General features: G+C 43.1%; 2 protein-coding genes across 4 annotated transcripts; one reads left to right on the forward strand and one right to left on the reverse strand.

Annotated features, from left to right (window-relative positions):
- Nucleotides 1-4143: 4143 nt before the first annotated feature.
- On the reverse strand, nucleotides 4144-83793 carry LOC115140238 (hexokinase-2-like). Of its 2 annotated transcripts, XM_029678474.2 has the most exons (19): nucleotides 83495-83793; nucleotides 64699-64861; nucleotides 61031-61179; nucleotides 55366-55485; nucleotides 55133-55228; nucleotides 42760-42859; nucleotides 27063-27246; nucleotides 26661-26822; nucleotides 26261-26494; nucleotides 17909-18213; nucleotides 16751-16899; nucleotides 15529-15648; nucleotides 9799-9894; nucleotides 9469-9568; nucleotides 9150-9333; nucleotides 8569-8724; nucleotides 8031-8267; nucleotides 6205-6364; nucleotides 4144-6034 (listed from the first exon to the last, which is right to left on the reverse strand). In XM_029678474.2, the coding sequence occupies exons 1-18, from the start codon at nucleotides 83555-83557 to the stop codon at nucleotides 6220-6222; spliced, it is 2763 nt and encodes a 920-aa protein (XP_029534334.2). In that variant the 5' UTR covers nucleotides 83558-83793; the 3' UTR covers nucleotides 4144-6034; nucleotides 6205-6219. The 2 variants fall into 2 exon arrangements, with proteins under 2 accessions (XP_029534334.2, XP_064882828.1); XM_065026756.1 differs by lacking the exons at nucleotides 55133-55228; nucleotides 55366-55485; nucleotides 61031-61179; nucleotides 64699-64861; nucleotides 83495-83793 and having other exon boundaries at nucleotides 42764-42851.
- Nucleotides 83794-104678: 20885 nt separating this feature from the next.
- On the forward strand, nucleotides 104679-109274 carry figla (folliculogenesis specific bHLH transcription factor). Of its 2 annotated transcripts, none has more exons than XM_029678944.2 (6): nucleotides 104679-105054; nucleotides 105235-105381; nucleotides 105532-105621; nucleotides 106064-106243; nucleotides 108866-108928; nucleotides 109105-109274. In XM_029678944.2, exons 1-5 carry the CDS (start codon nucleotides 104812-104814, stop codon nucleotides 108881-108883), a joined length of 678 nt encoding a protein of 225 aa, XP_029534804.2. In that variant the 5' UTR covers nucleotides 104679-104811; the 3' UTR covers nucleotides 108884-108928; nucleotides 109105-109274. The 2 variants fall into 2 exon arrangements, with proteins under 2 accessions (XP_029534804.2, XP_029534805.1); XM_029678945.1 differs by lacking the exon at nucleotides 104679-105054 and adding an exon at nucleotides 105135-105153.
- The last annotated feature ends 341 nt before the right edge of the window (nucleotides 109275-109615 follow it).

The following is a 109615-nucleotide window of genomic DNA, read 5'->3' on the forward strand; positions in this document are numbered from 1 at the left end:
GACGAAGAGTGACGATGACTACGACTCAGCCAACTTAGCCAAGGAACTTCTCCATTGTAGAACAATGGACTGCACAGATGTTCTTAAGTAAACAGCGTAAATTGACTGAAAATGACAAGTGTAAAATAAAATAAAATGTTATTTGTTACGTGCCACAACAGGTGTAGTCCTTCCCATGAAATTCTTACTTACAATCCCTTAACCAACAGTGCAATATTTACTAAATAAAATAAAGTAAAAATCAAAAGTAACACAGTAGAATTCCATAACAATAACGAGGCTATATACCGGGGGCCCGGTACCGAATAAATGTGCAGGGGTACAGGGTAGTCGAGGTAATTTGTACATGTAGGTAGAGGAAAAGTGACTATGCATAGATGATAAACAGCAAGTAGTAGCAGTGTAAAAACAAAGGAGGCGGTCAACGTAGATAGTCTGGGTGGCCATTTGATTAACTGTTCAGCAGTCTTATAGCTTGGGGATAGAAGCTGTTAAGAAGCCTTTTTGACCTAGACTTGGCGTTCGGTACTACTTGCTGTGCGGTAGCATTGAGAAAAGTCTATGACTTGGGTGACTGGAGTCTTTGACAATTTTTTGGGCGTTCCTCTGACACCGCCTGGTATATAGGTCCTGGATGGCAGGAAGCTTGGACCCAGTGATGTATTTGGATGTATGCACTACCCTCTGTAGCGCCTTGCGGTCAGATACGAGCAGTTGCCGTACCAGGCGGTGATGCAACCAGTCATGATTCTCTCGAAGGTGCAGCTGTAGAACTTTTTGAGGATCTCAGGACCCATGTCAAATTCTTTCAGTCTCCTGAGGGGGAAAATGTGTTGCCGTGCCCTCTTCACGACTGTCTTGGTTTTGACCATGATAGTTTGTTGGTGATGTGGACACCAAGGAACTTGAAATTCTCGACCCGCTCGACTTCAGCCCCGTTGATGTAAATGGGGGCCTGTTCGGCAAGCTTAATGATGGTGTTGGAGTCATGATTGGTGAACACTGAGTACAGGAGAGGACCTAGCTGTTCTGATGTACAGAGCTCTTTTCGGTCTTAAGAGGTGGTAGCAGCAACTTTATGTAGATAATAAGTTACAAACAATGCGAAAAAACTAACAAAATAGCAGTTGGTTAGGAGCCCGTAAAACGTCAGCCATTCCATTCGGCGCAATGATTATTACAAAAGTGTTGAGATGTGTGTTTAACAAGTATTTAGAATGTGTTGTAATGTTTTCCTGCCATTAACAGGTATTACCCTTATTGGTCCACGGAAAAGTATACTGTTTGATATCTGTACCATCGGACCGCCTTGACTCAAACGTATAATGATTTTATGAAAGTGTACTAAGCACTCTCGCAGTCATGCGGAACCCTTCCCTCACCTGAACCAATCACAGCTCTCCTGAAAGGAGGCCTTATCTCTTCCTGTCGCAGGACTACAAAATGGAAAACGTTGAAACAGCACCTCGGGTTCAGTTTGGCGACCAGACATGGTTGCTGTCATTTATGAACCAAAGAACAATTCAAGGCCACTCCAGTGGGGACCTTATGGAATTCTATTTGGAGTGGAATTTCCTTTTCGGGCTCTGCATGCTTGGAGAGTTCTCTGAAGACCCTTGGGTGCAGACATATCTTGTCTAGCTTCATCTCATCTTGTCTTTTCCGTGATTTGACTGTGTCATCTGTATCTGTTTCTTTTATTATTGCCTATTTTTATCCTTGAAATTCCTGTCTCTTCATAATTAGGACTTTCAAAAGACTGCTCGTCTTTTGTCCATTTAATCAAATGCTATAGAAATATCCTATCCAGTTTCTTTCTCAGTGCAGTCAAAAACTGTGATTTTCCAGTGTTTTATATATATTTCCAAACTATGAGGTTGGAATAATACTGTGAAAATTATGATAATGCCCTTTTAGTTTGAGAGCTGTTTGAAAAGACTGCCTGAAATGCCTGTCTGTTTTCGTGGGATGGATTTTTGACCTGCCTGGTGACATCACAAGGTGGTGAATTAGTGAATAGACCAATAAAAAAGAGAGTTCCAATCCCCTAATTTTCAGTTTTCCCCTCCAAACTGAGACCACTCCAAGAAAGTCCTAGCAAAATTATTGTTTGAGAAATGCTCTTTGTTAAGAATCTATTTTTGACCATTTTAATTCAAAACAATCATAGTAATTAATTGTTACCAAGAAATTATTCAATATTGAGATAAAAAACAAAACATCTGTTTTGGACTTTTAACCTTAGTTATTTTTTATAATAAATATTATTCCTTCATAAAGTATACTGGTCTCTGAGAAATGCATTGCCTTGTCATTTAAAAGTACATAAAAGTGCAATATGTAATATCAGAGCGGCGGTAACTCATCAGCACTAACAGTATTACGACCAGGAATACGACTTTCCCGAAGCGGATCCTTTGTTTGCTCCCCCCAGGGCAATTGAACTGATTCCAGAAGCCGACCCAAAACACCGGCGGAGGAGAGTTACTCGGAGTGGTCTTCTACTCCAATTTAGGAGGCGCACACACCACCCACCGCTTCCGAGTACATAACTCGCTAATGTTCAGTCTCTGGATAATAAAGTTGACCTGCTCAGGGCGAGGGTCTCTATCCTGAGAGAAATCATGGATTGTAACATATTCTGCTTGACAGAAACATGGCTCTCATGGGATATACTGTCTGAATCTGTCTAGCCAGTTGGATTCTCAGTTCATCGCGCAGACAGGAATAAATATCTCTCTGGGAAGAAGAAGGGCGGGGGTGTATGTTTCATGATTAACGACTCATGGTGTAATTGTAATAACATATAGGAAGTCCTTTTGTTCACCCAATCAAATGCACACCGTATTATCGCCCAAGAGTATTTTCTTCAGTTATAGTCACGGCCGTGTATATCCCCCCCTCAAGCTGATACCACGACAGCCCTCAAAGAACTCCATTAGACTTTATGCAAACTGGAAACCACATATCCTGAGGCTGCATTTATTGTAGCTGGGGATTTTTACAAAGCAAATATGAGAAAAAGGCTGCCAAAGTTCTATCAACATATTGACTGTAGTACTTCCGCTGCCAAAACACTCGACCACTGCTACTCCAACTTCCGGGAAGCCTACAAGGCCTTCCCCCACCCTCCTTTCGGCAAATCTGACCACGTCTCCATTTTGCTCCTCCCTTCCTATAGGCGGACTGGGGCGGACCGGGTAGCTTCTGAGAATAATATTGACGAATACATTGATTCGGTGACTGAGTTTATTAGGAAGTGTATAGGAGATGTTGTACCCACTGTGACTATTAAAACCTACCCTAACCAGAAACCAAGGATAGATGGCAGCATTTGCACAAAACTGAAAAGCGCGAACCACCGCAAGGTGACTGGGAATATGTCAGAATACAAACAGTGTAGTTATTCCCTCTGCAAGAGGAAAATAGATTCAAAGGCTATTATCAAACCATTGCAGCATAAATACTGGAGGCTGAGACAGGAGTTGTCGGGAGACACTGTGGCCCTGTCCGACAATACCGCAGGACAGGGCCAAACAGGCGGGATATTTCCTCACCCACTTTGCCAAAAATCAGCCCCCACACCACTAGAGGGATATCTTCAACCACCAACTTACTACCCTGAGACAAGGCCGAGTATAGCCCACAAAGATCTCCCCCACGGCCCCAAGCCCGAGGGGGGTGCCAACCTGGACAGGAAAATCACATCAGTGACTCAACCCACTCAAGTGACGCACCCCACCTAGGGACGGCATGGAAGAGCACCAATAAGCCAGTGACTCAGACCCCCGTAATAGGGTTAGAGACAGAGAATCCCAGTGGAAAGAGGGGAAACGGCCAGGCAGAGACAGCAAGGGTGGTTCGTCGCTCCAGTGCCTTTGCGTTCACCTTCACACACCTGTGCCAGACCACTCTCAATCATAGGACATACTGAAGAGATGAGTCTTCAATAAAGACTTAAAGGTCAAGACCGAGTCTGCGTCTCTCACATGGATAGGCAGACCATTCCATAAAAATTGAGCTCTACGGGAGAAAGCCCTGCCTCCAGGTGTTTGCTTAGAAATTCTAGGGATAATAAGGAGGCCTGCATCTTGTGACAGTAGCATACGTATAGGTAAACTCAGCAAAAAAAGACAAGTCCTCTCACTGTCAACTGTGTTTATTTTCAGCAAACTTAGCATGTGTAAATATTTGTATGAACATAACAAGATTCAACAACTGAGACATAAACTGAACAAGTTCCACAGACATGTGACTAACTAAATATAATAATGTGTCCCTGAACAAAGGGGGGGTCAAAATCAAAAGTCAGTTTCTGGTGTGGCCACCAGCTGCATTAAGTACTGCAGTGCATCTCCTCCTCATTGACTGCACCTGATTTGCCAGTTCTTGCTGTGAGATGTTACCCCACTCTTCCACCAAGGTACCTGCAAGTTCCCAGACATTTCTGGGAGAAATGGCCCTGGCCCTCACCCTCCGATCCAACAGGTTCCAGACATGCTCAATGGGATTGAGATCCGGGCTCTTCGTTGGCCATGGCAGAACATTGACATTCCTGTCTTGCAGGAAATCACGCGCAGTATGGCTGGTGGCATTGTCATGAGGGTCATGTCAGGATGAGCCTGCAGGAAGGGTACCACATGAGGGAGGAGGATGTCTTCCCTGTAACGCACAGCATTGAGATTGCCTGCAATGACAACAAGCTCAGTCCGATGATGATGTGACCCTCCACCTCCACCTTGGACGATAAAAGCAAATCCGACCTTCAACCCTGGTAAGAGAAAACCACGACTCGTCAGTGAAGAGCACTTTTTGCCAGTCCTGTCTGGTCCAGCGACGGTGGGTTTGTGCCCATAGGCAACGTTGTTGTCGGTGATGTCTGGTGAGGACCTGCCTTACAACAGGCCTACAAGCCCTCAGTCCAGCCTCTCTCAGCCTATTGCGGACAGTCTGAGCACTGATGGAGGGATTGTGCGTTCCTGGTGTAACTCGGGCAGTTGTTGTTGCCATCCTGTACCTGTCACGCAGGTGTAATGTTCAGATATACCGATCCAGTGCAGGTGTTGTTACAGGTGGTCTGCCCCTGCGAGGAAGATCAGCTGTCCGTCCTGTCTCCCTGTAGTGCCGTCTTAAGCGTCTCACAGTAAGGACATTGCAATTTATTGCCCTGGCCACATCTGCAATCCTCATGCCTCCTTGCAGCATGCATAAGGCATGTTCACGCAGATGGGCAGGGACCCTGGGCATCTTTCTTTTGGTGTTTTTCAGAGTCAGTAGAAAGGCCTCTTTATTGTCCTAAGTTATCATAACTGTGACCTTAATTGCCTACCGTCTGTAAGCTGTTAGTGTCTTAACGACAGTTCCACAGGTGCATGTTCATGAATTGTTTATGGTTCATTGAACAAGCATGGGAAACAGTGTTTCAACCCTTTACAATGAAGATCTGTGAAGTTATTTGGATTTTTACAAATTATCTTTGAAAGACAGGGTCCTGAAAAGGGACGTTTCTTTTTTTGCTGTGTTTATGTACAGCAGGACCATAGGTAGATAGGTAGGAGCAAGCCCATGTAGTGCTTTGTAGGTTAGTAATAAAACCTTGAAATCATCCCTAGGCTTAACAGGAAGCCAGTGTAGAGGGCTAGCACTGGAGTATTATGATCAACTTTGTTGGTTATAGTCTAGATTCTAGCAGCCGTGTTTAGCACTAACTGAAGTTTATTTAGTACTTTATCTGGGTAGCCGGAAAGTAGAGCATTGCAGTAGTCTAATCTAGAAGTGACAAAAGCATGGATACATTTTTCTGCATCATTTTTGGACAGAAAGTTTCTGATTTTTGCAATGTTACATAGATGGAAAAAAGCTGTACTTGAAACAGTCTTGATATGTTCGTGAAAAGCGAGATCAGGGTCCAGAGTAATGCCAAGGTCCTTCATAGTTTTATTTAAGACAACTGTACAACTATCAAGATGAATTGTCAGATCCAACAGAAGATCTCTTTGTTTAATTTGCCGCCATCCACACCCACACAAGCTCTCTGAAACATAGACAAACAGACACATACAACAATAATCAAATAAAATAGTACAAAAAAACTGGTGATGCAGGTTTGTGAACATGACATCATTTGCTTAACAGATGCGATGTGGCCCAGCATATCTGGAAATAGGGTGCCATTGTGGGAGACAGCCCTTGTCCTCAGCGTACCCAGAACTCCCCCGCTCAGCGTTGCCCGGCGTCTCGGATGCGACAAGCCACCGCCGTTATGAGAGCCGCCCCCTTCCCACTGCCATCCTCTGATTGGATGAAAGTGACCTTGCACTGCGGCGCCAGGTCCCTGACAGTCTCATGCATGAAGTTGGAGAAGCTGTGAAGACGAGAGGTAAGAAGAGAGATGAGAGGCAGTTTACAATGTTATTACTGAACATAAGACAATAGACCAGAAGCTGCAGGGAATGCAGGGGAGTGAGCTCACATGGCCAGAAGCAAGAGAATGAGGTAGATGCGCATAGGCAGATGCACATGTACTCACAGCTACTGTAAAAAGATGCAGTGAAAAGGCATTTGAGGGTAGACTTTAGGATTCCTAGATGCTTACTGCTGATTTCAACACTATATCACTCAAATTAAATATATTTGGTAAAAAAATGCATAAAGAAACCAAATAACTATATTTTGTAGGCTACATTTAAAAAAAATACATTTGAGAATGTTATCAAAACCTTGGAAACAGACGGCTTGGGTTAGAAGATCTCAATGTTTATCTTTTTGTCGCCCACTAATTTTATTCATAGATTCAGACAGATTTAGAAGGAGAAACTAAAGACTATAAGGTAAAACATTTCAAGATTTCTAGTTATAGTGCCTTCAGAAAATATTCATACCCCTTGACCTTTTCTACATTTTGTTATGTAACAGCCTGAATTCAAAATGGTTTCAATAGTTTTTTCCCCCTCACCTATCTACATACAATACCCCATAATGACAAAGCAAAAACATGTTTTTAGACATTTTTGCTAATTTATTGTAAATGAAATATCTCATTTACATGTATTCACACCCCTGACTAAATGTAGGTTAAAACCTTTGGCAGCGATTACAGCTTTGAGTCTTTCTGGGTAAATCTAAGAGCTTTGCACACCTGGATTGTTCAATATTTGGACAATCTTTTTAAAACATCTCTGTCAAGATGTTGGTTGATCATTACTAGACAGCCATTTTCAAGTTTTGCCATAGATTTTCAAGCTGATTTAAGGAACATTCAATGCCGTATTGGTAAGCAACTCCCTTGTATAACCTATTTGGCATTGTGTTTTAGGTAATTGTCTGCTGAAAGCTGAATTTGACTCCCAGTGTCTGATGGAAAGAGGACTGAACCAGGTTTTCCTCTAGGATTTTGCCAGTGCTTAGCTCTATTCCGTTTTTTTCCCCATCCTAAAAAAACTCCCTAGTCCCTGCCGATGTTAAGCATACCCATAAGATGATGCAGCCACCACCATGCTTGAAAATATGAAGAGTGGTACTCAGTGATGTGTTGGATTTGCCCCAAACATAATGCTTCGTATTCAGGACATAAAATGTATTTCTTTGCCACATTTTGCAGTTTTACTTGAGTGCCTTATTACAAACAGGATGCATGTTTTGGAATATTTATATTCTGTACAGGCTTCCTTCTTTTCGCTCTGTAATTTAGGTTAGTATTGTGGAGTAAATCCTTTGTTTTCTCCTATCACAGCCATTAAACTCTGTAACTGTTTCAAATTCACCATTGGCCTCATTGTGAAATCCCTGAGCGGGTTCCTACCTCTTCGGCAACTTTGTTAGGAAGGACTAGGTGTAATTAATAACTTAACATTTCTCAAAAGGATTTTTATTGTTTGTTGGGATATTCAATCTCTGCCCCCCCCACCCCCACCAATAGGTGCCCTTCTTTGCGAGACATTGGAAAACCTCCCTGGTCTTTGTGGTTGAATGAGCTTTGTGGTGTTTTGAGCTTTAACCTGACAGTATTATCACAACAAAGAAGCACTCACTGTGGGTGTAGTTTGTAGAGTGTTCCGTCGACACCCACTGTGATTTTGAGCTCAGGGAGGTTGCGGTTCTGCCGGATCTTATCGACCACGGCGGCCAGGCCGGCACCACAGAGCTGGGCAGCGCGGCAAGCCACCACGCTACACACCTCCTTCACCAGGATGCTGTCGTCACAAGTAGAGCTGGTCAGACCCAGGTGCTGCAGGATGGAGCGCACCTGCCTCAGGGCCAGACGGTCACTAACAGGGGGGCACAGACAACAGTCAAGTAAATATCAACGAGATCTATATCAAATCAACACTTTTTATGAACATAAATAGCACATATTCTCCATTCTATGCTAGACATATCGAAATCTAATAGCTTTGATACACAGAAAAAGGGATTCACACATTGCTCCCACCATGGTTGTCAACATTTAAGCAACTTTTTTAATGAAACACTTTTCCAATCTTCTTATTGCTCGTCATGCATCAACACTAGATATTGATTAAAGGTGTGGTTACCACAAACATGACCAGACACTAGACACTGACTCACCTCTCGATCTGGGAGAGGAACTTGGTTTCAAAGATGCCTCTGGTCTTGAGCCTCTCAGAGAGTTTGCCACGGAACAGCAGTCCCTTAGTAGTGAACTCCAGCAGTACGTTCCTCACTATCTCCCCAAGGTACATCCCACTGATCATCTTTTCATACCTGACAGAGAGAGAGCGAGAGAGAACAAGAGAGAGAGAGCGAGACAAAGACACTTGATTCCTGTGGCTTACTCCTGGAAAACCAGCTATCAGGCTTTATGGATTAAAGTGTTATTGCCCTGGTGTGTGTCTAGTAGTCCCCAGCCTCCAAAGATACATCAATCAACTTGAACAAACAGTAAATAATAAATCCAATACACTCACAAGAAGGAGATATGAGTTTGTAACTTTTTCTTTGTTCAGTTCATCCTTTGTAAGTCAACACCTCAACTAAAGGTGTTCTTTCGTTATTATAAACTGGGTGGATCAAGCCCTGAATGCTGATTGGCTGAAAGCCTTAGCCATGGTATATTGGCCATATACCATACCCCCTCTGGCCTTATTGCTTTATTATAACACAACTGCAAACAAACAGTAATAGTCTACGTCTGTTTTCCAGGGTTGGCGGAGTGCTCATCCACGGCTTTGTCGAAGTCTGTGCTGAAGTCGTCCAGCTCTCCGTGGTCCCCGAATGCCCCCCACTCCATGTTAACACACATCTTCCCTTCGCTCCCATCCAACAGCTCCATGTTCTGCATCTCCTCTATGTAGCACACGTTGGTGCCAGTACCTGGAAAGAGGGGAAGTGAGTGAGTGAGTAAGTAAGTGAGAGGAAACTCATTGAAATAAATGGGAGACCGTTGTTGATCTGTTACAGCCTGTGCTTGTGGCCCAAAAGGCACATCCAGTAGGCTCTGAGACTCACCTACGATGAGGCCCACCTCACACAGTGGGTCCTCGTAGCCACATGTCATCATGGTGCCCACCGTATCATTCACCACGGCAACCACGTCCAGGTCAAACTCCTACAAAAACATCAACACGAAGAAGTACAGATCACTAACATGGAACAGTGTGCTATAATCAGAGAATTTCAGATTTGAGACTGGTATACTAACATCAAATTCCAAAATGGTTACGACGGTGTACTTTCATGGTATCATATTACATTTTTAAAGGATTTGAGATCCTACTGTTTTGTTTCTGGGCAGTGTAGGATTTTGAGAAAGCCCAGTCAATAGGTGTGACCTCTGACCTCTCTGCGGTAGATAGCATCCTTCAGTAGAGTGACAACATCCTCCCCCTCGCAGCCAGTAGCTTTGAAACCCTTGGTCCACTTTAGCAGGATGCCCTGGAGGAGGAGAAGGAAGAGGAATGGACATCACATTAGGACAGGCCTCTTTATCGGGCCCTTAGCAGAGTGTTGATTAGTCGGAAACCTAAGACATGAAGGCCAGCCTTGGCACGTGAGGGTATTTGTTTTGGAACGCCAAGGTTTGGCAAGCCACCCCCCTCCCAAAAATGTATTTGTTATGTTCCAGACTTATTCTAAAATTGATTAAATTGTTTCCCCCCTTAATCTACACACAATATACCATGACAAAGCAAAAACAGGTTATACATTTTTCCTAATTTATTAAATATAAAAAACGGAAATATCACAAGGACATTGAGACTTGTCCCGAAGCCACTCCTGTGTTGTCTTGGCTGTGTGCTTAGGGTCGTTGTCCTGTTGGCAGATGAACCTTCACCCCAGTCTGATGTCCTGAGCGCTCTTGAGCAGGTTTTCAACAAGGATCTCTGTACTTTCCTCCATTCATATTTGCCTCGATAATGACTAGTCTCCCAGTCCCTGTTGCTGAAAAACCCCACAGCATAATGCTGCCACCACCGTGCTTCACCGTAGGGATGGTGTCAGGTTTCCTAAAGACGTGATGCTTGGCATTCAGGCCAAAGAGTTCAATCTTTATTTCATCAGACCAGAGATTCTTGTTTCTCATGGTCCGAGAGTATTTAGGTGCCTTTTGGCTAACTCCAAGTGAGCTGTCATGTGCCTTTTACTGATGAGTGGCTTCCTTCTGGCCACTCGACCATAAAGGCCACAGAGGAACTCTAGAGCTCTGTCAAGAGTGACCATCGGGTTCTTGGTCACCTCCCTGACCAAGGACTTTTTCCCCTGATCGCTCAGTTTGACCAGGCGGCCAGCTCTAGGAAGAGTCTTGGTGGTTGCAAACTTCTTCCATTTATGAATGATGGTGGCCACTGTGTTCTTGGGGACCTTCAATGCTGCAGACATTTTTTGGTACCATTACCCTGATATGTGCCTCGACACAATCCTGTCTCGAAGCTCTACGGACAATTCCTTTGACCTCATGGCTTGGTTTTTGCTCTGACATGCACTGTCAACTGTGGGACCTTATATAGACAGGTGTGTGCCTTTATTTAAACATTTTCTAATTAAATAAATGTATTTAATTTAACCTTCATTTAACTAGGCAAGTCAGTTAGTCAGTTAAGAACAAAATCTTATTTACACTTTTTAATTTCACCTTTATTTAACCAGGTAGGCTAGTTGAGAACAAGTTCTCATTTGCAACTGCGACCTGGCCAAGATAAAGCAAAGCAGTTTGACACATACAACAACACAGAGTTAAACATGAAATAAACAAACATACAGTCAATAATACATTAGAAAACGTCTATATACAGTGTGTGCAAATGAGGTAGGATAAGGGAGGTAAGACAATAAATAGGCCATGGTGGCGAAGTAAATACATTATAGCAATTAAACACTGGAACGGTAGATGTGGAGAGAATATATATATATATATAGCAGAGATACTAGGGTGCCAAGGAGCAAGATAAATAAATAAATACAGTATGCGGATGGGGTAGTTGGATGGGCTATTTACAGATGGGCTATGTACAGGTGCGGTGATCTGTGAGCTACTCTGACAGCTGGTGCTTGAAGTTAGAGAGAGAGATATGAGTCTCCGGCTTCAGTGATTTTTGCAGTTCGTTCCAGTCATTGGCAGCAGAGAACTGGAAGGAAAGGCGGCCAAAGGAAGAATTGGCTTTGGGGGTGACCAGTGAGATATACCTACTGGAGCGCATGCTACGGGTGGGTGCTGCTATGGTGACCAGTGAGCTGAGATAAGGCGGGGCTTTACCTAGCAGAGACTTGTAGATGACCTGGAGCTAGTGGGTTTGGCAACGAGTATGAAGCGAGGGTCAGCCAACGAGAGCGTACAGGTCGCAGTGGTGGGTACTATACAGGGCTTTGGTGACAAAACGGATGGCACTGTGATAGACTGCATCCAATTTGTTGAGTATAGTGTTGGAGGCTATTTTGTAAATGACATCACCGAAGTCAAGGATCGGTAGGATGGTCAGTTTTACGAGCATGAGTGAAGGATGCTTTGTTGCAAAATAGGAAGCCGATTAAAGATTTTATTTTGGATTGGAGATGCTTAATGTGAGACTGGAAGGAGAGTTTACAGTCTAACCAGACACACCTAGGTATTTATAGTTGTCCACATATTCTAAGTCAGAACCGTCCAGAGTAGTGATGCTGGACGTGCGGGCAGTGATCGGTTGAAGAGCATGCATTTAGTTTTACTTGCTTTTAAGAGCAGTTGGAGGCCACGGAAGGAGAGCTGTATGGCATTGAAGCTCGTCTGGAGGTTAGTTAACACAGTGTCCAAAGAAGGGCCAGAGGTATACAGAATGGTGTCGTCTGCTTAGAGGTGGATCAGAGAATCCCCAGCAGCAAGAGCGACAATGACACCCTACCCCGGCCAAACCCAAACCCGGACGACGCGGGGCCAATTGTGCGCCGCCCTATGGGACTCCCAATCATAGCCGGTTGTGATATAGCCTGGAATCGAACCAGGGTTTGTAGCACACAGTGCCTTAGACCTCTGCGCCACTCGGGAGCCCCAAGTCATGTCCAATCTATTGAATTTACCACAGGTTGACTCCAATAAAGTTGTAGAAACATCAAGGATGATCAATGGATACAGAATGCACCTGAGTTCATTTCAAGTCTCATAGCAAAGGGTCTGAATACTTGGTATTTCTGTTTCTTATTGTTAATACATTTGCAAAAATGCTTTGTCATCATGGGGTATTGTCTGTAGATTGCTGAGGATTTGACAAAAAAATATATTTTAGAATAAGGCTGTAATGTAACAAAATGTGGAAAAAGTCAAGGGGTCTGAATACTTTCCGAAGGCACTGTATATACAGTTCCAGTCAAAAGTTTGGACACACCTACTCATTCCAGGGTTTTTCTTTATTTGAACTATTTTCTACAATGTATAATAACAGTGAGGACAAATACTTATTTTCCACCATAATTTGCAAATTAATTAATTAAAAATCCCACAATGTGATTTTCTGGATTTTATTTTCTCATTTTGTCTGTCATTGTTGAAGTGTAGCTATGATGAAATTTACAGGCCTCTCTCATCTTTTTAAGTGGGAGAACTTGCACAATTGGTGGCTGACTAAATACTTTTTTGCCCCACTGTACTTCCGTTCAAAGGTTTGGGGTCACTTAGAAATGTCCTTGTTTTTGAAAGAAAAGCACATTTTTTGTCCATTAAAATGACATCAAATTGATCAAAAATACAAGGTAGAAATTGTTAATGTTGTAAATGACTATTGTAGCTGGAAACGGTTTTGAATGGATTATCTACATAGGAGTAGAGGCTCATTATCAGCAACCATCACTCCTATGTTCCAATGGCACATCATGTTAGCTCATCGAAGTTTATAATTTTAAAAGGCTTATTGATCATTAGAAAACCCTTTTGCAATTATGTTAGCACAGCTGTAAACTGTTGTGCTGATTAAAGAGGCAATTAAACTGGCCTTCTTTAGACTAGTTGAGTATCTGGAGCATCAGCATTTTTGAGTTCGATTACAGGCTCAAAATGGCCAGAAACAAATAACTTTCTTCTGAAACTCGTCAGTCTATTCTTGTTCTGAGAAATTAAGGCTATTCCATGCGAGAAATTGCCCAAAAACTGAAGATCTCGTACAACGCTGTGTACTACTCACAGAACAGAACAGCACAAACTGGCTCTAGCCAGAATAGAAAGAGGAGTGGGAGGCGCGGTGCACAACTGAGCAAGAGGACAAGTACATTAGAGTGTCTAGTTTGAGAAACAGATGCCTCACAAGTCCTCAACTGGCAGCTTCATTAAATAGTACCCGCAAAACACCAGTCTCAAAGTCAACAGTAGAAGAGGCGACTCCGGGATGCTGGCCTGAAAAGCAGAGTTCCTCTGTCCAGTGTCTGTGTTCTTTTTCCCCATCTTAATATTTTATTTTTATTGGCCAGTCTGAGATATGGCTTTTTCTTTGTTTCTTGACCTAAGAGTTGAGGAGAGACTTACTGCATCACTTCTTCATTTTATAAGAAACGTTCATGTGTTGAAAATCCCAAATTGTTTGCATAGTCAACTTACACACAGCTCTGACACACACACACTTACCCCACCAGAAAAGATTAAGATGGGCAAAAGAACACAGACACTGGACAGAGGAATATAAATTTGTTTTACTGAAGGACCGTTCTGTTTGCGCTCTCTGTTGTAAAACTGTTGTTTGTTGGACATTAATTGTATGGCGTCATTTTGAAACGAGACATGGGAAAAACTTCATGGATGAGGCGGACAAGGCTGAAGGAATCAAAAGGGCAGTGTCCAGGTATGAAAAGCAAAGCAGTGTGTTTACAAATCTACATGCAGTCAAAAATCAAGCTACAGAGGAGAGCTACAAAGTTGATCAGTGCTTTGCTAAACATGGAAAACCATTTACTAATGGAGAATATATCAAGGAGGCTTTACTTAGTAGTTCCCAGGCTTAATTGGATGGATTGCCTAACAAAGCCAAAATCATCTCAAAGACATGCCTGTCTCCAGAACTGTTGAAGGGTGCGTTACGGAGATGGTTGAAAATGTAAAGGAACAGCAAACTGTAGCGTTGAAAGATGCACCTATGTTTAGTGTGGCCCCTGATGAGAGAGTGGATGTGAATGATATTCCACGTCTGACGGTTGTTGCAAGATACTGTGACCCAGAGCAGGTATGTGAGGAGCTGCTTGGTCTATAACCCATGCATGGTACTACTAAAGGGGAAGATGTAGCAAAAGCATTCACAGATCATTTTGAGGAGAGGTGTCGATATTAAAAACATCTCGCTCGCATCTCGCTATGCAGGCTGACCCAGGTCGCCAGTTGAACGGTGTTTCCTCAGACACATTGGTGTGGCTGGCTTCCGGGGTTAAGCTGGCAGGTGTTAAGGAGCATGGTTTGGCGGGTCATGTTTCGCCTCTCCCAAGCCTGTTGGGGAGTTGTAGTGATGAGACAAGATCGAAATTGGGGAGAAATGGGGTGTAAAAAAAAAGAAAATGTCACTATCATTCACCAAGAGAAACTGTGTTCCAAGATCAAGCCTGTGGTGCTGATGGACAGCACCTCTCTTTAGTGAGCTATGGAATTCTTCCATTTGTGGGCAATTAGATATTCAATAGACACAATTAGTTGTAATGCACATATGAAAATCCTAACTGGCATGCAGATCGTTAGAAATGGTAGGGTAAATTGTAAATTGGCACCCCACACAAAAAAGGTCCATGCTATGTCAGGATCACAGGCTACAGGCACCTAGAGCATGGGTGAATAGACCATTTGTTGCACTCCAACCACTCCTGTCAACACTTGTCCTTCCAAGCGTTGCCCTGGGAATGATGAGGTGCAGACAGAGCACGATGAGTGTTCTCTAGTCTTCTCAACGTTTTGTCTGTGAGAGTTTCAGCAGTAGTGGGTCAATCGATAAAAAAACGATTGAAATGCATTGCTTTTTGTGTATGTGTGGTGTGTATATGTGGTGTGTGTGTGTGTGTTTTGTGTGGTGTCTGTGTGTGTGTGTGTGTGGGGTGTGTATATGTGGTGTCTGTGTGTGTGTGCTTTGTTACCTGGTCCAGTTTGCTCTGATGGCAGGGGAAGGAGAAGGTGAAGCCGAGGGGCAAGGACGCTCCTTTCATACCCATGTACTCCAGGAAGTCAGCGATGCAGTGCACTATGTGGTCAAACAGCTGACAGGGAGAGAGAGAACAGAAAGAGAAGGAGAGAACAAGAGAGATGACAGAGAGAAAGAGAAATAGAAAATAGTGAGTGAGAAAGAGAGAAAAGATAGATCAAATTACCAATGCAGTGGACTGGGAATGAGTGACGACGGTGGTGACGACATAGTGAATTGACAGACGGTGGTTTAGCCTATTTGAACTTGACTGGCGCAGCCCAGTAACGAATGGAGTAGGGCAGCACACGAGTGACATTCCGAGTAATCTTCCCATTCCTATTTACTTTAGCTTATTTCAATAAATAGCCTGTGTTGTACAGGCCTACAGAACGCAAGAGAGGAATGTAGGCTAGACAGCAGAGAATTCCACCAAAGCAGCACAAAATGTCCATTCAGAAAATATTGTTTCTCTTTCTCTCTCTCTGTCGAATGCATGGGCCTTATAGCCTAAACTTGTACATGTTTTATAACTGACACTCCTTAACTATAGTGTCTAGCTGTTAAAAAAAACATTGGCTATATTCCCTTCTCTCCATTCAATATGAATATGACCTTTGGGCAAGGCTACGCTTTCCATCGTTTTATGCATGCACGGCTTTCTCCAGACCAAACAATGAATGAATCTAACAACGTTCCATCTCAAAGTTGTTTGAATATCCTAAAAACGTATGGTAGCCATGGGACTGATAATGAAAGAGAACAAACCATATCAATGGCCTATGGAAAAATATAATGACAAGTTAAATCAAGTTTAAATGATCAGTGCAGGGTGAAAAAATCCCTCCATGTGAGGTTAAAATCTAAATGGCCAATAACCTCTCCTCCTACACCTATCATAAAAACTTGAAGACAAATGAAAGTTATGAACAGCAACTTATTTCCCAAATATTTGAATAGCCTAAGAAGGTACTGTTGTCCTACAGTTGTCGCTTTCAAAGAGAACAAGAATATAATCCTCAAGTCTCATCTTTCAAAATACATAGAGTCCTTTTAATTTACAGCATTTCTCACACACAGACAACCTAAAGTTCCCAAATTAGCAGGAGGAATTGGGGGAAACTTCATTGCACGAGGTGCTCAAGTTCAGAACGGCTGTCAGTGAAAACCTGGTTTACCTCCTCTCCAGTGCCCTGCATGGCCTCCTGGGGAATGGAGTAGATCTTGTTGTGCATCTCCACACTGCTTCTCTTCCCGCGCCGCACACGCACCAGCAGAACCCGGAAGTTGGTCCCTCCCAGGTCCAGGGCCAAGAATTCACCGCTCTCTGATGAGTTCAATAGGCACAATGGGGAGAGAAGTTAAGAAAGTAAGATAACACTCCAAAATGATATTTAGCAGTTTGGGGGTTATGTGCCTTGTTAAGGACCACAACAGCAGTAGGTGCTCACATCCTAATGTACATTTTGTCAGCCATGGATTTACAACCGCTGAGCTTTTGATTGCTGGCCCATCTCTCTAACCCAGGGGTGTCAAACTAATTTAGTTCATTTATGAACATTTGAACATCTTGGTCATGTTCTGTTATAATCTCTACCCGGCACAGCCAGAAGAGGACTGGCCACCCCACATAGCCTGGGGTTTCTTTAAACAAGGCTTTTACACCTGCATTGTTTGCTGTTTGGGGTTTTAGGCTGGGTTTCTGTACAGCACTTTGAGATATCAGCTGCTATATAAATAAAAATTTGATTGGGTCTTAAACAATACTGAAAATGTATTACATTTCCTCGCTGTCAATAATTGTATAAAGATCGTCCTCTATCCATTGTTTTTGGAATTTTCTATGCTCCCTGACTGTCTAGCTTTCATTTAGGTGACTATTAGCGAGCTAGACACAATCAAGAAACTGTATTATAATTATTATTATAATTTCTAATTCGATTTGGTTTTAATAATTTGAAAGTATATTGAGTTTGTGTTTTTATTTGTAACAGCTTAAGGCTTTCTTCTCAGTTTCCTGCTATAGCCCTGCCAAGGACATCCATCTATTTTCAAGGATTTTCAAGGCCCATCAGTAGCTTATGGCTCCCTCTCCTACCATACACACATGCAGAATCCCGATTCCTATCCCGATTCTTCGCGTCCCCTGTCCTCACCTCCTAAAAACCCATTGGATGAGGTCAGAGGTCCCTCCCCTCTGACTTTCTAATCCAATTGGTTTTGAAAAGCGGGCAAGGAGAGACTACATGAGGAATCAAGAAAATGCCATTGAGATTCTCCCACAGATAACACCCCTCTCCCTCCTCTCTCCATCTTCTCTTCTCTTGACCCTGTACCTGTGCCGTTGGGCATGGAGCGAACAAAGGTGGGCAGCATCTTGACGGTGGCCTGGTCATGACTCTCCTTGGCCAAGCCTCTGTTCATCTCCTCTCCCATACGCCTTTTCACGTCCAGCAGCTGCTCCTGGCTCAGACGCAGAGCGTCCAGGATACGCTGCCGCTCGGCATGCTGGATAGCCAGCCGAAACGCCACTGCTGTCACCATGGCTGCTCCCTTCCCACTTCCGTCCTCCGAGCGCAGGAAACGTACATCGCAATCCGGCACCAGCCGCCGCACCATCTTGTGGAGCCGCCGCGCAAACCTGGGAGAGGAGGTACAACTTTATTTTAAGCTTATTAAACATTATTAAAAGGCTCATTAGCTATTAGTAAACTGTTTGTAAATTAAATATATTTGATCATGTTTCAGTTACTAGTGAATACATGTACAGTACCAGTCAAAAGTTTGGACACCTACTCATTCAAGGGTTTTTCTTTATTTTTACTATTTTCTACATTGTAGAATAATAGTGAAGAATTCATATGGAATCATGTAGTAACCAAAAAAGTGTTCAACAAATCAAAATATATTTGAGATTTTAGATTCTTGAAAGTAGCCACCCTTTGCCTTGACAGCCTTGCACACTCTTGGCATTCTCTCAACCAGCTTCATGAGGTAGTCACCTGCAATGCATTTCAAGTAACATATGCCTTGTTAAAAGTGAATTTGTGGAATTTCTTCCCTTCTTAATGCGTTTGAGGCAATCAGTTGGGTTGTGACAGGGTAAGGGTGGTATACAGAAGATAGCCCAATTTGGCAAAAGACCAAGTCCATATTATGGCAAGAACAGCTCAAATAAGCAAAGAGAAACAACAGTCCATCATTACTTTAAGAAAGGAAGGTCAGTCAATACGGAACATTTCAAGAACTTTGAAAGTTTTCAAGTGGGGTAGCAAAAACCATCAAGCACTATGATGAAACTGGCTCTCATTAGGACCGCCACAGGAAAGGAAGACCCAAAGTTACCTACGCTGCAGAGGATAAGTTCATTAGAGTTACCAGCCTCAGAAATTGCAGACCAAATAAATGCTTCAGAGTTCACGTAACAGACCGGTGGAAGAAGCCAGACCGGTGGAAGAATGTTGGAGTGCTTCATCAGATGACCTGGCCACCATAATCACCCAACCTCAACCAAATTGAGATGGTTTGGGATGAGTTGGACCGCAAACTGAAGGAAAAGGAGACAACAGCGCTCAGCATATGTGGGAACTCTTTCAAGTCTGTTGGAAAAACATTCCAGGTAAACCTGGTTGAGAGAATGCCAAGAGCTGTCATCAAGGCAAAGGGTGGCTACTTTGAAGAATCTCAAATATAAAATATATTTTGATTTGTTGAACAATGTTTTGGTTACTACATGATTCCATATGTGTTATTTCATAGTTTATGTCCTCACTGTTATTACACATTGTAGAAAATAGTAAAAATAAAGAAAAATCCTTGAATGAGTAGGTGTGTCCAAACTTTTGACTGGTACTGTATATACAGTGCCTTCGGAAAGTATTCAGACCCCTTGACTTTTTCCACATTTTGTTACGTTATAGCCTTATTCTAAAATGGATAAAACAAACAAATTGTTCAGAGTAGACTGTGTGAATCAGCTCAAAATTGCTGCAAAGAAACCACTACTAAAGGACACCAATAATACGAAGAGACTTGTTTGGGCCAAGATGAGCAATCGACATTAAGTCCAAATTTGAGAATTTGGGTTCCAACCGCCCTGTGTTTGTGAGACACAGAGTAGGTGAACGTTGATCGCCGCATGTGTGGTTCCCACCATGAAGCATGGAGGAGGAGGTGTGATGGTGTGGGGGTTCTTTGCTAGTGACACTGTCAGTGATTTATTTAGAATTCCAGGCACACTTAACCAGCATGGCTACCACAGCATTCTGCAGCGATATGCCATCCCATCTGGTTTGCGCTTAGTGGCACGGTCATTTGTTTTTCCACAGGACAATGACCCAACACTGCTCCAGGCTGTGTAAAGGCTATTTGACCAAGAAGGAGTGATGGAGTGCTGCATCAGATCACCCAACCTGAACCCAATTGAGATGGTTTGGGATGAGTTGGACCGCAAACTGAAGGAAAAGCAGCCAACAAGTGCGCAGCATATGTGGGAACTCCTTCAAGACTGTTGGAAAAGCATTCCAGGTGAAGCTGGTTGAGAGAATGCCAAGAGTGTGCAAAGCTGTGATCAAGGCAAAGGGTGGCTACTTTGAATCTAACATCTTGTAAGGATCTGGGTGTAGCTGGTGCAGAGGAGTCAGGCGCAGGACAGCAGAGATGAGTAACACAAGGAACTTTACTCAATTTCCAAATACATGAAGTAATACCAGGCCCACAATCATCAGACCGAACTTACAATAAAGTATTCACGCACAAAAAACGTGGGGAAAACAGAGGGTTAAATAATGAACATGTAATTGGGGAATTGAAACCAGGTGTGTAAAACAAAGACAAAACAAATGGAAAATGAAAAGTGGATCGGCGATGGCTAGAAGGCCAGTGACGCCGCCCGCCGAACGCCGCCCGAACAAGAAGAGGCACCAACTTCGGCGGAAGTCGTGACACATCTAAAATATATTGTGATTTGTTTAACATTGTTTTGGTTACTACATGATTCCATGTGTTATTCAATTATTTTGATGTCTTCCCTATTATTCTACAATGTAGAAAATAGTAAAATAAAGAAAAACCCTTGAATGAGTAGGTGTGTCCAAACTTTTAACTGGTACTGTATGTATAAGCCATTTCCTACTTGGTCTTGTAATTTTAACTGGCACTTGAGATGTAAGGGTCAACTCCATTGTAATTTCCCTCATCCACTATGTAATTTAGTTAAGTCTATTCTAGGAGAATTGCTCTGAGTAGTCATGCTCTCAGGGAGGTGTAGATTGAAACTCAGGGAGGTGTAGATTGTTGTCAAGTTGAGTTGGAATTCATTAAAATGAAACTCGACAACGTCCATAGCATTTCATTTTTAATGTCCTGAAACGACTGGAGCTGAAGTGCATTCGAGCCACATTGGAATCAGAGTTGAAGTCTACTTCCTCACTCGTCTTTAATATATATAGGGTAAAAAATTCCAAACAGTACCTTATATGACTCATGCTCAGAGTGCTGTGAATCTCAGGGAGGTGTAGATTGTTTGAGTATCAAGTTGAGTTGGAATTTATTCATATAAAACTTGACAATGTGCAATAGCATTTCATTTTTTGAGTCATGACCACATAGGCAAATTACAGTTGGCCCAGAACAGAGCAGCACGACCGGCCCTTAAATGTAAACATAGGGCTTATATCAAGAACATGCATGTCAATCTCTCCTGGCTCAAAGTAGAGGAGAGATTGAACAGTGCTTTCAACATGTCAAACAGCTAACCCACAGCTCAGACACCCATGCATACCCCACAAAACATGCCACCAGGGGTCTTTTCACAGTTCCCAAGTCCAGAACAGAGGCTAGGAAACACACAGTATTATATAGAGCCATGACTACATGGAACTCTCCTCCACCTCAGGTAACTCAAGCTAGCAGTAAAATCAGATAAAAATATATTTTAAAAAACAGTTAAAACAACCTCACGGGGGATCACGTGACCCTTGAAGAGTTGGCCGCATGAACTAAGAGCTCCGCACAAGTAGTTTCCAATTCCTAATCTTACCTCCACTCCAAGTTCAAACTCATTTAGCTTTAGTAAAAAAAGTCATGGCGGCTACAAAAGGCGACACTACAGGTGACATTTTTACCCGGACTCGAGCATTAGCGACGGAAAAAGCCTCCAAGAAGAAGCTAGCTTCAGAAAAAGCTAGCGCCATTAGCCAGGAGCAAGAGGACCCGCTCCCCCCCGAGGCCCAACGAATGCCAACCTCGCACTCTGTCGAAGACATCCTTTCTGAGTTGAGATCCCAACGTACAGAACTAAACACTAAATTAGATGCCATTAACTCTCAGCTCAGTGCGATAGGGGGCAAGGTGACAATCCTGGAAAACGCTTTGCCTGACATCAACAACAAGATAACCATAAACGCGGAGCGCCTGGACGAGGCGGAGGGGCGAATCCTATCCATGGAAAACTTATTGACAGATGCCGTGGAAACAATAGCATATGCTAAAAAGAAAATAGAGCATCTGGAAGAGAAAACAGAGGACCTGGAAAACAGGGGGCGAATGAATAATTGTGTTCTATTCAATCTGGGTGAAAAAGAAGAGGGAAACATGCCACTGATCCGCTACCTGCAAGACAAACTTCCCGAGTGGCTCCACCTGTCCACCGACAGGCCCATAGAACTTGAGAACTCAACGAGCACTGAGGCCCCCACCAGCAGCCAGACAACCACCGCGCCCAATCACCATACGTTTCCTGAGATTCACAGACAAGGAACGAGTCCTACAGGCGGCGAAAAACAACACCAAACCAAGTGGGAAACGCCAAACTCACTTTACACCAGGACCTGTAAGCTGGAATACGCCGAGAGTTTGACGAAGTGAAGAAATACTCAATTGACCGAGGCATCTTCAGGGGATTCAAATACCCAAACGAGCTCAGGATTCTTCACCAAGGAGCCTTGCGACACTTCAAAACTCCCGAAGAGGCAAAACGTTTTTTGAAAGACAATCCTGGTCAATGACAAACGGACCAATGACTAAATGCGATTAATGCTATTACTAAAGGAGGTAAGACAACATATAGCCGATATCCAAAGAGCCACCCGCCCGGCTAAATGTCATTATAGCCATCTAATCTCTATTTATTTTCCTTTAGCTGAGAGGGATAGGCTCTATAGCCTAACCTAGGCCTACTAACGTTTCAGCCTACTTTTATTTCCATATTTTTGTTGATATTATTACTGTGGTTCCCTATGTCCCCTGGGGGAGGTATATGTAGGCTGGGCTATTGATTTTATTTTCTCCCTCTTTTAATGTGGTCTGGACGGGGGCTACTGTGTCATTTACTCAATGCGGGGCGGAGAGGATGAGGCATTTCTTTGGTGGGGAGGGGGGGACGTTGTGCGTTGCTAACTTTTCCCGTTTTTTTTTTTTTCGGAACACAGAATTGAGACTGAGCGGGGGGTAATAGATCCAACTGGATGTGTCGAGTTGTTTGGGAACTCGGCTGGGGTGTTCAGAGATTGTTATTTTATGTACTCCATTTATTTTCCTTTTATGTGAACGCAGCTTTAACTACTATCCACTTTTACCCAGCGATGACTTGCACTAAAGTTCGATTACTGTTCGATGACGATGACTAGTACCTTAAATCTATTGACATGGAACTGCCATGGTCTAGGGCATGCAATAAAACGGAAAAAGATACTATGTGCTCTAAAAAAGGAAAAAGCAGACATCGCGCTATTACAAGAGACACACCTCTGTGATGCTGAACATGCCAAACTCCGCAGAGCTTGGGTGGGACAGGTTTATTTCTCATCTTTCAAATCAAACAGTAGAGGCACAGCCATACTTATCCATAAAAATGTTCCATTCATAATTGACAAAAACATATCTGATCCGTAGGGGAGATTTATTTTGATAACAGGGTCACTATATGGTCAACCAATTACTATCTTAAACATATACGCCCCTAACACAGATACTCCTGCCTTCATGTCAAAAATGATAACCCTGTTCAATGAGCATTGTGTTTCCTTTGGCGTGGAGATTTTAATTGTACCCTTAACCCAACCCTAGACAAATCATCTCAAGTCCCCACCACAAATCCTAGATCTGCAAAGATGTTGAACTCTCTTACTAAAGAGATGGGACTGATAGACATCTGGAGAGAGACTAATAGCTCATCTATGGACTATACATACTACTCTAATGTCCATAACACCTACTTCCGTATAGATTACATTTTTATCCCAAAGAGTTTATTAATAAATTCAGCCACATGTACAATCGGACCCATAGCACTTTCAGATCACGCCTTTGTCCACCTCCGCTTTGACCTCTGCAAAAACATCCCGAGGTCAAAGAGCTGGAAATTCAACACCTCCATGCTATCAAACAAAGCGTTCCATACATTGGTAACTACATGGATAGACAACTACACACAAGACAACAAAGATTCTCCTGTTTCTCTGGCCACAATGTGTGACGCTGCTAAAGCCACACTATGAGGTCATCTAATTGCATATGCTTCCTCTAAGAAAAAAGCAATGGAAGCACACAGGCTAGATTTTGAGAGGGAGCTGGAATGCTGTGAAAAAAATACATAAACAATCCTGACAGCACCTCCTGGAGTCATCTTAAAGCAGCCAAAGCCAAACTAAATTTGGACTACACTTGGGAGATTAAAAAAAAAGTTTTCTTTACTAAACAGAAATACCATGAGTATAGCAATAGGCCAAGTCATGGCTATCCGAACAGCAGAGGACGAGGTCACATATGACCCAAAAAATATCAATTTAACTTTTCATGATTTTTTACTGCGAACTATATACTGTATCTCTGAGAGAAAACACACAGAGGCAAAACTCCACTCTTTCCTAGAGGGAATCTCGCTACCTAAACTATCAGAGACCGACCAAGAAGATCTCAACTCCCCCTTCACTCCTGAGGAGATCCTGGAGGCAATTACCTCCATGCCACCTAATAAGTCCCCAGGCCCAGATGGATTCCCCAGAGAGTTCTATAAAGCTTTTTGGCCCCAGCTCAGCCCTATCTTCATGCCAATGCTGGAGGATTTTTGCAAAAACGGAGTTCTCCCAGACTCAATGCACACAGCTCGCTTTACAGTGTTGCTCAAAAAGGACAAGGACCCCCTATCCTGCTCGTCCTTCCGGCCCATAAGCTTGTTGGATTTCGACTATAAAATAATTACCAAATTGCTCGCCAAAAGACTAAACACTCTTCTTCCCAAAATAATAAAAGCGGACCAAACTGGATTTATTAGAGACAGATACTCTTCTGATAACATTCGCCGTCTTTTTGATATTATTGATCAAGTAAACGCACAAAAGACCCCTGTCCTGCTGGCTTCACTGGATGCTGAGAAGGCGTTTGACAGGATGGAGTGGAGCGGAGTGGATCCACAGTGCAAGCATTTAACAATAAAAATAGTCAAGTATGATCACATTTATAGCAAAACAAATTCTACAGTAGCTGTTTTCAAAGAATTTCTGCTGTTTTGTTTCATAGCTGGTAAATTAAATTGTACTAAGTCAAAGAACTACGAATCCTACTTAACCTATCCTACCTCGCACTGCAACACTGCCTGGCTGGGGGCTGTGTACACGTGAAGGGCTGAGTGAAAGCTTCATTTTTAGAAGCGCTGTGCACAGGTATAAAAAGGGGGATGTTTTGCAGTGGCAGGGAGACTAGTCAGGATAGAGGGAAAGATGAACGGCGCAAAGTACAAAGAGATCCTTGATCAAAACCTGCTCCAGAGTGCTCAAGACCTCAGACTTGGGCGAAGGTTCACCTTCCAACAGGACAACGACACTAAGCACACAGCCAAGACAATGCAGGAGTGGCTTCGGGACAAGTCTCTGAATGTCCTTGAGTGGTGCCGGTGGCTGAATCAAGAGTGGTGATGGGGGTTGCCTTAATCGACATCTTTGGCGCCCTGGGAGCAGTTGTTATTGGGGGTTAAGTGCCTTGCTCAGGGTCAGAATTACATTTACAGACATGTCGGCGATACAATCCAGCAACCTTTCGGGTTAGTGGCCCAATACTCCTACCCGCCAGGCTACCTTACTAGTAATAAATGTATTATTGTTTTAGAAACTTTACAAAGCATGTTCATCCGTTTTTTTTGTTTGTTGGTGAAATTTTAGCAACAACAAAAAAATTTTGGAAGGTAATAAATCTTTTATCTACCTACCACAGTGGTTGGTGGACCAAGCATTTTTTAGGCCCTGGGCTCAAGGAAAAACATAATAAAACATATCATTTGGAGTTATTTTTATTAAATAAACACAGAGTGATGTATTAGACATACAGTGATGACTTAAAAATAATAATTAAAGACTGCATGGGAGCTTTAAGATCGGAGGGTCAGTTCCACTGTAATTACACTGTGCAGTCTAGTTTAGTTCATTCTAATAGCAATGAGAGTATGTCTTCTATACTTCAGTGAGTAGTGCTTCAGAGTAGATTATCAGAGCGCCATGTCAAGTGCAACACTTCATCTGTTCTATTCTGAATTTAAGGGAGCTGCAATGGCAGCATCATTGACCCCAACTATGTTAGAGATAACCCCAGAGTACAGTATCTCCATGCTCACACACGGAGATACACACACGCACTAATACATACGCAAGCACTCACACACACGCAACCCCACACACTCGCGCACCCCCACTCACTGTGGGTGGTTCTTGTAGACAGAGCCGTCCACTCCTATTGTTGTCCTCAGCCTCTCTGCAGCCTTGTTGTCTCTGATCTGTCTTAACACAGCAGCCAGGGTGGCAGCACACAGGTGGGCGGCCCGGGTCGACACCACCTGACACACCCTCCGAGTGGCCACGCAGTCCTCCACAGAGGGGTCCAGGCCCAGCCCCCTCAGCATCTTCTCTGCACTCACCAGACCCTCCTTGTCTCTGTCAGGAAAATAGTACCACCTCAGTTACATACCAGCTTATAAAGTATAACATTCAGTTTGGTATTTGTATGAATTACATTTACTACCTATTATCATCATCATCATCATGAACCAAGTTATATCAAGATAGGCCCACATATCGTACACACACAAAAACTACTAACTTGTCATTCTCGATGGCAGAGACAAAGCTGGTCTGGAGTTGTCCATTGGTGACGAGGTCAGGGGTGGTGTGACCCTGAAACACCATGTCCTCCTTTGCCATCTTTACTAGGATCAGACGCACCAGCTCGCCCATGTACATCCCACTGATCATCTTCTCAAACCTACACACACACAGCAGGCTGTCACACATTTACAACAACACCTGGCTAGCTGTGAGTAAATTCTGAGGGTGATACTTAACAACAAGCTGAAAATTACACTTTCAACACACAGCCAGATCTATATAGCAGCTGGAGGTTGATATCTTTTCCAGGTGGGATTGGGCAACAGACAGAGAGGACTAGTGTAATAGACAATATAGTAGAAGTAGAGGGCGGGCCAGTTGTCTGTCTGTCACTCACAGCTGTTTGCCGGGGTTGAGGGAGCCGGCGTCGATCTCCTGGTCAAAGTCTGTACGAAGATCATCCAGAGCGCCATCGTCCCCAAATGCCCCCCACTCCATGTTAACACACATCCTCCCCTCGTCCCCTTCCACCAGCTCCAGGTGACGCATCTCCTCCATGTAGCAGGCGTTGGTGCCAGTGCCTGGGGGGCATCAACAGACAACATGGTCATACTGTACTTCTTACTTACGAAGGCCTCATCACGCCATGCGGCATTTAAGGCCTCAAAAGGGCCCCTCTTCTATCTCTTTCCGTCTTGGGCTATTTTAGACACCTCTTTCCAGGCCCAGGTGAGCCCTACATTACACTAGTCTTGAGCTCGGCTCCATACTGTAATTCAAGGATTCTCTCAAATCTGGAAACTAACAGTACTCCATCTGGCCCTCCAGGCTTGGTTACAACAGAGTATCCCTGCTGTAATTTGTGCCAGCTACATTTTTGGGATGATCAGCGAAATAAATGTTTGTTTTGTTGAATAATAAACACGAGATGCTGGGTGTTTCTTTTTCAAATAGTGTTTTAAATTAAATAATTTGTATATTGAGAATGTATGACTAATCTGATGATATAAATAGTTTTTCATTTCCAGCCTGCATATAGGTTCACCTTCCCTCAACAACCACACTTCTAGGTTTATAATTGTACTAAACTTACAGACACGTTTCAACGGTAAGCTTTTCTCACCCTAATGCCAAAGCACACTTGAACATGTCACAATACAACTAGAGTAGTTCCATTATTTACATACTGATTGAGTCCTACTAATTATGTATGGAATGGGTTCCCAATGGAGGCCTTCAGTGTTCAATATGCAATTACACTCCCCTACATATTTATTTGGACAGTGAAGCTAAAACTTTTAATTTGGCTCTATACGCCAGCATTTTGAATTTGAGATCAAATGTTTTAAACAGAATGTCGCCTTCTTTTTAAGGGTAATTTTATACATGTCTGTTTTACCTTTTAGAAATAAATGCACTTTACATATATAGTCCGCCCATTTGAAGGTGTCATAAGTATTTGGACAAATTCACTTATAGTGTATTCAATTTAGTCAAAAGATTAGTATTTGGTCCCTAGCATGCAATGATATCAAGCTTGTGACTCTACAAACTTGTTGCATGCCTTTGCAATATGTTTTGGTTGTGTTTCAAATGATGTTTTCTGCAAATACAGTACCAGTCAAAAGTTTGGTCACACCTACTCATTCAAGGACTTTCTTTATTTTTGCTACTTTCTACATTTTAGAATAATAGTAAACACATCAAAACTATGAAATAACACATGGAATCATGTAGTAAACAAAAAAGGGTTAAACAAATCAAAATACATTTTGTATTCTTGAAAGTATGACAGCTTTGCACACGCTTGGTATTCTCTCACCCAGCATCACCTGGAATGTTTTTCCAACCGTCTTGAAGGAGTTCCCACATATTTTTGGCTGCCTTTCCATCACTCTACGGTCCAACTCATCCCAAACCATCTCAATTAGTTGAGGCCAGGTTATCTGATGCAGCACTCCATCACTCTCCTTCTTGGTCAAATAGCCCTTACACAGCTTGGAGGTGTGTTTTGGGTCATTGTCCTGTTGAAAAGCAAATGATAGTCCCACGAAGCACAAACCAGATAGGATGGCATATCGCTGCAGAATGCTGTGGTAGCCAAGCTGGTTACGTGTGCCTTGTATTCTAAATAAATCACAGACAGTGTCACCATCACACCTCCTCTTCCATGTTTCACAGTGGGAACCACACATGTGGTGATCATCCATTCACCTACTCTGTGTCTCACAAAGACAGAGCATTGTGCTGTTTATGACTTCAAGCCTATCAACTCCCGAGATGAGGCTGGTGTAACCGAAGTGAAATGGCTAGCTAGTTAGCGCGCGCTAATAGAGTTTCAAACGTCACTCGCTCTGAGCCTTCTAGTGGTTGTTCCCCTTGCTCTGCATGGGTAACGCTGCTTCGATGGTGGCTGTTGTCGTTGTGTTGCTGGTTCGAGCCCAGGGAGGAGAGAGGAGGGACGGAAGCTATACTGTTACACTGGCAATACTAAAGGAACCACCAGCTTTCATATGTTCTCATGTTCTGAGCAAGGAACTGAAACGTTAGCTTTCTTACATAACACATATCGCACTTTTACTTTCTTCTCCAACACTTTGTTTTTGCATTATTTAAACCAAATTGAACATGTTTCATTATTTACTTGAGGCTAAATAGATTTTATTGATGTATTATATTAAGTTAAAATAAGTGTTCATTCAGTATTGTTGTAATTGTCATTGTTACAAATAAATAATGTAAAAGAATCGGCCGATTAATCGGTATCGGCTTTTTTGGTCCTCCAATAATCGGTATCGGTATTGAAAAAATCATAATTGGTCGACCTCTACTACAACGATTATGGAAAATCATGAATGAATCCTGAATAATGATGACGGAGAAAGTTGACTGTCCAAATAAATTCATAGGGGATTTGTATATGGCAAGAACATACGGAGTGAGAAGATTGGGAGCAAGAACATTGAGTCCTATTGATTAGGCCTGTGTGTGGACTGTATCGATTAAGGGCTCAGTACCTTGTACCTCACTCAAAACATTGGAAGTGTGCCATAGGGTTGGGAGATCTCAACCTTTGTCCTATTGTGATGATGTACTCATTAGACATTGTGAAATCTACTATATGTACAAATGTATGTGGACACCCCTTCAAATTAGTGGATTCGGCTATTTCAGCTACACCCATTGTTGACAAGTGTATAAAATCGAGCCACAGCCATGCAATCTCCATAGACAAACATTGACAGAAGAATGGCCTTACTGAAGGGATCAGTGACTTTCAACGTGGCCCCATCATAGGATGCCACCTTTCCAACAAGTTAGTATGTCAAATTTCAGCCCTGCTAGAGCTGCCCAGGTAAACTGTAAGTGCTGTTATTGTGAAGTGGAAACATCTAGGAGTAACAACGGCTGAGCCGTGAAGTGGTAGGCCACACAAGCTCAAAGAAAGTGACCGCTGAGTGCTGAAGCGGGTAAAAAATAATCTGTCCTCAGTTGCAACACTCACTACCGAAATCAAACTGCCTCAGCAAGCAACATCAGCACAAGAACTGTTCGTCGGAAGCTTCATGAAATGGGTTTCCATGGCCGAGCAGCCGCACACAAGCGTCGGCTGGAGAGGTGTAAAGCTCGCCGCCATTGGACTCTGGGGCAGTAGAAACGCGTTCTCGGGAATGATGAATCATGCTTCACCATCTGGCAGTCTAATGGAGAACGCTACCTGCCCCAATGCAAATTGAGAATTGTAAAGTTTGGTGGAGGAGGAATAATGGTCTAGGGCGGTTTGTCATGGTCAGGCTAGGCCCCTTTCTTCCAGTGAAGGGAAATCTTAACTCTACAGCATATAATGACACTCTCAACAATTCTGTGCTTCTATCTTTGTGACAACAGTTTGGGGAAGGCCCTTTCCTGTTTCAGCATGACAATGCCTCCGTGAACAAAGCGAGGTCCATACAAAAAAGGTTTGTCGAGATCGTGTGGAAGAACTTGACTGGCCTGCACCCAGACCTCAACCCCATCGAACACCTTTGGGATGAATTGCGGCAGGGTAGCCTAGTGTTTACAGCGTTAGACTAGTAACCGAAAGGTTGCAAGTTCATATCCCCGAGCTGACAAGGTACATATCTGTTGTTCTGCCCCTGAACAGGCAGTTAACCCACTGTTCCTAGGCCGTCGTTGAAAATAAGAATTTGTTCTTAACGGACTTGCCTAGTTAAATAAAGGTAAATAAAATAAATTGGAACACAGACTGCAAGCCAGGCCTAATCACCCAACATCAGTGCCTGACCTCACAAATGCTCTTGTGGCTGAATGGAAGCAAGTCCCCGTAGCAATGTTCCAACATCTAGTGGAAAGCCTTCCCAGAAGAGTGGAGGCTGTTATAGCAGCAAAGAGGGGACCATCTAGATGTTTGACAAACAGGTGTCCACATATATTTGGTCATGTAGTGCGTGATGGTATCACCCCCTTTTGGCCAGCGAATTTCTTTTAAAAAATTATAATAATAATAAAACAATAAAAAAATACATCCGCAAAAACAATGGTTTTCAATAAAATGATTTGATTTGCCTTCTAGGGGGCAAGGACACCCACAGCTCAGCTAAAACCATTGACAACTGCATGCCGTTTTCAAGGGATAGTTAAATAAACTATTAGGCTGTAATATAACCTCTTGAAGAGTATAGTCAAGACCTACAAACGTCATATTATTGCATGCAAAACAATTGCACACATTTAGCTCTATCAGAGTTATACATCAAATAAGTGCATGTTTTTCATGATCAGTAAACATCTATTTAGCATTTAATTTCAGATACGTATAGTAGCCTCACAATAGTTTCAACATTGGCCAAAATGTATTGGACATTTGAGTGATATAAAAAAAAGTGAACTATACCTGACAAGTATATGAGTGGTTTATGTAACTTCCACCCTTTTGTGGGTTCTGCCTGTCATGAAGAAGGACACATTTGCCAAGGTACTGTTAGGTGATAATGTTAACTTAGCAAGCTACCGGTAGAAACGTTGTACAGTTGGCAAAACATATAGTGATAAATACACCTAAATGTACTTTTTTCCCCTAACCAATGTACAGTTGAAGTCGGAGGTTTACATACACCTCGGCCAAATGCATTTAAACTCAGTTTCCACAATTCCTGACATTTAACCCTTGGAAAAATTCCCCTTATTAGGTCAGTTAAGATCACCACTTCATTTTAAAAATGTGAAATGTCAGAATAATAGTAGAGAGAATTATTTATTTCAGCTTTTATTTCTTTCATCACATTCCCAGTGGTTCAAAAGTTTACATACACTCAATTAATATTTGGTCGCATTGCCTTTAAATTGTTTAACTTGGGTCAAACGTTTCGGGTAGCCTTCCACGACCCCAAGAATCCTTCCAAAGTTGTGGCAAAATGGCTTAAGGACAACATAGTCAAGGTATTGGGGTGGCCATCACAAAGCCCTGACCTCAATCCTATAGAACATTTGTGGGCAGAACTGAAAAAGCATGTGCGAGCAAGGAGGCCCACAAACCTGACTCAGTTACACCAGCTCTGTCAGGAGGAATGGGCCAAAACTCGAAGCTTGAATAAAAGCTGAAATAAATCAATCTCTCTACTATTATTCTGACATTTCACATTTTTTAAATAAAGTGGTGATCGTAACTGACCTAAGACAGGGAATTTTTACTAGGAATAAATGTCAGGAATTGTGAAAAACTGAGGTTATATGTATTTGGCTAAGGTGTATGTACTGTAGACTCCCGACTTCAACTGTATATATACACCTTATAATCTCCACCCGGCACAGCCAGAAGTGGACTGGCCACCCCTCATAGCCTGGTTCCTCTCTAGGTTTCCTTCTAGGTTTTGGCCTTTCTAGGGAGTTTTTCCTAGCCAACGTGCTTCAACACCTGCATTGCTTGCTGTTTGGGGTTTTAGGCTGGGTTTCTGTACAGCACTTTGAGATATCAGCTGATGTACGAGGGGCTATATATAAATACATTTTATTTTATTTGATTAGCGTGCGGTAACTAGCTAGCCATTTCACTTCAGTTACACCAGCCTCATCTCGGGAGTTGATAGGACTGAAGTCATAAACAGCGCAATGCTTGACACACAACGAAGAGCTGCTGGGAAAACGCACGAAAATGCTGTTTGAGTGAATGTTTACGCGCCTGCTTCTGTCAGATTATATGCAACGCAGGACATGCTAGATAATATCTAGTAATATCATCAACCATGTGTAGTTAACTAGTGATTATGATTGATTGTTTTTTATAAGATAAGTTTAATGCTAGCTAGCAACTTACCTTGGCTTACTGCATTCGCGTAACAGGCAGTCTCCTTGTGGAGTGCAACGAGAGAGAGGCACGTTGTTATTGCGTTGGACTAGTTAACTGTAAGGTTGCAAGATTGAATCCCCCGAGCTGACAAAGTGAAAATCTGTCGTTCTGCCCCTGACCGAGGCAGTTAACCCACCGTTCCTAGGCAGTCATTGAAAATAAGAATGTGTTCTTAACTGACTTGCCTCGTTAAATAAAGGTGTAAAAAATATATATATATATATAAATAAAATCGTGTGTTCTGTATTATGTCGTATAATCTGGAGATTGTGCCCTTCAGATAAGGGTTAAAATCGAAGCATCTCTCGACTGGACACTTAGTAGGCTCGAGTGGAAATGAAGGGAAATGTTTTTTGGCAAAGCTGCGAGTTTGCAAGTATCTAAAAAAGTGGGTATTGGGAATATTATGGTAAACCGTCAGAGTATCAAATGAGACAAATGTATTATCAACAAATAGGTCACAAAAAAAAAACACCAGACTGTTCCTATGCCAGCACTGGAATGCCGTGTCAATCTGTGACGCTGGGAAGATATGATTAGATGTTAATGGGGAGAAGCCGCTTGCTTGTTTAAGGCTAAAGTGATTTCGGAATTGGGACAAGATTTTAAGGGAGTTCTTAACAATGGGAATCAAAACATGGGCGCCAAGATTCACGGACATTGGGGTGTACAGGAGCGAGACCGGAGAAGTTGGAAGGCTTGACTGTAACTCCATGACGACCCAAGTTGGGTCATGCTTGTTTTGAAATGTAGAAACCCAATAAACACATTTAGATATATTTGCTGACCAGTAGTACTGTAAAAATGTGGGAAGGCCCAGCCCACCTGTGGGCTTATGTCTCCCTAGATATACCCTTCTCATTGGTGGATTTGACTTATTCCAAATTAAGTTGAAAATGTACCTGTCCAGTTTTTTGAACATCGACATTGGCATAAAAATGGGGATCATTTAAAATAAGTACAAAAACCTAGGTAGTAGTCACCTTAACAGAATTAATGCAACCTGTTAATGAAATGGGAAGAGACGACCACCTTATGAAATCCTGCTTAGTGCACTCCAGGAGTGTTTTGAAGTTATGTTTAAGCAGAGCCTTAAATGAGTGTGTGACCTTTATCCCCAAATAAGTAAAGACCTGATGCTCCACCATAAATGGGAAATTGGCATACCCAATTCCTTCTGTTAACTGATTAATGGGGAGGAGCACACGTTTTGTTAGGTTTAATTTATAACCAGAAAATGCCCCAAAACCTTGTAGCATGTCCAAGAGATAGGGTATAGACTTCACAGGGTTAGAGATGTGTAAAAGAAGATTGTCTGCATATAAGGACACCTTGTGAGTCATGTTGCCCCTCAATATTCCCTTAATCCTCTCCTCCGCCCGCAGAGCGATAGCAAGAGGCTCAATAGCCATATCAAATAGGAAAAGGGATAAACAGCAACCCTGCCTGGCCACCCTGTGAAGAGGGAAGTAGCTGGAGGTAACATTGTTGGTGCGAACAGAAGCCACTGGGGAAGAGTATAAAATCTTAATCCAGGAAAGGAATGACAGGCCAAAACCAAATCTCTCTGGTACTGTAAATAGAAATTCCCACTCAACCCGGTCGGAAGCCTTTTCAGCATCAAGAGAGATGACAACCTCTGGCTGTAGACTTGAGAGGGCAGAATAAAAAACAATAAATAGCCGGTGCATACTAGAAAATGATTGCCTACCTGAGAGAAATCCGGTTTGGTCAGAGTAATTATATTAGGCATCACTGTCTCTAAAAGGCACGAGAGGACCGTAGAATTGTATAACCGCAGCACAAAAAGATTATAGGGAGGTACGAGCCACAGTCTAGGGGATTCTTGTCTTTTTTCAGCAAAACCAAAATAGTCGCCTGGGTAAGTGTCTGGGGCAGTTTCTGACTAGAAATGATTTCATTGTACATTGAGCTGAGAATAGGGAATAATTAAGAGGAGAATGCTTTATAAAATTCAATAGGGAAGCCATCAGGCCCAGGGACTTCACAGCTCTGCATGGACTGGATTGCCAGAGTAGCTTCATCATCACTTATTGAGGCATCCATGTTGGTTTGTTCATCTGAATTGAGACAGGGGATGTCCAGATTGTCTGGAAATGCATGCATTCGAGATGTGTCAGTAAGAGCCTCTGACGAGTAAAGAGCAGAGCAGAATTGCTTATATTTATTGTTGATTTCTTTGGGATTGGTAGAAGTTAAATCAGCTGCAACACATATTTCAGGTATGGTGCTGCTAGCAGCAGATTGTCGAAGCGGGTGCGATAACAACTTGCCAGCTTTCTCTCCGTGTTCATAGAATTTTTGCCTCGACTTAAACAGAAGCTGCGCCGTTTGTTTGGTGGAAATATTGTCAAATTCGGATTGGTGTAGCAGTCTCTCTTTGTAGATTTCAGGAGTTGGAGAAGAGGCATATCTATTGTCCACATCTAGCATGTGTTGAGATAGCTCCGATAAGTGTTTGGTGCTCTGTTTGTTGTCATACTCTGTGTATGAAATCATTTGGCCCCTGAGATATGCTTTAAACAACTCCCACACAGAGTGAGACACGTCAGGTAAAGTTTATCTATAAAAATACATCAATGTGAGTTGATAAGTATTTTTTAAAGGCACTACAGGATAGTAGTAGTGGGTCAAGTCTTCAAGCGCGTTGTGACACAGTACTGTCCGGAAAGCAGATATCTAGCTGGACAGGGCTATCTTCTGAGATAACGATGCTGTGATATTTGCTATTAGTTACAAAAGGAAGAATTCTATTGTCCAGCAGGAAAAAGTCATTCCTAGAGTGTGAGCGGTGGACTGGAGGAAAAAAGGAGTGGGACTGCTCCTCCTCCATCGATCAGAAAAATGATAGGATTCTGCGCCTGATTTTAAAATTACATTGTTGGGCTTCGTTCTGGATCTGTCAAGACTTGGATGCAATACACAATTTAAATCTCCGCCCAATATCAAATGATGAGAGTTAAGGACGGGAAGTGTTGTGATGAGGTCAAAGAAAAATTGAATGTCATCCCAATTAGTACCATAGAGGTTAGCGAGAATAACCTGTGTGCTAAACAATTTCCCCATCACTGTAATATATCTGCAATAAGAATCTCAAATTACTTTGGAGGAGACAAACGGGGGGGTGCCTTTTCTGATAAGGATGGCTGCCCCGCTGGCCTTAGCACCAAAGTTGTAGTGAAATAGTTGGTGTACCTATCCTCTCTTTAGTTTGTCATGGTTGCTGGACCGGAGATGGGCCTCTTGGAGAAAAACAATGTCCGGACCTAAGGACTTAAGATGAGCATACACATGGCCATAACAAAGCCCTGACCTCAAACCTATATAAAATGTGTGGGCAGAACTGAAAAGCGTGTGCGAGCAAGGAGGCCTACAAACCTGACTCAGTTACACCAGCTCTGTCAGGAGGAATGGGCCAAAACTCACCCAACTTATTGTGGGAAGCTTGCGGAAGGCTACCCGAAACGTTTGACCCAAGTTAAACAATTTAAAGGCAATGCTACCAAATACTAATGTAAACTTCTGACCCACTGGGAATGTGATGTAAGATATAAAAGCTGAAATAAATCATTCTCTCTACTATTATTCTGACATTTCACATTCTTAAAATTAAGTGGTGATCCTAACTGACCTAAGACAGGGAATTTTTACTTGGATTAAATGTCAGGAATTGTGAAAAACTGAGTTTAAAGACATTTGGCTAAGGTGTATGCAAACTTCATACTTCAACTGTACCTTCACGTATCTGACATTACATGATCATTGATGTTTACGGATCATGAAAAGCATAGTTATTTGCTGTACAACTCTGATGATAGGGCTAAATGTGCACAATTGTTTTGCATGGAATAATTAAACATTTGTAGTTCCGACTATGCTCAATAGGTGATGATATTAAAACAAATAGTTATAACATTTATTTCCCAATCCCTTGAAAACATGATGTAGTTGTCAATGGTTTTAGCGGAGCTGGGGGTCTCGTTTCTGTCTGTAATGAAGCCCTTTTGCGAGGAAAAACTTTTTGGGATTGGCTGGGCTTGGATCACCAGTAGGTGGGCCTCGCTCCCAAGTGGGTGGGCCTATGCCCTCCCAGGCCCCTGCCCAGTCATGGGAAATCCATAGACTAGGGCCTAATTAATTAATTTCAATTAACTGATTTCCTTACATGAACTGTAACTCAGTAAAATTGTTGAAATTGTTGCATGTTGCGCTTATATTGTTGTTCAGTATAGTTGACATGCGCCCCATAAAAATACACACTTTAATCTACACAGGTTTCACACATTCGTTGTTATGGTCGGACAATCAAAGTGGCACTAGGCTACAATCTGTGGCTCCATGTGTAGCAAGCAATGTGGGAGATTTCTAATCAATGCAAAATTGAATACAAATTATGGAATTAAATGAGCTAAATGAGAATGAGTAGGCTACAACAAGCAACCATTAGATAGGCTGTTGTTTATTCTGAATGTAGTTGTTGTAGAGGGATGGGAAGCTCAGCAAAATAGCTTCAATTAGCCTAGATATCTTAAGCTAATCTATTTTAGCTAACTTCATCACATCGATTTGATGCAGTCAAGAGAAGCACTACAAGATGGGATGATAGATAACCTACGGTATCTACAAGTTTGTCAAACTAGCGCGGGTCTGCATGGCTACTCTCTCCCTCATGTCAAACTTATTGGCCCCTGCCCATCTCCCACACTGCTGCAAGCAAACAGATCTCCCAAGTCGCATAGGCTGCACAGCAAGCCAGTTACCAAGTTTAAACAATGATTTTTTTAAAAACACATGTATTTCGAAAATCCAGATATTCTAGAGAAAAAAATGTAGATATTATTCGATAGTGAAATGATTTAAAATGCCCATCCCTACTCTGGCTACCTTACATTTTTTAGACCATTGAAACAACTTTTGGAGATGGAACTCCCGTTAGAATTATTAATGGTTTGATCAGGAGGAAGCCATGCATGCTTAAAACGATGAAAGCGTAGCCCAAAGTCATATTCAAAGCCTATCGAATGGAAAGAGAAAGAAATATAGCCTACTTTTTAAAAAACGTCTAAATACTTATGGAGATACTTAGGAAGTGTTCATTATTTAACATTTTTACAAGTTTAGGCTATATGGCCCTTGCATCGAGAGAAAAACTATATTTTCTGACTGGACATTTTGCACTGCGTTGGTGTAATTTTTTGCTCTCTTTTGCGTTCAGTATAAGTATTTTCTTAATCTTTTGTCTAGTACTGTCTTTTTGCTAGCTACTTTAAGTGCCGTCTGTCTTCCCAGTAGCCTATTTGGTGTGTGAACTGCTCACTGCTCATAACTTGCAGCTGATTGTTGCACTATCAACCAGGATTAATGAGCAGGTCAATATTTGACTGTTGTTGTTTTGGTAATCAGTGGCTGCATTGTAGGGGGAGTGGTTTCTCTTCTCCTAGGAAATCAACAATTAGTACCGGGAGGTGTGCACTTCACCTCTGCTAGATAATTAGCCATTAGTGTTAGTACTTAGGTCTTCCCTGTTTTCTCAGCCCCAGCTGTAAGCGACGGTCGTGTCAGCGCCGGTCTCGTCGCCGAAACAAAGACAGTTCTGTCGAGTTGTTTGAGGAAGGCACCACTCTCTCACTTGAGGATCTAACCTTGTTATTTTCAAATGATCTCCTTTTGCTCTTTTGTAGCATTGGCAACCATGTGTGGTTTCTATACCTGTGTCTCCTTCTAGGCATTAGATGCTCCCCACCCCTTTGCTGCAACCCTTCTAAATTTAGTGTACCCTGTGCACACACAACCCATGAATTCCTGGTTCCCGGCAGTGTTTGGAACTGCCGATCTGCGGTCAAGAGCGCTGAATTCATCTCAGCCTATGCTGCCATTCAGTCCCTAGACATTTTGGCCCTGACGGAGACCTGGACCACCCCAGAGAACACTGCTACTCCAGCTGCTCTCTTCATCGGACTACGTATTCTCTCGTAGTACAAGAGCATCTGGTTGTCAAAGTGCTGGCACAGGCCTACTAATTTCTCCTAAATGGAGATGATATTTTCTCCCTCACTAACCTGTCATTCTCCTCATTTGAATTCCTTGTTACTGTCACTTGTCCACTTAAGCTTAACATTGTTGTCATCTATTGCCCACCAGGTACATTTAGAGTTCCTCAATGAGCTTGACACCTTCATAAGCTAATTTCCTGATGGTCACCCCTCTTCGTACTGGGCGACTTCAACCTCCCGATGTCTGTCTTCAATTAATTTCTTCCCACTCTTTGCCTCTTTTGACCTCACCCTTTCCCAGTCCCCTCCCACTCACAAGGCAGGGAATACGCTTTACATCATCTTTACTAGAGGCTGTTTACCTACTAATCTCACTGCAACCCCCCTCCAGGTCTCTGATCATTACTTTGTTTCCTTTTCTGTCTCCCTCTCCTCCAACCCTACACAGATGGGCAGCGCCGTCGCAATCTTCGTTCTCACTACTCTCTCTTCTTCTATCCTATCATCTCTCCCTTCTGCTAAATCCTTCTCCCCGTCTCCTGAATTTGCCTCTTCAACCTTACTCTTTTCCCTTTCCGCATCCTAGGACACCCACTGCCCCCTTTCCTCCCGGCTCGGCCCTCCCCTTCTGCTCAGCCCTCCCCTCCTACTCTGACTCATTGCGAGCTTACAGGGCTGCGGGCAACTGAGCGAAAAAGTTTTGTTTTCAACCAATCATCCTTTCATTCCCTTCTCTCTACCTTCTGCTGCTAGAGCCACTTTCTATCAATCAAAATGTTAAGCTTCTGCCTCTAACCGTAGGAAACTATTTTCCACCTTTTCCCTCCTTAATTCTCCAATCCCTCCCTACGACTTTGTCAACTACTTTGAAAAGAAAGTTGATGACATCCGCTCCTCATTCACTCAGCCTATTGAGTCCACTGGTCCCACTCACACAACTACCCTACGCCTTGACTTCTTTCTCCCCTCTCTCTCCAGATGAAATCCTGCGACTAGTGAGGTCCGGCCGACCAACAACCTGCCTGTTCGACCCTATCCCCTCCTCCAGATGTCTGGGGACCTTCTCCCACTCCTCACTTCTCTCATCAACTCATCCCTGACCACTAGCTGCGTCCTCTGCCTTCAAAATGGCCAGAGTCGCTCCCCACCTCAAAACCAACACTCGACCCCTCTGACGTCACACTACAGACTGGTATCCATTCATTGTCTTTCCATTACACTTCAGCGCGCAGTCTCTGACCAACTCTCTCGCTATCTTCTCAGAACAATCTTCTTGACCCAAACCAGTCAGGATTCAAGACTGTCCCCCTCCCGTAGAGCAAAGAACCTTGGTGTGACCGTGGACAACACCCTGGCGTTCTCTGCAAATCTCAAACTCAGTGACTCTGCTCTACAACATTCTTCGGGTACAACCCTACCTCACACAGGAAGCGGCACAGGTCCTAGTGGCAGCAGGTAGCCTAGTGGTTAGAGCCTTGGGCCAGTAACCAAAAGGTTGCTGGATCGAATCCCGAGCTGTCATTCTGCCCTGAGCAAGGCAGTTAACCCACTGTTCCCCAGGCGCCAAAGACGTGGATGTCTAGGCAGCCCCCGTACCTCTGTGATTCAGAGGGGTTGGGGTAAATGCAGAAGACACATTTCAGTTGAAGGCATTCAGTTGTACAACTGACTAAGTATCCCCCTTTCCCTAACCCAGGCACTTGTCATCTACTGCAACACGCTTTTGGATGGGCTCCCCGCTTGTGCCATCAAACCCCTGCACGAACTTGATTTCCCTCCCGACTAGTTCTGACTTTGCTGATAGCTACTTTATTGAGGAATGACTGAGATACAGTATTTTGTTGTCCAACCTAGCCATCTTAAGATGAATGCACTAACTTTAAGTCGCTCTGGATAAGATTGTTTGCTAAATGACTAAAATGTAAATGTATATAACATTTATTGAAATGGGTTATGGCAAATAGGAAAAATATTTGGAATGTCACTCGTGCTGTTCGCTGCCACTGCGAGGCGCCAGTCAAGTTCAAATAGGCTAAACCGTTGTCTGTCAAATCAGACACCCAACCCTACTATGCTATGTCACACATTTTCACTAATCCCCATATACAGTGGGGAGAACATTTGATAACCTGCAAAATCAGCAGTGTTTCCTACTTACAAGCATGTAGAGGTCTGTAATTTTTTATCATAGGTACACTTCAACTGTGAGAGACGGAATCTAAAACAAAATCCAGAAAATCACATTGTATGATTTTTAAGTCATTAATTTGCATTTTATTGCATGACATAAGTATTTGATACATCAGACAAGCAGAACTTAATATTTGGTACAGAAACCTTTGTTTGCAATTACAGATATCATAAGTTTCCTGTAGTTCTTGACCAGGTTTGCACACACTGCAGCAGGGATTTTGGCCCACTCCTCCATACAGACCTTCTCCAGATCCTTCAGGTTTCGGGGCTGTCGCTGGGAAATACGGACTTACAGCTCCCTCCAAAGACTTTCCATTGGGTTCAGGTCTGGAGACTGGCTAGGCCACTCCAGGACCTTGAGATGCTTCTTACGGAGCCACTCCTTAGTTGCCCTGGCTGTGTGTTTCGGGTCGTTGTCATGCTGGAAGACCCAGCCACGACCCATCTTCAATGCTCTTACTGAGGGAAGGAGGCTGTTGGCCAAGATCTCGCAATACATGGCCCCTTCCATCCTCCCCTCAATACGGTGCAGTCGTCCTGTCCCCTTTGCAGAAAAGCATCCCCAAAGAATGATGTTCCCACCTCCATGCTTCACGGTTGGGATGGCCTCCAAACACGGCGAGTGGAGTTTAGACCAAAAAGCTCTATTTTTGTCTCATCAGACCACATGACCATCTCCCATTCCTCCTCTGGATCATCCAGATGGTCATTGGCAAACTTCAGACGGGCCTGGACATGCGCTGGCTTGAGCAGGGGGACCTTGCGTGCGCTGCAGAATTTTAATCCATGACGGCGTAGTGTGTTACTAATGGTTTTCTTTGAAACTGTGGTCCCAGCTCTCTTTAGGTCATTGACCAGGTCCTGCCGTGTAGTTCTGGGCTGATCCTTCACCTTCCTCATGATCATTGATGCCCCACGAGGTGAGATCTTGCATGGAGCCCGAGACCAAGGGTGATTGACCGTCATCTTGAACTTCTTCCATTTTCTAATAATTGAGCCAACAGTTGTTACCTTCTCACCAAGCTGCTTGCCTATTGTCCTGTAGCCCATCCCAGCCTTGTGCAGGTCTACAATTTTATCCCTGATGTCCTTACACAGCTCATTGGTCTTGGCCATTGTGGAGAGGTCGGAGTCTGTTTGATTGAGTGTGTGGACAGGTGTCTTTTATACAGGTAACGAGTAACGAGTCAGGTAACGAGTAACGAGTCAGGTAACGAGTCTTTTAATTCAGGTAATGAGTGGAGAACAGGAGGGCTTCTTAAAGGGCTTCTTAAAGAAAAACTAACAGGTCTGTGAGAGCCGGAATTCTTACTGGTTGGTATTTTATTGTCATGCAATAAAATGCTAATTTATTACTTAAAAATCATACAATGTTATTTTCTGGATTTTTGTTTTAGATTCCGTCTCTCACAGTTGAAGTGTACCTATGATAAAAATTACAGACCTCTACATACTTTAAGTAGGAAAACCTGCAAATTCGGCAGTGTATCAAATACTTGTTCTCCCCACTGTACATGCAACAGGATCCTAGTGAGACTCACCTACAATTAGGCCTATTTCACAGTGATGGTCATCGTATCCACAGGTCATCATGGTGCCCACAGTGTCGTTGATCACCAACACAATGTCAATGTCAAAGTCCTAGAAAGAAATAAACAGGACATAATTAACTTATCAAGTGACTTACCTAGTAGCCAGTGTGCTGTGATTGACATCATTACGCATGACGCAACACCTATGAAGATCAACAAGTAAAGATACAGGTTGTGATCAGGGTAGTAGTGCAGTTCTAGGATCAGGTCCATCATGTCCATGTGATCTTATTAATTGTCATCTAAATGTCAAAACTGATCCTAGATCAATACTAATGGTCCGTTATTAGCAGCCAATCTAAATCATACACAAATGACATATTGGTTTCCTAACCCTGTAAGTAGTCTATGGACAAGTTATGACAGCAATCCATGCTTTGATTTAGTTACCCTGTGACTGTTTCCAAATCCACACATTTTAGCATTTGTGGCACAAATCTCATGCATGTCGTGCTTCATGTCCAAAACATCTTCGATAAGCTACACAATCAATTTCAGATCATTTAGCATTTGAAAAACATGCTATGAACAGTATAGTTTCAGTTGAGCGTATTAGCATTTTCCCTGTATCGGAAATTGATGCTGTTGCTATGCAACCTCTTGCTAGCTTACGATTTTGGGTGTATTCGTAAATTCAATCTGGAGTGCCAGAGTGCCCTCTGAGCATTTGAAAATCCAGAGCAGTATCAGATTAGAGCACACACTGGACGCTCTGGCTGAGGAGTAGAGTTGATCCAAGCGTTTTGACCTCCCAACTACACCCAGACACAAATGAGAGAACACCTCACTCTGACCATTTTACTTGCCCAAACAGAGCTGATTAGGCTGTTTTCATGTTATTCAGAGCGTTGGTGACTGTAAATGTACTGCTGGCAAAATAATGCTTTTTTTGCCAACGTTTACAGACATCAGCCGCATTCAACAGGTTTTGAGTGTTCATAAATTCAGTTATTCTGCGCTCTGGAACACTCAGAAGAGAGTGCTCTGAAATCAGAGTAGATGGCCAGAATTAACAATGTCCATTGAGAAGGCACAACGACTATACCACTTAGCTAAGAATGAAGTGAATAATCAAGTAAATAAAAGCTGCGTAGTTAGCATATACAGTGCCTTGCGAAAGTATTCGGCCCCCTTGAACTTTGTGACCTTTTGCCACATTTCAGGCTTCAAACATAAAGATATAAAACTGTATTTTTTTGTGAAGAATCAACAACAAGTGGGACACAATCATGAAGTGGAACAACATTTATTGGATATTTCAAACTTTTTTAACAAATCAAAAACTGAAAAATTGGGCGTGCAAAATTATTCAGCCCCCTTAAGTTAATACTTTGTAGCGCCACCTTTTGCTGCGATTACAGCTGTAAGTCGCTTGGGGTATGTCTCTATCAGTTTTGCACATCGAGAGACTGACATTTTTTCCCATTCCTCCTTGTAAAACAGCTCGAGCTCAGTGAGGTTGGATGGAGAGCATTTGTGAACAGCAGTTTTCAGTTCTTTCCACAGATTCTCGATTGGATTCAGGTCTGGACTTTGACTTGGCCATTCTAACACCTGGATATGTTTATTTTTGAACCATTCCATTGTAGATTTTGCTTTATGTTTTGGATCATTGTCTTGTTGGAAGACAAATCTCCGTCCCAGTCTCAGGTCTTTTGCAGACTCCATCAGGTTTTCTTCCAGAATGGTCCTGTATTTGGCTCCATCCATCTTCCCATCAATTTTAACCATCTTCCCTGTCCCTGCTGAAGAAAAGCAGGCCCAAACCATGATGCTGCCACCACCATGTTTGACAGTGGGGATGTTGTGTTCAGGGTGATGAGCTGTGTTGCTTTTACGCCAAACATAACGTTTCGCATTGTTGCCAAAAAGTTCCATTTTGGTTTCATCTGACAAGAGCACCTTCTTCCACATGTTTGGTGTGTCTCCCAGGTGGCTTGTGGCAAACTTTAAACGACACTTTTTATGGATATCTTTAAGAAATGGCTTTCTTCTTGCCACTCTTCCATAAAGGCCAGATTTGTGCAATATACGACTGATTGTTGTCCTATGGACAGAGTCTCCCACCTCAGCTGTAGATCTCTGCAGTTCATCCAGAGTGATCATGGGCCTCTTGGCTGCATCTCTGATCAGTCTTCTCCTTGTATGAGCTGAAAGTTTAGAGGGACGGCCAGGTCTTGGTAGATTTGCAGTGGTCTGATACTCCTTCCATTTCAATATTATCGCTTGCACAGTGCTCCTTGGGATGTTTAAAGCTTGGGAAATATTTTTGTATCCAAATCCGGCTTTAAACTTCTTCACAACAGTATCTCGGACCTGCCTGGTGTGTTCCTTGTTCTTCATGATGCTCTCTGCACTTTTATCAGACCTCTGAGACTATCACAGTGCAGGTGCATTTATATGGAGACTTGATTACACACAGGTGGATTGTATTTATCATCATTAGTCATTTAGGTCAACATTGGATCATTCGGAGATCCTCACTGAACTTCTGGAGAGAGTTTGCTGCACTGAAAGTAAAGGGGCTGAATAATTTTGCACGCCCAATTTTTCAGTTTTTGATTTGTTAAAAAAGTTTGAAATATCCAATAAATGTCGTTCCACTTCATGATTGTGTCCCACTTGTTGTTGATTCTTCACAAAAAAATACAGTTTTATATCTTTATGTTTGAAGCCTGAAATGTGGCAAAAGGTCGCAAAGTTCAAGGGGGCCGAATACTTTCGCAAGGCACTGTAGTTAATATACTGCATGGCATGTTCGATGTATTAGTAGCCAACTCACATTAGGTAACTAGCATACCGGTACATACTGCTGTAATGCTATGCGGTTCGTAAGGATAGTGTAGCTAACAAATTGTCAGCCAACATAACATGTAATGTAATTGATTTAAATCATGACTTTATTACATTACTCAACATTTTAATGTTTGGCATAAGTAGTTAAAGAAATTAATTTGTATCCGATCTTGTTGGACTTCGGCTGCATATTTTCCGTCATTTTCTTCAAATCTGAAACCGTTGTGAAGCCATACCCATTTCCGGAAGAATTGAAGAATTGCATTATGGGCCCTAAAAGCACGGGAAAAGTGTCCACCGCTTGTATACTTTGTATACTTGGTCACTGGGCTCCCTCCATCTGATGGCAACATTGTCATTCTGACGGTAGTGGACCGGTTCTCCAAGGCCACCCATTTCTGCACCCTTATTGGGTTGTTGACCAGCCTGTCCTCCGGATTCCATCCCCAATCCAACGGCCAGTCGGCGCGAGCTAACCAGGACCTAGAAACCACCATAAGATGCCTGGTCTCAACCAACCCCACTACCTGGAGTCGACAACTGGTCTGGGTGGAGTATGCTCGGAACACCCTTCCCTGTTCAGCCACAGGACTCTCCCGTTTTGAGTGCTCTATGGGGTATCAACCTCCACTCTTCCCAGAGCAAGAGGTCCACATACCCTCGGCCCAGATGTTTGTCCTCCACTGTCGATGTACCTGGAGAAGAGCTCAAGCGGCACTTTTCAAGACCAACTTTAGGTATCGTCGACAAGTGGACCGTCGCCGGACTCCAGCTCCCCGCTACCGCATTGGGAAGAGGGTATGGCGCTTTCCACTCGGGACCTGCACCTTCGAGTGGAGTCCCGCAAACTGTTCCCCCCATCTCATTGGTCCTTTTCCCATCTCTAGGGTCCTTAGTTCCACTGCTGTCCATCTTGTGTTACCCTGTACCCTCCGTATTCACACAACTTTCCATGTGTCTAGGATTAATCCTGTGTCTCACAGCCCTTAGTCGTCTGTCTCCAGGCCCATTCCCCCCGTCATCGATGGCCATCTGGCATACACAGTGAAATGCCTCCTGGGTGTTCGACCACGGGGCAGGGGTTTCCAGTACTTGGTTGACTGGGATGGTTACGGCCCGGAGGAGAGGTGCTGGGTTCCCGCTAGAGACATCCTGGACCCGGCCCTCATCGCCAACTTTCACCACCGAAATCCCGGTCACCCAGGTGGCGTCCCTAGAGGGGGGGGGGGGGGGTACTGTTATGCCTTCATCTATTTCACCTGTCTTGGTGATTAGTCCCCAATCATTAGTCCCCGATGTATTGATCCCTGTGTTTCTCTCTGTGCCAGTCCATCTTGTTTTGCCAAGTCAACCAGCGTTTCTCCTAGCTCCTATTTTTCCCAGTCTGTTTTTTCCTGGCCCTCATGGTTTTGACCCTTGTCGGTCCTGACGCCGAATCCGCCTACCTGACCACTCTAACCTGTGGTCCGCCTGCCTAACCTCTAGCCTGCCTATCCCCTTGGACTCTGACCTGGTTTATGAACCATCACCTTTCCCCAACCTGCCTTTTTGCCTAACCCTTTTGGTGCAATAAATATCTGAGCTCAACCATCTGCCTCCTGTGTCTGCATTTGGGCCTCGCCTTGTGCAATTATACTGCGGTCCAACTCATCACAAACCCTCTCAGTTGGGTTGAGGTCAGGTGATTGTGGAGGCCAGTTCATATGATGGAGCACTCAATCACTCTCCTTCTTGGTCAAAATAGCCCTTACACAGCCTGGAGCTGTGTTTTGGGTCATTGTACTGTTGAAAAACAAATGATATCCCATCTAGTTCGCGCTTAGTGGGAATAGCGCTTGATGGTTTTTGGGACTGCACTTGAAGAAATGTTAAGTTCTTAATTTTTCTCATTGAAATCAAATTTTATTGGTCACATACATGTTTAGCAGATGTTATTGCGGGTATAGCGAAATGCTTGAGTTTGTAGCTCCAACAGTGCAGTGATGTCGAACAAGTAATATCTAACATTTCTCTGTTGCGCCTTGTTCACCACACTGTCTGTGTGGGTGGACCATTTCAGTTTGTCAGTGATGTGTACACCGAGGAACTTGAAGCTTTCCACCTTCTCCACTGCGGTCCCGTTGATGTGGAAAGGGGGGTGCTCCCTTTGCTGTTTCCTGAAGTCCATGATCAGCTCCTTTGTTTTGACGAAGTGAGAGGTTATTTTTTTCATGGCACCACACTCAGAGCCCTTACCACCTCCCTGTAGGCTGTCTCGTCATTGATGGTAATCAAGAATACTACTGTTGTGTCTGCACAATGACGTGGACACGCAGTCATGGGTGAACAGGGAGTACAGGAGGGGGCTGAGCACGCAACCCTATGGGGCCACAGTGTTGAGGATCAGCAAAGTGGCGATGTTTCCTACCTTCACCACCTGGGGGTGGCCTGTCAGGAAGTCCAGGACCCAGTTGCACAGGGCAGGGTTCAGACCCAGGGCCCCGAGCTTAATGATGAGATTGGAGGGTACTAAGGTGCTGAATTCTGATCTATAGTCAATGAACAGCATTCTTACTTAGGTTTTCCTCTTGTCCAGATGGGATAGTGCAGTGCGATGGAGATTGTATCGTCTGTGGATCTATTGAGGCGGTATGCAAATTGAAGTGGGTATAGGGTGTCAGGTAAGGTAGTGGTGATATGATCCATGACTAGTCTCTCAAAGCACTTCCTAATGACAGAAGTGGATGCAATGGGGCAATAGACATTTAGTTCAGGTACCTTTGCTTTCTTGGGTACAGGAAAAATGGTGGCCATCTTGAAGCATGTGGGGACAGCAGACTGGGACAGGGAGATTGAATATGTAAGTAAACACTCCAGCCAGCTGGTCTGTGCATGCTTGGTGGACAGGCTAGGGATGCCATCTGGCACGGCAGCCTTGCGAGGGTTAACAAGCTTAAATGTTTTAATCATGTTGGCCACGGAGAAGCAGAACCTACAGTCCTTGGTAGTGTTATCCTCAAAGCAGGCGAAAAAGGTGTTTAGCTTATCTGGAAGCAAGACGTTGGTGTCCGATGTGGCTGGTTTTCATTTTGTAGTTCGTGATTGTCTGTAGACCCTGACACATACGTCTCGTGTATGAGACATTGAATTGCTACTCCACTCTGTCTCTATACTGACATTTTGCATGTGATTGCCTTACAGAGGGAATAACAACCCTGTTTGTATTCAACCATATTCCCAGTCATCTTGCCATGGTTAAATGCAGTGGTTTCTCGCTTTGTTTGGCACAAATGCTGCCATCTATCCACGGTTTCTGGTTAGGGTAGGTTTTAATGGTCAGTCACATCTCCTGTACACTTCCTGATAAACTCAGTCACCGTATCAGGGTATTCAATGTTATTCTCAGAGGCTACCCGGAACATATCCTAGCCCTCGTGATAAAAACAATATTGAAGTATTGATTCCGATTGGTCAGACCAGCATTGAATGGGTACAGTGCCTTGCAAAAGTTCATCCCCCTTGGCGTTTTTTCCTATTTTGATGCATTACAACCTGTAATTTCAATTGATTTTTATTTGGATTTTATGTAATGGACATACAAAATAGTCCAAATTGGTGAAGTGAAAAAGTTGAAAAAAAATTCACATAAAAAATGGAAAAGTGGTGCATGCATATGTATTCACCCCCTTTGCTATGAAGCCCCTAAATAAGATCTGGTGCAACCAATTACTTTCAGAAGTCACATAATTATTTAAAGTCCACGTGTGCAATCTAAGTATCACATGATCTCAGGATATCTACACCTGTTCTGAAAGGCCCCAGAGTCTGCAACACCTCTAAGCAAGGGGCACCAGCAAGCAAGCAAGCGGCACTATGAAGACCAAGGAGCTCTCCAAACAGGTCAGGGACAAAGTTGTGGAGAAGTACAAATCAGGGTTGGGTTATAAAAAAAATACCAGAAACCTTGAACATCCTACGGAACACCATTGAAAAATTGAAAGATTATGGCACCACCACAAATCTGCCAAGAGAGGGCCCACCCACCAAAACTCACGGACCAGTCAAGGAGGGCATTAAACAGAGTCAACGATAAGACCAAAGATAAACCTGAAGGAGTTGCAAAGCTCCACAGCGAAGATTGGAGTATCTGTTCACAGGACCACCTTAAGCTGTACACTGCACAGAGCGGCCAGAAAAAGCCATTGTTTAAAAAAAATGGTGTTTGCCAAAAGGCATGTGGGAGACTCCCCAAGCATGTGGAAGAAGGTACTCTGGTCAGATGAGACTGACTTTGAGCTTTTTGTCCATCAAGGAAAATGCTATGTCTGGTGCAAACTCAACACCCCATCACCCGAGAACACTCCCCACAGTGAAGCATGGTGGCAGCATCAAGCAGTGGGGCTGTTTTTCATCAGCAGGGACTGGGAAACTGGTCAGAATTTAAGGAATGATGGATAGTGCTAAATACAGGGACATTCTTGCGGGAAACCTGTTTCAGTCTTCCAGATATTTGAGACTGGGACATAGGTTCACCTTCCAGCAGGGCAATGACCCTAAGCATACTGCTAAAGCAACACTCGAGTGGTTTAAGGGGAAACATTTAAAAGTCTTGGAATGACCTAGTCAAAAGCCTAGACCTCAATCCAATTGAGAATCTGTGGTATGACTTAAAGATTGATGTACACCAGCAGGAACCCATCCAACTCGAAGGAGCTGGAGCAGTTGTACCTTGAAGAATGGGCAAAAATCCCAGTGGCTAGATGTGCCAAGCTTATAGAGACATACCAAGAGACTTGCAGCTGTAATTGCTGCAAAAGGTGTCTCTACAAGCTATTGACTTTGAGGGAGTGAATAGTTATGCACACTCAAGTTTTTTTGTCTTATTTCTTGTTTGTTTCACAAACACTATCTTGCATCTTCAAAGTGGTACGCATGTTGTGTAAATCCAATTACACAAACCCCCCCAAAATACATTTTAATTCCAGGTGTAAGGCAACAAAATATGAAAAATGCCAAGGGGGTGAATACTTTCACAAGCCATTGTACTTCAGTACTGCATCTTCCTAAAATTTGCTTTGTTCAAATCCCCAGCTTCAATAAATGCGTCCTCAGGATATGTGGTTTCCAGTTTGCATAAAGTCCAGTGAAGTTCTTCGAGGGCTGCCGTGGTATCGGCTTGAGGGGGAATATACACGGCTGTGACTAACCGAAGAGAATTCTCTTGGGAGGTAATAGGATTGGCATTTGATTGAGGTATTCTAGGTCGGGAAAAAAAACTTGAGTTCCTATATATTATCATAATCACACCATGAGTAGTTAATCATGAAACATACATCCCCGCCCTCCTTCTTCCCGAAGAGATTTAATCCTGTCTGCGGGTTGAACTGAGAACCCAACTGGCTGTACGGAGAGACATGTTTCTGTGAAACAGAGCATGTTACAATCCCAGATGTCTCTCTGCAAGGAAATCCATGCCCTCAGCTCATCAACTTTATTGTCCAGAGACTGAACATTAGCGAGTAATATACTTGGATGTCCACTCTGAGTACCTCTACTCCGCCAGCGGTGTTTTGGATCAGCCTTTGGAAACAGTTCTATTGCCCTCGTGGGTACGAACAAAGGATCCGATTCGGGAAATCGTATACCTTATCGTAATGCTGGTAAGTTACCACCGCTCTGATATCCAAAAGTTCTTCCGCGCTGTACGTAATAACAAGTTTCTGACCTAATAATGTAAGAAAAAACACAAAAATAAAAATACTGCAAAGTTGCCTAGGGGCTAGAAGAACAGCTGCCCTCTCAGCACCATTTTGACTGACCTTCATGTAATGATGGACTGTCCTCCATGAAGCTGGTTGAGAGAATGCCAAGAGTGTGCTCATCAAGGCAAAGGGTGGCTACTTTGAAGAAACTCAAATACACAATTTACTGATTTCTTTAACACCTTTTTTGGTAACTACATGATTCCATATTTTAGTTCATAGTTCTGATATCTTCACTATTATTCTACAATGTAGAAAATAAACAAATAAAGACAAACACTGGAATGAGAAGGTGTCCAAACGTTTGACTGGTACTGTACATATACAGTGCCTTCGGAAAGTATTTAGACCCCTTGACTTTTCCCACATTTTGTTACAATACAGCCTTGTTCTAAAATTGATTAAATTATTTTCCCCCCCTCAATCTACACACAATACCCCATAATGACAAAACAAAAAATATTGTTAGAAATGTTTGCACATTTATTAAAAGTAAAAAACAAATACCTTATTTACAGAAGTATTCAAACCATTTGCTATGGGACTCGAAATTGAGCTCAGGTGCATCCTGTTTCCAGTGATCATCCTTGAGATGATCACCGTGCAGCCAGCCCTAGGAAGAGTCTTGATGGTTCGAAACTTCTTCCATTTAAGAATGATTGTGGCCACTGTGTTCTTGGCGAACTTCAATGCTGCAGAAATTTGTTGGTAACCTTCCCCAGATCTGTGCCTCGACACAATCCTGTCTCGGAGTTCTACTGACAATTCCTTCCAATTGTCCGGCTTGATTTTTGCTCTGACATACACTGTCAACTGTGTGAACTTATACAGACAGGTGTGCCTGTCCAAATCATGTCATATCATTTGAATTTACCACAGGTAGACCACAATCAAGTTGTAGAAACATCAAGGATGATCAATGGAAACAGGATGCACCTGAGCTCACTTGAGTCTCATAGCAAAGGGTCTGAATAATTATGAAATTTGGTGTCTGCTCTTTATTATTAATACATTTGTCAAGTTAAAAAAATGTAACCCGTTTTCGCTTTGTCCTAATGGGGCGTTTGGTGTATATTGATGAGGAAAAAATGTATGTAATCCATTTTAGAACAAGGCTGTAATGCGATGGACTTTTTATACATGTGCTGTTCTAATAACAGCAAGTGACTGACTGAACAAATCCTCACTTATCAGTATCTGCAATTTGGCAGTACGCCTAGACCTTGTTTTGACAACTTAATATGTCAAGGTCTCAGCTTAAAGAGAAGAAGCCTCGTGAGGTATTGGTATGTCACATGTTATGAACCAGTCAGTATTGGTCGGCATTATGAATGAAACAAAACGGTAATGATGAATTAATTATGCTAAATCATGCAAATATAACTTGTCTTATACACAGACAACTGCTGGGACTGCCCTAGCAGAGCTTCTGACAGATATTCACTATGGTGCATTAAGTTTGTTGGAAACTCTCCAGCTCGCTGACAAACAATGATTCATTTAAAATGTACTTTGAGTGTCCCTGTTTAAGAATTTCCACAACGGTAAAAAGTTAAGGGGCCTGAATACTTTCCAAACGCACTGTGTGTACATACACACACACAGCACATTCCCATAATAGCCATCACAGAGTGGGCTATAAAAGAAATATGTTTTATTGTCACACCAAATGGGTGCAGTAAAATGTGTTTTATAGGGTCAGCCAAAGTAGTACAGCACCTTAGGGTTACGTACACCTGGCCCAACGCTCTAACCGCTAGATTACCTGCGCCCTATGACTTATCCCCCCCCCCTCGAGTTTTGAATACACCTTAAGACATGAAAGGATAACTACTGTAAAGCTCAGTATGAAGAGTTTGACTTAATGTTCCATACAAAATGGGTAAATACTCCAAGGTTCATCAGTGCTGTCATTTATTTAAGCATGGTCACACAGACATGTCAGCTACTAACAAGCATTATTCAGAGTGTGATGTTATAAAATAGAAAAATTGCAAAAACAAAAACCTTGTTGTTATTTCTCTTTTGTGTTATAAAATCTTAATTTATTGGATTTATTATACAGTACCAGTCAAGTTAACACACCTACTCAAAGGTTTGTCTTTATTTTTACTATTTTCTACATTGTATAATAAGAAGACATCAAAACTATGAAATAACACATATGGAATCATGTACTAACCAAAAAGAAGTGTTAAAACAAATCAAACTAGATTTTATATTTGAGATTATTCAAAGTCAAACCCTTTGCCTCTGACAGCTTTGCACACTCTTGGCATTCTCTCAACCAGCTTCATGAGGTAGTCACCTGGAATGCATTTCAATTAACAGGTGTGCCTTGTACAAGTTAATTTGTGGTATTTCTTTCCTTCTTAATGCGTTTGAGCCAATCAGTTATGTTGTGACAAGGTACGGGTGGTATACAGAAGATAGCCCCATTTGGTAAAAGACCAAGTCCATATTATGGCAAGAACAGCTCAAATAAACAAAGAGAACTTTGAAAGTTTCTTAAATTGCAGGGCTTGATGGTTCTTGCGACCATGATGAAACTGGCTCTCATGAGGACCACCACAGGAAAGAAAGACCCAGAATTACCTCTAATGAACTTCTCCTCTGCAGCAGAGTTACCAGCCCAAATAATTGCATCACAGAGTTCAAGTAACAGACATCTCAACATCAACTGTTCAGAGGAGACTGCGTGAATCAGGCCTTCATGGTTAAAGAAACCACTACTAAAGGATACCAATAAGAAGAAGAGACTTGCTTTGGCCAAGAAACACAAGCAATGGACATTAGACCGGTGGAAATCTCTCCTTTGGTCTGATGAGTCCAAATTTGAGATTTTTGGTTCCAACCGCCCTGTCTTTGTGAGATGCAGAGTAGGTGAACGGATGATCTCTGCATGTGTGGTTCCCACCGTGAAGCAAGGAGGAGGAGGTGTGATGCTGTGGGGGTGCTTTGCTGGTGACACTGTCTGTGATTTATTTAAAATTCAAGGCACACTTAATTAGCATGGCTACCACAGCATTCTGCAGCGATACGCCATCCCATCTGGTTTGCGCTTCGTGGGATTATCATTTGTTTTTCAACAGGACAATGACCCAACACAGCTCCAGGCTGTGTAAGGGCTATTTTACTAAGAAGGAGAGTGATGGAGTGCTGTGTCAGATGACCTGGCCTCCACAATCACCCGACCTCAACCCAATAGAGATGGTTTGGGATGAGTTGGACCGCAGAGTGAAAGAAAAGCAGCCAACAAGTGCTCAGCATATGTGGGAACTCCTTCAAGACTGTTGGAAAAGCATTCCAGGTGAAGCTGGTCAAGAGAATGCCAAGAGTGTGCAAAGCTGTCATCAAGGCAAAGGATTGCTACTTTGAAGAATCTAAAATACATTTTGATTCGTTGAACACTTTTTTGGTTACTACAGTATTCCATGTGTGTTATTTCCTAGTTTTGATGTCTTCACTATTATACAATGTTTGACTGGTACTGTATATTTGTATGGCATATCTTTTTGCTTGATATTGGTGGGTTGAGTGTGATGGTCTCTTTCTAAACTTGAATAAACACTGGGTTTCAGTTTATCTTAATGTCGCTGGCCTGTTACTTTCAGCATAACCTATATAGGTCAGATTACCTTTGTAGCACACAATGTCTGGGAGTTTGCTACGAGGCCATACATTATCTGTATGGAAGGAAAAAGGCATGATGTGGCAAGGTGGTAGGCACAGAGAGTGCTGCCACTGGTGCATAACCTTGGCCCATTCATTTTCCACTGACTCACCCCTCTCTTTATAATGGCTTTCCTCAGAAGGCTGACCACATCTCTCCCTTCCACCCCATGCGACTTGAAGCCCTTGGTCCATGACACCAGAATACTCTGCATGAACATACACACGCACACAGACAATGACAACTTCTGGATCATTCTGAAGGCTCAAACCTCCAAATCACAGTTCCATTTTTCTCTTGAAATTTCAAATGCGGTCCTCAATAGTGAACCTCCTTATTCCTCACCTCATCCAGTTTGGTCTGCTGGCAGGGGAAGGAGAAGGTGAAGCCCAGAGGAAGCTTCTGGTTCTTGATCCCCAGCTTCTCCAGGAAGTTAGCAAGACACTCAGCAATATGGTCGAAGAGCTAAGGGCGAAACAGCGGGGTGTTAACATACATCAGCAAACTGGTCAATGTGCTAGTAATCCCTTCAGTTCATTGATATGATTTATGGTTTTTCCCACCCCATTTTTCTCGTATTTTAGCGAAATTATGATGTTATGGTCAAATATGACATATATGACATAAAAGCCATTACCAACCTCAACCCTTATTGAACACCCAGAATGTTGTCTTTACCCAACACAGTTCGAAATAGAAATACCTATGAAACCCCTATTCCAGAACCAGATGTTCTTCCCAGCATCAAAGTTAGCGATGTTATACAAATGTCATAAATCAGACCTACCGACATTGATACTGCTTGGTCTGAACGATGAGGCAGTGTTTAAAGGGACAATCAGCAGTTGCTACATACATATGCCCGAGATGGCATAGCAGTTCAGACGTCTTTTGTCCTTGTCTTGTCGTGTCGTGTATATATATATATATTTACAACTTTTTTCACGTACATTTTATTTTTATTTTCCATCAACTCATCTTCAATACACTCTCCTGCAACCTGCCTCACCAATTGATATGTATAAATACGTATTATTTACCTCAAATCTGCAATCCTCCAAGAAGCTAGCCAGAAGCTAGCCAGAAACTCCAAGAAGCTAGCCAGGAGCTAGCCAGAAGCTAATCAGAAGCTAGTTAGCTTCTTTACTGGCAACTCGTTAGTATTCAGCTAACCACGGTTTGTGGTCATCAGCTATCCTTTAACTCGAAAATCTATCGCCAGTTTTGTACGGCGCAGCGCGGCTCGGAACGGAACATACCGGACCGATTTTTCTCTCCATGTCCCTGGATTTCAACTGCTCTCTGGACATTCACTCCCGGATCTCACAGCTAGCTGGCTGCTATCCGTGTGTCTATCTGCTTTCGTCGATTCCGGAGCAAACATCAATTACTCCGGAGCTAGCCAGCTCCGTCAATCACTCCTGAGCTCCGTCAATCACTCCTGGGCTGCAGTCACCTATCCGGACCCGTTTTACTGCCTACGCGGAGCCCCACCGGGCCTTCACAACTAGACTGCCGACGTTATCTACCTGAAGGAGATCCGGCTGGCTCCTCCGTCGCGACGTTACCTGAACGCCCATCTGCGGCCTGCTAACCGTTAGCTGTCTTACCGGCTGCTCTCAGAATAGACAATCGGACAATTTATTTATTTTTATTATTATTATGTTTCTTCTTGGGCCTCTATAACTATATCTATTGTTTTTATTTTTTTGTTGTTGTGTGATTTGGACTAATCCCCTCTACAACACGGAACTCCACTAATCTACTGACGGAACGCAAGAGGTGGCTAACAACAGACCTCCATCCTATGCTAGCTTGCTACCGATGTCCTGGCTAGCTGTCTAAATCGCCGTGACCCCCAAACCAACCTCTCCACTCCCTGGACCCTTTTGATCACTCGACTAAGGATGCCTCTCCTTAATGTCAATATGTCTTGTCCATTGCTGTTCTGGTTAGTGTTTATTGGCTTATTTCACTGTAGAGCCTCTAGTCCTGCTCACTATACCTTATCCAACTTATTAGTTCCACCACCCACACATGCAATGACATCTCCTGGTTTCAATGATGTTTCTAGAGACAATATCTCTCTTCATCACTCAATACCTAGGTTTACCTCCACTGTATTCACATCCTACCATACCTTTGTCTGTACATTATACCTTGATGCTATTTTATCGCCCCCAGAAACCGCCTTTTACTCTCTGTTCCAGACGTTCTAGACGACCAATTCTTATTGCTTTTAGCCGTACCCTTATTCTTCTCCTCCTATGTTCCTCTGGCGATGTAGAGGTGAATCCAGGCCCTGCAGTGCCTAGCTCCACTCCTATTCCCCAGGCGCTCTCTTTTGATGACTTCTGTAACCGTAATAGCCTTGGTTTCATGCATGTTAACATTAGAAGCCTCCTCCCTAAGTTTGTTCTTTTCACTGCTTTAGCACACTCTGCCAACCCGGATGTTCTAGCTGTGTCTGAATCCTGGCTTAGGAAGACCACCAAAAATTCAGAAATTTTAATTCCAAACTACAACATTTTCAGACAAGATAGAACTGCCAAAGGGGGCGGTGTTGCAATCTACTGCAAAGATAGCCTGCAGAGTTCTGTCCTACTATCCAGGTCTGTACCCAAACAATTTGAACTTCTACTTTTAAAAATCCACCTCTCTAAAAACAAGTCTCTCACCGTTGCCGCCTGCTATAGACCACCCTCTGCCCCCAGCTGTGCTCTGGACACCATATGTGAACTGATTGCCCCCCATCTATCTTCAGAGCTCGTGCTGCTAGGCGACCTAAACTGGAACATGCTTAACACCCCAGCCATCCTACAATCTAAACTTGCTGCCCTCAATCTCACACAAATGATCAATGAACCTACCAGGTACCCCCCCAAAGCCTTAAACACGGGCACCCTCATAGATATCATCCTAACCAACTTCCCCTCTAAATACACCTCTGCTGTCTTCAACCAAGATCTCAGCGATCACTGCCTCATTGCCTGCATCCGTAATGGGTCAGCGGTCAAACGACCTCCACTCATCACTGTAAAACGCTCCCTGAAACACTTCAGCGAGCAGGCCTTTCTAATCGAACTGGCCGGGGTGTCCTGGAAGGATATTGATCTCATCCCGTCAGTAGAGGATGCCTGGATATTTTTTTTAAATGCCTTCCTAACAATCTTAAATAAACATGCCCCATTCAAGAAAATTAGAACCAGGAACAGATATAGCCCTTGGTTCTCCCAGACCTGACTGCCCTTAACCAACACAAAAACATCCTATGGCGTTCTGCATTAGCATCGAACAGCCCCGTGATATGCAGCTGTTCAGGGAAGCTAGAAACCGTTATACACAGGCAGTTAGAAAAGCCAAGGCTAGCTTTTTCAAGCAGAAATTTGCTTCCTGCAACACTAACTCTAAAAAGTTCTGGGACACTGTAAAGTCCATGGAGAATAAGAACACCTCCTCCCAGCTGCCCACTGCACTGAAGATAGGAAACACTGTTACCACTGATAAATCCACCATAATTGAGAATTTCAATAAGCATTTTTCTACGGCTGGCCATGCTTTCCACCTGGCAACTCCTACCCCGGTCAACAGCACTGCACCCCCAACAGCAACTCGCCCAAGCCTTCCCCATTTCTCCTTCTCCCAAATCCATTCAGCAGAAGTTCTGAAAGAGCTGAAAAATCTGGACCCCTACAAATCAGCCGGGCTAGACAATCTGGACCCTTTCTTTCTAAAATTATCTGCCGAAATTGTTGCCACCCCTATTACTAGCCTGTTCAACCTCTCTTTCGTGTCATCTGAGATTCCCAAAGAATCAGCTGCGGTCATCCCCCTCTTCAAAGGGGGTGACACTCTTGACCCAAACTGCTACAGACCTATATCTATCCTACCATGCCTTTCTAAGGTCTTCGAAAGCCAAGTCAACAAACAGATTACCGACCATTTCGAATCTCACCATACCTTCTCTGCTATGCAATCTGGTTTCAGAGCTGGTCATGGGTGCACCTCAGCCACGCTCAAGGTCCTAAACGATATCTTAACCGCCATCGATAAGAAACATTACTGTGCAGCCGTATTCATTGATCTGGCCAAGGCTTTCGACTCTGTCAACCACCACATCCTCATCGGCAGACTCGACAGCCTTGGTTTCTCAAATGATTGCCTCGCCTGGTTCACCAACTACTTCTCTGATAGAGTTCAGTGTGTCAAATCGGAGGGTCTGCTGTCCGGACCTCTGGCAGTCTCTATGGGGGTGCCACAGGGTTCAATTCTTGGACCGACTCTCTTCTCTGTATACATCAATGAGGTCGCTCTTGCTGCTGGTGAGTCTCTGATCCACCTCTACGCAGACGACACCATTCTGTATACTTCCGGCCCTTCTTTGGACACTGTGTTAACAACCCTCCAGGCAAGCTTCAATGCCATACAACTCTCCTTCCGTGGCCTCCAATTGCTCTTAAATACAAGTAAAACTAAATGCATGCTCTTCAACCGATCGCTACCTGCACCTACCCGCCTGTCCAACATCACTACTCTGGACTGCTCTGACTTAGAATACGTGGACAACTACAAATACTTAGGTGTCTGGTTAGACTGTAAACTCTCCTTCCAGACCCATATCAAACATCTCCAATCCAAAGTTAAATCTAGAATTGGCTTCCTATTTCGCAACAAAGCATCCTTCACTCATGCTGCCAAACATACCCTTGTAAAATTGACCATCCTACCAATCCTCGACTTTGGCGATGTCATTTACAAAATAGCCTCCAATACCCTACTCAACAAATTGGATGCAGTCTATCACAGTGCAATCCGTTTTGTCACCAAAGCCCCATATACTACCCACCATTGCGACCTGTACGCTCTCGTTGGCTGGCCCTCGCTTCATACTCGTCGCCAAACCCACTGGCTCCATGTCATCTACAAGACCCTGCTAGGTAAAGTCCCCCTTATCTCAGCTCGCTGGTCACCATAGCATCTCCCACCTGTAGCACACGCTCCAGCAGGTATATCTCTCTAGTCACCCCCAAAACCAATTCTTTCTTTGGCCGCCTCTCCTTCCAGTTCTCTGCTGCCAATGACTGGAACGAACTACAAAAATCTCTTAAATTGGAAACACTTATCTCCCTCACTAGCTTTAAGCACCAACTGTCAGAGCATCTTACAGATTACTGCACCTGTACATAGCCCACCTATAATTTAGCCCAAACAACTACCTCTTTCCCAACTGTATTTAATTTATTTATTTATTTTGCTCCTTTGCACCCCATTATTTTTATTTCTACTTTGCACATTCTTCCATTGCAAAACTACCATTCCAGTGTTTTACTTGCTATATTGTATTTACTTTGCCACCATGGCCTTTTTTGCCTTTACCTCCCTTCTCACCTAATTTGCTCACATTGTATATAGACTTGTTTTTTTACTGTATTATTGACTGTATGTTTGTTTTACTCCATGTGTAACTCTGTGTCGTTGTATGTGTCGAACTGCTTTGCTTTATCTTGGCCAGGTCGCAATTGTAAATGAGAACTTGTTCTCAACTTGCTTACCTGGTTAAAGAAAGGTGAAATAAATAAATAAAAATAAATATCATTCATGTATACGTTTTTTATTTTTTATGTATCTGTTGATTCTTGAAGAATATAACTTATGACTCATGAGCTTATTAGTTTCGTACCCCATCAGAACCCAAAATGGAAAAATGTTTTACACCAATGTTTGTAAACAAAGTAAATGTAAACAAACCAGTTACAGCCTCATAACATAGTTAAAACTATAATTTTGATGGATGGTCAGTCCTTGCATCCATAGGTCTGTGTGTTAATTACATTTCTCCAGCCCCATCCATCAGCTTTTTACAGAAACAGTGGTGGAGTGGTTGCCTTGTTTTTGTTTAAACTCATGATTGGCCCTTTAAGAGGTCACAGTAATAAGGTCAAAGGTCAAGCATCTGGCCCATTGCATGGATTTGCTGTCCATTGAAATGAACATCCCCTTCTCCTCTCACCTCTTCGCCGCTGCCCCTCATCAGCTCCTCAGGAATGGCATAGATCTGGTTCTCCATCTCCACCTTCTGCTTCCCGTTGTCAGACACCTTCACCAGCAGGACCCGGAAGTTGGTCCCACCCAGGTCGAGAGCCAGGAAGTCTCCCTTTTCTGGAAGAGTCAGGGAAAAAACACACACATACTCAAAAATGCTGCAAAGCAAGAAAAACATTTTTATACAAAAAACACAAACTAACAGTACTAAGTCTAAACTGCAATAGAGAGGGTAAAGAAAACAGGTATACCAAATATTTAAGTGGGAATGTGGTGCTTGTCTGGGTAAATAAATTATATACTACAAGTCTTCCAAACAGCCTAAATGGAGGACAACAATAAATCCAAGAATGTACCAAAAATACGCCTAATGGTATTTTTCATGTCATTGTACTATTTTATAAAGAGTGTATACGTTTCTACCACAGTCTTTATGAAAGTTACAAAGCTGCAATAGAGATAACCATGAGCAGCAATAATGTTGATTGGAGCAGGGGTGATCACAAGTCAGACTAAAATGAATTTCATTACAACCACAGAGGACATTGACCATGAAGCAGTAGGCTCCTTCTGAACATCGGAGTCCTCTTTGAAAAGTGATGTCTTTCACCCATTGCCAATAACATACCCATGACCTTCTACCATTTTTATGAGATATAAAGGGGAATCTTTCAATGGACTGATCTTATTTTATAATGCGTAACAACCAACATAAAATGTTAATTACCAAACTATAAGGTTTTATTCAATGCAATAAACAAGTATAAAATAAGTTTTGAATCCTGTCACATTTGAGTGAATAGCCTACCGAACATTCAACATCAGTGGCTAACCACATAATTTAGAATGAAAAGAAAAACACATCGAAAGGAAGGAGAGAGAACGAGGAGAGAACGAGGAGAGAGAGAGAGAGAGAGAGAGAGAGAGAGAGAGAGTCAGAAATAGTGCTGTCACACACACACACACAATACCAGATTTTTTCAATACAGATTTTTTTTAACATTGAACAATATATTGATAACTGGTAGAACAAATAAAATAACAAATAGAATATCTCATTTCTGCTGAAGCTTCTATACTGCAATAGTCTACCATAGACATTTAGTCTACAGCAGTGTCCCCCCCCATGCACTAAACAACTGATTCAAATAAGCAACTCATCATCAAGCTGTGATTATTTGATGATGTAGTGCACATAAAAATAACTTTTGACGTTAAATGGCCATGTACCGAACACAAATACAAGTTAAATGCGTTTCGTTCGCATTTTCAACTCTACTGATGGTTATGTCAAAAACTGTTGCGTTTATATAGCAAATGTGCCCACTCTGGTCTTGGCATGTGAGCTATAGACAATAACTCGCAGATAGGCTACCTAAATTATGAGATTATTATGGATAAGAGAGCTATTTGTATTTGTCAAATGGCAACCAAGCATTGATCATGTCACCAGAATAAAACCCTCGTTATATATTGGAAAGGAACATCAAGCTCATCACTTTGCACATTCACCACCCTGTGAAGTTCATCACTTATTTAATCTGTAGCCTAATAAAGTGCACTGTACTGCTTTGTAACACCTTTTACTTGGGAGTTTTGGTGGGCTGGCCTCCCATCTGCTCTGTAATCAAAGTATTCCCATAGTTCGCTTCTGCAGACAGTTTGGTCAACAAGCTGCGGACACTGAGCTATAATAAAAGTTGTGTGTGTGAAGGTATGAAATTTACGTTTGAAGAAGCCATGCTCTTCTTGCGTGCTTCTTAAGTAAGTGGCTTGCTCGGTGTCAGCTGCATGTGCAAACGCAGCCTGGCTAGCTACTGCCCCCTTCAGTAATTTGTCTGAATCTTTGACGTCACGTGAGACACCTTTGACATAAGTACAGAAAGTAACAATAATTTGTCTGTCAAAGATTCAGACTCGATCCTCTCAATCCACATATGATGTCATGTGAGACACCTTTGACATAAGTACAGAAAGTAACAACAATTCTAGTACCAAACCACTTTTCATGTTTAGTATAAAAAAAAAAGTACAGAAGCTTCGGTATATCGTGCAACACTAGTCAAAAGAGTGAGAGAAAGACAAGATAGAGAGGCAGATAAAGTGAGAGTGATGAGAAAGAGGGAGGGAGACATAACAGTGGTTCAGCTGGATAGACACTTATCTGATAGGTTGGAGTTTAATATGCCAATAATGACCAGAATCAACAGGCTGAGCAAACCGAGGTTTGGAGTGGGTGCTTTTGCACTTTCTCTGCCATTCACATTTACCATTCCTCTCCAGTCACTTACGACAAATCACCTTCCCCAGTCTCCAAGAGTGGTTTTTGCCACCTGATATACTTTTGATATGCCCCGGTCACAGTCACTAACACAGGTCAAACTCAAAGGAAAACGCAGCTGGGACATTTCAATGTTCATGCAGCATAGGGCTACCGCTAGAGTGTAATGTCTAGATGGGATACAGCTAACCTTAACCCTTTTCCTAACCTTAACCTAATTCTCCTAAGCTGCTACATTAATTATCCTAACCTGCTGGTAAGTTCACAAAAGCTGTGTCCCTTCAAGACAAAACCCTCCTAGAGTGCATGTCCAATTAATTTCATTAAAAGTGGTATGCTAGTGTAGATGGATATTATAACAGAGCCCAGATTTTCTATGTGCCATTCTTCACCAGCATACTCTCATTAGCTAAAGGTTCATCATGGTTCTGGGGATTCAAAGGGTTGCACATTTTGTTCTTGACCTAGCACTCACACACCCAATTTAAATCAAAAGGCTTGATGATGAGTGGATTAGTTGAATCAAATGGGTGAATGCTAGGGCAAAAACAAAAGGTGCCAAGATTGAGAAACTAGGGCGAAGATTGAGAAAGCCTGATCTAAAGGGCTGTCAAACAAAAAAACTCCCTCCTATTCTCACCTCAACAACCAGTCCATAGTTGACATATTTCTAAGCTGTTTCTTGAAGATTCCAATTACTGTGCATGAGAAGGCTTGATGGCCAGGTCTCTCTTGGGAGAGAGGTCTTCTGACACCAATGGCACTTTTTCATTCAATAGATTCAAAGATTTTTTTAAACACTTTAGATGGGGCAAGAGTCATATAGCTATAAATATATACAGTATATATCCATCTATGGCTCTTAACTGGGCTTAGCTGTGTCATTCTGACACAGTTCACTGACACAGGTCATATTCTGCAGCTGAGACACAGCTTCAGGATTTATGTGCTTTTCACCACCAGTCTCTCATTCTACTAGCCTGCCCTCATCTAAGCAAGTTACAAATATGAAATTATTGAAGGATTGTGCAATTTTTCTTATTCCTGTAAAGTGCATTGGTAGGCAAGGCATGGGTCTCTATGGACTCTAAGAAGGGCCTGCGGCATGGATGTACTGAGATTTCTCCAGGCCTCCCTGAAGAAAGAAGTCTTCTGACCTCGATGGGACTTCCTGATTAAATAACATTTAAGTCTGCATCCCAAATGGCACCCTATTACCTTTATAGTGAACTACTTTTGACCAGTACTTTTGGCCAGTCCCACTGTAAAGGGAATGTGGTGCCATTTGGGACACAACGTAAATAAAATAGAAATTACTCAGATGTCTCTCAGACCCCCTCCACCGACCCCCTTACCTGTCCCGTCAGGGGTGGAGCGCACAAACGTGGGCAGCATCTTCACAGCAGCCGTAGGGTTGGAGTCACGGCCCAGCCCCTTATCCATCTCCCTCCGGAACCTCTCAGACACGTCAATCAGGTTCTCGTCCGATAACCGCAGGTGGTACAAGAATTTATCCACCTTAAGAGGGAGAGAGAGGGGAAGAAAACAGAGTAAGATAAATATACAGCGCATTCGGAAAGTTTTCAGACCCAATGACTTTTTCCACATTTTGTTACTTAACATCCTTATTCTAAAATTGAATTAATTCTATTTTCCATTAATCTACACAAAATACCCCATAATGACAAAGCAAAAACAGGTTTAGACATTTTTGCAAATACTCAGTACTGTTCAAAAGTTTGAGGTCATTTAGAAACGTCCTTGTTTTTGAAAGAAAAGCAAAAAAAATTGTCCGTTAAAATAACTTCAAATTTATCAGAAATACAGTGTAGACATTGTTAATGTTGTAAATGACAATTGTAGATGGAAATGGCACCTTTTTAATGGAATATCTACATAGGCGTACAGAGGACCATTATCAGCAACCATCACTCCTGTGTTCCAGTGAAACGTTGTGTTAGCTAATCCAAGTTTATAATTTAAAAAAGGCAAATTGATCATTAGAAAACCCTTTTGCAATTACAGTTGAAGTAGGAAGTTTACATACGAGTTTTAATGACACCAACCAAAGTGTTTTTCAACCACTCCAGAGTTCCTCTGTCCAGTGTCTGTGTTAGGTTTCCCAAATTAATCTTTTCTTTTTATTGGCTAGTCTGAGATATGGCTTCTTCTTTGCAACTCTGCCTAGAAGGCCAGCATCCCAGAGTCGTCTCTTCACTGTTGACGGGTGTTTTGCGGGTACCATTTAATGAAGCTGCCAATTGAGGACATGTGAGGCGTCTGTTTCTCAAACTAGACACGAATGTACTTGTCCTCTTGCTCAATGTCTACAGTACACTGTATTTCTGATCAATTTGATATTATTTTAAAAATGGACCAAAAAATATTGCTTTTCTTTCTTAAACAAGGACATTTCTAAGTGACCCCAAACTTTTGAACTAGTGAATACAAAAAACAAAAATACCTTATTTACATAAGTATTCAGACCCTTTGAAAAGAGACTCAACATTTAGGTCAGGTGCATCCTGTGTCCATTGATCATCCATGAGATGTTTCTACAACTTCATTGGAGTCCACCTGTGGTAACTTCAAATGATTGAACATGATTTGGAAAGGCACACAGCTGTCTCTATAAGGTCCCACAGTTGACAGTGAATGTCAGAGCAAAAACCAAGCCATGAGGTCGAAGGAATTGTCAGTAGAGCTCCGAGACAGGATTGTGTTGAGGCACAGATCTGGGGAAGGGTACCAAAACATTTCTGCAGCATTGAAGGTCCCCAGAACACAGTGGCCTCCATTATTCTTAAATGGAAGTAAACTCAGCAAAAAAAGAAACGTCCTCTCACTGTCAACTGCGTTTATTGTCAGCAAACTTAACAGGTGTAAATATTTGTATGAACATAAGATTCAACAAATGAGACAAACTGAACAAGTTCCACAGACATGTGACTAACAGAAATGGAACATTACAGTGTTGATTTTATTTTTACTGTACTTTGACGCATTTGTTGATAACGAAACCCGAAAACACCCTGGATACATTCAGTAACATGATACGACTATTCCTGGAAAATGTGGGGTAGGTGAAAAATAAGACAAACAAATTACAAGGTTTTAAGTGAGAGGACTAATTGGTGTCCCTAAGTGGCCACACACCTCTAAAGAATGCACAGTTCCTAATCAATTTCAATGCACTTTTATGACTAAAGGACTATGAACTCTGCTGCACACCGCATCAAGTCATCTCTGACTTGAACTGTACACAAAATAACTGCACTATACTGCTAATCTCTCAACATTTAGATATATTCATACTGATGGTGTACATTTGTACATCCACTGTATATGTGTATAGCTGCTCATTCTCATAGCTCTATGCTCACTCTACCTATTTCTATATAATGTATGTTTTTTAAACTCTGCTGTCTGTATTCTGTCTCTAAATGTTGTCGATCACAACCAACACCATATTACCTAGTCAAATTCTGAGTATGTGTAAATGTACTTGGCGTCTAAGGGTGATTCTGACTCAAAGAGTCATCAACCTTAAGGTACTTTTTTTGAGCTATTCTAACTGTGCTGTTGAGGAACTAGAGCAAGCACACTTGTAGGTCATTTCATTTGGAGCACAACCCTGCATCACCGGCATCACAAATTACTGTTGTTGTTCAAAAATCCCCAAACATTTTTTTGGGGGGGAAAGCTTGTTCTATTGCCAACATGACTAGCTAAGTTATAAAATATGATCTTACAGTGTTCAGCTTTTACAAGGTAATTCAGATAAACAGATCATAAAAAGGAGTCTTGAGAGCATTCAGGTGTATGCGCCCGGACAAGTTTTCTTCACAATAATTAAACATAGGCTCCTTCTGTTCAGAACAACTCAGGGTATGATTCCATTTAATCTTGTAACTGTACATCAAACATAGTGATCATAAATGTTGAAGCTGTATATGACACAAGTTTTATGATTTCGAAATGTGATGTGCACATTTGGACTCACAGGTGTTTGCCTAGCTTGTGTAACATCAAAGCCCTATTTATTATAATCCTCAACGTCTCATCTTTCAAAATACACTTCTTGTCGAGCGAAGTTCAGAACCACTGTCAGTCCAATCCCATACAGTGCTGTGAAGCGCAGAGCCTGACTTCATGTATAGCATGTTACTGTATGGCTACTATGTTCCAATTTAGGTGTTTATTAGTGCCCAAATCTGGCAAATCACGATATGGATTTTTGTTCATATCACCCACTTCTAGTGTGTGTAGCTATTAGGGTTGCAAAAGGGTCGGAAACTTTCGGGTACATTTATTTTTTCAGAAAATTTTGTGTGGGAAGTTAAGCCCGGGAATTTGTGGAAATTTGCTTAAATTCATCAAAAAAAGTTATCTTATAACAGTGAACCTTTGAAGGATACATATAAGGCAATTCTAGGTCTTGTGGCATATTTTGGTTAAACTATCCCCAATGCAATATAATTGCAACCCTCTGCATACACAGTGCATTCTTCCATCACATGTACAGCTGATTCTCAAGATCTTGCACACTAATGAGATGTTATTGAGCCCACACCACCACACTGTCTGAGCCAAGGACTACATGCTTTCTGGTAAGTTTTGATTACAATACTGGGTGGGGTGAATATATTTTATATGACATACACAATTTTTTGTTAACTAGTAAATAGTAGCCTACAGCAAAGTGTGTTTAAATAATTTCTAACTTGTTAACAATTTCCGCTAGTTAGTTTTTGCTGCTGTGTGGGTTTTAGCTTGCTTGAGCCTGCTAACTGAGGACTGTTAATTCACCTGTTTCCATACAGGTTTCATTTAAAACTAACTGCTTAACTATTTATCTGTACATGGAATTGTATATTTTAAAAAAAAACTAATTTTCTAATCTTTACAGGAAAATGCCACGGGCACTATCTGATGTGTGGAGACATTTCACTGCAGCTAATGTAGAAGGAAAAGCTATGTACATTTGCAAATAATGTGCCAAATCATGATCATCATCAAGTTTCAGAATCATCTGGCCAAGTGCATAAAGTTCCCTCAGCGCTCACAACAAGCAACCTCTGACAAAAACTTCTATTTGAGGTGAAAATGATGAATCAGACACCTTATCGACAGCAACAGCTCATGGTCCTCCTGGAATCAGAAGTTGTTTTGGCTCAATGGAGGAACGTAGTCAGAGAAATGCTGATGAATGTCTTACTCAAGCTGTGTATGCAACTCGTTCACCTCTGATTCTCACAGGCAATGTGTATTGGAAGAGATTTCTGAATGTTCTTCGCCCAGCATACACGCCTCCAACCAGACATGCTTTATCTACTCATTTCATGGATGCAGAGTTCAACAGAGTTCAAGTGAAGGTCAAGTAAATCATAGAAAAAGCAAACTGTATTACAATCATCTCTGATGGGTGGTAGAATGTTTGTGGGCAAGGAATAATTAACTACATCATCTCCACCCCTCAACCAGTATTCTACAAGAGCAGACACAAGGGACAACAGACACACCGGTCTCTACATTGCAGATGAGCTGAAGGCAGTCATCATTGACCTTGGACCACAGAAGGTATTTGCACTGGTAACAGACAATGCTTTGAACATGAAGGCCACTTGGTCTAAAGTGGAGGAGTCCTACCCTCACATCACACCCATTGGCTGTGCTGCTCATGCATTGAATCTGCTCCTCAAGGACATCATGGCACTGACAACAATGGATACACTCTACAAGAGAGCCAAGGAAATGGTTTGTAATGTGAAGGGTCATAAAGTTATAGCAGCAATCTACCTCACCAAGCAAAGTGAGAAGAATAAGAGCACTACATTGAAGCTGCCCAGCAACACCCGTTAGGGTGGTGTTGTCATCTTGTTTGACAGTCTCCTGGAGGTGAAGGAGTCTCTCCAAGAAATAGCCATATCACAGTCTGCCGATATGGACAGCCCCATCAAGAGGTTCATCCTGGATGATTTATTTTGGGAGAGAGTGGTAAGCAACCTGAAACTCCTGAAACCTATAGCAGTAGCCATTGCACGGATTGAAGGAGACAATGCCATCTTGATTGATGTTCAGACTCAGCTTGCAGATGTAAGAGAATAAATCTGTACTGCCCTTCCCACTTCACTGTGGCTCCAAGCCGAGGAAACTGCAGGTCTGAAATGCATAAAAAAGCGTGAAGACTTCTGCCTGAAGCCCAAACACGCCACAGCATACATGTTGGACCCCAAGTATGCTGGCAAGAGCATCCTGTCTGGTGCAGAGATCAACAAGGCCTATGGTGTCATTACTACCATGTCTCGCCACCTTGGCCTGGATGAGGGCAAGCTTCTTGGCAGTGTGGCGAAGTACACTTCTAAGCAAGGGCTTGGGATGGCGATGCAATATGGCAGTCGTGCCAACACGTCTCATCAGTCACCTGGTGGAAGGAACTTTGTGGATATGAGGCTGTTTCCCCTGTTGCCTCCATCATCCTCCAAATCCCACCAACATCAGCCGCCTCGGAGTGCAACTGGTCCTTGTTTGGGAACACACACACCAAAGCATGCAACAGGATGACAAATATAAGGGTTGAAAATTGGTGGCCGTCCGGGACAATTTGAGGCTTTTTGAGCCTGACAACGAGCCATCCTCAACAAGGTTAGAAAGTGACAGTGAAGATGAGGCCTCAGAGTCTGATGTTCAAGAGGTGGACATTGAGGAGGTCCAGAGAGAAGACATGGAAGCCTGAGAGGAAGACAACCAAAGCTTTAGTTTCTAGACTATCATTTTACAGATTTATGTTGAAAACGTTTTAGGGAGATACAATGGATCATTGGGGACCATTCAATATTCCCTTTATTTTGTTGTTCAGTGAAATCATCCCATGTGAAGAGTCAACTCATTTAATTAAAGTTCAATTCGTAACTCAAGTTTTTATTTCTATTGGAAGGATTTAATCATTTGCAATTATGTCTACTTACGATAAACCTTTTTACCTTATGTTTCTGTCTCCATATGATGTGGTAAATATATCCAACGCAAAAAACATCTACATTTAAATGGTATTAATACCCATATATTCCCGTTACTTTCCACGGGCCGGAGGAATGGGCCGGAGCCATTAGGGCCAGTGGGAGTACCATCTTGTCACCGCTGACAGAATACATCTGGCACTCATTATACTACAATCTACCCTGCTGAAATGCCAACAGTAATCTGATATTTTTAATTTTTTAATTTTATTTAACTAGGCAAGTCAGTTAAGAACAAATTCTTATTTATAATGACAGCCTACCCACGGCCAAACCCAGACGACGCTGGGCCCAGGGACGTCTTCCTGGTGGCTTGGAAATTGCCCCGGACCTCTCCGTCTGCCCCACCAAGTACCAGGACCTCTGGGAGGGGTTCAGTAAGGCCCGGGCCACTTCGCTTCCGCTGCACCAACCGGTATCCAGGAAGGTCAAGCCTGAGGTGCTGGCTCACCGCTATAGTGCCGCGGCTATTACCCCAGAAGCAGAGACCTTTTCCCCCCACTCTAAGATCATTAGCCCCTCTGCTGTTTGTCCTCTGTTGCCCCATACCCTCTGTATATTTCCTACCTTTTCTGTGTCTAGAATTAAAACCATGTCACACCCTGATCTGTTTCACCAGTCCATGTCTCCACACCCTCAAGGTGTCACCCATCTTCCCCATTATCCCCTGTATATTTGTACCTGTGTTTTCTGTCTGTCTTTTGCCAGTTCACCTTGTTTGTTCAAGCCTACCAGCGTTTTGTCTCAGCTCCTGTTTTTCCCCCTAGTCTCTCTTTTTCTCGTCCTCCTGGTTTTTAACTTTTACTTGTCCTGACCCTGTACCCGCCCGACCACTGCCTGTCTCTGACCCTGAGCCTGTATGCCATTCTGTACCTTTGTTCCACCTCTGGATTACCGACCTCTGCCTGACCTGACCCTGAGCCTGACTGCTGTCCTGTACCTTGGCCTCAGCTCTGGATTATCGACCCCTGCTTGCCATGACCTGTTGTTTGCCTGCCTCTGTGGTTACAATAAACATTGTTACTTCACATAGTCTGCACTTGGGTCTTACCTTGATTCCTCTGATAGGTTCAGATTGTTTCCACAGCCAAGGTGACATTACAGACAAGCAGTCATCACAGAGACTACACAATGGAATATCATGATATATGTTCTCTATCTTATTTAGATTTCCAGTTAGGTACATCGTCTACAATAGGTCTAGGCCAATTTGTTTCTCGTCAATCATACCACGGTCAAACAAAGCCAAATCTGACTATTTCTGAAGGCCCTCTCTCTCAACTCCTTAAATTAACATTCTGTATCAAGCCTCCTTCCTCTGACAACATTTTATTGTACTTGAACACGAGTCACACTTCCCCAGGGCTAACTAAAACCACCCCCTGCTCTACTGGTTTGCTCCAACTCCAGGAACTAGCCTAGATGCCTCTGCTTAGCACCAGCCATATGTACTGGCAGCTGATGTCCTCCACGGGCCCACCACAGTACTTTAAATAAATACAGAAAGTATTCAGACCACTTCCCTTTTCCACATTTTGTTAAGTTACAGCTTGATTCTAAAATAATTAAATAAATAACAATGTCATCAATCTACACAAAATACCCCACAATGACAAAACAGGTGAAAACAGGTTTAGAATTTTTAGCAAATATAAATTTATTTTTAAAACACCTTATTTCCATAAGTATTCAGACCCTTTGCTATGAGACTCAAGATTGAGCTCAGGTGCATCCTGTTTCCATTGATCATCCTTGAGATATTTATACAACTTGATTGGAGTCCACACGTAGTAAATTAAATTGATTGCACATGATTTGGAAAGGCAAACACCTGTCTATATAAAGTCCCACAGTTGACAGTGCATGTCAGAGCCAAAAACCAAGCCAAAAACCAAAAACCAAGCCATAAGGTCAAAGGAATTGTCCGTAGAGCTACAAGACAGGATTGTCTCGAGGCACAGATCTAGGCATTTCTGCAACATTGAAGGTACTCAAGAACACAAGTAGTTTGACTCTTCCTAGAGCTGGCCGCCCGGAGCAATCGAGGGAGAAGGGCCTTGGTCAGGGAGGTGACCAAGAACCTGATGGTCACATGGACAGAGCTCCAGAGTTCCACTGTGGAGATGTGAGAATCTTCCAGAAGGACAACAATCTCTGCAGCACTCCACCACCTAGGCCTTTATGGTAGAGTGGCCAGACAGAAGCCACTCCTCAGTAAAAGGCACATGGCAGTCCGCTTGGAGTATCGACATAACCTGAAAGGCTGCTGAGCAAGGAAGAAGCCATTACTCGTAAACCACCATGAAAAAAAGAGAGACTACGGTTTGAAACTGCACATGGGGACAAAGATCGTACTTTTTGGAGAAATGTCCTCTGGTCTGATGAAACAAAAATAGAACTGTTTGGCCATAATGACCATCGTTATATTTGGAGGAAAAAGGGGGATGCTTGCAAGCCGAAGAACACCATCCCAACCGTGAAGCACAGGGGTGGCAGCATCATGTTGTGGGGGTGCTTTGCTGAAAGGTGGACTGGTGCACTTCACAAAATAGATGGCATCATGAGGTAGGAAAATTATGTGGATATATTGAAGCAATATCTCAAGACATCAGTCAGGAAGTTAAAACTTCTTGGTGACGGGGGGGGCAGTATTGAGTAGCTTGGATGAATAAGGTGCCCAAAGTAAACTGCCTGCTACTCTGTCCCAGATGCTAATATATGCATAGTATTAGTAGTATTGGATAGAAAACACTCTGAAGTTTCTAAAACCGTTTGAATGATGTCTGTGAGTATAACAGAACTCATATGGCAGGCGAAAACCCGAGAAGAATCCAACCAGGAAGTGGGAAATCTGAGGTTTGTAGGTTTTCAAAGCATGGCCTATCGAATACACAGTGTCTATGGGGTCATTTGTCACTTCCTAAGGCTTCCACTAGATGTCAACCGTCTTTAGAAACTTGTTTGAGGATTCTACTATAAAGGAGGGGCTCATGAGACCTGTATGAGTCAGTGGTCTGGCAGAGTGTCTTGGTCTCATGACGCGTGATCACGAGAGAGTTAGCTCTCGTTCCATTGCTTTTCTACAGACATAGGAATTCTCCGGTTGGAACATTATTGAACATTTATGTTAAGAACATCCTAAAGATTGATTCTATAATTAGTTTGACAGGTTTCAACGGACTGTTATATAACTTTTTGAACTTTTCGTCCGACATTCTGCTGGACCTGCACGCGCGTTTGGATTTGCTTACCAAACGCCCTAACAAAAGGATCTATTTGGACATAAATGCCGGACATTATCGAACAAATCAAGCATTTATTGTGGACCTGGGATTCCTGGGAGTGCATTCTGATGAAGACCATCAAAGGTAAGTGAATATTAATAATGCTATTTTTGACTAATTTTGACTACACAATATGGCGGATATCGCTTTGGCTTCTTTGTTGTCTGAAGGCTGTTCTCAGAAAAGCATGGTTTGCTTTTTCCGTAAAGTTTTTTTAAAATCTGACACAGCGGTTGCATTGAGGAGAAGTTTATCTCTAATTCCATGTATAATAGTCGTATCTTTATCAATGTTTATTATGAATATTTCTGTAATTTGATGGGGCTCTAAGCTAAATCATTGTATGTTTTAGAACTACTGAACGTAACGTGCCAATGTAAAATTAGATTTTTTAATATAAATATGCACTTTACCAAACAAAACATACATGTATTGTGTAACATGAAGTCCTATGAATGTCATCTGATGAAGATCATCAAAGGTTAGTGATTAATTTTATCTCTATTTGTGCTTTTTGTGACTCCTCTCTTTGGCTGGAAAAATGGCTGTGTTTATTCTGTGGCTTGGTGGTGATCTAACATAATCGTTTGTGCTTTCGCTGTAAAGCATTTTTTAAATCAGACACTGTGGCTGGATTAACGAGAATTGTATCGATAAAATGGTGCCTAATACTTGTATGTTTGAGAAATTTGATTTATGAGATTTATGTTGTTTCGTATTTGGCGCCCTGCAATTTAATTGGCTGTAGGCGAGGGGTTGCGATGGAACGGGGTTCCCCCTTTCCCAAACAGGTTAAAGCTTGGTCCCAAATGGGTCTTCCAAATGGACAATGACCCCAAGTATACTTCCAAAGTTGTGCAAAATGGCTTAAGGACAACAAAGTCAAGGTATTGGAGTGGCCATCACAAAGCCATGACCTCATCCTATAGAAAATGTGTGAGATGAACTGAAAAAGCGTGTGCAAGCAAGGAGGCCTACAAACCTGACTCCGTTACACCTCTGTCAGGAGGAATGGACCAAATTTCACCCAACTTATTGTGGGAAGCTTGTGGAAGGCTGTCACGCCCTGGCCATAGAGAGGCTTTTTATTCTCTATTTTGGTTAGACCAGGGTGTAACTAGGTTGGGAATTCTATGTTCTTTCTTCTATGTTTTTGTCTTTCTTTGTTTTTGGCCGGGTATGGTTCTCAATCAGGGACAGCTGTCTGTCGTTGTCTATGATTGAGAACCATACTTAGGTAGCTCTTGCCCACATGGGTTTTGTGGGTAGTTGTTTTCTGTGTCGTATCTGTACCAGACAGAACTGTTTCGGTTATTCTTTTTGTCATTTTCAGTTGCTAATAAACTAATTATGAACACGTACCACGCTGCACCTTGGTCCTTACCTTCTTCTACCAACGGCCGTTACAGCTACCCAAAACGTTTGACCCAAGTTAAACAATTTAAAGACAATGCTACCAAATACTAATTGAGTGTAAGTAAACTTCTGACCCACTGAATGTGATTAAAGAAATAAAATCTGAAATAAATCATTCTGACATTTAACTTTCTTAAAATAAAGTGGTGATCCTAACTGACCTAAAACAGGAACATTTTACGAGGATTAAGTGTCAGGAATTGAGAAAAACTGAGTTTAAATGTATTTGGCAAAGGTGTATGTAAACTTCCGACTTCAACTGTAGATACTAGAGGTCGACCGATTATGATTTTTTTAACGCCGATACCGATTATTGGAGGACCAAAAAGGCCGATACCGATTAATAGGCCAATTTTTTTTGTAATAAAGACAATTACAACAAACTGAATGAACACTTATTTTAACTTAATATAATACATCAATAAAATCAATTTAGCCTCAAGTAAATAATGAAACATGTTCAATTTGGTTTAAATAATGCAAAAACAAAGTGTTGGAGAAGAAAGTAAAAGTGCAATATGTGCTATGTAAGAAAGCTAACGTTTCAGATCCTTGCTCAGAACATGAGAACATATGAAAGCTGGTAGGTTGTAGTTATTATAGGAATTATAGGACTATTTCCCTCTATACCATTTGTATTTCATTAACCTTTAACTATTGGATGTTCTTATAGGCACTTTAGTATTGCCAGTGTAACAGTATAGCTTTCGTCCCTCTCCTCGCTCCTCCCTGGGCTCGAAACCGCAACACAACGACAACAGCCACCATCGAAGCAGGGTTACCGATGCAGAGCAAGGGGAACAATCACTAGAAGCCTCAGAGTGAGTGACGTTTGAAACTCTATTAGCGCGCGCTAACTAGCTAGCCATTTCACTTCGGTTACACCAGCCTCATCTCGGGAGTTGATAGGCTTGAAGTCATAAACAGTGCCATGCTTGATGCATAACGAAGAGCTGCTGGCAAAACGCACTATAGTGCTGTTTGACTGAATGTTTACGCACCTGCTCTGCCTACCACCGCTCAGTCAGAAACTTAGATACTTGTATGCTTGTATGCTCAGTCAGATTATATGCAACGTAGGACACGCTAAATAATATCTAGTAATATCATCAACCATGTGTAGTTAACTAGTGATTATGATTGATTGTTTTTTATAAGATAAGTTTAATGCTAGCTAGCAACTTACCTTGGCTTACTGCATTCGGGTAACAGGCAGTCTCCTTGTGGAGATCAACGAGAGAGAGGCAGGTCATTATTGCGTTGGACTAGTTACCTGTAAGGTTGCAAGATTGGTTCCCCGAGCTGACAAGGTGAAAATCTGTCGTTCTGCCCCTGAACGAGGCAGTTCACCCACCGTTCCTCGGCCGTCACTGAAAATAAGAATGTGTTCTTAACTGACTTGCCTCATTAAATAAAGGTGTAAAAAAAATATATATATATAGATACAAAAATATATATTTTTTAATTGGCACATCGGCGCCCAAAAACACAGATTTCCGATTGTTATGAAAACTTGAAATCGGCCCTAATTAATCGGCCATTCCGATTAATCGGTCAACCTCTAGTAGATACTTTTGTGCCTATTCCCTCCAGAATCTTCACAAGGTCTTTTGCTGTTCTGGGATTGATTTGCACTTTTCACACCAAAGTACGTTCATCTCTAGGAGACAGAACGCCTCTCCTTCCTGAGCGGTATGACGGCTGCGTGGTCCCATGGTGTTTATACTTGCGTACTCTTGTTTGTACAGATGAACATGGTACCTTCAGGCATTTGGAAATTGCTCCCAAGGATGAACCAGACAGGTGGAGGTCTACAATTTTTTTTCTGAGGTCTTTGCTGACTTTTGATTTTCCCATGATGTCAAGCAAAGAGGCACTGAGTTTGAAGGTAGGCCTTAAAATACACCCATGGGTACACCTCCAATTGACTCGAATTATGTCAATTAGCCTATCAGAAGCTTCTGAATCATTTTCATTTTCTGGAATTTTCCAAGCTGTTTAAAGGTACAGTCAACTTAGTGTATGTGAACTTCTGACCCACTGAAATTTGAATACAGTGAATTATAAGTGAAATAATCTGTCTGTAAACAATTGTTGGAAGAATTACTTGTGTCATGCACAAAGTAGATGTCCTAACCGACTTGCCAAAACTATAGTTTGTTCACAAGAAATTTGTGGAGTGGTTGAAAAACTAGTTTTAATGACTCCAACCTAAGTGTATGTAAACTTCCGACTTCAACTCTATATATCCCAACCAGAAGCCATGGGTCATTTTTCACTTCCTAAGGCTTCCACTAGATGTCAACAGTCTTTAGAACCTTGTTTGAGGCTTCTACTGTGAAGGAGGAGAGAATGAGAGCTGTTTAAACCAGAAGTCTGGCAGAGTGCCATGAGCTGATCACACGCGTGGCCGTGAGAGGTAGCTGCGTTCCATTGCATTTCTAAAGACAAAGGAATTCTCCTGTTGGAACAATATTGAAGATTTATGATAAAAACATCCTAAAGATTGATTCTATACATCGTTTGACATGTTTCTACGAACTGTAATATAACTTTTTTGACATTTCGTCTGAACAAGTGATCGCACGATATGCATTTGGATTACTGGGCTAAACGCGCAAACAAAAAGGAGGTATTTGGACATAAATAATGGACTTTATCGAACAAAACAAACATTTATTGTGTAACATGAAGTCCTGTGAGTGCCATCTGATGAAGATCAAAGGTTAGTGATTAATTTAATCGCTATTTCTGATTTTTGTGAGCCCTCTCCTTGGCTGGAAAATGGCTGTATGGTTTTCTGTGACTAGGTACTGACCTAACATAACCGTTTGGTGTGCTTTCGCCGCAAAGCCTATTTGAAATTGAACACTGTGGCTGGATTTACAAGACGTTCATCTTTAAAATGGTGTAAAATACTTGTATGTTTGAGGAATTTTAATTATGGGATTTCTGTTGTTTTGAATTTGGCGCCATGCAATTTCACTGGCTGTTGGCGAGGTGGGATGCTACCATCCCACATATCCCAGAGAGGTTAAACAGGTCAACATTCACAAAGCCGCAGGGTCAGATCGATTACCAGGACATGTACTCAAAGCATGCGCGGACCAACTGGCAAGAGTCTTCACTGACATTTTCAATCTCTCCCTGACTGAGTATGTAATACCTACATGTTTCAAGCAGACCACCATAGTCCCTGTGCCCAAGGATGCGAGGGTAACCTGCCTAAATAATTACCGCCCCGTAGCACTCACGTCGGTAGCCATGAAGTGCTTTGAAAGGCTGGTCATGGCTCACATCAACAGCATCCTCCCAGATACCCTAGACCCACTCCAAATCGCATACTGCCCCAACAGATCCTAAGATGACGCAATCTCAATCGCACTCCATACTGCCCTTTCCCACCTAGACAAAAGGAACACCTTTGTGAGAATACTGTTTATTGCAAATCACCATAGTGCCCACGAACCTCATCACTGAGCTAAGGACCCTGGAACTAAATACCTCCCTCTGCAACTGGATCCTGGACTTCCTGACGGGCCACCCCCAGGTGGTAAGGGTAGGCAACAACACATCTGCCACGCTGATCCTCAACACTGGGGCCCCTCAAGGGTGTGTACTTAGTCCCCTCATGTACTACCTGTTCACCCACGACCGCATGGCAAAACACGACTCCAACATCATCAAGTTTGCTGACGACACAACAGGGGTAGGCCTGATCACCGACAATGATGAGACGGCTACAGGGAGGAGGTTAGAGAACTGGCAGTGTGGTGCCAGGACAACAACCACTCCCTCAATGTGAGCAAGACAAAGGAGCTGATCGTTGACTACAGGAAAAGGCGGGCCGAACACTGACAGGACACAATGTTCCAGCAGCAATCTGGAACAAACTGACGATACAGCATTCAAATTTGAAACTGGAGATTGCAAAATCTCACGAGTGAGAGAGTTGAGCAGGACGGAGAGTTGAGACACCAAAAGGGTTATGTGACTTTTTACACTAGACTGCAGTAGGAATCATATTGTCATGGCGTAAATCAGAAGTAGGATAAAGCCTAAAGAGAAAATCTCGGAATGGTGAGAAGCACAAATGTAGGAAAGCCAGTGACGGAGAGGCAGGCAGGAGAAGTAGCCTGTGGGCTGTCCAAAATTGTACATTTTATTGACCTAAGTTGGAGCTGTGAAATGTCAATAAAGTTAGAGGCTAGTAGTGCACAGTTTGTGGCTGGTCGAACCTAACAGGCTTAGCAAGTTAAACACAGCTGGCAAGCAGAGCCTATACTATGAATGTAATTTGAGGAGTTAGCTAGGTAACTTGGTCAACTGAGTTCAACTCGGGATAACCGGTACCACAAAAGTGGCTCACCTTTAAGCCAGGCAAAATTTTACGGCAACAAATCATTCAGAACTAACTTACAGTGACTGATGACAAAGGGGCTGTCTTATCGTAGTGACATCAGGCCTGGATAGAAGCAGTCTACCGTATTCAGAATAGGATAATTGGTTTGACTTGAAATAATAGAAAAATAAATAACACTGTTTGCTCCATCCATCATAAAGTTGTGATTGGGAATAGCCTATGCCCAGGCTATAAACTGTCATTCTTCTTTTTTTTGAAAGCCATAACTTTCGGACAACACCTTCGTAGGCTAGAATACATTACATGGCCAAAAGTATGCTCGTCGAACATCTCATTCCAAAATCGTGGGCATTAAAATGGAATTGTTCCCCCCTTTGCTGCTATAACAGCCTCCACTCTTCTAGGAAGGCTTTGCACTAAATGTTGGAACATTGCTGCAGGGCCTTGCTTCCAACCTCACTAAGAGCATTAGTGAGGTTGGGCACTGATGTTGGCAGATACGTCCTGGCTCGCAGTTGACGTTCCAATTCATCCCAAAGGTGTTCGATGGGGTTGAGGTCAGGGTTCTGTGCAGGCCAGTCAAGTCCTTCCACACCAATCTCAACAAACCATTTCTGTATGGACCTCGCTTTGTGCACAGAGGCCTTGTCATGCTGAAACAGTAAAGGGCCTTCCCGAAACTGTTGCCACAAAGTTGGAAGCACAGAATTGTCTAGAATGTCATTGTATGCTGTAGCGTTAAGATTGTCCTTCACTGGAACTAAGGGGCCTAGCCCGTACCATGAAAAAACAGCCCCAGACCATTATTCCTCCTCCACTAAACTTTACAGTTGCCACTACTTTGGGGCAGGTAGCGTTCTCCTAGCATCTGCCAAACCCAGATTCGTCCGTTGGACACCCAGAGGGTGAAATGTGATTCATCACTCCAGATAATATGTTTCCACTGCTCCAGAGTCCAATGGAGGCGAGCTATACACCATTCCAGCAGACGCTTGGCATTGCGCATGATGACCTTAGGCTTGTGTTCCGGCTGCTCGGCCATGGAAACCTATTTCATGAAGCTCCCAACTAACAGTTATTGTGCTGATGTTGCTTCCAGAGGCAGTTTGGAACTTGGTGGTGAGTGTTGCAAGCGAGGACAGATGATTTTTACACGCAACTTGCTTCAGCACTCGACGGTCCCGTTCTGTGAGCTTGTTCAGCCTACCACTTTGTGGCTGAGCCGTTGTTGCTCCTAGACGTTTCCACTTCACAATAACAGCACTTACAGTTGGCAGCTCTAGCAGGGCAGAAATTTGACAAACTGACTTGTTGGAAAGGTGACATCCTATGACAGTGCCATGTTGAAAGTTACTGAGCTCTTCACTAAGGCCATTCTACTGCCAATGTTTGTCTATGAAGATTGCATGTTTGCTCGATTTTATACACCTGTCAGCAACGGGTATTTGTATTTATTAAGGATCCCCATTAGCAGTTGCCAAAGCAGCAGCTACTCTTCCTGGGGTCCAGCGACATTAAGGTGGTGTGGCTGAAATAGCTTTTGTATATATAGTGCATGCCCTGCTCCTTCCCTGACTTTATTGTCAATGTCAGAATTTTGAAAAAAATTTTTTTAAAAAAATAAAAAAATATTTCACCTTTATTTAACCAGGTGGGCTAGTTGAGAACAAGTTCTCATTTGCAACTGCGACCTGGCCAAGATAAAGCATAGCAGTGTGAACAGACAACACATAGTACACATGGAGTAAACAATTAACAAGTCAATAACACAGTAGAAAAAAAAAAGAAAAAAAAGGGGGAGTCTATATACATTGTGTGCAAAAAGGCATGAGGAGGTAGGCGAATAATTACAATTTTGCAGATTAACACTGGAGTGATAAATGATCAGATGGTCATGTACAGGTAGAGATATTGGTGTGCAAAAGAGCAGAAAAGTAAATAAATAAAAACAGTATGGGGATGAGGTAGGTGAAAATGGGTGGGCTATTTACCAATAGACTATGTACAGCTGCAGCGATCGGTTAGCTGCTCAGATAGCAGATGTTTGAAGTTGGTGAGGGAGATAAAAGTCTCCAACTTCAGCGATTTTTGCAATTCGTTCCAGTCACAGGCAGCAGAGTACTGGAACGAAAGGCGGCCAAATGAGGTGTTGGCTTTAGGGATGATCAGTGAGATACACCTGCTGGAGCGCGTGCTACGGATGGGTGTTGCCATCGTGACCAGTGAACTGAGATAAGGCGGAGCTTTACCTAGCATGGACTTGTAGATGACCTGGAGCCAGTGGGTCTGGCGATGAATATGTAGCGAGGGCCAGCCGACTAGAGCATACAAGTCGCAGTGGTGGGTGGTATAAGGTGCTTTAGTGACAAAACGGATGGCACTGTGATAAACTGCATCCAGTTTGCTGAGTAGAGTGTTGGAAGCAATTTTGTAGATGACATCGCCAAAGTCGAGGATCGGTAGGATAGTCAGTTTTACTAGGGTAAGTTTGGCGGCGTGAGTGAAGGAGGCTTTGTTGCGGAATAGAAAGCCGACTCTTGATTTGATTTTCGATTGGAGATGTTTGATATGAGTCTGGAAGGAGAGTTTACAGTCTAGAAATCACAAACAGAAAAGTATTTAGAGCCTTTTTACCTATTTTTTTCACACCTATTCCTAACTTAACCTGCCAAGACAATGTGCTGTAGGATGTTGGTACCCAGCCTGGCGCTAATGCGTCTCTCTCTCCTCACTGAATGGGTGATAATTGTGCACCTTACTTCACAATTAAAATTTTAATTACGCCTAACTGAATGATAAGTAGGGTGAAGAAGTTGATTTAATTTAGAAAGACAAAAGTGTAATGATGAGTTTGTGTTATGCCTATTTACCAGCAGCAAATAATTTGACCTCGGGCCTTGCGGGTTCATACAATTCTCTTGTACGTTTTACTTTGTAAAAAGAAGCTGCTACGGGACTGTTTTAATTACTATAACTCTATTACTAATCAGATGTACTGTCAGGGAAACAAAAACATGCTACATGTTGAACTAGGCCTTTAGAATAACGCAAAACATATCCTTGACTGTATCCAAGTTGATGAGCGGGAAACAAAGGATGCAACTCAGCCTGGCCCCTCGAAAATACACCTAAACTACAGTACTAGTCAAAAGTTTGGACACATTGTAGAATAATAGTGAACACATCAAAACTATGAAATAACACATATGGAATCATGTACTAACCAAAAAAAGTGATAAACAGTTCAAAATATATTTTATATTTGTCCTGATAGCTTCTGGTGTGTGTGAACAATATCAACATGCGCAATGCCGCACGCAGACGAACGCGCGTCTCGGTCTCGTCAGCATGTTAACCTCTCAATACTTTTCCGCATCCAATGTCATTCAGCCATCCCTGATTAACGTGCATAGGTAGCCTATATAAACCTTTTGAAGTAATGGTTTGACAATCAGATGAAAACAACATGATTGGTTGTGTTCACGCCACATTAAAAGGTAGGCTAGTACATTTAAACGTTAAAAGGACAAATCTTTACTATTTGGCCCATAGAGATCCTATTAAATTCATATGGATTTTGTATGTAATTCTATGATTAAGCGGCCACATAAGAGGTCCCCATATCTGTAAGAAATTAAATCTACTTTCACCCCTGCATAACATAGTCAAACGCGAGTTACATTTTTAACTAGCAATCCATAGACCAGGCCAACAGCTTTAACAGGCATTGTGCCGACGCTAGAAGATGCGCGCTTATTGCATATCTGATAACACATCAGTAAAAGTCAATATTTGGGCATAGCTCGCCAATCGCCAGTCTTCAAAATTAATTTACGTAGCTAGTGTTGATAGACATGGATGTGGTGCAATTTTGACGGAAAATAAAACTAGCTAGCTACCACTGCTAAGAGTAAATTCAACTGAATAGTGAATGGCTCGAGAAGGCTGGCTTGATGTTCCACTGACCCTGCAATGCCAACATGATCAGAGACGTCACGTGGCGTACCTTCTACTAACTTAGCTTCTTCAAAATAGCAAAAATACATGTTTCTAACCAGTAGCCACTTACTTGTTGAACCTTGTCATGGTGGAGCTCCGTGAAGTAGTATGCCAGAAGATGAGAGGCTATCATCGTCGTTATGAATGTCCTTCTCCTCTACCACTTAACTAGCTAACTATGTTAATTTAATTATTTCCTAATTGCGGGCTTGTTCGTTAAACATTCGGCAACTAGTCATAACATTGAACAGAATCTGCACTGGCCTTCGTAATAACACTGTTAGCTACTACGACTTTATAGAGATGTAGACTACAGAAGTCACATACTTCAAACAAGTAATTCGCGAATAACGAGTATTCTTACAGTTATTGCAGGCACGAGGAAGGTGTGGCTTATTTCGTGTCGCCGTCTAATGAAAAGCAAATGATGATATACTCGAATAGTTTATGAATGGATTTGATAGCCTACCTATAATCAAATCTTCTCACAATTATACAACATCGCATTAAATATTATGATTGAATTAACTCTCAAAGCAACTTTTAATTACTTTGATATATAGTGTATCTTATTGATAGAGATACAACTCCATAATCTTATTTCTGTAAAACAACACTGACCTTGGTTACTGGTATTATGTCAACGTGAGATCACAACATAATGATTTGATTATCTCTCAGAGCAACTTTTAATTACTTTTTAAAATAAAATAGTGTATCTCATAGAGCTATAACAGTGTTTCCCAAACTTTGTCCTTTGGACACCAAGGGGTGCATCTTTTGGGTTTGGCCCTAACACTACTCAAATGATTCAAATGATCAAAGCTTGATGATTAGTTGATTATTTGAATCAGCTCTGTAGTGCTAGGTCAAAAACCAAAATGTGCACCCCTTGGGGTCCCAAGGACAGACTTAGGGAAACCTTGCTATACAGCCTAGATACAAACAATCAATTAATCAAATGTATTTCATAAAACCGATTTTACACGAGTAGTTTTTACATCAGTAGTCACAAAGTGTTGTACTGGTAACTTGAATAATGTTTACATACTGATTTACTCACTTCATATGTATATAAGGTATTCTAGTCAAGGTACATCCTATACAACTATTGCTGTACACAACTTTTCTATTCATATACTGTCCATAACGTCTATACACACCATTATTTATATACAATGAAGTCAGAAGTTTACATACACCTTAGCCAAATACATTTAAACTCAGTTTTTCACAATTCCTGACATTTAATCCTCATAAAAATTCCCTGTCTTAGGTCAGTTAGGATCACCACTTCATTTTAAGAATGTCAGAATAATAGCACAGAGAACAATTTATTTAAGCTTTTATTTCTTTCATCACATTCCTAGTGGGTAAGAAGTTTACATACACTCGATTAGTATTTGGTAGCATTGCCTATACATTTTTTAACTTGGGTCAATCATTTTGGGTAGCCTTCCACAAGCTTCCCACAATAAGTTGGGTGAGTTTTGGCCCATTCCTCCTGATTGAGGTCAGAGCTTTGTGATGGCCACTCCAATATCTTGACTTTGTTGTCCTTAAGCCATTTTGCCACAACTTTGGAAGTATGCTTGGGGTCATTGTCCATTTGGAAGACCCATATGTGTCCAAGTTTTAACTTCTTGACTGATGACTTGAGATGCTGCTTCAATATATCCACATCATTTTCCTTCCTCATGGTGCCATCTATTTTGTGAAGTGCACCAGTCCCTCCTGCAGCAAAGCCCCCCCCCCACAACATGATGCTGCCACCCCCGTGCTTCGCGTTTTGGATGGTGTTCTTCGGCTTGCAAGCCTCCCCCTTTTTCCTCCAAACGTAACAATGGTCATTATGGCCAAACAGTTCTATTTTTGTTTCATCAGACCAGAGGACATTTCTCCAAAAAGTACGATCTTTGTCCCCATGTGCAGTTGCAAACCGTAGTCTGGCTTTTTTATGGCGATTTTGGAGCAGTGGCTTGTTCCTTGCTGAGCAGTGGTTCAGGTTATGTCGATATAGGACTCGTTTTACTGTGGATATCGATACTTTTGTACCTGTTTCCTCCAGCATCTTCACAGGTTCCTTTGCTTTTGTTCTGGGATTGATTTGCACTTTTGCCATAAAGTACGTTCATCTCTAGGAGACAGAAAGCGTCTCCTTCCTGAGCGGTATGATGGCTACGTGGTCCCATGGTGTTTATACTTGCGTACTATTGTTTGTACAGATGAACGTGGTACCTTCAGGCATTTGGAAATTCCTCCTAAGGATGAACCAGACTTTTGGAGGTCTACAATTTTTTTCTGAGGTCTTGGCTGATTTCTTTGGATTTTCCCATGATGTCAAGCAAAGAGGCACTGAGTTTGAAGGTAGGCCTTGAAATACATCCACAGGTACACCTCCATTTGACTCAAATTATGTCAATTAGCCTATCAGAAGCTTCTAAAGCCATGACATATTTTTCTACATTGTAGAATAATAGTGAAGACATCAAAAGTATGAAATAACACATATGGAATCATGTAGTAACCAAAAAAGTGTTATAGAAATCAAAATATTTTAGATTTTAGATTCTTCAAAGTAGCCACCCTTTGCCTTGATGACAGCTTTGCACACTCTTATAGTTACATGATTCCATATGTGTTATTTCATAGTTTTGATGTCTTCACTATTATTCTACAATGTAGAAAATAGAAAAAACATTGAATGAGTAGGTGTTCTAAAACTTTTGACCTGTAGTGTATATATTCCGGACTCTGACATATATTTCTTATATTTCTTTATTCCTTTCTTTTTGTTTTTGGGATTTGCATGTGTTGCTTTGTATTGTTAGGTATTGCTGCACTGTTGGAGCTAGGAACAAGCATTTCACTACACTTGCAAAATATGTGTACACAACCAATAAAATGTTATTTGATTTACAGATACCTAGCCTAAAACCCCAAAGAGCAAGCAAAGCAGATGTAGAAGCACAGTGCACAGTGGCTAGGAAAAACTCACTAGAAAGGCAGGAAACTAGAAAGGAATCAGGCTTTGAGGGGTGGAGATTATGGTATATGGCCATAAAGTCCAGACGTGAAGAACTTGTCCTTACGCTCAGAGTAGTTCAATCTATTGGCATGAAGTTTCTGTAATGACCGATTCTGTCACTGTGAAAATGCACATTTTCACATTCTTGTACTGAATAGAAAAAAAGTCAATCTCAAGAATGTGTGGGAAGAATCTATTGTATGGCACTAAATCAACAAGACAGAGAGAAGTATTTCCACAACACTGTTGTCTAGCCAGGTGCCACTCAGTGTGTGTGTGTGTGCGTGTGTGCGTGTGTGGTTGTATTACATGCGCCAAGCCAAGGTCATTCTCTGCAACAAGTAATACAATTTTTAGCATACTAACTAACAAAATCGCAGTGCTTTGGTTCACATACATCTGCATATCCCACAAAGCTAGGCATTACAAGGCCATTTCACACTGCATTGTTATTAACCCCAGGCTATCTTATCCCCAGTCTAGACTGGCCCTGGGATAGCCTGTGTTTGTAAGTCGCTCTGGATAAGAGCGTCTGCTAAATGACTTAAATGTAAATGTTAAATGTTTACACAAGCATTTGTTAACCCTGGGCTGCTTTAGCCCTGGGCTAAGGATTCACTCATATTCCACAGCCCTGGGCTAACGGACAAACAGACACGCGACCAACATTCTATCACTGCCACACGACCAATGTTATAAGTAATAATGCATTTATTTTTAGACATTATTTCCTCCTGCTTCTATTCTAGCCTAGCATTTTATTTCCGACAGTGATATTTTGTATAAACCTTGCTGTCTGCCTGTCCGACCTCGGAAACAATGAGAATGGTTACATGCACACAATAATGTGATTATTGTGGATAGTCAGGTTAATATAATAGTTTGTTTAAAACATTTACACGCTTTGCAAGAATAACTATTTCCCAAATAATGGACAGATCTGAAATCATTTACATTTTTACAGACTGCAATTAGGGTTAGCATAAGTACGTTGCTCGTGGGCACATCTACAGATTTTTCACATAGTTGACTCCGGTGTTGTGCCGAAAATCTCCCTCCTGACAGAAGTCCCCCCCCCCCCCCGAAAATCTCCCCTGACAGAATCCTCCCCCCCTTCGTGTGAACACACACATACTCAATTCTTCATTACTGCGACTTGCTTACTAGTTGAGATTTCTAATCTTCACTCCGTTGTCAGTTTAGCCTACATTTCACTGATCTTAGTAGCAGAAATAATTTATTTGTGTCCTTCAAGGCTGCTGTCAAAGATCACATTAGGCTGCGTTTCATTTTTATTTATTTTCTATGGCGGTTTGCTCGTGGGGGAGGCACTAGTAATGTCTGCAGTTTTTGGTTTGGATATTTGTGTATTAGTCTATAAATAAATAACTTTTCAAAAATCTCTCCCATGTCTTATTCGACTACTAGTTGTTCTGAAATGTTTATTGCTTGCCTACATTTTACTCCCTCGGGAGGCAAGAAAATGGCCTTGCCGAACCCCCACTTCTAAGTTCCTTAATTTTCTCATCAGAGTCAAATACTTCCTATTGAACAAACTTCACTCAGAAAAGTAAACCGTAATTAATAATTCATGTACAGTGGGGAGAACAATTATTTGACACACTGCCGATTTTGCAAGTTTTCCTACTTACAAAGCATGTAGAGGTCTGTAATTTTTATCATAGGTACACTTCAACTGTGAGAGACGGAATCTAAAACAAAAATCCAGAAAATCACATTGTATGATTTTTAAGTAATTTATTTAAATTTTATTGCGTGACATATGTATTTGATACATCAGAAAAGCAGAACTTAATATTTGGTACAGAAATCTTTGTTTGCAATTACAGAGATCATACATTTCCTGTAGTTCTTGACAGGGTTTTCACACACTGCTGCAGTGATTTTGGCCCACTCCTCCATACAGACCTTCTCCAGGTCCTTCAGGTTTTGGGGCTGTCGCTGGACAATACGGACTTTCAGCTCCCTCCAAAGATTTTCTATTGGGTTCAGGTCTGGAGACTGGCTAGGCCACTCCAGGACCTTGAGATGTATCTTACGGAGCCACTCCTTAGTTGCACTGGCTGTGTGTTTCGGGTCATTGTCATGCTGGAAGACCCAGCCACGACCCATCTTCAATGCTCTTACTGAGGGAAGGAGGCTGTTGGCCAAGATCTCGCGATACATGGCCCCATCCATCCTCCCCTCAATACGGTGCAGTCGTCCTGTCCCCTTTGCAGAAAAGCATCCCAATAGAATGATGTTTCCACCTCCATGCTTCACAGTTTAGGGTGTTCTTGGGGTTGTACTCTTCTTTCTCCAAACACGGCGAGTGGAGTTTAAACCAAAAAGCTCTATTTTTGTCTCATCAGACCACATGACCTTCTCCCATTCCTCCTCTGGATCATCCAGATGGTCATTGGCAAACTTCAGACGGGCCTGGACATGCCCTGGCTTGAGCAGGGGGACCTTGCGTGCGCTGCAGGATTTTAATCCATTACGACGTAGTGTGTTACTAATCGTTTTCTTTGAGACTGTGGTCCCAGCTCTCTTCAGGTCATTGACCAGGTCCTGCCGTATAGTTCTGGGCTGATCCCTCACCTTTCTCATGATCATTGATGTCCCACGAGGTGAGATCTTGCATGGAGCCCCAGACCAAGGGTGGTTGACTGTCATCTTGAACTTCTTCCATTTTCTAATAATTGCGCCAAAAGTTGTTGCCTTCTCACCAAGCTGCTTGCCTATTGTCCTGTAGCCCATCCCAGCCTTGTGCAGGTCTACAATTGTATCCCTGATGTCCTTACACAGCTATCTCGTCTTGGCCATTGTGGAGAGGTTGGAGTCTGTTTGATTGAGTGTGTGGACAGGTGTCTTTTATACAGGTAACGAGTTCAAACAGGTGCAGTTAATACAGGTAATGAGTGGAGAACAGGAGGGCTTCTTTTAAAAAAACTAACAGGTCTGTGAGAGCCGGAATTCTTCATGGTTGGTAGGTGATCAAATACTTATGTCATGCAATAAAATGCAAATGAATTACTTAAAATTCATACAATGTGATTTTCTGGATTTTTGTTTTAGATTCCGTCTCTCACAGTTGAAGTGTACCTATGATAAAAATTACAGACCTCTACATGCTTTGTAAGTAGGAAAACTTGCAAAATCGGCAGTGTATCAAATACTTGTTCTCCCCACTGTGTGTGTGTTATATTAAACATCGAGGAGGGAGTAGAATGTAGGCAAGCAATAAATATTTCAGAACAACTACTGGTCGAATAAGACATGGGAGAGATTACGAATTTTGGCAAAGAGATTAATTTATAGACTAATACACTTGAAACAAGTAGCCAAACCGAAAACTGCAGACATTACTAGTGCCTCCCCTGCTATCAAACTGACATTTAAAAAACAATGAAACGCAGACTAACGTGATCATTGACAGCTGCCTTGAAGGACTCAAATAAATGCTCTCTGCTACTAAGATCAGTGAAATGTAGGTAAACTGACAACGGAGTGAAGAGCAGAAATCTCAACTAGCAAGCAAGTCTCAGCAATGAAGAATTGAGTGTGTGCATGTTTTCACTAAGGGGGAGGGGGGGGGGTTCTGGCAGGGGGGAGATTTTCGGCACAACACTTTGAGTCGAACTAGTGACCTTTTGGTTACTGGCCCAACGCTCTTAACACTAGACTACCTACTGATGGGATTTTGATAAATTCAGAAAATCGGCAATCTAAATAAACTTCTATCACAGTGAGCATGTTGATTTTGGGAAGACTATTTGATTCAGAGTTTTCCGAACTCACATCACTCACATAAGAAGGAAGCTTGCGCTACCCCGATGCTGACCCGTGCGCACATCAAATACACCTAGATAACACCGATTAAGCTGTTTAGGCCTACATGTCCTAATAATTCTAAATATTTCTCAGAAAACCAGGTGTTTTAATCGGCATATGCTTAATTTGATTTTGACCTTACGTCGAATTAAGATAAACAGAGTAACGTGTTCACATGACTATTGCATAATCTGTCTACTGCCGTAACCCATTTAATGACAATTATTAGCGTGCATGCTAACATTGGCTACTCGATGACGAGGCAGTGCAGGGCTTGGGATCCCGGGATCGCAGGCAGTTGGATCAGGAGGGCCAAGAGGTTGTAAATGAGGGTGTCCACATACCGGGACTAGATGTACCCCAACAGTCTGATGACAACAGGATGGTGGACATGCACATCATTGACGATGGTGAGGGAGACATACAAATAAAATGTATGATTCACTCATGCCTGGTTTTGTTCAATATTATGACATCACACTTTACTCTTCCTTCGGAGGACTTCACCCCCCAGAGCCAATTGTGTTGGAGGAGGATGAGGCAGAGCAGGAGCAGCAGATGTATCTGGAGAAGCAGAGGAAGCTCAAACAGAAGCAGCTGTTCAAAGACTGGGGAAAAAGTGTGAACATTCTATTCACAACGGTTCCTCTCTTTACTTACAATGCTAGAATATAACTGTGGCCAAAGATTCTATCCAGTGCAGTGATCTCTCCTTTGACAACTGAAAACAGCAATATTTTGTGGATTACTATAAAACATGCGATATTCAATCACCAATAAATCTTAAATGGTTAAGAAGTTGTTCTCACTATCTTGCAGAGCAGGTCCGATTTACGTTGTTCATTGTTCGATTAGATCAATTACATTGATTTTCAGGTCCACTGTAGACCTACAGGAAAAGACACAGACTCTGGCTCCCAAGAACAATAACAAGGTGATGTTGGAGGAGAATACCAAGATGCAGGCAGTAAAAGACAAATTATGGACACAAATGAAGGGAGGAATGGAGGACTGGATTTCCAAGATGGATTTAATGGGGAACAAAACAGTTGTGCAGGCCAGGGGCAAAGTAAAGATCTCCATGAACCAACACGAATTGGATGCTGCTTGATTTAAAGTTCATATAGCTCTCTAAATCCAAGATGGCTAGCAGTCAGGCGTCTTTGTCTTCGCCTTGTCGTGTCCAGTGTATATATCTTTTTATATCTTTTTTTCTTATCATATATTTTTTTAGTATTTTTCTTAACCTCAACTTCAACATACTCACCCAACGTGGTATGGATCTGCTATTTTCCTTACTTTAGAACCAGAACCCCCAACAGAAGCTAGCCAGCTAACTAGCTACTAGCTAGTAACTACTAGCTAGTAGTCAACTAGCCACTGCTAGCTGTCATCAGCTAACTTTTAGCCTGGACAACTCCTGCCAGTCTGCATAGCGCAATTCAACCCAGAGCATATCGGACTTCTTCTCTATATCTCCGGATTACTACCGCAAGCTCTGAACCTTTTCACTTGGATCATCGCAGCTAGCTAGCTGCTATCCGAGTGGCTACTCCTGGCTAACGTTTCTGTCCCGAAGCAAACACCAATTAGCCTGGAGCTAGCTTATGCTAGGCCCATCTCCCGGCTAGCTAAAGAGGTCCATCAGCCACTCCTTGGGCTACAATACCTATTTTGCCAATTTGCCTGGACCCCTTTTACTGACGATACGGAGCCCCGCCGATTCATCACGACTGGACTACTGACGTAACCCGCCCGAGAGGGTTTTTCAACAGGCTCCTCTGTCGTGACATCCAATGAATGCTCATCTGCTAGCCTGCTAGCCGCGGCCCACTAGCTGTCTAGAGCATATCTGACTGTTAGCTGAAGAGGTCCATCAGCCAATTTTTTGGGCTACTATACCTATTTTGCCAATTGGCCTGGACCCTTTTACTACACAGAGTCCTGCTGATCCATCACGACTGGTCTGCCAACGTAACCGCATGAGAGGGCTACAACAGACTTCTTCTGTCGCAACGTCCCTCTAATGCCCTTCTGCTAGCCTGCTAGCCCGGCCCGCTAGCTGTCTGTATCGCTGTGTCTCCAGCCTGCCTAGCTACTCACTGGACCATATCATCACTCGGCTACACATGCCTCCCACTATTGTCAATATGCCTTGTCCATTGCTGCTTTGGTTAGCGATTACTGACTTATTTCGCTGTAGAGCCTCCAGCCCTGCTCAATATGCCTTAGCTAACTCTTTTGTTCCACCTCCCACACATGCGGTGACCTCACCTGATTTAAATATTGTCTCTAGAGACAATACCTCTCTTATCGTCACTCAATGCCTAGGTTTACCTCCACTGTATTCACATCCTACCATACCTTTGTCTGTACATTATGCCTTGAATCTATTCTACCACGCCCAGAAACTTGCTCCTTTTACTCTCTGTTCCGAACTACTAGACCACCAGTTCTTATAGCCTTTAGACGTGCCCGTATCCTACTCCTCCTCTGTTCCTCTGGTGATGTAGAGGTTAATCCAGGGCCTGCATTAGAAGCCTCCACCCTAAGTTTGTTTTATTCATTGCTTTAGCACACTCTGCCAACCTGGATGTCCTAGCCATGTCCGAATCCTGGCTTAGGAAGGCCACCAAAACCCTGAAATTTTCATCCCTAACTATAACATTTTCAGACAAGATAGAACTGGCAAAGGGGACGGAGTTGCAATCTACTGCGGAGATAGCCTGCAGAGTTCTGTCTTACTATCCAGGTATGTGCCCAAACAATTTGAGCTTCTACTTTTAAAATCCACCTTTCCAGAAACAAGTCTCTCACCGTTGCCGCTTGCTATAGATCACCTTCAGCCTCCAGCTGTGCCCTGGCCACCATATGTGAATTGATTGCCCCCCATCTATCTTCAGAGCTCGTGCTGTTAGGTGACCTAAACGGGGACATGCTTAACACCCCTACAGTCTAAGATCGATGCCCTCAATCTCACACAAATTGTCAATGAACCTACCAGGTACAACCCCAAATCCGTAAACACAGGCACCCTCATAGATATCATCCTAACCAACTTGTCAAACGACCACCCCTGATCACGGTCAAACACTCCCTAAAACACTTCAGTGAGCAGGCCTTTCTAATCGACTTGGCTCGGGTATTCTGAAAGGATATTGACCTCATTCCGTCAGTAGAGAATGTGTGGTTATTCTTTAAAAGTGCTTTCCTCACCATCTTAAATAAGCATGCTCCATTCAAAATAATTTGAACCAGGAACAGATATAGCCCTTGGTTCACTCCAGACCTGACTGCCCTTGACCAGCACAAAAACATCCTGTGGCGTATTGCATTAGCATTGAATAGCCCCCGCGATATGCAACTTTTCAGGGAAGTTAGGAACCAATATACACAGGCAGTTAGGAAAGCTAAGGCTAGCTTTTTCAAACAGAAATCTACATCCTGTAGCACAAAACTCTGGGACACTGTAAATTCCATGGAGAATAAGTTCTCCTCCTCCCAGCTGCCCACTGCACTGAGGCTAGGAAACACGGTCACCACTGATAAATCCCCGATAATTGAGAATTTCAATAAGCAGCCGTATTTTCTACAGCTGGCCATGCTTTCCACCTGAATATCCCTACCTCGGTCAACAGCCCTGCATCCCCAAAGCAACTTGCCCAAGCCTCCCGATTTCTCATCCAACCAAATCCAGATAGCTGATGTTCTGAAAGAGCTGCAAAATCTGGACCCCTACAACTCAGCCGGGCTAGACAATCTGGACCCTCTCTTTCTAAAAATGATCTGCTGAAATTGTTGCAACACCTATTACTAACCTGTTCAACCTCTCTTTCGTATCGTCTGAAATTCCCAAAGATTGGAAAGCTGTCGCAGTCATCCACCTCTTCAAAGGGGGAGACACTCTAGACCCAAACTGCTACAGACCTATATCTATCCTACCCTGCCTTTCCAAGGTATTCAAAAGCCAAGTTAACAAACAGATCCCCGACCATTTCGAATCCCACCGTACCTTCTCCGCTATGCAATCTGGTTTCCGAGCTGGTCATGGGTGCACCTCAGCCACGCTCATGGTCCTAAACGATATCATAACCGCCATCGATAAGAGACAATACTTTGCAGCTGTATTCATCGACCTGGCCAAGGCTTTCGACTCTGTCAATCACCACATTCTTATTGGCAGACTCAACAGCCTTGGTTTCTCAAATCACTGCCTCGCCTGGTTCACCAAGTACTTCTCAGACAGAGTTCAGTGTGTCAGATCGGAGGGCCTGTTGTCCGGACCTCTGGCAGTTTCTATGGGAGTGACACAGGGTTCAATTCTCGGGCCGACTCTTTTCTCTGTATACATCAATGATGTCGCTCTTGCTGCTGGTGATTCTTTGATCCACCTCTACGCAGACGACACCATTCTGTCTACTTCTAGCCCTTCTTTGGACACTGTGTTAACAACCCTCAAGATGAGCTTCAAAGCCCCATATACTACCCATCACTGCGAACTGTACACTCTCGTTGGCTGGCCCTCGCTTCATACTCGTCGCCAAACTCACTGGCTGGCTCCAGGTCATCTACAAGACCCTGCTAGGTAAAGGCCTTATCTCTGCTCACTGGTTACCATAGCTGCACCCACCCGTAGCACGTGTTCTAGCAGGTATATCTTACTTGTCACCCCAAAGCCAATTCCTCCTTTGGTCGCCTCTCTTTCCAGTTCTCTGCTGCCAATGACTGGAACGAACTACAAAAATCTCTGAAACTGGAACCACTTATCTCCCTCACTAGCTTTAAGCACCAGCTGTCAGAGGAGCTCACAGATCGCTGCACCTGTACATAGCCCATCTGTAAATAGCCCAAACATCTACCTCTTCCTCTACTGTATTTTTTTATTTTATTTTTTTCCTTTGCACCACAGTATTTCTACTTTGCACACTCATCTACTGTCAAATCTACCATTCCAGTGTTTTAATTTCTATATTGTATTTACTTCGCCACCATTGCCTATTTATTGCCTTTACCTCCCTTATCTCACCTCATTTGCTCATATTGTATATAGACTTATTTTTCTACTGTATTATTGACTGTATGTTTGTTTTATTTATGTATTGTTATATGTGTCAAACTGCTTTGCTTTATCTTGGCCAGGTCGCAGTTGTAAATGAGAACTTGTTCTCAACTTGCCTACCTAGTTAAATAAAGGCAAAATAAAATACAAATGATTTCAGCGCTTTCTCTTTCAAGACTTACATTGTAGCAGATTTCGGAAGTGGAAACACTTGCTATGCAATTGGTCAGTACTTTGAGGGTGAAAAACACAACTTCTTCACAAAATTTCAGAATCTTCAGTATTTCCTCCCTGTGGGGATGTCACGATCGTTGGAGTAAATGGACCAAGGCACAGCGTGCGTAGAGTTCCACATGTTTAATTGAATGAAACTCACAGAAAACAATAAAGCATGAAACGTGACGCTAATGTTGTGCTCGCAGCCTATAACTAACTATACATAGACAATATCCCTGTCACGAGTCCGACCGAGGGTGGCTTCCCTTCCCGGGCGGGTGGCGCTCGGCGGTCGTCGTCACCGGCCTATTAGCTACCACTGATTGTCTTTCCTCCCCCTCCTTGTATGTTTATTGGTAGCACCTGTTTATGTATGATTAGTTTGTCTTTATTAGACAGCCGGCCCGCCTGGTTGTTGTGCGGGATTATTTCAGTGTAACCTTCGGCTCTGTTGTAGAGGTACGTGTTAGTGCCTGGTCGTGATTTTTCCGTTGTACATTTTCATTCCCTGTGTTTGGGGCCGTTACTATTGGGAGCACCCTGTGGTGCTTTGGTGCTATTAAAGACACACAGCATTGCACTCTCTGTCTCCTGCGTTTGACTCCACACACGACACCCGGAGCATTACAGAATCCCGCACCTATCAAATTGAATGGAGTCAGCAGGAGCAGCAGCCAACCCTCTCCCATCGATGGAGGAACGGGTTTTCCACCACACCACCGTCCTCCATCGGATCGGATCCGCGATGGATCAGGTGATGGAGAGAATGAACCGATGGGAGAGGAGTGGTCTCCTCTCTCCACCTTCGGCACCCCAGGCTCCGGACTCCCCATCTCCCGACTCCAGCACCCTCCGTCTGACGCTACCGAGGGCTTATGATGGAGCGGCGGCGGGTTGCCAGGGGTTTCTGCTTCAGCTGGAGCTATACCTGGCCACCGTCAGACCCACTCCCTCAGGAGCGGAGAGGGTGAGTGTCCTCATCTCCTGCCTCATGGGTCGTGCTCTGGAGTGGGCGAACGCAGTCTGGAATGGCCCAGACTCAGTGCGGGAGCACTACCCAGAGTTTTCCTGCCGCTTCCGTGCCGTGTTTGATCACCCTCTAGACGGCCGAGCGGTGGGAGAATGACTATTTCATCTCAGGCAGGAGAGGAGGAGTGCCCAGGATTACGCGCTGGAGTTCCGGACCTTGGCAGCCGGATCTGGGTGGAACGACAGGGCCCTTATGGACCACTACAGGTGTAGTCTCCGAGAGGACGTCCGCCGGGAGTTAGCATGTCGGGACACCACTCTGTCACTGGATCAGCTGATTGACATGTCCATTCGACTGGACAATCTGCTGGCTGCCCGCGGGCGTTCAGAGAGGGTCCTGTGCGTTCCACCACCCAGCCCCTCCGCTCCCATTCCAATGGAGTTGGGAGGGGCTGCGCCGAGGGGTACCGGAGGAGGAGGCCTTCCCTGCACCAACTGTGGTCGGAGAGGACACACGTCTGATCGGTGCTGGGGGGGGTCCGTCTGGGGGTAGAGATGGCAGGTGGAACGCTTCTCGGTCGCCCCAGGTGAGTCAGCATCAAACTCACCCAGAACCCCCTGTTGGCCACATGTTTGTCTTAACCTTTTTTCTTCACTTTTTTCCCTCTTCCCAGCATAGGGCGCTAGTCGATTCAGGCGCAGCTGGGAACTTTATGGATTGCGGACTCGCCCTTAAGTTAGGGGTTCCGCTGGTGCCGATAGATTCTCCTTTCCCCGTGCACTCCCTAGATAGCCGGCCATTAGGGTCAGGGATGGTCAGGGAGACCACGGTCCCACTGGACATGGTGACGCAGGGGAATCATAGGGAGCGTATCAGTTTTTTTATTATTGATTCGCCTGCGTTTCCAGTGGTGCTGGGACTCCCTGGCTGGCCCGGCACAATCCTAAAATTTTGTGGAGACAGGGGATTCTCCAGGGGTGGTCAGAGGAGTGTTCTGGAAGGTGTTTGGGAGTTTCCATCGGTGCCACGTTGGTGGAGAGTCCAGACCAGGGTTCCACGGTGTGCATTCCCCCCGAGTATGCCGATTTGGCAATCGCTTTCAGTAAAGTGAAAGCGACTAAATTACCACCTTATCGACCGGGAAGGGATTGTACGATAGATCTCCAGGTAGACGCTGCGCTTCCCAAGAGTCACGTGTACCCTCTGTCCCAGGAGGCACGTTGGCAATGGAGACATATGTCACAGAGTCGCTGGGACAGGGGTACATTCGGCCCTCCATTTCACCCGTCTCCTCGAGTTTCTTTTTTGTGAGGAAAAAGGAGGGAGGTTTGCGTCCGTGTAATCATTCCACGGAGCACAGTTCTTCACAAAACTGGATCTCAGGAGCGAGTATAGTCTGGTGCGTATTCGGAAGGGAGACGAGTGGAAAACCGCATTTAGTACCACATCAGGCCACTATGAGTACCTCGTCATGCCATATGGGTTAAAAAATGCTCCAGACGTTTTTCAATCCTTTGTAGACGAGATTCTCAGGGACCTGTGCGGGCAGGGAGTGGTTGTTTATATGGATGACATTCTGATCTACTCGGCCACTCACACCGCGTATGTGTCTCTGGTGCGCAAAGGTGCTTGGTAGACTGCTGGAGCATGACCTATAGGTCAAGGCTGAGAAATGCGTGTTCTCTAAACGAGCCGTCTCTTTTCTGGGATATCGCATTTCCACCTCAGGGGTAGTGATGGAGGGCGACCGCATTAGGGCCGTGTGTAATTGGCCGACTCCGACCACGGTAAAAGAGGTGCAGCGGTTTTTGGGTTTTGCCAACTACTACCGGAGGTTTATCCGGGGTTTTGGCCAGATAGCGGCTCCCATCACCTCACTGCTGAAGGGGGGCCCGGTGCGGTTGCAGTGGTCAGCAGAGGCGGACGGAGCATTCAACAAGTTGAAGGCGCTGTTCACTGATGCGCCCGTGTTGGCGCATCCGGACCCCTCTCTAGCATTCATAGTGGAGGTGGACGCGTCCGAGGCTGGGGTGGGTGCCGTGCTATCAGCCACCAAAACTCCGCCCCTGCGCTTTCTTCTCAAGGAAGCTCAGCCCAGCGGAGCGTAACTATGATGTGGGGGACCGGGAGTTGCTAGCGGTGGTTAGAGCTCTGAAGGTGTGGAGACACTGGCTTGAGGGGGCTAAGCACCCCTTTCTCATCTGGACCGACCACCAGAACCTGGAGTATATTCGGGCAGCTAGGAGACTTAACCCACGTCAGGCAAGGTGGGCCATATTCTTCACCCGGTTCCGGTTTACTTTGTCTTATAGACCGGGCTCCCAGAACGTAAAGGCTGATGCACTGTCCCGCCTTTACGACACAGAGGATGGGTCCACCGAACCTACTCCCATTCTTCCCGCCTCAAAGCTGGTAGCACCAGTGGTATGGGAGGTGGACTCGGATATCGAGTGGGCGTTACGGGCTGAACCCGCGCCTCCTCAGTGTCCAGCGGGGCGAAGGTACGTGCCGCTTGGTGTTCGGGACAAACTGATTCGGTGGGCTCACGTCCTACCCTCCTCGGGTCATCCTGGGGTGACGAGGACAGTGGGGAGCCTTCAGGGGAGGTATTGGTGGCCTACTTTGGCTAAGGACGTTAAGGGTTATGTCTCCTCCTGTTCAGTGTGCGCTCAGAGTAAGGCTCCTAGGCACCTTCCTAGAGAGAAGTTACAACCCCTCCCCGTTCCACAGCGGCCATGGTCACATCTGTCCATAGATTTCCTGACCGATCTTCCGCCGTCTCAGGGGAACACCACGGTTCTAGTGATTGTGGATCGGTTCTCTAAGTCCTGCCGTCTCCTCCCGTTGCTCGGTATCCCTACAGCCCTACAGACTGCGGAGGCGTTATTCACCCATGTCTTTCGGCACTACGGGGTGCCGGAGGACATCGTTTCTGATCGGGGTCTCTGTCAGCCTGACCTCTGGTTATCACCCCGAGAGTAATGGGCAGGTGGAGAGAGTGAACCAGGAGGTGGGTAGGTTTCTGCGGTCGTATTGCCAGGATCGGCCAGGGGAGTGGGCACGATACATTCCCTGTGCTGAAATGGCTCAGAACTCACTACGCCACTCCTCTACTAACGTGTCCCCTTTTCAGTGTGTGTTGGGGTACCAGCCGGTCCTGGCACCATGGCATCCGAGCCAGACCGAGGCTCCTGCGGTGGAGGAATGGGTACAGCGCTCCAAGGAGACCTGGAGGGCCGTCCAGGAATCTCTACAACAAGCGAGTGGACGGCAGAAGAGGAGTGCAGACCGCCACTGCAGTGAGGCCCCGTGTTTGTACCGGGGGACAGGGTCTGGCTCTCGACCCGAAACCTACCTCTCCGCTTGCCCTGCCGGAAGCTGGGTCCGCAGTGTGTAGGGCCCTTTAAAGTCCTGAGGAGAATAAACGAGGTGTGTTATCGATTACAACTCCCTTCCTATTATCGTATTAACCCCTCGTTTCATGTGTCTCTCCTCAGGCCGGTGGTAGCTGGTCCCCTGCAGGACAGTGAGGTGCCCGGAGGTCCCTCCCCCCCTCTGGACATCGAGGGGTCCCCGGCATACACGATCCGGGCCATTCTGGACTCAAGACGCCGGGTGAGGGGCCTGCAGTACCTCGTGGACTGGGAGGGGTACGGCCCGGAGGAGAGGTGCTGGGTACCGGTGGGGGACATCTTGGATCCATCCATGTTGAGGGATTTCCATCGCCTCCATCCGGATCGCCCTGCACCTCGTCCTCCGGGTACTGTCACGAGTCCGACCGAGGGTGGCTTCCCTTCCCGGGCGGGTGGCGCTCGGCGGTCGTCGTCACCGGCCTATTAGCTACCACTGATTGTCTTTCCTCCCCCTCCTTGTATGTTTATTGGTAGCACCTGTTTATGTATGATTAGTTTGTCTTTATTAGACAGCCGGCCCGCCTGGTTGTTGTGCGGGATTATTTCAGTGTAACCTTCGGCTCTGTTGTAGAGGTACGTGTTAGTGCCTGGTCGTGATTTTTCCGTTGTACATTTTCATTCCCTGTGTTTGGGACCGTTACTATTGGGAGCACCCTGTGGTGCGTTGGTGCTATTAAAGACGCACAGCATTGCACTCTCTGTCTCCTGCGTTTGACTCCACACCCACGACACCCGGAGCATTACAATCCCACAACAAACAGGTGGGAAAAGGCTGCCTAAATATGATTCCCAATCAGAGACAACGATAAACAGCTGCCTCTGATTGGGAACCATACCAAGCCAATATAGATATATAATAACCTAGATAACCCACCCTAGTAACACCCCGACCTAACCAACATAGAGAATAAAAAGCTCTCTATGGACAGAGCGTGACAGTACCCCCACCCACCCCCAAGGTGCGGACTCCGGCAGCAAAACCTGAGGGTCCTGGTGGGCAGCGACTGTCGCTGGAGGCTCTGGACTGCCAACCGTCGCTGGAGGCTCTGGACTGCCGACCGTCGCTGGAGGCTCTGGACTGCCGACCGTCGCTGGAGGCTCTGGACTGCCGACCGTCGCTGGAGGCTCTGGACTGCCGACCGTCGCTGGAGGTTCTGGACCACCGTGTTACTTCACAAGCACACTAATAATAAAATAAAACTAAGTATGACGAATAACATAACAACCACACTAACGACCCTATGACGTTGTTTAAAAATATATACAGTATGTATGGTATATGCTGTGTTCATTGTGAGATATAGACTTGATATTAATTGATAGATATAGATATTTATGATGTTTAGAATGTTTATGATATAATTCATATCATGTTTAATGTCATATATAATTAGATGTAAAGAATGACAAGTCAGGGTTGAGGGAAAGATGAAAGATGAACAGAGCAAAGTACAGAGAGATCCTTGATGAAAACCTGCTCCAGACTGCTCAGGACCTCAGACTGGGGCAAAGGTTCACCTTCCAACAGGACAACGACCCTAAGCACACAGCCAAGACAATGCAGGAGTGACTTTAGGAAAAGTCTCTGAATGTCCTTGAGTGGCCAGCCAGAGCCGAGACTTGAACCTGATCGAATATCTCTAGAGAGACCTGAAAATAGCTGTGCAGCAACGCTCCCCATCCAATCTGACAGAGCTTGAGAGGATCTGCATAGAATAATGGAAGAAATTCCCCAAATACAGGTGTGCCAAGCTTGTAGCGTCATACTCAAAAAGAGTCAAGGCTGTAATCGCTGCCAAAGGTGCTTCAACAAAGTACTGAGTAAAGGGTCTGAATACTTATGTAAATGCAATATTTTGTTTGTTTATATGTAATACATTTTAAACATTAAAAAAAACATTTTTTTCTTTGTCGTTATGGGGTATTTTGCGTAGCTTGATGAGGGAAAACAACAATTCTATCAATTTTAGAATAAGGCTGAAACGTTACAAAATGTGAAACAGTTGAGGGGTCAGAATACTTTCCAAATGCACTATATGCTATTCAAATATATGATCATATTTATTTTTTATGTATGGCACATTCATATATTGGTTTTAAATATATTATCATATTTTTTTTAATATATGTCACGTTTTTCAATATATATAGCCATATATGGCCATATATTTCTTTACTGTATGGGGGCTAAGATGCAGTGACCTGAAGATTCAGCTAGAGCACTGAGAAGTCTCACTCCGCCTCAGTCTGGCTCCATGTCAGGGTAGGTTTGCGTCCCAAGGCTTTTGGACTTTTTTTCTGGCATTTTTGGGGGCAGGCCTCTGAGGTGGAAATATTTTTGAGCCAAACACTAGCGCTAAGCCTGATAGGTCAAATTCATGAGAGGATAAAGTACTGTGAGTGGCTGCTTGCAGGCTTTATGCACTTCACCTGGGCAGATACCTATCACCATATGCCTCTGCCCATCACCGCACAGATAATGATCTTTAGTTGTCCTTTTATCCATCTAGAATTTCAGCGGAACGGGCTCACTCATATTTCACAATGACCATAATGACATAACGTAATAACGTATTCTGTCATTTTGCATTCTTCTGATACATTTTGAAGCTTTTTAAATTAGTCTCAAGTTTTCATTCATAGTAATTTCTTTAGTCAGTATCCAGCCATGGCAACAGCATCTCTCTTCTTCTATATGGTTATCTCCAAGCCCAACTGTTTGTTTTCTTTTCAATAAGTTGTTTTTTTGTCTTTTTCAGTCTTAGTATTGCTTTTTGTGTGATCTTGTTATTTCAACAGGGGCTTTCAGTATATGACGATAGATATCACCTTCAGAAAATGGTGTGACTCAGACAGTGTCAGCTGGTGCTTATAGAATATGAGAATCAGAACGCTATATTCCATCACATAATACAATAGAACAGAACACAAGGTCAGAACATTGGGATCTAACTCCAAACTGCAGCATAGAAGCTATTGTCCAGAAGAAATTACACATCCACAGCCACTGTTGTCACATCAGAGCAATGCAAACCTACTGGCTGAAGTATGCCTATCTCTTTGTCAGTACCTACGCAGTGCTCAGGCAGTGTGCTGGCCGTTCTGCCAATTCTCATACTCATTGTTTCTCTCTATCCATCTTAAGCTTTTCCTCCTACAGTATATGATTCTTTGTTTCCGTCAGACATGGCACCAGGCCATACACAGTATAGTGCACTTTTGACCAGAGCCCTATGGTAGTGCACTAGGGAGTGCCATGTCTGATGTCTGTCTGCCATGTCTGCCCTTGTCAATATTGTGTTCCTTCCTTTCTTGGAAGCAGCAAAAACACACAGTACCACATTAAATCATTATTAAATTAACAGAAGCAAAACCATTGTAAAAAGCCATCGGTACTGATCATAGCCCTCCCTGTTCATATTCGTCACAATTCAGACAAAGCACTCTTTCAAAAAAAATTTGCCTTTTTATATGAGCCAAAGGGAGTGCAGAAAAGGTCAGCAATGATGTTTCCAAATATGTTTTACCTCTGTTTTTGCACATCAATTTACTCTATTTCTCTTTCCCTTCTACTTATGAAGCGTTGCTCATGCAACTCTGAAATAACAGCAACCGTTTTTAACGTAGGCCTCTGTGGTTCCTGTATTCAGCACACAGATGTACCAGTAAACGGAATGCAAATAGATGTCACATTGTCATGCGGTCCTAGGTTCAGGTTATGGATGTATCCTAACCCTCTCCTCAGTATTCTGGTTGTATTCCCTGTCTACTGCTTAGCACAGGAGAGAATAAAGGTAGCTGCAGGATAAACTAGATAATCCGTGATTCAGGTGTTAAAGGATTCACTATTTATAACCCAAAGTTTAAAGCCAAGTGCAGTTGGACAGAGTGTGAAATGTTCAGGACAAGAAGTTATCATGTAGAGATAACATTTAATTTATATACCATATATTTATAGTGTTATACATACACAGTAGCCTATTCCTCAGTCATGAGGTGACTTACTGTGACTTACTGTGATAATCTTAGGTAGAGCAAACACTGAGACTCACATCAGTGTCAGGCCGGAAGAGGGTTATGTCATTCATTTAATGATCCACTCACTTATCTCCCATTTGGATTGAGTCACTGCTATCTGGGATCCTTGGGATGTCCCCACTCTGACGTTACCCTATTGAAGTTGAACTGTATAAGGGTTAAGGTTAGGGTTAGGTAAGGGTTATGATTAAGGATAGAGTATGGGTACGGATTAAGGTTAGGGTTTAGGGTATGGATGTCCCAAGGATTCTGAATCGCACGAACCATTTGGACTGTAGCCTATGAAAGAGAGAGGGACACACACAATGTTCAAAAAACATTTTTTTATGGTTTATTTCAAATGGCATTTTACTTAAGTACTTCATTGCAAAACACACATATATCATTCTTGTTTTAACACACAAATGTTTTTTGTGGACCTTAGTAAAGATGTAGATAAATGAATGCACTCTAGTCCAGGTCATATTGAAACATTTTTTTCTGATGTGATACACTGTAGCTTGTTTTTTTGTTCTTGGTTTTATTTTATTTATTTATTTATTTTACATTTTATGGCACTCCTGACCTCTAGTGGCTAACATTATAAGTACAGTTTTCGATCACACGGAATCGCTCACTTATGTTCCTGAACTATTTTGATATGCATGGCCTTAATAGCAAACACGTGACACTTTGCATAATTAAGTGGATGTGATTGTGAAAAGTCACAAACTGGTAACTCCAGCTTCACAGGTGTGCGCTGGATTAAATTAATTAACGAAACACATGGTAATTTATCTTCAAAGTGCCTCATTGTAATTGGATTGTGTTATCTACTGTAAGATGTCGGATGACCACACACATAAAATATATCACTATGAAAAGCTTTGAAGTTAATGCTGCGGTGATGAGTGTCCCTGAGCGTGAGTTGATGGGTAACATTTTGGTGAGTGAAACAGGTGAGCCCTTGCTCCCAAGTCACTCCAACATAGCTAAATTCAAACGAGGGAACGATGGCCTTTACGTTCACACGGAGGACTGGAGTGAAATTGTGAAGAGAAGACAATTGGTAAACGCCAAGGAACGAATGAGAGTAAGTGTAACTGTAGGCCCAGGCGCCATGTCAACAAAAAACTGGCAAAAGGTCTGACTTGGAAATTGACCCAAAATACTGCAGCGCTGTCGCGTGGAAGTAGGCCTACTGTACAAAAAAGCATCACCTTTGATTTATTCAATTTGTATGTGCTCTGACTTGTGTAATTTGCTTCATTAGATCAAAAACATGAACAGCATGTTCTCCCGTTTGAAGCGTATGGTGCCACTGATGCGTCGTGACCGTAAACCCAGTAAAGTGGATACGCTGAAGGCTGCCACAGAATACATCAAGCTACTGGTGGCTGTACTACAGGACTCTGACAGTGTAAGTATAAAACAGTAGGTTTAATATGATGGTGTTGTTGCTCAGACTAGCGGTGCATGCATCATACCAGCAATAGGCTACAATATTTCAGGCATAATTGCATTGCTCTTGTGATTCAACATATTGACATGTAATTTTTATGCTTGTTAGAATAATGGGAGCAAGACTGATTTCTTGAAGAATGCGATCAACTATGCAACTTCTGATGGGATGTGTGGTGATCTGTGGAGGGTGGATGAGGTAATTACTTTGTGCATTCATAACTGCTTGTGTTTACATGTGAGAGCTATTGTATCAGTGTACAGTGTACCCCTATGGGGTTTTAAAACAATCCATCAACAACCACTATGCTAACCTCCTACAACCATCCGGAAGTCTCGCAAGCTAACATTCTGTTTTGCTGCGCAGTGGTAATCGGTTTGGTTATAGGAGGCTACCAATATGTAGGTCAGTGGTCACAATTCATGGCCTTGTAGACCACCTGAGTGTGCAGGTTTTTGTTCCATTCCAGCACTACCCACCTGTTTCCACTTGTCTTTGTCAGATTAGTTGAATCAGGTATGATAGATCTGTTAGTGTTGGTTTGGCACAAAACCCTGCAGTGACCACTACTTAAGGAATTAAATGAAAAATTACAGTAGTTATTGAACTTCTCTGTATCTCACCCTCTCTTCTCCCACAGCTGCTGGACAGTGTGTCAGGAGTGTCCGGTAGTGAGTTGTCCGACGGGGTGACTATGACTCTTCCCTTGGTGACTACAGGGTTTGGAGCAGGAGAAGGAGACGTGAGTGGGCTGGTGCTGCACCACTGTGTGATGCCCACCTACCAGTACATCATCCAGGTGGCACCGGACCAGACCATGGTAATAAATGCAACACACCAAGACGTCGTCCCAAATGGCACCCTATTCCCTATTTATACCACTACTTTAACCAGAGTGAGCCCTATGGGCCCTGGTCAAAAGTAGTTTATTGAAAATGGTGCCATTTGGAATGCAGACCATGTCTTTGACTAACTGTGAAGGGTTGTCCATCACAAGGCCTAAAAGAATATCTGACAATGAATTCAGTGAAAACTACTTTAATTGCATAATAGTAGGCTCCCACAGTAGCCAACAAACACAAAATACAGAAAATGGAACTGGATTCTTATCAAGGCAACTATACTGACCAAAAATATAAACACAACATGCAACAATCTCAACTAATTTACTGAGTTACAGTGCATATAAGGAAATCAGTCAATTGAAATGAAATCATTAGGCCTTAATCTATGGATTTCAGATGACTATGCAGGGCCGTCACCTGGCCCAGCCAATCAGAATGATTTATTTTCCCCCTACAAAAGGGCTTTATTATAGACAGAAATAGTCCTCAGTTTAAACAACTGCCCGGGTAGCTTATCTCAGATGATCCTGGTTTTTAACACTCGTTTCCTGTGTGCAATCATCCGCATCGAGCTAAAGGCTAAAGCTGCCGCTTTCAAGGAGTAGGACACTAATCCGGACACCTATAAGAAATCCTGCTATGCCCACAGATGAACTATCAAACAAGAAAAGCATCAATACAGGATTAAGATTGAATCCTACTACACCGGCTCTGACGCTTGTCAGATGTGGCAGGGCTTGAAAACTATTACGGACTACGAAGGGAAACCCAGACACAAGCTGCCCAGTGACGCGAGCCTACCAGACGAGCGAAATGCCTTTTTATGCTCGCTTCGAGGCAAGCAACACTGAAGCATGCACGAGAGCACCAGCTGTTCTGGATTACTGTGTGATAACGCTCTCGGTAGCCAATGTGAACAAAACCTTTAAACAGGTCAACATTCACAAAACCGCTGGGCCAGACGAATTACGTGTACTCAAAGCATGCGCGGACCAACTGTCAAGTGTCTTCTCTGACATTTTCAACTTCTCCCTGACTGAGTCTGTAATACTGACATGTTTCAAGCAGACCACCATAGTCCCTGTGCCTAAGGAAGCGATGGTAACCTGCCTAAATGATTACCGCCCGTGGCACTCACGTCAACAGCATCTTCCTGGATACCCTAGACCCACTCCAATTCGCAAACCGCCCCAACCGATCCACAGATGACGCAATCTCAATCGCACTCCACACTGCCCTTTCTCACCTAGACAAAAGGAACAACTATATGAGAATGCTGTTCATTGACTACAGCTTTGCGTTCAACACCATATAGCCCACAAAACTCATCACTAAGGACTCTGGGACTGATCACCTCCCTCAGTAACTGGATCCTGGACTTCCTGACCCCAGGTGGTAAGAGTAGGCAACAACACGTCTGCCACGCTGATCCTTTGCTGACGACACAACGGTGGTAGGCCTGATCACCGACAACGATGAGACGGCCTATAGGGAGGAGGTCAGAGAACTGGCAGTGTGGTGCCAGGACAACAACCACTCCCTCAATGTGAGCAAGACTAAGGAGCTCCCATTAACATCGAAGGGGCTGTAGTGGAGTAGTGGAGTGGGTCGAGAGTTTCAAGTTCCTTGGTGTCCACATCACCAACGAACTATCATGGTCAAAACATACCAAGACAATCATTTAAGAGGGCACGACAAAACCTTTTCCCCCTCAGGAGACTGAAAAGATTTGGCATGGGTCCCCAGATCCTCAAAAGGTTCTACAGCTGCACCATCGAGAGCATCCTGACCGGTTGCGTCACTGCCTGGTATGGCAACTGCTCGGCATCTGACCGTAAGACTCTACAGAGGGTAGTCGAACAGCCCAGTACATTACTGGGGCCAAGCTAACTGCAATCTAGGACCTATATAATAGGCAGTGTCAGTGGAAAGCCCATAAAATTGTCAAGACTCCAGTCACCCAAGTTCTAGACTGTTTTCTCTGATACCGCACGGCAAGCGCTTCTGGACCACAAAGTCTAGGACCAAAAGGCTCCATAACAACTTCTACCCCCAAGCCATAAGATTTTTTGTACACTGCTGCTACTCGCTGTTTGTTTGTTACCTATGCATAGTGTCACTTCGCCCCCACCTACATGTACAGATTACCTCAACTAGTCTGTACCCCTGCACGCTGACTCGGTACTGGTGGCCCCTGTATATAGCCTCGTTATTCTTATTGTGTTACTTTTTCTTTTCATGTGACAAAGTTTGATTTGATTTGGATCAAGAATGATCCACCACCCAAAGGACATCCAGCCAACTTGACACAACTTTGGGAGGCACTGGCGTATTTGGTATTATTTTAGGATCCCCATTAGCTGTTGCAAAAGCAGCAGCTACTCTTCCTGTGGTCCACATGAAACATAATACAGAACATTAATAGACAAGAACTGCTCAAGGACAGAACATGGGCCAGCGTCCCTGTGGAACACTTTAGCGCAACTCAATATTAGGAACGTGTTCCTAATGTTTGGTATACTGTGTATAACCTGTGATATTCTCTTGGGTCTTGACTGCTAGCAGACAGCCCTGTATGAACTGTTTCCTCTCTATAGATGTTCCAGCCCAGTTGAGAGGAATGGTAGAGAGACCCAGCCTGGACTCAACATACCTTCCAGGTAGGTTTACAAGAGTTATGTGGTCATCCTAAATGGCACCCTATTCCTTATATAGTGCACTATGTAGGGATTATGCTTTCATTTGGGATGCAGTCATAATTTGCTGGTTGAACACAAAGGTATTTTCACACTCTGATACAGAAGTTTGTTCAAATATAACGTTTTTTTTTTTTTAGGGGCTATGCTTCAGATGGGAGAATGTTCTCGGAAGAAAAACAGACGGAAGGATGTATTTGTTAAATTATATTTTATGAGTTTGGTTGGTACATAATGTGATTTGTTTTGTTAAACTTTATTTATTTTTACAATATTCAGCAGCCCCTTATAATAAAATGGTAAGCATGGAGTGGTTTGTATGTTTTTATTTAGCAAAGAGATATACAGTAGGGTATTAGTAGGTCACAATGCCTTTAGGAAGTATTGACTTTTTCCACGTTTTGTTGTTACAGCCTGAATTTAAAATGTATTGATTGAATTTAGATTTTTTTTGTCACTGTCCTACACACAATGTCCCATGATGTCAACGTAGAATTATGTTTGTTGAAATTTTTACAAAGTAATGAAAAGTTTAAATGTATTCAACCCCTTTGTTATGGCAAGGCTAAATGAGTTCAGGAGTAAATTAGCTTAACATGTCATATAATACTGTACGTTGCATGGACTCTGTCTGCAATAATAGTGTTTAAC

The sequence above is a fragment of the Oncorhynchus nerka genome, linkage group LG13 (genome assembly GCF_034236695.1).
Source record: "Oncorhynchus nerka isolate Pitt River linkage group LG13, Oner_Uvic_2.0, whole genome shotgun sequence".
Classification (NCBI taxonomy): Eukaryota; Metazoa; Chordata; class Actinopteri; order Salmoniformes; family Salmonidae; genus Oncorhynchus; species Oncorhynchus nerka.

What these genes read in the sequence shown, in the direction of transcription:
- figla (XM_029678944.2), top strand. Translation starts at nt 104,812, where the DNA reads ATGACCACACACATAAAATATATCACTATGAAAAGCTTTGAAGTTAAT. An exon ending in ACGCCAAGGAACGAATGAGA is followed by an intron (nt 105,055 to 105,234) that starts GTAAGTGTAACT and finishes TTGCTTCATTAG; the next exon opens with ATCAAAAACATGAACAGCAT. An exon ending in ATCTGTGGAGGGTGGATGAG is followed by an intron (nt 105,622 to 106,063) that starts GTAATTACTTTG and finishes CTTCTCCCACAG; the next exon opens with CTGCTGGACAGTGTGTCAGG.
- LOC115140238 (XM_029678474.2), bottom strand. Translation starts at nt 83,557, where the DNA reads ATGATAGCCTCTCATCTTCTGGCATACTACTTCACGGAGCTCCACCAT. An exon ending in CTCCACCCCTGACGGGACAG is followed by an intron (nt 61,180 to 64,698) that starts GTAAGGGGGTCG and finishes TGACTCTTCCAG; the next exon opens with AAAAGGGAGACTTCCTGGCT. An exon ending in TGAGGTGGGCCTCATCGTAG is followed by an intron (nt 9,334 to 9,468) that starts GTGAGTCTCAGA and finishes CCCTCTTTCCAG; the next exon opens with GTACTGGCACCAACGTGTGC.